A 144,179-nucleotide genomic window follows, 5' to 3' on the forward strand; every position below is an offset into this window, starting at 1 on the left:
GTTGAAGCTGCTTTTTGTCATATTTGCTGAAAAAAATCTGATTCCTCTGGCTCCTAATGACATTTGCAAGAATCAACTGCAGCTGAACGAAAACAACCAATTAGAACCAAGAAAGATGGTTGATTTTTGTCAAATACCAACGCTTTGGGACCTGGAAATTAGACTCAACAATCAACTATCTTCCTCAGACATTTCAGTAAAAATTACCTCCTGCAGCTTTAACTGTTGTAGAAGATGTGACATGAAACACAAACTCCACTATCAAAGTCAGACACTTTGTACCCTTTGTGCACTATTAATATGCCAGACTACGTCTGCCTGCTCTTCTGACAGACATTATTCACTCAATGACAGGAGGTTACTTGTTGGAAAATGTAATTATGTTTTATTTTCAGCAACTGAACCAAAGCTGTTGTTTTTCTGGTAAGTCTCTGTCAAAAGCACCCCTCTCTCATATAAGACTCTTACATTAAACATGCTATGAACTCTATTTCATTATTATTCTATTATTATTCTCTATCATTTAGAATTAAACAATTATTAGCCTGCCTGTCCTAGTCTCATAGTGGCATTAGCACATGTAAGTTTTAAATCTTCTGGGCAGCTGAGGTTAAACAAGTTAAAATATTGAATGATTTGGGGTATTTCCAGCCCAGTGTTTTATACCCTGTAATTTTTCATTGAATGCGATAGCCGTTTACATCTTGTAAAGATGAGAGTCAGTGAGGAGTGCCAACAGATACTGTGGTCCAGAAGCAGGGAGCAGTAAATTCAGTAAGTGCACATCTTCTTTCGTGACCACAATTGAAGTGACAGGTATCTCAAGCAATCATTCAGCCTTCAGGTTAAGCTGTGGGGGTTTAACTGATGATGGTGATGATGCTGAGGAGCGGCAGGTGTCTCCTTATTCAGCAGCCTAGTCCATGACATGAATGTGCACAATGTCCTTTGTGAATTTTATCTGAGATACTTTAAAGTATCTCCATGCTCTCTGGTAAATTGGACCCTGTTCGACACCTGTTGTGTAAGCAGGAGGTTGTGAAAAGATGGCTGGAAATTTGATTTAAAGTTGATAAAGCAGTTTCACACTTTCACAGAGAGCAGCATCAAGGGCTGCACAAGTTAATATCCTGTCCCACTCTGCAAGCTCTACCATGTACTACGAACTGACAGTATGAGCTTAATAAAGGATGACGGAGAGGAGCGTTGCAAACAAAAAATATTTATGTCCACAGATCGCAATACAATGCACGGCAAATTTATTTACATGCCATAATAAATTTGCATCAATGTTATGCGTGTAGCTTTTGCTGTAGGTCTGTCATGGTGTTTTTATTCAGATGCTACTCCTCCTGTGGTGATGGCGCCTTTTGAAAGAAATGCAGAGCCTGACGGACGGACACCTCTGAATTTCAATTAATTGAATCTGCCTTGCAGAGTGTTTTGGAAAGTGAAAGGTCTGTTGGATTGAAACCAAGTAGAAGATGTACGTTAGAGGAATTTTAATATAGTTCTGTACCTGGTAAAATAATAAAAAAGTTCAATTGAAGATAATGAATAAAGAGTGTGACTCATGTGGAGAGGAAACTAGAGAAACTAGCACAGTGTTTGTCTGGATGAGGCCCAGAAGGATGTTAAAATATTTAAGTGGTTTGCTGTGTTCAGAATCCATTGTCTAGCACCAAAACAATATTGATCTATGATGTAATCAGCCTAATCCGGTTTGTGTGAAGATAAAAGACCCGTATGTGTGATCACTGGGACCCCACTGATTCCAGGGTCACTAAGTAGTGTATCAGCAACTGTATCTTTTACCTAGCAGCTTGACTTTTACTAATAAAACAAAGTACGTTGTTTATATTTATTATTTTACTGCTTTAATTTTACTTTAGTCTTATTTACAAACCCCTGGACTGTTCATAAAAGCATATAAATGTCAAAAATTCAGTAAGCAATGGCGAGTGCCCTAATCATGAAATTGATTTTCTTTAAACATTGATTTTCTCTGCTGGAGTTAGAGAGATGAAGGGAGGCGTGCTGTTCTCAGACAGTGCTGGAGTAATTTAGAGGTGAGTTTATTTACTGGATCAGATGAACCCTTTAACCGAGTCTGTCTCATTAGGTCTCAGTCACCAACCTGGCCTTGTGAAAATGTATCTTTTCATGTAATTAGTTTGCAATGAGATGCAGCACAGTAAAAATGTTAAACACAACTACATTAGAACTCTGATATCAGCCCTTTGACTCCACCTGTATTCCACTGAAACGTGACATTGATATGTGCACTGACTTCATGAAAAGTTTAACTTTTCAACAAAAGCCAGCCAGTCAAAGCCTAACCTTGCTTATCTTATCCCTATTGTCTTCTGTCTTGTGGCTTCAGATGTAAAACAGTTGAACTCTCTCGCTCCTGTTTTTGTATATCGGGCTGCTCCTGATGGCTAGTTTGACTATGGTTTCTTGTCTTATTTGTTCGCTAATACATCAAACTTTCTTATCTTTGTTCAGTCAACCTTCTCTTAAGAAGTTCACTCAGTTACATCTTTGCAACCTTGGCACATCAAGATGAGTTTATTACTGAAATTCCACTGAGCCCGGCTTTAAGACCTGTTTGGCTCCATCATCCATGCATCGTTAACATTCAAATCCCACCGAGAGCGTTTCAGAAGTGGAGCGTGTTGCCTGTCCGTTCTTGTTTACTTGTGTATTTTGTTATTTTCCCTTGGTATTAGTGCTTCTACCGTGGGTAAACACACCACATAGTTAAATGATTTCATTTTTGTCTGTTTTAATTGCATTTATTGTTGTTTTTTTATGCTTTTTGATGTAGCATGAAATCCGATCTTATTTTGAAAATGCACCCGATTCTCTATGCTGTTCCTGTGCCTGCCTTCCTGCCAGTTTCAATCAGCTTGAGTTGGCTGCGTGGGTCGCAGCTTCCATCAGAAATAGACCATGAGAATCAAAATCATGAGCATTGTCTTGAATGGGAACGATCAGCTTCGGCAGGTGCCATGTGTTCCAGCTGCGCCATCGCCAGTGCACAGTGGATTTTGGCCTTAAGTCTCCTGGTTGGCCAGTGCTAGATTTGTGACAATCCATCGCCATAAATATCCCGGTTTACCAGCAATTCATACCGGGCTCAAAATTTAACCCACCACCGGTTCTAGTTGCAGTCTTTCACTTGATGTTGCCCAAAAAGATACTGGTGTCTAAAAACCGTATAGACAGGAATGAGGCAGAGGAGAAAACAGCCGGGGCAGTGTGTGGTGGGGCATCAAGGCCACTGTGGCCACAGCACATATACTTTTTTAAGGGGCATAAGGCCAAACTGAGGGGGCACAGCAGTCATAGCCATTTCATGGCCCATGAAATTCCTGCCCTGGCCTTGGAGATCAGTAAAACAAACAGTCCAAGGGATTAAAACTTTTTTTTTTAAATTATGCTGTATTCTTAATACATTCATCTATTGATATTCCATCCTGCAGCCTCTCCCAGCATACATCAGGCAGGGAAACTTCCTGGACATGTTGCTAGTGTACGATAACTCTACTTGAGTGTGAATAGATTTTTTGAATTAGCAAGCTACAGCCTGTTAACAACATAGATTCTCAGGATCAGAACTGTGACTGACGGCAGTGAAGCTATAGGCAAACACAGGCAAGGTTCATTTTCAGTTCAGAGAGTATAAATGTCTCTCTGTAAATGTATTCACTGAGCCTTTAGCTCACACCAGCTGTCTGTGGCCAGGGCTCAACATGCCTGCAGTTCAAATTGTGAATGTTTCATTTATTTATTTATTTGTTTGTTTCCCCGGACAGCCTGCAATGACCCATTACTCCCAGCAGTGATGTAATTATACCAGACAATCCCATAAGCATATTGTGTCATGTCTGCTCAAAACAGAAGAACTCTTGACTTTAAAATTATGGAATATCATCCGGTACGACAGAAGATATAATGCTTCTCATGCTGCACTCATAGAGGCAGACACATACTGCTAGAGGTAATTCAATCTGCTGGTTTGACACTGAAGAGGCTGCAAAGGCTGCAAAGTCCTGTGTTCCAGTTTAAGACTTACACAACAATGTTTGCACTTATTCTCCTTTTGAACCATCGTGCTGTCTGTTAGAGACTGAATACCATCACTGCAGGCTGTACATGACTGATGATTGGGCTGTTGAGAGAAAGAGGAAAAGACATTAGACCATTTAAGGATTTATCTCTTTTCAAAATGTCTCGAAGGGAAGTGATACAGCCACAACCAAAGATTACGATGAGAAGGATTATGGTAATAGCTGGATGTTGACTCAGATGGGTGCATCATTTGTTCAACGAATAATAAGCAACTATATTCATATTTTTCCAGACATTCACAGACACTTAATTGGAGAAGAAAGAGCAAAGATACACAAAGAAGACTGTGTCCTGGACACACTGCATGCCCGTGAGAGCAGTACGTGACAGCTGCCTCGCTGGCTGTTGCTATGGCGGGCACACCTGTGGTGTCCACACAGAGAGCGTTTCTGCTGCTGCCAGCCATATCTTTCTGTATCAAGTTTGCCTTTGATAAGTACAATACATTGAAAGCCTTGTGTATGGATTGTGTCTGCTTGCAGCTCGCAACAAGATAGGTGAGACCTCAACTCTCTAGTGAAGTGTTGCCGCAGCTGTACCTGCACAGCTCACACGGGCAGGATGGATGCTCTAATCTGTTAACATGCATACTGAAATAAAAAGCTGGACGTTCCACAGCACGTTCCACGTTAGCATGCTAACATGCTCTGGATAAGGCGAGACCCACCGCCACCGTAGTGTCTCTTAGATGACCTTTAAATAAGATCATAATGAATCTGTCACAATGTAAAAACATCATTTATATTAAAAAATATTTTGTTACACTATTATATGAATGTGAAAACTTCACCTTGGATGGCAGCCATAAATATGTCAAATATGTCTTTTCATACTGTTTTTTTTCATCATATTTTGCTGCATTGATTTCTGCTCAAAGTTCAACTGGTTTTCAGTCTAAAACAATCACTGTGAAACAAGTTAGAGACAATATGACCAATTTTAGGGGAACTAAAATAGACCAACACTGACTGATTGAGATGGTCTCAAAATGCCAATACTTGTGTCTCAAAGCTGCTCCTAAGTCGGCGGTTCATCTTCAGGTATTGTACGTGTCAGGCCAAACAAGCGAGGCCAGATCCAGATTTATTGTTTCAGTTTTAAAAAATCCTTTAAGTTTCTACTTTATGAAGTCTCTCTCAAGTCATTTGTCTTCTTGTTCTCTGCTTGCCTGCTGGTCTTAGATAATGTTGACTCCTTGCAGTTTAGAAAATGTTACTCACCAGCTGAGCAGACCCACAGATAACACATGTGAGATTTCATATCAATATTACGGAGAATATCTGATTGTACTACAGTCAACAACGTGTACAATTTAGCAACAGGTTTTTTTTAATGCAGGCAACTTTCTGACTTTGAATACCAGGCCAGTTAGACAGCATTTTATTATGTCGTAAATGCTTATGAGGACATATAATTTAGGTACGTTTTTGTCTTTGGCAGGTGAACGGGAGAATCAAAATCTGCTCACACAGATGAGACAGTCACCAGACAATAACAATTTTAACTGTTTCTGACAAATGAAAGCTGTTGAACAAAGACTTTCAGAGAAATGACTCTTATTCAGCAGAGCCGAGGTTTACAAATTGACCAATTTCATTTTGATTCCCAAGGCAGCTCTCTGGCTGTCCTTGCAGAGTGTGTCCAGTACAAAACCTTCAGCTAGCATTGAACACACATTGAACTGTACCTGAATAATAGATAGGTTACTAAAAGTGAAGGACAACATTTTGCAGAAGAAGTGTTCCCTCTGTATTGCAGTATATGTGTGGAAACATTTTGATATTCTCAAGTTCAGAATTCAGAAAAAACGACTAGCAGAGCTGAGGCTGATGGGGATGTTTTGATCCAATGGATTGGACATATAAACATTTTTATCTGATGAAAGTTAAGGGGATCCCTAGTTATTACAATTCATTCTGAGGCAATTCATGGCAATAGTTCAGATCTTTCAGGCTGGATTCAGGTGGTGGACTGACCAGCAGACTGACACTGCAATGCCTTGTGCCGCTAGTGTGTCAAAAATAAAAAAAGTTGTGCTGATCTAATATGCAACATCCCTAGAGTCAATCTTTAGAAAGCCTCCTGAATTCCTTCCTGTGAAGGTACTGGGAGATGAACCAGAACACATCAGAGGGATTATGTGTCCCATTTGGCTTGGAAGCTCCTTGGGATCCCCCAGGAACAGGAGGACATGGCTCTGAGTGTATGAATCGATATCCACATCATATAGTGTACAGTATATATGTAACACCACCTTGTCAGATTTGAAAATATCATCATTTGTGAAGTACAATATGTTCATTTCTTTCATTGCTGTTTTTATCTTCAAACACACAAATCCTCATATGCAAGGATTTATGAGCTTCATAATACTATTTTTCTTCTGCTACACATATTTTTTTCCCCCGTGACCTGGTGAAACCCCAGGTCCTTCAATTACATCTGAAAGCTATAACCATTTTACACTCCAGAAACACAATGATTACATTGGGGCGAAAGGTGAAGTCACAGTGTGAAATAGTATTCTACCAAGCTAATTTCCCCTCTGGGAGGTGTGAGTGAGGAGCAGCTCTCTGTCAAAGATGGACTCATCTGGAGGAACTGATGTGTTTTGGTGGTGGAGGATACAGTGACACTGACTTTAGTACAATCACTTCCCTCCTACTATGGAGGCATCATTTTAAAATCCTTCAAGTGACAGATACTTTCATCTGATCAGGACAGGCATTTACAATCATCTTGTAATGATTGCAGATCAGTCTCATGCTGTCTTTCTATTGGGTCACTTAGTACTGATCTTACCGCATCTTAGTGATTAAAAAAAAACGTCTTCCTGCCAGCATCAGCGACCTGCTAATCAAAATGGTTTCATGATTGCCAAGTACAAAATTGTGCACTCTGACAGGCGAAATGAGGCTGTTTGTCTTTAAAAAGATGCTACAGTCAGTCAACCATTCAGGCTCAGATTGCTTATAAAGTCACTGCTGATTGTGTTTGTGTGTTTTACACTTTTCCCGTCACACTTGAGTCTCCTCTGAAAAAAAAGGGAAGGGTTTTGACCCGTGGTGGATAAAGTATTGAGATCCAGACTAAGGTCCAGTGTGTAACATTTAGAATCTATTGGCAGTAATGGAACATAATATTCATAGGTATGTTTTCATTAGTGAATAATCATCTGAAAATAAGAATCTTTGTGTTTTTGTTACCTTAGAATGAGTCCAAACCAAAGACTGGCTGTAGATAGGGCCTTTGGCATTCTTCACTTCTAGATACCACTAAATCCTACCCACTGGGCCTTTGAAAAATAGCAGTTCCACTCTGTAAAAGACTTCATTACAAGTAAAAGTCTTGCATTCAAAACTGTACTTAAGAAGCAACATTTATTTAATGTATATAAAAGTATATTTCTCTATCCACTATTAAACTAAAATGGTGTCTGTTAGAGTTATATTTATATCATCATGAAAAAAAAAACAACAACAACATTGACCTCCCTACATATTCTGTGACATATTGCTGAAACTACAGATGCTGTCGTTCTCTTCTGGAGGACAGTCTCAGATGAATAGGTTTTTGCTCTTCTCATGACTGGCTCCAGTGATCTGATTGGTTGGAGTTAACCTGTGATAGATGGTGACAGACATATGATTCATCCAGTCATAAGTATGTTTTGAAAGTGTCAGCCCTTTCCCAAACAGTTAGAAAGTTGGAAAGTCCAAAGACAATTTCCCAGATGTTTCTGTGGACCATCTGGCATGTCAGGTAACAATAGCTACCACATGTAAAAAGGAAAACGATACAATAGATCAGAAGTATTGAGTGACATTCAATTAGAATAAGTACAAATATCTCATAATTAAACTTAAGTACAGTAGCCATACTTGAGGAAATGTGGTTACTTTCCTCTGCTGATTCTGGCTTTGTGTTTGTGGTCAGGCAGCAGAGAGAAGTGCATGCAGAGGCAGACGTAGGTAAGAACGTATGGCTCAAATATAAACGATGACAGCAGTGTGGCTGTACCACAGCTGGCAGGCTGCTCTTTCAGACATCACCACAGAGAAAACCAAGTTGGCCAGTCAATATGAATGCTGTCATCACTGTACCTCCATTTTGATGCACCATGTTTTCCCCTTTTTGTTCTTCCAGCAGCTTGCAGCAATGTTTAGTACAAGTCTGTTGCAAAGAGCACAGAAGCCAAGCCAAAGTGCAAACTACCCTTTAAGACACAAGAGCCGCTGAGCAAAGAGAGCTTATCCTAAGCCTCCAGACCACGGTGAACGCTGGAAAAACTGAGGTTTGGCACTCAGACATAAACGCATGCCTCCATTACTGACATCCAAAAAGCCTCCTATCGTAAATAACTCCAACCAATCGGTTTGTGCATGCGCTACAGATCTGACTGCCTTGAGCCATGTGTATGGAAATATAATTTATTAACCAAACAAAAACTGAGATATAAAATCCATATACAGAACACAGAAAAGGCTTTTTATGTAATGCATTTCTCCTCCAGAAATGTTAGAATATTTGTTACATTGTGCATCACTAGTCTGTTATTTTGGCCATAAGCATGAGCCAGGGGGCCAGCCTGGCCACTGGAGCAATCGTAAGGGTGCAGGAAGTGGCCCTTCAGTTTGATTGCAGCAACTCAGATAAAACTATATTGATACAAAGATTTGCCAAAAAACTGTGTGGAGCATTTCCCTGATCTTTAGACTGACTACATAAAAAAAGGCTGAGGGCAGCAAGCCCCACATGATTCTCCTTCTTCCTCCTTTTGCTCGTCTCCAGTAAGCTTTTTAGATTCTCAGCAAGAACAAAGCGGTCCAAATTGGACAGAGAGCCAGATGAATGGTGATGTGATTGACAGCAATAGTTATTGATACAGTATCTACAATCAGTCACAACACAGAGAAGCATCAAGATAGACACATCTTGGAAGGAGAATCCTAAAAAGCACTCATGATATGCAGCAGCTGGATGTTAGCTTTCTCATTCTCATCTCAAGTTGTGTTGTCACTGCTATCACTGCCCTCATTTGTATCTCTGCTATGTACTTCCCATTCAGGTATTGTTTCTACTCAAAACCAGTTGTTCTCAATTCAATTTTCGCTATCAGGTACTTGATCTGAATCAGCAAGGGAATACTCATTATTTCCCTTTGTTCGCAGATCATAAAGGGATGTCTCTAATGTAAAATATATTTGTGTTCACCAAAAAACGCAGGTGTAGAAACTCACTTCCAATTTCTCTCTATTCACTGTGACCAGGCTCAGTTGGCAAACATCCTGCCTACATATGTGTTTGAATCACAAGCTGACAATAGCATTCACACACACACAATACACTAATACTCTCACCTTCACCTTGGGTTTTTTTTAATGGAGGTTAAAAAAAGGGATTTTGTATGGTACCTTGAAAAACAACAGCCACAGTGGTGGGAGGATTACTGGAAAACCATTGTGAGGACATAATGAAGACAGTCAATTGTCTTGCTGCATTGTTTAAAATATAAAAATGAGGGCAAAACCCTCAACACATTTATTAATGGTTATATCATGATTACAGAACCACCTTCACACATTAATATAAGTTCACTAATAATAACCTTTTACATAAATCACTACACTTTCTAACTTTCTACATTGTAAAACTGCTCCTATATTTAATCTTTATAGGTTTATATGTGGTACATAAAATAGTTAAGACCATGGTACAAAACTTGGGATTTCCTTAACATTTCTTTTGATATACAGAAAAAGTTTAATTTGGATTTAATTAATTAAATAATAATTACAATTAACATAGCTATCATCTTGATGATAATAATACTACATTTGTTTGACAAAGAGTGCAATCCAAATAATTTGAAACACTAGAGGAGCAATAGAAAATTGTTTCTACAGTAGCCCAGAATGGACAAACCAAACACTGGCTCTAGATACCACCAGTTTCTCCTACACACTAAGCAGTATTCAGTTGGTCTGCAACTTCACTGCTAGATGCCACTAAATCCTACACTCTGGTCCTTTAAACTAAAATATGTATGCATTTATTACATATTTTAACCAACTTACCCAACGCTGCATGTTAGATCCTAGTTTGATTCATGCACACAGCTGATGTTTAAATCATGTGAATGAAACAGAGATGGTGAAAGTGCAAGAGAAATGTTTAAATTAGAGCGAGACCTTGTAGGAACAGCTTATCCTACTTGTAAATCATTGAATTTAGTGCTTTAATTAATTTAAATCATTCATTGCTACCTCAGCATGGACACATCTTGACAGGTACAGTTCGACATTAATTAAGCTGCCAAAGACTCTTGACCTTAATAAGATAGCAATTCTTGAGGGGGTCCTTTAGTTTTCCATGGTCTGCTAGCCTAATAAACAACCCTCCTAGATGTAAAGGTCAAATCTGTTTGAAATGCAGCTGGGTGAAAGAAAAACTATACCTTTTTTTTCATCTTGACTTATGAAATTGTCATTTTCGAAAAAAAAAAAAAAAAAAAAGGCTGCTTTTTTATCCATCTGAAAGGAAAGAGATACATCAATTCAATATCTTGATGTCTAACAGCACAGGCTCTTTACAGTAACTCACAAATCATGTGATACATAAGACCATGTTTCCCAAACATAGATAGATACGTTGGCAGTAATAGCTTTGGCACAGCATGGTGGCTCAGGTCCAGCGCAAAAAGAAAGAGACGAAACAGGCAAACAGGCACCATAACGCACACAAAAAGGAAAATACATGTACAGTGGATATATCATATGTATAGATCCTTTTCCCGGCATAAAGTAGTCCAGGCAGAAAGTACAATGATTGATGTACCAGTGCAAATAAGTCCATATAACATAAAGTTAATGTATCATTTTATCCAAGTTATATTTTATCTAAGGAGGATTATTAAAGGACTCTTTGTTCTTGGGATTGTTAAACAGAGGAAGAGAAAGACAAATCAAGATCTACTCAAACTAATACAACTCTGTGGCAACTAATATAAGAAAATCTAAGAAAGTGTACTCTAGAAGTGTCTGCAGCCATGTTAGTGCTCATTTCAATCCCTTCAAGTTGTGGAGACATTTCACTCAACACCACAATTGTGAACCTTGTGGCGGCGCAACCTCAGTTAGGCTGTTAAACATGGAGGTCTGTACCAAAGTTTCATGAAAATCCATCTGAAAGTTGTTGAGAAGTTTTAGTCTAGACCAAAGTGGTGCACTGACCAACATTATCATTCCTTATGACATCATATGTGGCCATCTGAATAGATTGATTAAATATACTTACAGTTAACTTTATTACTCATATTCCATGGTCATCTTTATTTCATGAAGGATTTACCACATTTGACCCAATGGTGAAATAACAACTGAGCTATTTGTCCTAATTTTCAGGCAACAATATTTGATTCTGTGTAGTTTAATAATGTGACTTTACATCATGTGGTTGTTTATTACATTAACATGTGTACTAAACATGCAACATTGTGTACCTTATGGACTTTATACATTATTCACCATTATATTTATCACTTGTTGCACTACACTACACTACACTACAGCATGCCCTAACAATCTCATTATAATAGCATGTTGCTGCACACAGATACATGGGAACAGAAGGTTTTATGGACAAACAGAAAAGCTGGATCATAGCATTCACGCTCAAAGTAGACTTGGACCATGAAGTGAGGCCACACCACAAAAATAAACCAGTGATATCACAAAGAAAATGAAATGAAGCATGTTCTTTGTGTTGATTCATGTTTTTGTTATGTAACGCTTGCTTGTGCAAAGCATATTTTCCATCAATATTAATGGGTGGGCTCATGCAGAGAGAAACGCCTCAGAGGGTGAACTCGGCCTGTCACAGAGGCTGAAGATGATGCTGTGCCGTGAGGTCCAGTCGGCTGTGAGTGGTGGTCGACCAACTGTGACACTGACAGCATGAGCGTGGGACTGTGGCTAGAGAAGATGGAGGAGGTGGACGTCTGACACTGCAGCCGGTAATCCAGGATGGATGATGAGTGTATTTGCGTGCAGGGGGCTGAGGTGTTGTAGAGGTGCTGCAAATGCTGCAATGGCCTACAGATCATTTTGTATCCCTTTATTTGACCCACTAAAGCCAACTTGTTGTCTCCTGTCACCACCTTCCTCCACTTTACTTTGAGTCACATAACCTGATGTTCAAGTAGAACAAAGTGGAGGACATGAAATCTGTCTTCTCTCTGTTTTGTTGATGATTTGCATGGCATCTTTTTTTTTGTGATTACACATTCCTCATCTTTATGCATTAGCAATTACAAGAGGATGCACCAGTGCAATTTGGTTAATGGACATTTTATCATGCAAAGCAAGCAGCTGTTTAGTGGATTATTCTCTATATATTTCTTATCTTTGCTTCACAAACAAATCACGCATCATCATTGCTGTCTATCAATCATATCTCCAAACTTGAAAACAAACATTTTTTATTAGTTTTTCGTATAGTTTGTTTCCCAAGATTACTTTGTTTATCCAAAGACTTTTCACAGGACCGTACACGATAGATGTTTTTGCCTTCAAGCCTGGAGGTGTTGCAGGTTTACAATATGTCACCATTGGAAGTTATTATGAAAACGCTCATGATGGTGCCGACGCTCATCAGCCTTGTGGGAACTTTCTTATTTCATGTGGCAGACGGCAGAACTGAAGCTATCACTGAGGTCATCTTCTCTGTATTTTTTGTGGGAATTTGGGTGTTTCAGCAATCCGGGAGGAGTTTACGTTCTATAGTTAAAGGTAAAGGTGGATTTTCTGTCCACTGGTAGTGCTACTGCACCTTTAAAATTTGCACATGCCAATTACAGTTCTGTGTTCTTAGACTCAGTGTGGTAAATATGGTTACTATTAACCTAGTCAGATTTTGAATTAAGGTCATTTTTTCTATTTTCTTTGTGGCAGTGTGGAGAAATTGAAAATAATGCTGATATTGTCAGACAGTCATTTTTTGCTAGAGTTCCTGTAGTTGAGTTAATAAACAGTAATTTATTTCCTTAGAAGAGCTGCTCGATTTAAATGAAATTTGCAGAGAATACAACAAAACTAATTCAATTGTGAGAGGAAGGGGGGTGTTGGTATTTCTAAAGCTTGACTATGATGCTGGCAGAGGTTGAGAGATCAAATCCAGTATAGGAATTACTGAAGCCTACTTCTAGTATCACTCCGTCAAATCACACCCAATGAATTCGCCCTCCTCGGATGTTTGTTTCTGTGACCGTTCAGACTCTTCAAACTATCTGGGTGCGTTTCCATCCACTTTTTTTATGTGCCAAATGTGACAAAGTGCAGTGGATGTTAGGTTTGACTGTCACCTTCAGCACTCTATTCTTCTGCAATGATATAATGGCACCTGACTGGAGAATTAGTGCCACATAATGCTACTTCCATCTGTTATTTGTTTATGCAACATTTCCAATTTGCACAAAAAAGTGGGTGGGAAATTAAAATCAAAAGTAAAAAAAAAAAAGAAGAAAGTCTATCATGTTTTCTAGATTTTTTCCCAACACCATTTAAGATTCAACTAGCTCTTCTTCTGCAGTGGTTTAATGTCACCTGACTGGATATTTAGCGCCACCTAGGCTACTGCTTGTCCTCCTAATAACCACATCGTACAAAGCGGGTGCAAACCTGCACAGATTCGCACTTTATTTTGCATATTTTCCGAAATTCTTACTCGGCTGAACCAAAGGTTACTATCATCACTAAAGAGAAGGTTGCACAACGATTAATTAGTGGTTCTCTCTTCTGACCCACCCCACAAACATTAAACCTACATCAGTCTATCTCCAGCATCCTGGCAGCATTGTTAACGCTCTTGCTCCTGGGACACGCGGTCTGGAGTTGTAAAATGGGTGGGGGGGTGCAGTCAAACAGATGCAGCTCTTCTGCTAGAGGAGCGCACAGAGAACAGCGCAGTCCGGTGGGGCGGCAGCAGCGGTTCAGCTCACTTCACACATCTGAACACCCACACACACACACACACACACACACATTCACAGCCTCACTTTCTTCACACACACACACACACACACACACACACACACACACACACACACACACACACACCTTAACATATTTACTCAGGAGTTCTTGCAGTATCGAGGAGTCTTGATTGAAGAAAAACTAAATGGACAGAATGGACGCTTCACGGCTGTTCTCTCTACTGCTGCTCTACGGATATCTGCCAAAAGTAAGTAGGCTTAACTTTACCAATATTCAGTCTGTTATTTTATTAAAGGGGAAACTGTCTTTTATGGTTTGCAGTGAAAGGTCCGTTTACTGAAGACAGTTCTAACCCGCATTAAATTAGTTTTTATAGACATTAAATCTCCTTCTGTGCGCGCAGGACGAGCGCGATAAACCTTTCTTACAGACACATTTAGATGAGTTTGGAAATCATGATTCAGCTTCTTTTACGCGCTATTGGCTGTGTTTTATGGGTCGATATTTATGACCGACAATACATTTAGCTTGTTCCAAAAGTATCTATCTATCTATCTATCTATCTATCTATCTATCTATCTATCTATCTATCTATCTGGTGTAAATAGTGTTTTGCCCTTCGTGATATATCATCTGCTTTGTGATACACATTTTGAAAAAAATCTCAACCATATTAACTATCCTAGTGAATTTAAATAATCTGGCAATTTCTTTTTTAACTCTCCATTTCACCTTTATTTTGATTATAGAAGTTCTCAATTCATTCACATCTGACTGTAAGAATTCAGAAGCATATTTCATCCTTCGTCTGCAGCTGAGTCACAACTTGGTGAAGGTGAAGTTTCCTCAATAGCTGGCAACAAGAACAGTGTGAGCTTCACTGCCAGCACACAGAATAATGGCAAATGACACAAGAAGTCAAAGGATTTCAAATAAGAGACCAAGGACACAGTAAAACATGCATTGGATCCCATTATTGTCAGAGCCATAATCAGAGTTAAAATGAAGTAATTTTTTTTACCAGATCTGTCTGAGATCAGCCACTTTTACCTGAAGTCAACGATCCCTTTATGTTTTTTTACTTGCTATGTGAATGATGATTATATTGGATGTTTCATGCAGGGACCACTGTCGGTAATGCTGTGATATAGGAAATTGGTGTCCGGTGAATACAACTAAGCATGTATACCACCCACTAAAATATTACTACGGGGTATGCCACTATTATGAACAAGTTGTACACAGTCTGGCCATATCCAAATCACAGAAGCTGCAATTTTTTGATAAAGGTAAAGTGTGACACACACGGTGTACTATAATGCTACAGAGACATCCTGGCTTACAAATCTTGTTCTCCAGATGTTTTTGGTACAGACCCCAAAACAAAACTGTCAAAATAATCAAAATATGATGTTTTTACCACATCGTGCAGCCATAATGTACATAAGTTTCAATATATATTTGTACTGTATTTGGTGGGAAAGCCTGTTGAGGCATTGCCACATAATAATAAGTCACCTTTCAGTATCATAGTGCTGCAACTGTTAAGTTTGCACATGAGGGTACTAGATGCGTAAGCTTTCATGCATTCAATTACACAGAACTCTAAAGATGTATCTTGGAAATTAAATGGACAATCTTTGAGTTTTGGCTGAAATAATCCACTTTGTGGCATGATAAGAAACTCTGGTCTGCTCTGAGTTGCCTTGGGAGTTTGGGCTTTTCATTAGGCTTGTTAAGTCCGAGTGTCAGCTACAGTTACATTTTATTTTTCAGAGATGTTTTAGCTCTATTAGGAACGTCAGAAGTGATCTGCTGCTGTTCTCTCACTGCACACAACTCCTGACATGGATTCACTTGTGCGTCTTATCTCTGACAGGCATCAGTGTAATTTCAGTGATCAAGAATGTCAGTGCTTTTTGGTACAATTTCAGAAATGTGCGAAAGAAAATTGAAAAAGAAATCTCGTTGGAGCTTAAGTTCTCTGATTATGATAATGGTTATGTCTTTGGCTGGATTTTAGTCATTTGACTCTCAGTGTGGCTTCCTTTAATGCCTGTCAGTGAAGCTATTTCGAAGCAAAATGGACTGTGAACATCCAAGTGAGTGTGTCAAAATGTCTTCCTCCTCACTTCTGACAACTCTCAGATGTCGGGCCCACCCGAGGCTTTAAAAGATCAACAGATACGTCATTTGTTGACATATTTTAGTGGCTCTTATGGGCACCAGTGTGGGAAACATTTAACGGTTTTCTGGCGTGCTCCTCGTGTCCTTTCCACAGTCCTAGGTGGCTGCTTTACAATAACATACCCTGACATGTTTCATCAATATATCTAGTGAGGCAATGTGGTGTCGAGTGGAGTGCACAAGGGGTTAAATAGTGGCTTTCAGTGGCTGGATTTCACCATTATTAGTTTAACACAATGCAGATGGGAGCAGAAGAGATAGGAGAGGAGTATGGAGTCTGTGTGATAATGACTTCTCCTTCCTCCCTCTTTCCAAACACGAAACCACCTGAAAAACAAATAATAAAGATACATTGACAGGAGTAGTTTAAATTTCTGCATTAATTTTTTTGCAGAGGCTTAGATGAGAAGAATCAATACCACTCTCATGTCTGTCTGAAGTTAGAGCTGCATGATTAGCTTACTGATTAGCTTACAGTATCTTAGTGAAGACTGGAGGCAGGGGCAGCCAGCCTGGGGAACGTAATATCTTGTTTGTTTGATCTGTGCCAGCCGGCATGTTTCAAACGAGGCACCGTGAAAACTTAAGAAACTGTCAGTCCTTTTTAAAACATTGGTTTTATCTTCATTTATTTTCTGCATACACCGAGAACTATGAGCGTTTTCAAAGTTAGTATTCATGCAGTTCAACATCCAGTGTCAAAGTGTGCTAACCTAGCTAATGTTATTTATTTAGCAAACAGCTATTTCCATTATTTTGTAATTTGAGGTAACCTATTGTTTTATTATGAAAATATCGGCCTAATTTAGATGATTATTAAAGAGGTACTTATATGACTATACTGTGATGAAACACATCAATGCTAATAAAATAAAATTTACTTTATAACCAAATTTATGAAAATCTGCGTTTTGTGGGTTAAAAGTGGCCTTCTACTGTTTTAAATCACCCTTTATGTTTGAAGACCAATGCTGAGTTAGAGTCGACCGTTTGGGGAGTTTGTGAAACCGCTGCGTTTGTTTTCTGATGTAAACTGATCGAGATGTATAATTCACTGGAGTTTATTCTAGTTTTTGCAAACCTCTCTACTTAGTAGTTGTTCGGACGAACGTAGGAAACAGTCCCCCCATAGAAACACACTTCCTCTCTGAGCCGCTGGTTTACCACAAAGAAGCTTTTACAAAGACATTTAAAGTGAGTTACACTATAAACAGCATTTTATCGATGATACCATAGTCAGATGTGTCAACCACAATCTCTTCCTGTTTTCAGTCAGCTAGCCTGTGTCTGGCTTGCTGTAGATATTTAATAACAGCTCTCTGTATAAGAACTAGTTTGTGTTTTTGCAAACTGTTTAAATTATTAATGTGTAAATATCCACTTAGTATCTTACTCTTACATTATAAAGAGGCTGTGGGTAAACTCACAAAGAACTGTGCCACAAGCTACTGGAACTCAAAGTGCCTGTAGAGAAACAGTTCCAGCAGATAACTCCTTCTGTTTGTGCACAGGTTAACAAATAAGATGTCCTGTGTCAGTTAGTGAGTTTTATAGGTGCTGGTATGCATATGTTTTATTTTTATATGCATATTTATTTTTAACTTGAGCCAGGCAGACCATTTCTGTCTGCCTCTGGTCTTAACACAACTTAATCAACTTCTGGATTTAGCTTCATGCAGCAGTTAACACTTATTGACCTTCTCATCTAACTCGTGCCAAAAACCAAACAAAAAAAACCAAACAAATAAGTTAATTTCCCCAAATGTCAAACTTCTTAATGACATTTTGAAGAGGCTATTATCTGGCACAGTTTACAATTCTGCTCAGTATTACACACCTGCTGCACTAACTGATGTCAGACTCAACAGTTTTTCAGCACGATCCAAAAAAGTACCCCTGTCTTCATTTTAGTTTGGCTGGAAATGTGTTTAATCTTTACATCGTGTCCAAATCACACACTTTGCTTGCTGAATAATCTACCCTAAGTGAAACAACATGAGGTGACTGCTGAAGACGTATATAGATGTTGCTCTCCAGTGAAGTGTAGGATGGGGATAAATACATTTACTCTGCGTCGTGTGGCCACACACAGACACAAGCTTCTCCTTTCATTTCTCTGTTGGCTCTCCTTCTTTTTTATTTGATCGTTATCTTGTACTCAAACAAACCAAGATTGGCGTCTGTTTCAAATGACAACAATCTTGAAGCAACAGCCCGGCAGTCCTCGTGATGAGCTCTGTCCTAACAAACTATCAAAGCTGGCAGGTATTTATGTGATGTTTTGCTCATGCAGACGCTGTTTGCATCCCTAAGGTCCATTTATCATCTGCATAGTTTGGGATTGGCATTTTGATTCATTGGCCACTACAGCAATCTCCATCGCTGGGCAAAGTGTAGATGTTATAAGGAAGTTTTCTTACTTAATATTTATCACAGCTCAAGTATAAATTAATGCCAGGATCCTTCCCCACGTCTCTTGTATCTTCATAGGTCAGGAAATGTACCCCAAATTCACCCACTCCTATAAATAACATACTCCGATTGTTATTTTGTTATCATGTCCCTCTTTGTGTATTCAGGCTCTATTCACAATATACAGGGTTATACATGAACTAATAAACTACCTCCATGCAATGAAGAGAGCTTAAGCCCAGCAGCCAAACAGTACGAGTCCATGCACTCATTCCAGTATCATGTGTGTTCCCCCCCCCAATCAGGGACTTTGTTCCCGTTTTCTACTGTTTATGCAGTATTAATGGTTAACATCATGTTTGTTTCCAGTCTGGTTTGCATTTTCCAAAAGCCAGAAGAAACAAGAACAACACACCACTTTCATATGATATTAAACTGAAAATATGTTTGTATGTATGTAGAGGTGACCAACAGTGTCCTAATTTTAAGGTTTCTTCCAATTAATTGTTCCACCGGAAGCACTTCTTAAAGCAGCCTGAATGTCCTTTTTCACAGCAGACATTTTGCACAGGTGTTGATAATAATGCTAATACAGCTGTCCCCAACTAAAGATTTTCCCAGTCAACTTGTAGTCATTAATCAAACCCAGTAGTCGACTAGTTGTTGCGTGTTTGTGATATTAATTTCATTATTTAAATACATATTTTTAACAGTCACATGTTAAATGCTAATGGCAGACTCTGAATGTTGAAACAACCAGAAAGGAGACCGATCATTAAGTTTATTTATTTTAACACAGTGTATAATCACACAAGTCTCCACCTGAATCCGCGGCTTTGTCGTTCCTGAAGTCAGAGTCCTGGTCGGAGCCGCTGTAATTCCCCTTGCCTTCGTCGGTTTGTTGCCCGCTCCCCAGGCTCTGGTTCTGGTGCTCATTCTCCTTTGCTAGTAGTGTAAACAAACCTCCCCCTGGTCCTTGAGTACCCAGTCTGGGTTTTGTCAGCTAATAGGACCATTAAGTAGCTAATGGCAGCTATAGTACTTTCGTCCCAGTGACAAGACGCAGCTTTTGGCGATTTTTTTCTTCCTATCCAACTAATAAAAAGGGGTTCGACTAAGACTCTTGACAGCAACAGTTTAGTCAACTATTAGGAGGCAGCCTTAAATATTAGCTTTATGATATTCAAGTGTCCCAGTAAACTGAGGGAGCTAAACAGAAGTAAGCCATCATTTATGTTATTTACACCTGTGCTTTTCCTAGGTTGACCTGTGAAAATGTCTTCAGTAAAAGGCTCTTAAAGAGCTGACTTTTAAAGTTACGATTATCCTGTTTGCAAACAATAGCTTATTTTCAGATGTAGTAAACCACGGAAAAGTATTAAAATATATTTGGTGTTCTGTTTCTGTCCAATATTCACTCTCCTAAATGCTTCACTATGGTCACCAGCTAGATGCTAACTGGCATTTGGTTGGTAGTGGGAGCAAGTAGTGCACAGTGGGCCGAAAACAATGAACCATGAACAATAAATGAATGTAATCAGTTAGAATAATATAAGATAGGATCAAATGTTACAAAAAACTAAAATAACATAATTTTGCATATGTCTGACATATTATTATATATGATCCAAAATATTCTTAATAGTGTAATATTGTGTAACAGAAGTGATTTTCAAAATAACTTCATTTATCAGTTAAATAATGTAAAAATTGTTATTTTTTTACTACTTACTATATTGCAGTGCTGTTATGATGATAGACCAGGTTATACAAGGTGAAGAATATTATATTCTCTGTTTTAAGTTCACTGTGATGATAAAGTATTAGCTTCCTCTCTGAGGGGCTTTAAGACTGAAATCTTCTTTTAAGTGCTCCATTGCTACATTGCCTCACAATCAATTTCATGCTAATCAAAAATAAGGTTAAATAAGGGTCTGACCAACATGTGATTTCCTCCTTTATCCAAGTTGCTCTGCACAGATAATGTTAGCAGTTTAATCTCCTGCCTCCCAGCCAGTGCTGCTGCTATTACTTCAGGATATGTTGGATTTTCTGCTGTAATCGGTTGCAGGCAAAAACTCCTGTGAGCAGAGTTCTGTGGGTTGTGATAGTGTCAGGACGACCTCATCCACGGGGGGAGGGAGCGAGGGGCTGTGTGGAGTAAACATGGAGTTATTACTTGTACTGTATGAACTGCTGTCTTTTCATATTTTCCATTAATCTAGCTGCTGCCCTTGATGCAGTGTTTTTGTGATGCTTGCAAGTCAACAATAGTGACTTTACCCTTTGTGTAGGATTTAAACATGGAGCGTATAAAATACTGATATGGTTTTATACAAAAAAAAAGGTCCAGTATGCAACTTAGACAAGTGTGATGTACAAACCTGAAGCCACCAGTGCACATACACTGAGAACAGAAGAAAACTTTAGAAATTAACAAAATTTCATCGATTCTGGAAATTGGGAGGTAGAAGTAGTGAATAACTTGATAAGGATTTTATGGTGGAAATTATACTTTCTTGTGCAGAAAAACATGTGAGACACACATTATTGTTCCAAGGACCCTATTTGTGTACATGTCCTAATACTTTTCTGTAACTACTGGACACAAGAGATGTCTCCTTCACTGAGAAGTTCATTCTCAGTCTTTGTGTACTCAAGGTTCCAAGTTTTCAATGTTACAGAAACCGTGCTCGTACGTGCACAAGCTCAGAGAAGAGTCGACAGATGAATGTGAAAACAGACTTCCAGTGTCAAACTGTGCATATACGTCATTCAACCCAGTGAAGGTTAAATATTATAAGTGAAGTAATAATTAGAAAAACAAATTTTTCTAAGTGGAAGGGGACTCGACCTAATGTTCTAACCTAAACCAAATGTTTTTTGTGTTTAATATAACCAAACATCAACCACAGTGGTGGCAGATTCAGAACTGTCATTGGGTTACTTTGTGTAATGGTCATGACTAACAGTGTAATTCTGCTAATTCTCGTTGTCTTGGAGGTTATTTTGTCAGTGGCCTCAACAGTTGTGACTTGTAAGGAGATCATAGACTGATCAGAATTATTAAGCAGCATAAATAATTGTGACTTTAACTAGACTAGATTAAACTAAATCCCTCCACAGAAACACAAACATACAGCCTCTCTGAGTCGCTAGCTTACCACACAAACTTTTACAAAGCCCGTCAAAGTGGATTTACACTATAACAGCATTTTATCAATTATCAGATAGTCAGATGTATCAACCACAATCTCTTCCTGTTTTCAGTCAGCTAGCCTGTGTTTGGCTTGCTGTAGATATTTAATAACAGCTCTCTTCGTTAGAGCTAGTTTTTGCAAACTTTTTAAGTTATTAATGTGTAAATATCCACTTAGTATCCCACATTATGACGAATCAGAAAAAAATCCAACCATAAAGACTTTGTGTTTAAAAGGTTTTCTTCATCTTTGCTGTGCTTTTATCAGGTTTGACCTGAAGCAACTAACAGATTTCTCAGTTTTCTTCCAGGATTGTCTAATTTTTTATAAACAAAAACGTTTCAAAGAAATCCTATAATCACATTAGTTATCTACATTATCTGATCCTTGCAGGAATCCTATTCTGTGTTGATGTGTCTGTGGTCTCTTAAATATTCCTGCACAAAAAGATATCACATAGCACAGCAGGCCTGGTAGATGTTGTGTACTTACTCGTTGTCTAAAGTTTATTCTATTCTCATAACATTTAGTCATTGCACTACTATGCATACTCTCAACAAGGCTGTGATAACATTAAGTACATAAGCGTTGCTTTGAGAGGTGTCCTTCATCATTAATGACACAGTTTGGTGTGTTTGTCTCGTCTGAGGTGAGCAGTGCACTACAGACTGGTCCTTCAGGTGAACCGGGAGCTCACTAAACAGAGCATTTGTGGATGATTAATGAGGATCATTTCATGTTTGACAGCACCTGGGTGGTCAAGGCTCATGAAACAGACATCTATAAGGTCCAATTAGAGACTGAGTACAATTGTAAATACATTAAGTGCTTCGTGCTGCCTCGCTCCTCTCATCCTGACCTTTACTGCATTGAGTCTTGTAAGCACTGTAGCTTCAGTGGCAGGGGTGCAGGGTGAAGCGCTTCCCTGGGAGTTCATGAATACACTCTGCCTCATGCCGACTTCTTCTTCTCTCCCCTCTCTCTCTTCATCTCCACTGACCTTCTCAAGCTCCTCGCTGCTCGTCTTACACATTTTCATTGACCCACCGGCTCTCTGCCAGCGGCTGTCAGCTCGCATTTTTCTGCCTTTGTTGACACAGATGAACAATCGCAGTAGATTACTCAGTGGCTCCCGTCTCCACTTCCTAATCCATTTGCATGATAGCATCTATTTGCCCTGCAAGAGGGAGCTCTATTTGGTTTCAGACATAGAGAACATTACTGTGTATTTATTGTATTATTAGCCGAGGGTACATACTTTGGCATAAAAGGCCGTAGTTGCGGGAATGTGATGAAGGCAAATGCTAACTAAAATATTTACTAGCACATATTCACTGGAATGTAACCTTTCTACCGGCCTCAGCCTCACTGAATATAAATGATTTCAGAGTCTAATTGCAGTGTGACGGAAGCATATCCGATTCTTGACACACAAATGTGCTTTCTGCCTCTTCCTCAGGTGTTATCGGTGCAGATGTGTGACGTGATGAACGAGATCGAGCTGGAGAAAGACCGCTGTGAGAATAACACCTTGGGGAACGTCACTTCAGGTCATTCACAAATACATATTTTCCTCTCTCTGGCTGTTCAGGGTGTGCAAGAGGCTATTTAGAGGAAATGGGAAACAGCATCAGTGAATAAATAGAGAGGTAAAAGGTAACACAGTGAGGGAGTCTATAGATGAAGCACCATTATAGCAAGCAGAAATACAGGCCAGAGTTCCTCCAGAGACATAGTTGAATTATCCTGCCTTTATCTCAGATTACTCTTTCAATTACCTCACAGTCTAAGACAAAGAAGCCATATTGTAGTCAGAGTTGTAGGATGGTAACAGTCTTGAAGGAGTGATTAATTCACGCATCTGAAAATCAGCCAAAGTGAGGTGTGTCAGGGCTTTTTATTTTCTCCATCATTTAAGTCTGACGATCTCAAGTCTGACCCCAAACCAATTTCCAAACAAGGAGAGAGTGTATAACTCCAGTTTTAACCCCCCAGAACAACACTGTTTTTTATTTGCATCTGATAAGATTTATGCCATTTATAGAGTTCTCTCTATATAGTATATAGCCGATGAATTAAGGTCTTACACAACTTTGGGGTTGTGTTTTTACTTTTTTTGCCTAATTAGACATTTTCTCAAGACTGTGTAGTTGTGACTTTGCTTGATTGACACCTCCCATTTTACACCATTTTTATTACTATACAGATTGTGGGTGACGTCTGTCCAAAATCGATACCTCTTTAGCTCATAATGAATTAACAGACACTCAGTAGTTTGTTCTTTAACTCAGACAAAATACTCACATTTTTAAATTCAGCATGGATGATTCAACGTAAGGATATCAGACCATAGATCCTCTTAAAAATAATAGAAAAAGGAAGCTCCTCAAAACTTTAGAACTTGCCTGATCAGTCATCACATTTTTAAGTTTTCTTCAGTATTGAAGTTATTGAGTGATTGTTGCCTGCATATCCATGGCTACATGGCGAACACCAACTGCTAACAGCTAATTCGGCATACTTTCAATGGTGCCAATTTGGCAAAATGTCACTCTGAGAGAGTAGAGAGAGCAGAGTCAGAACCCCTGACATTTTGCCTGCTCTCTAGTGAGCAGTAAATGGACACTTATGGATCATCATCATTTTACATCATCTCTGACAGGTGTTGTTGGTCCTGACCTCCCTGTAGCCCTAAGCAAAATCCTGCTAACAGTCCCTTCTACCTGTAAACCATTTGCCACACAGTCACACCTTCCTCCCCAGTGCTCCCACTACAAGTCTCTCTCTCCTAAGACTAAGTTGACCTCTTAACATGAACAGAAATAAGAAATTGTAGAAAATATATAATGTAGAAAATAAATAGGTTTTAGCTCTGCTGCCTGGTAATTAGCCCAGTCCTCACAATATTATTAATTATTATTAATTAGCTTTGGCTATATGATGTAAACATAAGCCTATGGCCACAGCTTTATTTCTCAAAATAGCTACACCAGGCCTCTTCAAACTGGTTCCCCAAGATATAAATATTCTTGCATAAAAAATACTATTTATACTAAAGCTTGGCTGAATACTTGATGGTTATAATTTACTGAGAGATGTGCATCAGTATTGCCAACAAGCACATTAAGTTAATGTTACTGTTTAGTCATATTAACCAACATCAACCTTTAGGGAGGATTAACTCTCATGGTGTCTCATTTTTGTGACCAGGAGGATAGTTCGCCTTCATCCTCTCACTGAAGTTCTCAACACTGACACCTGCTTTGACACAAGGGGGATATGATGCACTTGAATAATTTGCGGGTCCCTGCATGGGCAGCTTTCGTAGCGAGCTAATGGGCCGACTGGCTCTGGGTATAGTGTCGCACAGAATTAATATTCACTATATATAAAATGCAGCATATTGCATTGTGGGATTGTAAGCAGAAATTAGTGTCAGTGTTAGTTTTTATTTCATAGTGGGAACTTTTGAGGGTACTTTAGTTCATAAAGTTCACACTCTGAATTCTGACACTGAATTTGGACACTCAGTTAACATGTTGGACAGTAAATATATAGTGCACTATAGGGAGTTATTTTGGACATCTCAGCAAAAGCTCCACCCATCTTTTCACAGCCTGAACAGAGGTCTAATCAGCCAGAATAACTAAAAACAGTGTGCAGAGCCATTAATGTGAACAAGCGTAAAACGTTTTCATCATGTACATGACCTTATAAGGTTAAAGCATAAAAATAACCATGAATGAAGTTATGATAGGTTTTTACCCAACACTGCCACTCACAGTCATGAAAATACTTGAGTGAATATATACACACACACACACACACACACACACACACATATATATATATATATATATATATATATATATATAATGTACAGAGTCCGACCTCCACTCAGAATGAACATGAGATAGAATATGAATATGGGGGTTACTGGGCAGAAAATTACATCCATGCCCTTCTACATGTGCACCAAATAAGACTAAAATGAATATTTAAGCTTTACTCTGGCCCACTGAAGTATGGTTTGTCCTCTAAAGTCCTGTGACTTTAAGAACACAGTGAATACCTATATTAACTGTGCGCTATCTCCATTTAGTCTAATTTTAATAAAAAATCACTACACATACTGTACATACTGAATAGTGCATTAAGTTAATATACGTGAACTACGTGCATGGAAACAGCTTTGTTCCTTATCTCTGCAATGACCCTCATTTCTCTACTTCCCTATCTGCTTCCTCAACAGGAAGGTACTGGAAGCTGCTCTCAGAGGTCACATCTCTAATAAATGAATTAGCAGTGTGTGCATTTGTGAGAGAAACCATATGTTCACAGCCTATGGTTATGCAACATATTAAATACAGAGATTGTCAGACAGTGAAACAGAACAGGAATAAAAATAAATATCTCTTGACAGTTTGTGTATTCTGGTGTCCAGCACTGCACACACACACTGTTACAAAATGAGTTAATGGTGTCCTGAAGAGGCTGTCTAGATAGAAATTGTGAAGTTTATAACTGTACTTCCATTGGGTTTTGAACTTCAGAGGTCTATGTCTCAGAAATGCTTCATTGCTTGACTTTTTGTTATTTCATACCTTTCTGAGGCTTCACTCATGTGTCACAAGTCTATTTACTGTGCTGCTGACCTACCGTACACTTTCACAGTAAAAGGTTGTGACTTTCATTTCAAACATAAAGAGGAAACTGAAAAACGTGTGTGTGATTGAAACAAAACTTGAAACAACTGTTCCAAGCTGCAGAAAAAGAATAATAACACATACAAACTTTGCTGAGCTATTAAAAGGACCCTTTCAAAAAAGAATTGAATGGATGAAAATACAACAGTCACAACAAAAGAAGTACAGTATATTTTGGAGATACAAGGACAAAGACTGTAGGGGAGAAAAAAAATCTCAAAATATGATTTTTATGCTTGGCTGAGGTGGAAAAGTTGTGCAACAAAGTGCAATTGAAACAGTGATTCAGATTAAATCATAACTTACATGAAGCATGTGACTTCCACTGAAGAGAGGAAACCATCAGATCTGTGTGGAGTGATTAGGATACTATAATGCTGCTCACATTAATACATAAAACAAACATAAATTACATATTTCTGTCGTGTTTTCTACATTGTTTAACACCATTTCCTCTGCAATGGTTTAATGGTATCTGACCGGAGGATATCTCAACAAACCAACTAATCGCATAATGGTTGTGGTTGGTAGTGATTTTCTCAAAATTCAGTTAAAATTGGTGCTACATTTGGATGGAAACCTAGTTATTGATAGGAACAAGGCCCAGAGAAATTACCAATTTGAATCTGTATTTATTGTTATAAATCAATATGAAATCAGGTAAGATTTATCATTGTGTTCCTATCTTAATAGTTAAATTATTGCAGCATTTAAAGAATAAACTTGTATTATAATTATTTATGTTAAAAAGGATAAACTAAGAATGTATAATATAAACCAACATATTCACATTCAGTATCTATAATAACCTTCCTCTCCCTGAATTAAAGTTATATTGGTTATATTGTATTAGAATTGACTAAGCAGTCACTCCACTGCATTCATTGTGTCATGGGTGTCATGTTAAACACATGATTTAATTTAGTCATTATGGTGTGTGTATGTGTGTGTGTCTGTCACAATATGAGTGATGCCGTGTTAATAGTATTGTCTCCTCCTGGCAGATTGCCATGGCATGTGGGATATCATCGCCTGTTGGCCCCCAGCCAGAGTCGGAGAGGTGGTTACAATAGCCTGCCCCACTTACTTCAGTTACTTCAGTGATCAGCACAGAGGTAAACACATCTTCCTTCACTTCATGTAAATACAACATGCATACAATATATAGTTTCCATTTCATGTTCAGCCTCAAAACTATCATTTATTTATCAAAACTGAATAAATGTACCAGTGAAATGTCATGTTGAGAACATCATTTAAATATCTCCAGTCATGTTGTATTAGTGGAATAATTAATTTTAAACCTACAGGTGCCAGAACACGACCTTGTGCTACCATTTTGACAGTAGCTCAAGGCTGACATACATGACAGATTTATAGATTTTCATTTATTCACATTCTTTCTCCAGCTGTGAGTATCTTGATATTTAAAAGTGTATTTGCATACAGTCAAGCCTTTGGGTAGATACTGAAGATGAAATGTGTTTCTTGCATGCAAATGGACATTGGAATTCATCAAACTGGTGGATTTCACCTCCTGAGGACAGCAGATATTTATTAGAAACCCTGCAGAAAGCCCAAGGCCAACAACTTGCAGGAAAAGTGGATACTGATTCATGAGCCTAATAAAGAGCATCATTACATCGTTGTTATTTACAAGACCTATCTCTGAAATGTCAGAACTTTTTACATTTGTGTAATATTATAGAAGGAATTAACAGCTGGAAACCTCTATCCAGAATAGTTTTGACCCTGTGAACCAGCTGTTTCAGATAGATGTTAGGGATACGCCCGGATAAAAGTTAATCCAGGTTACTGTAAAGGGTATGCAGCGTTTACATGAGCCAAATGAAAGACCAGATCTAAAATGTGCACGTAAACTCAGTCACAGATTGCAGTCAGGGTCTAAGAAAACAATCCAGCTCATCTACTTAACCTTTATTTTGGAATGAGCACAGACAAAGAGGGAGGAAGAAGAGAGATGATTCAGAAGAGAGACATCACCAAATTTTAGTCAAGGTTCTTGACAACCATCCTCTTCAACTCTGTTACTTCATAGACAGCGTTTTTTTTTTTTTCTCTCTTCCTGATCCATTTTAGATCGCTTCTTTCTAAAGGTGCAACTCAAAACCTCCTACTCAAGACCTCATATGTGTCTTTTTTTGCAATCTTGTCTTTGCTTGCTAATTTTGAGCCCTTTGATTTTTTGGATTTTTCCAGTTGCTTACCTTCTTTCAAAACATTGTGTCCTTGTTTGATGCTCCTGCTACATCAAACCATTTCACTTCCTGATTTTTGAAGCTCTCAGTCTCAATACCTGCACTAGCATTGAGACATCAGACCTTTTAGAGATGTTCTGATACCATTTTTCCTTCTTCATACCGATTCAAACATATTGGCCGATACTTAGTACTGAAGTTTAAGGTTGTTGTTTTTTTGCCTTACTGTAGACTTGAATTCGAAAATTGGGTTATTAAATTAAACACACATCACAGGTGGGTAGACTCAGCATGAACACCAATTTTGGATATTTTCTGTAATGCTGCCTGACCCAAACCTTTTCCACTCTCAGAGAGTCATTCTCAGATGACTGCTGATGGATATCCACTCTTTCTTTTCAACACCTCTGGGCGATTTCCCTCCATCTTTTTACCTGCTCCTCTTGTGCCTCTCCGTCTGTGCCCCAGCGAGTCAATGCTCATTCTTGCCCCCTGACTGAGAGATGTAATATCTAAGTATTGGAGATGGGGCTTTTACTTTAGATAACCACTGCCTTTGAAATCACTGGGAAATGTGTAGTGCATAGACCACATTCAGAACCCCAATGAGGTGAATATAATGCTAACTTAGGTATCTTGCCGTTGAAATGGATTTCAGCAGGTTCTCACAGATAGAAGGACACATTTGTTTCAGACTTTTCAGTTAATGTAGAAATTCCCTGCCATCCTTTTCCACTTATACTGTACACATCGATGTTAACATCTGCTGGTTCTCACAGTAATTCTTTCAAGACTGACTCTTTTTCCACCTTCCGAGACAATAAAATGGATCATTAATCCTCAATTTCTCCCTTCTACCTTTGTCGCCCCTTCCTTGTTTTTCCCTGAATCCTGTCAGCATTCCCATGTTTCGCCTTTCACTTTGATCTTATAGTGGAAATGATGAATACATACTATAAACAAACATATACATACCATGAATTTGCTGTTAACAGATCCCCTGGCTCTATCCAAAGGTAACAAATCATCTGTCTAGGAGCACCTCTAAAGCTTACTTGTTTTTTTAATTAACACATATTATCTTTTGTTACCTTTGAACAGAGTCAGACTAGCTGTTTCCCCCTGTTTCCAGTCTTTATGCTAAGCTAAGGCAACAGGCTTCATATTTAACACATAAGTGTGGTATTGATTTTTTCAATCAGCAAGACAAGAAAATGTTGAAACATTCCTCTGCATTTCTTTAAAAGGATTATTAGGCGTAAATCTAGACAACTGATTGATGACAGCCGAACAAACTGTCTCTTTTCATGCTCTGATCATTCATCACAAAGTTTTAAAAGTTTTTACTTCAACGGCTCTAATTTCTTCTAATTCTTCCTGTACCCGAAAACCTCCCTCAACCTGAAATGCTGCTGTTGCGTACTTTTGCATATTTTGTGGGTGTGAAAAAAGCCAATCCATCACCTCTTAAACAGCCAGTAAAATCTGTAATATGGTCTACCTGCACTGAACCATTGGTGCATGCTAACGTGTGATATATATATTTTTTCCTTCTGGGAGTGTTGCTGCACTCATACAGGCATTAGCACCCCAGAGAGTCAAACTGCAAATTAGAGACACAGAGAAATCTGACACTTCAGAGATGGAGGACACACTTCAAACCCCACATGTATTCATGGCACCATGAAAGATGTTCAGTTTGAAGGTGATGGGAAAAAACTGAAAAATTTAGTAATGCTTTGACTTGTGAGGTGAAAATAACCCACCACAGACGGGTAAAAGTAGACTAAATGTTGAATATTCATTAGAATAATGTCAACAAATGTCTTTTTGGAATACTAATTCACAGCACTTGACAATTCTTAATTTCTCTCTTAATTTAAATGTATTACTGGTAGCTTAATTTCACCTTGAGTTCAAGTTTTAGTAAATTGAACTGTGATAGTAATTTGCATTTGACATATATCATTATCAATAGGGGAATTAGAAGGGCACTCAGAGGCACAATTGCCACTCTAATATTTGATCCCAGTATATCTCTAATAAGAAATTTAGGCTTCAATAAGACATACTTTTATGCAATTGGAAGCCATGAAAGCAAATGCTGTTCTTCCTGTTATTAAAGTAATGTGTTTCTGATTCCTCTTGTCTCGAGATACATAAATTCATAGTTCTGACCTTTATTTCCCACTGAGGCAGAACTGAACGATAAATGACATCTGCTTAGTTTGTTGTATATCATCAACTGAAATGGGCCGTGGAACAACTCATAACAGATCGTTTATTTAGCGTGTTTGGTATGATTTTGTGTTCTGACATTAGCATTTATAGTGCAGTTTTTGATGAATGACGACACTTGTCAGAAGAATCAAAGCAAATATACGTGGTCACAGCACCGTCCATGGACAGAACCCATCATTTTCTTGCCAAATTATTTAAAACATTCAAAAATTCCAAGTGGATTGTGCAAATGTGATTAAAGCATATAAAGCTGTTGTATTAATCTTTAATGGGAAATACACTCAATCAGATCAGTTAACCATGGGAGGAGTTGACTAAGGCACAAACCAACACAGAGATGAATAATATGTGTTACATATATTGGTAAAATACATATTTCATTGTATTTTATTATTTGCAAAGACAGCTAACAATGTTGTATAGTATTAAGTTTGTTTTATTAATAAGATCTCTTTTGTTTAATGCAGACCTGGTTCTCTTTAATGGGTCTGAAGGGTCGGTCCGGGGGATTTATAAAGCTGTCAAATGTGAATCCATCCTAAACAAATGAGCAGGTGTTCGGATGCAGCCAAATAGTTTAATAGTTCCACATGAACTCTTTGAAAACAGACGTCCTTTTGTCTGACTAGGTGGTGTAGGCGTCTTCAAACAAGCTAACGTCATTTCGGAATGAAAATCTCCTTGACTTTCATACACTCGGAAAGTACAAAATATTCATGACCTTTTCCTGATATTGAGTTGCAGCTCTTTCGGCACAACCCACATCTTCACGATGATTAACTTTTCTATCTACAGCTCCTCCTTTGTGATTGCTTCACCTTTAATAAGGAAAATCAATGAGTTACCTTGATTCACCTCGTCTCTGTGTTTTATAAAAGGAAGTTTTCACATTCAGGTGCAGTAAAACATAGCAACGGCTCAGACAGTTAAAACCATCTTTCTGCCCAGTGTTGTCTCAAGTACAAGGTCATGTTAAAGCACTTCTAGAGCCTCTCTTTTTTTAACATGTGACAACAGCATGGTTATATTAAGCATCCATATAACCAGGCCTCTGTCCTGTGGGACCAGGGAAAGACCTGCTGTCTTACCCTCAAATCATCACAGCTGCTGCTGTTCAAGAGGTCAGAGGTCCAGAGATAGCCAGTAGTCCACCCACTGCCAAAACACACACACACACTAGAGGTGGACGATGTATATCGTTTGCGATAATATCGTCATTGTTGTTTTGACAATGTGCAAATTTCCATTATCGAGTATTTAAATTACTTCACCAAAAATATTGAAACGCATGCGGAAACTCCTCACATCCACTTAATACACGGTGCAACAATGCTCTCTACAGCACGTCTCGCTAGCATCCTCCTTGCAACAGTTTCGCAGCGCGTTGTGATGGTAGAGAGAAAATGCAAGCACCTCCAGTCCCTGAAGCTACTGGTACTTCAGTTGATTTAGTGCCGAGACGTGGGTCTACCTCTCTGGCATGGAAATGGTTTATTTTCGAAAATACTTTTTTAGCGCAGTGGTCCGAACACTTCAAAGTTGAAATCTGTTCCACTTTTAACACTGCTGGGCGCTCGGAAAATTAGTTTTGGTGGACACAAGCCCTAACTCAGACTTTACTTGCTATGACTTTTTCTATGACTTTTTTAGTGATAAAAGTTAACTGAAATGGTATTACATTTACTTATTCTATTTCTATTCTCTATTTATACTGTACAAATATCCTCCAACATATTTGAGGGTAATTCAATACACTTGAATGGAATTTGAGAAATAATATGTTTTCATATGTTTTTCAGCCTAAAAAGAATAAACTATTCATTACTTCTGTGCCATTTTACAACTAAAGTGGATGTTTTTACTTTCCAGTCCCACTTAGTGTTCGACTGCTCAGCTGAGCAGACATCACAGCAATTAATCTTTCATTGTGAGAACCGGCTATGGCTGTTCGTCTGAGTGATTACGCACTTTGCATCCACAATCATAGTATTGGTCTGATACAGACTCACAATGTTTATATTAAAGGAAGCCAAAAAGCAAGAAGTATATATTCTACATGCTCCAAAATGTGTTTACTAATTCCACTTTTTCTGTATTAAAGTACAAGTGATAACAGGACTGTGTAATTAACTCTGTGGGTCACAGCTTCAGATTATGCAGATTGAACTCTGATCAGCACTGATTGTGAAAAGTGTATCCCTGTGACTCTGGCGACAACTGTGCCGACTGTCAATGTTAATTTTGTTTAACCTTGACCTCAAACTTGTTCTAACCTCAACCAAGTATTTTCAGTTTCCTGAAGTTAACCAAACATGCCTGGAGGGCTGATGTGTGAGTTTTGCTCCTGATTGATTGTGGCAGGCGTAGTAGGAGCAAGAGTTGGTCGAAATCGACTGTGGAAGTTGTGGAATCCCCCTCAGCCACTTCCCTGCACCAAACTAAAAATGAGTTTCTCTGAGCTCTCTAAGGAAATGTACTGTATTTGTGAGGCCTTATCATAAACATAGTTCAGTTCTGAAAAATGTTGGGAGTAAACAGATCAGGGTGTGAACTACAGGGGAGCCAGTGTGTAGGATTTAGTGGCATCTAGCTGTGTAGTTGCAGATTGCAACTCCCTCGAAACATGGTGGTTCAGCATGGTGGCCTCCATAGAAGAGGACCTAATCCCTCTGTAGATAGAAAAGGCTCATTCTAAGGTAATGAATACATGTGTCTTATTTTCATTTATATACATTTATATTAAAAACACACCTATGAATACATTATTAGATTCCATTTCTGACAATATATCTTCCTAAATGTTACACACTGGACCTTTAATAAGAGGTAAGGAGCTCCCCTGAAAACATGATTTATGAAATTGGTCCCAGAAATATTGATAATATGCTATTTTTGCTACTAATTTTTAAAAATCTTTCTGCATCTTAATCCTCATGGATCATGCGTGAAATTAGGCTATTATTGATGTGTGATTCATGCATGAAGCTGATCTAATTCACTAAGATACTGGCATGCATGCTTTTCTTGCCATCACCACTGAAGCATAGTGGTGCAATATCATAAAGTTCACTCAATTTAATTCAGATCAGAAAAAAAGAAACTTTCTTTGTCCCACTCAGTCTGCATGCTGAATCACCATTATTTGTTGCTCTGTTTTGTAGTCAGCATAATGTGAGTCAATCAGTCGAGCACACCCTCCTTGTAGAAGAAAAGAAAAGTAAGCTTCCACGAATAGTTCGCACACTGATAAAAATAACAATAAAGTCATAAGGAGATTGGTGTCTGCTGGTGTCAGGTAAATGGGTGAATTTTTGGAAACCTGCTGCAAAAATGAACTGTTTCATAAAATCTGAATGATATACAGCATGCAGATGCTGCAGGAATTTACCTTCAAACTCAAAGTCAATATAATGAGACAGAAACAGCTTGAGATAAACTCCTCTGGAGAGATACACAGACACAGAGAGAGACTATAAATCTCTCTAAATCCTCAAATTCAAGAACCCTTATGTATCCCTACCTTAGCTCCCTCGTTTTTCTTTTGTACTTTCTTACCTTCACACACACACACACACACACACACACACACACACACACACACACACACCTGACTCTGATGGCATCTATCTATCTATAATGTAGAACTCAAGAAATATTTTTAGACTATCCTCCCAAGAAGAACGATCATCAGCATCAGTCGTTCCAGCAAGCGCCCCGAAAAAACATGCACAGTGTGAGAAACTAACTTTTTTTTTAACCATGGGGGGAATGACTGTGACTCACAGTGTGCTGACTACAAAAAAGAGAAATTAACAAATCAATAATTAGTTTTAGCCACCTTAACTTCCACACTTAAATGGTGATGGCAAGAATAGCGTGCATGATGGCATCTTTTCAAAAAGTGATTAATGAATCACCCTCATGCATGAATCACACATCAATAATAGCCTAGTTTTGGAGAGACGTCAGATAAAAAAACACGCTGGATGATGAATCCTACTGACTCTGGTGATTGGATTTTTATGACTTTTGTTATAGACATTCATGTCACCCTGAATTGCAATCACCTTTGTGATCCATTTAATTTATCAAATAGTTTGGTTTATGACCAAAAACCTGCAAAACTAACGACATTCCCATCATTCTCAGTTGTACTTTGTGTTTCTTGCTAATTAGCAACTGTCAGACACCTAAGGAAAGCTGTATATTAGAGATTATATTGGAGGATATCTGTGTATTTCAGCCCTTATTGAGTTTCCAGGTCAAGACAAATCCTTGATAAACAAAAATCAATTTCTAACTGAGCTCCGGGAAGCTGATGCCATTCAGGTGAAAACTGTAATTATCTATTCAAAGAAACCAAATTTGAAAACATACTGTTATCACTCATGATTTGCTGTGAATGATTATGTCTAATCATTAGACATAATCCCCCCCGAATCAGGAGGGATTTTTGGTGCAAAACGTCTCTGAGCTCTCATCATACTGACAGGAGAATCAAACTGGAGCATATCGGCGATGATTGAAGGAAAAAATTCTTTCCACTGCTTATTTTCAAGTAAATATAGTGATTTACAGAATGACCTGGGTTTTACTAAAGTAGGTTTTGTTGTAAATGACAGCTATGAGAGAAGAAATATTGTCTCAGGTGACCATGACCCAGCTTGATGGGGTCATCTTTTTCTCTGCGAGTGGCTTGGCGTTTTGGCCGATGATGGTGTTCCACTTACGCTTTGTTCTGTCACACACAAGAAAATGTCATGACAGCTGCTTGCATCAGGACCTGCATAACCGAGGACATCATCCTGATGAAAATGCTCCTCCTGCATGAGAATTCACAGATTAAGCTGTTAGTGGTGGTAATGGGACTCTCAGAGGTTGACTGTGTGAGAGCATCTCTTCCTCTCTGGCATTTATGGATTCCTGTGTAAAAGAAAATCTTGATGGCTTATATCATCAGTATATGTGCAGTAGAACAAACAGCATCTGTTCACATGAAGACGATGCTAACAAGAAGAGGAGTCATTTTGCACCAGTTTTCTGACACAATTTTCTAACTCGCTGTTCATCGAAAGGCACCTTTCCCATTACTAAGACAGAAGATGAATATATTTCCTGACATTTCAAATATAACCAAAGCAGATGAACTATATCGCTCTTTCGCTGTTGGTTCCACAGTAAAAGATTGCATTATCACATCTTAAAGTGCAGATGCTTATCGCCCCAAATTTAATCCGTGGCCCCTTCAACCAAAATTAATGTCTGTAGATTTAGATTTTAGATTGCAGTTGCAGACAAGACCATTTTAAAGTTATAATATTGTGCAATGGTGAAAACAAACACATTATATTAGAACAACAATATTTATACGGAAATGGCTCTTTCACAACATTTAGATAATGTTTTAAATGTGTATAGTAGAACAAAATAAAAGCAAAAAGAAGGGAGAAAGATCTAAAAATACCAGTAAAATAAAGATAAAGTCCATGAATATATTTGTTTAAATGTTTATATATCATAATTTTTGATAAATGTACTAACCATGTTGGATTTATTTTAATATTTTTATTTGACAAAATGATATATAGTAGTTTATATAATAGTTTTAATGTGATCCAGACCTGACAGATATGTTGACCTGGCCAATATATCATCAGATTTTATATTATCACAGATAACAGACTTTTGGTAGAATAAAACACCATAAAATAGAAATAAATTAGGATAAGAGTAAAGAATAAGAATTACATAAAGGAAAGCCTAAAAAGGTGCGGCTTTATTAAAGCTGTCCACAGTGTGCACATATCCTGAGTCCAAAGAAAGAAAGAGTCACTTTAAGTGGCACAACCTCAAAAGCACAGTCTCCTTTAGTTTTAAGCTGGGATCAATGAAAAACAAACAAGCCCTGATCAGAGAACCATAGAGACCTGCTGGTATTATAGAGTGGCAGTAGATCTATAATGAAGGCAGGTGCCCGACCATGCAGAGCTCTGTAAGTTACCACAATAGCCTTGAATGGGATTCTGAATTTGATGGGCAGCCAGTGAAGAGAAATCCAAATTGGTGTCACTTGAGACCTTTTTGGAGCTCTGGTCAAAAGCTTAGTAGCATTTTGGACCACCTGTAAACGATACAGAGATGCATTGCTGTGGCAGGGGAAGAGAGAGTTTCAATAGTCAAGATGGGATGAGATAAAAGTGTGAACTATTATTTCCATCTCAACTTGAGGCACAATGGGCCTGAGGTTTGCAGTGTTTCTCAAATGAAAAAAACAGGAACGAATCAAACACTTGACATGTTGGTCCAGTCAGAGTCTGTTTCATAGTATACAAGACTGGGTGGAGCAGAAATAAGAACATCTGTTTTGTCAGCATTGGACTGTAGGAAATTATCAGATATCCAGTGTTTAGGCAGTTATTTAAAACTAATTATTAAAGGATATGAAAAGCTGACTATCATCCGCATTAAGTGACGTATTGTCTGTCCAAGACGAACCACATGCACAGTAAACAGAATCGGACCAAGTACCGAACCTTGGAACACACCACATCTGATGATTACTTTGGCCACTGTGTCAAAAGTTGCACTGAAATCCAACAGTACTCTCTCCTGCACTCTCAAAATATTATTTTAGACTCTGCTTACAGGAACCAGACTGATACTTCTGTGTTGCCAATTTGTCCACTTTTTTCTAGTGTAAAGTGTCTTTTAGAGTCCGTACGTGTGTAAAACTGTAACAATATTCTTTTTGTGAAATAGCCTTGAGTCCAGGTGAAGTCGCTCTGCTTTCAGGTGCTCTTCTGTCCTTTCCCTTGCTTCGTCATACTGCATTATTCTGCAATGCAGCAATAAATCTGTTGAGAAGACTGAAAGCATACCACCCTGACTACAAATGTGTCCATGGGCCTGAAAGATGACTTCACATCTATACTTTAATGAATGTTTTTGTTCAGGATCTTCAGGAGGATTCAGCCCATACTTTCCTACAGTACTACTTCCAAAAACTGGTGACAGGAGAGGGGCTTAATGAGACTGATGTTCTGTGTGTGTGTGTGTGTGTGTGTGTGTGTGTGTGTGTGTGTGTGTGTGTGTGTGTGTGTGTGTGTGTGTGTGTGTGTGTGTGTGTGTGTGTGTGTGTGTGTGTGTGTGTGTGTGTGTATAGAGGAATGGATTGAGGATAAAATAAGACAGAAAATAAGGTTTAATTGATCCCATCATCTAAGCATGACACTCGAATACAGCCACGGATAGAAAACCTTTTCCTGACTGAGTAGCATTTCTAGATACCAACCTCCTGCTGCACATGCTTTCTTCTACACCTCAGTGCCCGCATATGATAACATTTCATCGTAATTGGTTGCGTTTACATGCACAGAGCAACTGTTGGTCACATTGTGGTTAAGGTCTGGGATTTAAGGGGGTTAAGCTGTTTACATGAACCTCTGTTTCATACACATGTGAATAAACCATGACTAAATCCCACAAATAAACCAAATATTTTGTTTCTGGTGCTCCTGTTTCTGGTGTGTTTGGCAGATAAAAAAGCAGGTTATTTCTAATACAGGGGATAATAAACTGGATGTTCTTACTGTAATGCCTTTGCAGTCATATCGACTATAATGTTCTTGACTATGGCGACTTACCTAAGCGGTCCACAAAAGAAGCAAAAGAAACCCAGCAAGTCAGCAACAATGAACAATAAGAGCAAAGAATGTGCCTAGTTCCATAGAGGATAGATAATCAATATTAATACAAATGAATAATGGAAAGCATATTACATCACCACCTGAGAGGTCTCAACTCAATATAGACCTATTTTATTCCCTACATCATTACAGAGTCAGGAGTTAAAAAGTATAGAAAGGAAATATTAAAACAAAAGTTGAATGCGAAGGACAAAAAGGTAAAACACCTACCTGCAACCAACCCCTGACTCCAGCATGACAGAAAACAAACCCACAAACTACACAAACAGTCCAGCTACACAATATACTTTGAATTTTGAAATTAAATACAGTCAGACATGAAAGGGGGACGGTGTTCCCATCAAGTTTTCTGCAAAAACAAAATGTGTTTATATAAAACTAATTTGCAACAGGAAACCCATCAGCATAATGAGGAATTGTTATTGATAAATGTAATCTGGTAAGAAGCAAAATGTTCAGACTAGCGTAACGGTAAAATGTTCTCTGACAATTTATTTCAAGTATCTGCTCATATGATTACCCCAGCATAATCAAACTTTTTTAGGCACTCACTGTGCTTGGTTACGGTTGGGGAAAGACCATGGTCATATTTCATATAGAAAAAGGCTGCAGCCCGAGACCATGCACACAAAACATTAATATCTTAATGAAAAGAGATGATTTATGCCGGATTTAGCTATTAGCTAATTTCCATCTGCAGTCCCTTGTAGGTGCAAACAGAACAGTCACCAGACACTAAAAACATTCATGTATGCAGCATCATTACATAGTCTCTATCACAGATAAACAGAATTATACAGACACACATCAACATATAAACACCAGCACATACATCCAATTTAACATGACTTGTTGCTCAATATTTTGCACAATGGGGAAAAACAATGAAAGTTTGTATAAGGTTTAAGCTCAGTCGGGAGCATATTCTGGTGTTTGATGGCCATAAATGAAAAAGTAGATTGTGGAAACGCAGGCCGCCGCAGTAGGATGTTTAATGTCGAGTGGAGCTTAAAAAAAGCTCTTCAATGGTGGAGAAGTCTAATCTAATACCTATTGAACTTCTGAAAACAGAATGAGATTTTTAAAACTTCAGAGATTGTATTTGGACAATATGTTGCAGTGATGGTGGTTTAATGATTTCCTCTTTTAAGGCTTTTTTTTAAAAAAAAGAATCTCAGCCCAATTTTACTGGCCTGGGGGCGCCAGGGTTTACAATTATGTATGTAATAATGTATTATCATTTACCCAAAACCATAATTTCTTAATCAGGATCCAAACATCCAACTGCCTCCCTGCGACTCTTGTGTGATACATAAATAAAAATACTAATTTACTAGAGTTAGGAAATGTAAAACATAATGGTGTGTGCATGTTAATATTTCCTCATATGACACGTTACCTTAATTGGAGCGTGTAAATCTTTGTTTGTGGTTGGATGAGTGACAAGATGCGGATCAGAATGTCAATATCTGTAACAGCCAACTGCCTTTCTGCAGGCACAGATAATGCATGAGTCAATAATGGCTCACATCAGTGGGCGACAGCCATACAGCAGTTTGTGGAGGTTTTCTACTTGTTTACAGTGACCCAATAAGCCAGTATGTGAGGTCACTGACAATGTCACTGAATGTCTCAAAGCAGCACAACATGAAGTTTTGGAGGAATGTTAAACTAGCGCATTGAGCAGATAAAAGGGAAATACTACCCGAGATTGGCTTTGACCTCTTTATTATCTTTTCGATCTCCAGGTAACCTTTCCAAAAACTGCACACCGGACGGGTGGACTGAGATGCATCCTTATGACATCGCTGTGAACTGTGGATACAATCTCAACAGCACAAGCGATGATGTGAGTAAATGGCCGCAGTCTATAAGAGGCAGCAGAACAGACACCCAATGGTCCAATTGTGAATGAACTCAGCAGCACAGTGCGAAACCATCTTGAAAGCCAGTGGGCAGGAAGAAATTAATTAGAAAATCTTTTCTTTTCTCCATGGGTGGTGTTGTCGGATCTATCAGGAAAATAGCTGTATTGATTGTTAGTTTCATGACTCTAGTGTTTGACTGTTCTATGCCTTCATTCAACCCTTTTTCTTATGATTGTTCACAAAGAACACAACTGAATATCCAGCATAATACTCTATATACGCTGTTTGTATGCTCATGTTAGTGATTTTAAAAGTGTTTTAATCTAAATTATTAGTTACATGTTTTATAGACACCTTCAGAAATGAAGTAAAATGGAAAAAACTTAAGAAAATCTATTGCTATGTTTTATTTAAAGGAGTCATTGTAAGAAATTTGCTTATTCGCTTTATTGCCGAGAGTAAGATGAGAAGAATACCACTCTGATGGGTGCGTTAACCTTGTAGCTTGAGCTAGGTGCCAATTAGATTAACCTAGCTTAGCACAAAGTGTGGAAGCAGTTGGAAACAGCTAGCCTAACTCTGTCCAAGCTGAGTGTCTTGAGTCCCGACAAATATCTGTAAAACACAATTTTTTTTAAGTTTCCTCTGTTCTAAATATTAATATTTGCTGCTCTTTCACCAGTTTGACACTAACTTTGTCAGTCTGGGCTGTGAGACTGAGGAGAACTGCAGTCATTATAATTATCAGTTGGTTGGTACTGCGAGTGACTCATTTCACATTGCACACTCTTGATCTGGTGTTATTATAAAAAATATTGATTATAGCCAGCCACTTAAACCCAAAGACAAGAAAGTGGTATTGAACTCCTGGTAAGAAAGTGAATAAGCACATTTAAAAAATATCAATTTCTTCTCCCTATGTAAAGAATTCATGAACAAATAATAAAAAATACCCCGCGTTAAATGTGAATATACCAATTCGTCAACGTCACTTCATTGTTTGCTGCAGCAGGCAAATGTCTTTGAAGCACAGCACAGTTGATTTTCATCGGCAAGGCTGGGCTCCCTCCTCTATTATCAGGCATTATGAGTCATTAGAGGTTATTCATGTAGCCTTCAGAGTAAGGAGGGGGATAAATACATCAAATGTAGGTCTTATCCAGTTTAATGCAGAGAGAGCTAATCTTGTCTGTGTTGATGAAGGTGGAGCAGGGTAAAAAGTGGATGTGCTCTACCTGCTGGTAAAAGCTTTCTGGGTGGGCACACTCTGCTCTGTGAGTCACAGAGGCAGCCTCATTAGTATGCTACATAAGAAGTCAGGGGGGACCCGGCTGGTGAAGTACTCTAAAAGGAATTTGATGTCCGTCTTTCTGCATACTTGATAGCTCCGTATGCCACAGGATGCAAAGCTCTTAATCTCATTTTCATCAAGCACAAAACATACAGTGCCATGGCAGCGACATTGTGAAGCTACTCTGAAAGGTTTCATGTGCTGAAGCCAGTGAAATCCAGCTATTCCAGGATATTAGACAGCAACAGCCGTTAGCTTGAAGTGCGTCAGAGGATCCAGTTGTATTGATTCTTATTTTAGAGGAATAATTGTGGTTGAAGCAATCACTTAAAGGTCATTGGAGTCAGAGCATGGGAATTATCTTACTGTTGGAAGGTTTTTCATTATATTCATCACAATTCAAAGAGATTAAGAAAGATGTGGTGTCCTTCGCTCTGATGTTGCTCTTGACTCTTTTTGCTTGGAATACAGTATTACACTGTAAGAAAACAAGTCAAGTTGAGTTTATTTTTGTTTTGTTTGATACCTTTTTCATTACCCATGATGGGGTTAGTGGGAAAAGTACAAGCAAGTATTTTCAGAAAAATGCACTTAGAATATTAAAGTAAAAGTACTTGTTCTGCAAAGAAATTGACCCTCTGGGTAAAGTATCATTACTGAATACAGTATTTTAGATTAATGAATTGTTAATACTGATCAATATGTAAGTAACATTTCACTGTTGTTGTATGTGGAGGCGGAGATAACTTTACATACCATTACGTAGTTTAATATGTAACAACAAATTTAATTTTTATAACGTTATGTGTTTTTTAATATAAAATTCTAATATGCAAAATAAAGAGTACTTATATATACACATATATATATATATATATATATATATATATATATATATGTCAGATATTTGTTGTGCAGGACAAGCATTGAGTAACATAGCATTGAAACAGTCATGTACAGTATCAATATCTTTAAATTGCAGCTACAAGGAGTTTTCATTATGTGTTGATTCTGGCGCCCCCTGTGGACAAACGTGGTAGTGTTTCCACTGCCTTATTTCATCTGATTATGAGGGGAATCAATCCGACCCGGTGGCAGGCATTAAGGCGCGAAGAATAACAATATAGAACAAACCAATCTTCTTGCTGATGGTCTTGTTTGTTTATGTAGGTCATACATAGACATCTGTATTAAATTGAGGCTGTTCAATAATCAGTTAAAAGCTCCCGGTAGGTTAAGTACAGTACTTCTATAAATGTACTGACCCTGAAGTTCTGCAGGCACAGAAGCAATTTTATTTCAAATATACAAAATAATAATAATAATAATAATTTTAACCTTCTGAGTCTGTTTCCTTCACTCTGACTTGTATTGATGGTTTTTTTTCTCCTTCAGGGCAAGTTTTTCTGGCAAGTGAAGATTGGCTACACCATCGGCCACAGTGTTTCCCTCATATCTCTCTCCACAGCTATTGTGATCCTCTGCATCTTCAGGTATGCAGACGTGCAGTAAGACACACTCTACACATGATTTGAAATAGGCATCATCACCATCACCTTTCTCAACTTATGTAGAGAAAGTTTGAAAAGGAAACAAGAATGTCTGTTTTTACTCCGCTGCGAACAGTGCAGCAGCTCAACAATTTGCATTGTTGACTTTGCATAATTTCTGATAGATAAACCTGTTTCCTGGCCTCATGTGGTCAGTTGTTTACAAAAAGGATAAAAGGTTGGAATAAAGAAGGAAAAGAACAAAAACAGTCACTGCTGCAGGACCCCTGTGTAGAGCATTAGTTTGAGCATTTACCATAAAGCACACTGACATTGACATTATTCCTGCTGGGCAATATGAACATGACAGTTTATACATCAAACACTCTGAACTGGGATTTGATCAGTGCAGCTTCACACCAGGCAGAAATACAAGGCTTGTGTTAAACGGCGAAAGACAGGATGAGAGATATAAGTATTTCAGAAATAAATAGGATGTCAATCAAACTTGATGGTACTTTCTATCATTTCAGTGTCTTGATCTTTTGATGGCTCATATCTGCAGGGGTTTGAAGATCATACAGGCTGAAGTATAGTGATATGTATATATAAAGTCAGGAATTGATTGTAAGCTCTTCAAAGACAATTGCAGTTTTGATGTCAAGAGTGACTGAGTGATTGCAAATTATTTACCCTAAAAGCCAATGAATGGACAATATATATCTGCATTATTCACATAATACTGAGAAAGGAATTCACAATACAAACGTTTAGTCTCTGCTGGAATTACTTCTACAGAAAGGGACATGATATATATATTTATATTGTTCATAATTGTTTTATATGTATATTCTGTGTTACCTGTTTCAGCCCAGTTTAAAACAGCAGTTTTAAATTGTTTTAAATTTTAATAAGTTAATGTTCTATAAATAAAAGGCCTATTTTAGAGATAAATGATCATCAGTTATTATGATTTTTGGGGATAAAAAAAAATTAAGGCTTACTGTGCTGTACTGTAATGTTTTTTACAGGAATATATTGCTAACAAATTCTTATTAGTTATTACAGTTATGTACTGTACATTTGTTTTAAGTAAATTAAACTAAACTGTCATTAAAAAACAGTAATAATACGGTTATTAGTTATAATATAGAAAGTTTACTGTAAACAAAAACACACCAAAGACTTGTAAATACTGCAAATACTGTAAAATACCTTTTTACAGTTTTACAGCGCAGATTCTTCTTCGTTATTGGATGCAGTTTCTCTACCTCAATTGTACAAGCTTGAACTTTCAGGATCCAAGAATGTTACAAGGAGATAAGAAAAGAAATATGTCTAAAAGAAGATGGACGTTCTCAGTTTGTGTATACATGAATTCTTTTGTAGCGCATTTTGTCTCCGAACACACTGTAAATATGCTTTTTGCTCTGCCGTAAAAATCCCCAGCTGTGAAATCATTCCTCTCGTTACAGGAGCCCTCTGTGCTCACTTCATCTCCTTGAATTCACAGCCAAAGTAATGTGATGCAAATTTCCTTTCATCCATCCAACCATCCATTCTCTCCTGTATACCCTCTAATTTCTGTTCAAGACCATCGTGAGGGAGGAAAACCCTTTTTTCCCTTATTGCTTTCTTTGTTGTATTTTTCATGTGCCTCCTAGACTAGTCTGTCCCTGCCACTGTTGTTCACTGTAACATTGTGTTAGTCACAGATCAGAGATACTTTTTATGTTTTCCACAAAGACCTGCACTAGGTGTCAAAGTGTGTCCAAGAAACCGGAGAGTTTTCTTCGCCCTTATGCAGCCAGTGCCACAAGGCAGGCCAAGGTCAGGTTGATAAAAATGTGTGAAATCAAGGCAACCAACAGGTTTGAGCCTGAAGGAGAGTAATGACAGGGCAGTGGGAGGCGAGGGTAGCTGAGGGATAAAGTACAGTGAGGGGTATTAATGAGGGTTAGTGGGATGAAGAGTCACACCTGTTTCTAAAGGACACCTCAGATTACAGGCAGGAGCAAACATAAGAGAGTGGGCTTAAAATGTTCACTAGAAATATAATTTTTCATCAAAATTGTTTCTCCAAAACAAGACAACGTCCATTTTTGGCATTTGCTGACAGCAGATCAGGTTGAAATATTGCAGGGAGTAATGGAACGAGAAGGAGCAGTGAGCTGTTAGATGAAGAGCTGCAGGAGGCTGGCTGAACAACTTCACAACTGCTTTCACATTTGCTGTTCACAGACCGATGCTGTGTGCAGCATAAAATCAGCTCATGGTTGCTTACAGAGTGATAAAATGAGGCCAATTATCGCAGACTTCTTTATTAACATGACAATAGTGTGGCTGACATAAACAAATACACCAGTGGCTTGTGTGTTGTAGTTGCACAGCGGTTGCCATATCCTTTACGATTTAAATCTTCAACGTCTACTGTTGAATATCTTCAGGGACATTATATTGTGAATGCTATATATATATACATACAGTATATTATTGTGTCCCATGAGGGATGAGTCATATAAATGTCCACACACAAAAGATAATTAATTATTTTATGGTTTCAGCAGTTCCCTGAACCAGCAGCAGCACAGTGATGGAGATTTGATCTCACACCCAAAATAAAAATACAACCCCCCCGATGATTAAACATGTGGTATTTCATTACTTTCCTATGCTGAGCTTTCTCCTCTCCCAGTATGTGTCTGACCAGTTAGACTGTGATTTTGTTCAGGCACAAAAATGCTCTAAATATAAAAAAAAATTGTCTAGAAATGTCCCTGTTTACACTTCGGTAGTGACTGAGGAAAACAAGCATTTAATGAAATAACAGTCACAGTTTGCATCGAGGACCAAATTTGGATAACAGCATATAACAGTTGTCATTTTAAACAGCTGCTAACAAGCTCTCCTGGCTGTGAGATATAGTTAGATAAAACTTTAATGATTCCCAAGGAGGTAGTAAGCGATTAGGTATGAGCTGCATCACTGCTGAAAAGAAATTCCCCCGACAAGGGAACGAGCATTGCCGCCATAAACAAATGATCAGAGCTAATGGGAATCTTGACACAAGTGCAGACGTTTGTGCCCCTCTCACTCCCTAATCATTTAATCTTCTCAAGTATGATAATGTAATCAGGAAGTCAAGAAGTATTCAAAAACTGACGCTTGAGGATTTCAAAATGTTTCTGATTAGTCAATTTGAAATTCACGCCTCTTGTCTTTATTGGCGAGATGTGTGAATGACCATAACTAGCAATCATTGTGCTTTAAAGCAGATCCATCCACACAGAGATAAAAGGAACTAATGAGCTTAATTATGAGTTAAGTCAGTCTGTGATTTGCTGTCATTTTAAGCTATTAACTCCAAGGACATTGGATAATTAGCATGAAGGCCCTCTTTATTAAATTGTGTGGGTGTGTGTGTGTCTCTTTGTCTTGACCTGTATATCTCTTTCTTTGCATCCTAGGAAGCTCCACTGCACAAGGAACTACATCCACATGCATCTGTTTGTGTCATTTATCCTGAAGGCCATCGCTGTGTTCATCAAGGATGTTGTCCTCTACGAGGTCGGGGAAGTGGACAACTGCTCCTCAGGCTCTGTGAGTTAATTATCCAAGACGCTGCTGTTTTGCTGTGGGTGTTTTGAGATGGACGACTCAGGAATTCTTAGTGTCCTTGAAACCCTGACGAAGTCAAACTCTCTAAGATGCTCAGCAGGTGGATATGACACTCAGGGTGTGCATGTGTGATGCAGAGCCGGTAGGTTAATTATCCACATTGAACCATCTAATGAGAAGATTTCCTCAACTCAGATGGGATGAAAAGATGGATTTCTGTAGTGCGGATGGAGACAAGAAGGGAATGTAAGTGGTTCGGTCAGACGAACACTTTCATTATTACAAATAAGGTCACTACATGTTTTATTTGATGAAGGTTTATATGAGCTTCAAGCATGAGTGAATTACTGTATGATGACGATGCAGTTTTATTTATTGCATTTGTAAATATTCTGTTGTATTATTTGTGGGAATTGTTTATTAGAGTCTGACCAATACTGGACTTTTGAGGCCAATCAGAAAGACTGGAAACAGCCCCGGGGCCTCAGACGTTCCTGGCTCTAGGTTTTGTTTGGGTTTGTGTAGCACAATAGTTGCAGACATAATAAGGGCCTGAAGGTGGATCCCAATATGTTATCTGACCTTGAGACCCTACCCCTTGCCCCTGTCAAAATCTAGTCTTAAGACCCTGTTTTGTGCTTGTGTGCTGCACATTTCTAAAATAATGTGTTTAATCAAATATATTCTAGATATTCCAGCAAAAAAGAATTGTACAGAAAGAGGGAGAAATGAGGGGTTAATGAGGTTCCCAGCAGGAGCCCTTTAGCTGGTTAATCCAACCATGCTAATCACATATTTATATATTAAATCATGTTTAAAATAATCAGATAAAAGTATATTTGCTCTTTAGCAGTTTTAGCTAAAACATGTAAAATAGAAGACTTAGTGTTTAAGCATCTTTACACAGGCTCTATTTTAGAATTGATTTAAAAAGCTCTGAATGGTTTAGCTTCTTAGTCGACTGTCTCCCTCTTCCTTAGTTCATCAAATACCACAGCGCAAAATATACCAACAGTTAAGACAAAGACTTAAGGAGAGACTTTTCTCATTATGGACTAAAACTGTGGAACAGCGTGGCCTTAAATACCTCATGTGACCTCATTAGACATGATATCTAAGTATCTCTAAATACGGAGAAAGATCACAGTGGGAATTTCTTTTCTGAAATTCCTTTGCGTTCCCTCGTAATACATTTCACATTCTGATTGATTTGATGATTTAAAAAACACAAATAAGACTGCACTGCAGATTACAGATTATTTCCGTTGTGGTCCTCACAAGATAGAACAACAATAACAACGGGACAGCAAGCAAAGACAATACAGTCAACATGTTAAATAGCAGGCAGTGTGGTAGCTACTGTATATCAACACGCTATTTCTATTTCTGGTCATAAAAGTTAGTGAAAAATGTCCATTTAATATGCTACGTGGTACTTTGTACTTTCTTTAAGGCCACTTTAAGTGGTAACAAAAAGTTGTGTAGTAGTGAGAGATAATTAATCAACTACTTTGGTACAATAGTTTTAATGATAAGTGAGCAGCATCTTAATATAAATGGTTCTTTTTTCCAATGTTGACCAGTTAAGCTTTTTAAAATGTGCCAGATGAAGATGTGTACATGGATGAACTTTTAGTATAACCCTTATTGCATTATGCAAGTTTTGCATTTCCTCTGATCCATAGATATAGGCTGGGCTGTGTTGTGATATGATATTAAGGTTAAAGGTTCAAGTATATTAATATAAATATAAATAATACAACGAAGAAAAAAACATTAAGTGTATTAGACCACCACTGGTTAGTACCACAGCGTGAGTGGGCACACCTTCCCATGTGGCGATAGCTAGATAGATTTAACATAGCTCTCTCTGACTGCTGCTGAAGCGGATTGAGATGGACTGCAGCTGTAATTAAGACTCCATGGGATTGTGGCTTGCCTGTAATTGTGGCTGAAGACATGCTTTGGTTGTTCCGATTATGGTTGACTTTATAATGGCTGTAACACTAACTACATGCAGGGGATACTTGTGTGCAGTGAATTGACATGGTTGTGTCCTGAAAACATCTGTCATATATCTGAAGCACTGTGGGTTCAAATCACGTGTGATTCTACCACAGTTGCAGCTGCCCACATCCACACAGACACAGCTACATGACCACCACAGCTGGGTGGAGCAGCAGCTGCAGCTGAGCTCACAGTGTTCACTATCGCAGCTCAGCCTTTTGAAAAGAGTAATGAGCAATAAATGCATAATGTAAAGTGTCACATCAGCTCTCTATTCTATAGCATCTGAAGAGCGTTTCACTGTGACCTCTCTGGGGCGCCGTACTTATCTTCTAATTTCGCTTTTAAGTAGTTTTTTTGTTCCTGTGCCTATTTTACTGAATCATACTGAAATATGTGTGTAAGTCTCTGTTTATTGTATTTCATTTCATTGAATGTTTATTTTATAGGGACAGATACAGTTTCCGTAGAAAGTTACGTTACAATGCAGCGCATCACAGCATTTATAGCTACAGCTAATTTCCAATACCCGTCCCTAGAAGGGCCTTTAAAATAACAAACATAAAACATATTGGCAGACAGCGAAGTTAAACAAACTGTGGTACAATTTGTTGACCTTGCAGGAACAGCACACTTGCCAGCATCTAATTTTAACATATTGGCAATTTTGGTGTGTTTTATATATATATATCAGTTGGCAGTGTATTCCATATGTAAGCTCCCTTTATAGAAAGGTATGTCTGGCCAAAAGAGGCATTCTGGTACAATACTTTTTTTTATTGTTTGTGCAGCCTTTTAAAACTTTTAACTAACATCTCTAAAAGAAGCTGTAACATAATTATTATTTTAACATATATATACAACATAACACAACCAACGTTCCTTATAAGGATGCTTTAAAGAACTGCGACCAATATACTGAATGGGACATTTTGGACTGTTCAGGCTCTGTTGTTTATTTATTATGCACATTATTTTTATATCTGGAATCTTGCATATATTAAGTCCTTGTTTAATTAGTGTGGTGTTAACTGCACATGTGCAATTGGTAAAAAGACCAAAAACGCTTACTCTAATTGATTATTTAGGATAGTTCAAGCAATTGTTCCACATTATGAGAAATACACTAAATATCTTGCAGAGAATTAGATGAGAATATCAATACCACTCTCATGTATATCAGTGAAATATTAAGCTACATCCAGGAGACAGTTAGCTTAGTTACATTTTGTTGGTTCAATCAGAACAAAAACTGTAGGGGGAAAAACAACAAGTTGTGGTTTTATGTGTTGGGCTATTTCTATGCTGAGTGCAGTGACTTCAGGAAGTTACTTTACCAAAATGTCAAACTACTCCCTTGAGAATGGAACCAAAAAGGCTTCAGACCTCGTAACATTTAAGAATGGTACAATAAACAGCTTGGATATTTCCAAGTATTCTGGGAGAAGCTTTAGAAAGTGTGTTAAGCGTACTACTCAGACAACCTCCGCCATTCCTCGAAGTGATTAACAACAAAAACAAGACAATTACAGAATATTTAAATACAATTCGAAACCTGCTGACAAAAACTGTTCACCTGAAAAACTGCTAGTTTAAGACAAACTGCATTAGACAGTAGCTGAAGATGTTAAACCCATGGAACAAAACTGCTTGGAGTTACATTGAACCTCAATGTTTAGACATCTTCCCATCAGTTCTCCACCACCAGCACATACCACTGAATTCAGCCCAGAGGCCCCTGAGGCCACAGTTAAGGCCTGCGAACAGGAGGTTTATGTTACGTGATGTGGCCACACGAAAAGAGGCGCCTCAGTGTATTTATTAGTGAGCTCTCTGCCGGCTTTTTTGCGTTAATGGAGCCATTGGGTTGACAGGAGCCAGCTGCTGTCATGTGTCGGTTGAAAAAGACATTATAGAGAGAGGTTTGGTGCTACAGCGCTCATCGTGACCCCCACATTACTTCCTGTCGGCTCAGTTACTGGCGCTTTCTGTGTGTGGGTGTTCTGCACGCTCGGTTCATTAGCCTACTTCTACAGTTGGATGTTTGCTGTAGTGACCCATTAGATTAATTCATGATATAATCGCAGTAGGGAAGCTTATAACTAATGCATTATTTAAGCTACCTGTGTGTTTGTCACAGTGTAGCATCATTCATCCATATGCCACTGATGGCCGGCTTTTTTAAAAATGGAGTTCCAGCAAACAATTTGTACTGATTTGTCACACATAAGAACTAGCAGGAAGGTTCAGACAACCCATCTTGGTCCATTTTCTTCCCCTCTACATGCCAAGTGGGAATCAGTTTATATGTGGTACCAAATCCCTGTCAGCTTCTCCTCCAGCTGCTTTAATAAACTGTCCGAAACTTTACTCCTACATACAAGAAGTGAGTCCCAGAAAACAAACACAGGAAGGTAGTCCCAGGTGTGTTTGAGCAAACTCACCAGAAAAGTACAAATACCTCAAAAATTACTTGAATAAAGGTAGTCGCTAATTATTTTTTATTTTCAATGGAAAAACTATACAATACAAAAACCTTCAAGACAAGAACAGACACACACAAAAAAAGGCAAAACTGAATCCCTAACAAAAAGAAAAAGTACTTATTTTGTCATATTAACCCTCATACTTATTACTCTTAAACATTCCTCTTTCAAGTATATTGCTATTGGGGACGAGTCCCTCATGAACTCATTAAAGAGTACCTCTTAACCTCTTAATTTTCTAATATATATGTAATATGTATGTGGTTTTGTAATCAGTTTGATGGCCACTTTGTAATAAATGGCCTAGAGCATCATCCCAAGAAACTGGTGAAACATCAGTGGACTAAACTATGAATGAGAAGCAGTTTGACGTCTTCTTCAGTCTTCACTGATGATTAATGATGCTCATGTTTCCATGAAGAGTTCAACTCCTCTGCAGATGCTCTGGCTTTCCACTGGTACTCATTTTTCATTTGACACCTCCCTACTCATTCATCATTCTCAGCGTTTCATGTTGAGATAAGAGGTGTGGTGTTTTCACTGTTGTATCATGACTTGTTTGTCCTTGTTTTTGTCTGTGCATTGAGCTCAAAGAAAACAATATTATAGTTGTTCACTTCTTCAGATCCAAGGGTTTAGTTTCTTTATAACATAGGTGTTGTCATTACTTCTCCGCACTACTATCCATGCCTCTCTTCATAATATGCTCCAGTACGTTCTCATTTCACGTTGTCCTTTTCACCCTCCTCCCAAATCATCCCATGTCTCACATCTACTACAGTACATCTGCTAAAGTGCTTAACGCACTCACTCTCACAGGGTCATTCTGTAAGTGGGTACCGTATTGATTTTTCTCATCTGCGCGATGCCCTCCCGGTAGCATCTCTGGGACGCTCATCCCAAAACAAGCTTGTATGTGGCTCATGGAGTCATCCTTGGACCTACACAGTGAAAGTGTTTCCTGTGAATCGGGGAGGCTGTGAAAGAACGACACGCTGTGAAGCTCAGCCCACCTACACCATTAGGAAAATGAACCTTTTATACTTGTATAACATGTTGAATAGCAGCTTCGCCGCACAGCGTTCGGCAAGAGCAAACTGAATTTTAAATGAATTCACCCATCCTGATGGAAGTGTTATGTTGTTGTGCTGTCAGCCAAGAATAGAGCTGATTGTGTTATTCTGCATGGCTGTTTGAGTGTTCCTCTCTTGTCCTCCTGCTCGGTGAAATATCAGCTGGAACATTTCTGCACTTGGCTTTGCTTGCTCAGGTTGGAGAGAGATGGAACTTATATTTTACCATCTGCCTGTATTCCTTATATTACTTGGGTTCCCACTATCAGTGCAAAATATATATTGCACAGAACCACTGGTGGAATGTAACAAGCACTTAAATTTGTACATGTTATGCAACTTTATACATTTGTCTGACAGCTTTAGTTACTTAGTTACTTTTCATATTTTAAATTCTTCGTCCTCTTCCACTTAAAAAACACATTGGATTAGCTGGAAAATGCTTGAAACAGGGTGGTTTTTCATTAGTAAATTATTTATTAACCAATAATTGTTATATAGTTAAACATACTATTAGTACCAGTTACATTTTTAAGTGAATAACTTTGATCACCAATGAACCAGTTCAAGAAAACCAATCGTGCTTTAAATATATTTTGCATAATTTCTATATTACTTGCTGACATTACATTCATCATTCTGATTTATTTAAACTGCACCTACGAGAAATTTCCATTATTAGACATAATTGAGACACTGAAGCTGCTAATATGAGACCTAAGCTAACCTAATATAACCTTTTTTATTTCCTCAATATTATCATCATCCTTTTTTAATTCACTGAGGGCTGCGAGGGGGACTTTGTTTGAATGCTCAGAGGCACGTCAGATTATTTAAGACCTGCTTGTTCCTTGTTCTTTAACAGAAACTTGAAATATGTGTTAGTACACTTGGCTGAATCACAAAGAAAAAAATTATTGTTGCGTTACAAAGTTTGAGAAGGAAAATCAATGAGAGCATTCTTCCATTTTCTAAATTCCGTTCTGCCACTGCAGGGAATGAAATTGCACTGTAATATCGTCATTGTGATCTTGTAATTTTGTTCCTGGTCAATATGCTGTACATCTACTTAGAAGATCATTGTGAGATTTATGCTTTTGTGTTCTGTGTCCATTACCAGGTTGGCTGCAAAGTAGTGATTGTGTTCTTCCAGTATTGTATAATGGCCAGTTTCTTCTGGCTGCTGGTGGAAGGCCTTTATCTTCACGCATTGTTGGCCGTCTCTTTCTTCTCCGAGAGGAAGTACTTCTGGGCTTACATCCTGATCGGCTGGGGTGAGAGTGTCTTCTTTTTATGCCTCCTCTGCTGTCCTAGGGTGATCTCAACTAAAGACAACCTGCAGGTTGTGTGACCCGTAATTACTTTGGTGTGCACCTTTTTTTTTTATGTTCCTAGGAGGTCCGATGGTTTTCATCACAGCTTGGAGCATTGCTAAAGCCTACTATAATGATGTTGGGTAAGAAAAACACCAGATTACTGCAGCTATCTAGGTCTGATTTTTCTTTGATTTGCAATATCTTGTACATGAACATTGTTTCATGCTTCACCAGATGCTGGGATATAATCGAGAACACTGATGTGTTCTGGTGGATCATTAAAACCCCTATTTTGGCTTCAATCCTGGTAAGTTTACAAGCCTTAGGCTCTTTTTGATCACTCAAATCCCATTACATCAACATTAAAATGTCATGCTTGAATTACCTTGAGCTGTCGACACTCTCAAGTCAGGCTTTTCCAAAGAAAAACTAATTGCCACTGAGAGAGAAAACATCTTTGTCAGTAATAATCAGTCCACCTCCGACTTAGGCTATCTGTCAATGTAATTCATCTGAAGGCTTTTGAACTCCACGTTTAGTATTCCTACTGTATGTCAACACATTTCAGAGGTTGATACGACCTCAAAGTTCTCACTTCACTTTGGAAAGTTTGCAGGATAATCACCATCAATTAGTTTTTCTTGACTGACAGGTCATCATCTACTTCATTATTCAGCTTCTCCATGCCTGTTTTATCTTCCATTTCCACTTTGAAATATAACTTCTTTCTATTTGTGTATAATGTATTGATTAGTGAGTTAAGGTAATAAACTTGATAACAAAGTTTCCCTCTGTTTTTAGTGTTCATGCTTGTTTATTGAATCCATTCAAGACATCTGTTATGTTTTGTTATGAGGATTATGTGACAACAAGCCTCCAAGACGTAGGCCTAACTTTGGGGCAGAACCAGGTTACCTGCCCATTTCCAGTCTTTACGCTAAGCTAAGCTAACAGCTGCTGGCTGTAATGGAAAATGAGATTGGTATCAATCTTCTCATAACTCGCCGCAAAAGAGCCAAAGAATAAGAGAAAAAGCTGATGTGTGAAACTTTTACCTCAGCCCACACATAGATTGAACCACTTATCTTGGAAGAAGAACAGACAGTGATCTGCATTGGCAGAGCATTGGAGGGGTGTGAAAAGCAGGGTGAGGACGAGTTCAACCAGCATGACTTGAGAAACTAGTGGAGTATGTTAGGTGGTAAGAATAAAAAGAACAAAAAGAAGAAAGGAACTGAATCTCTGCCCCATATTTTGACACAGTTTATTCTGTGAATTCTTAATAGTTTCCTGAAACGACTACTGAATTTGGCACTAATTATAGACCGTAGCTTAGCTTTTGTTTTAAGAAGAATTTCTTTGACAGAACTACTTCAAGTAAATGTTCCCTCATGATTAATTTATTATTGAATGCTTTACTTTCCATATACAGTATTCCATATACATTTGGCTGCTCCATTTTTCCTACAGTTAATACCACATTATCCTACTCAGTCTTTTACTGGAACCTTCCTTTGAATTTAAATTTCTCTTTTAGGAAATAGTATCTGTATCCTCTGATGGAGGTCAGATAGATCAAACGTGATAAATTGCATGCATCTAAGTGTGCGGAAATCTTTCAGTTTGGACACCAACAAGATTTACCCGGGTGGAGTGGTTGGTATCCAGCATAGAAAATCGTATTTAAAAAAAACTATACTAAACATGGGGATGCAGACAACAGAGTTTTACAGATAACATCCCCCTCCTCTGTTGATGTCTGCTGAAGTCCCGCATTGTCGGCCTTTGCTTGGCGGTGGGTCTTGGCACAGCAGGTTTAGTTGTGTTCTTTCACGTTAGGATCAGGATCAGCAGCCTGGCTGTCACATCCCTCTGTCTCTTTCCCTCCGCAGCAGCTGAATGGTGTTTGCGTGTGCATCAGGATATCTGTGATGTGTTGCCGGTTCAGAGGTCCAACACAAATTAACGATTTAGAAAATTTGCCCACAGGGCAGCACCACAGTCCAATCAGAGCATCAAGCTTCTGTTACGAGAAGAATTTCGTTCGTCTACGTTCATTAGATAAAATACTGAAAACATGTTAAAGGGACTTTAAAATTAGATTTTTCTTGTTTGAAAGTTGGAAATTTCTAATTTATATGTCATTAACCATCACGAAATCCCATTTACATTGTAAAACACCCTTAAACTGTCCTCATATTCTCCACAGATGAACTTTATTCTTTTCATCTGCATCATACGAATACTTCGCCAGAAAATCAATTGCCCGGATATTGGAAGAAATGAGTCCAACCAGTACTCGTGAGTATAATTTCTTTTTTAAAGTTAACTTCATGTACAAATGTAAACACAGATTATCTCAAATAAACACATACTTGTCCTGTGGGTAAAACTAGTGCTGTGGAAATTATTGTTTTTTCCTGTGGCTCCTTTTCACTTCCTCTGAGCAATTTTAACTTCCTTGCTCAGAGCAATGCAGGGACAACCAACCGTTTTTTTCGACTTCAGAAAAGAAAGTCGTGGCACAGTCAGTCTTCCCCTGGCAGCTGCTTTACACAGAGATGTAGAGCTCTGTGTGTGATGTTTTTTTTTTTCCTGTGATGGAGAGCATCTCATAAGCCCACCATAATGCATGAGCTATTTTCCCACTGACACTTTTAATGGTGTTTTTTTCCCCATCTCTGGTCCTCTGAGCTGAAATGTAAAATGAAAACTACTCCGCAGTTGCATTTCATTATTGGCATATATAGAGACAGATTGAAAATTGGTTTCAATGGAGGGAGACATTTGAATCTATTTTTGCTTTGTCGTTTCAGGAGACTTGCAAAATCTACGCTGCTTTTGATTCCACTGTTTGGGATCAATTTCATCGTGTTTGCATTCATCCCAGAGCAAGTGAAGACTGAACTACGGCTAGTTTTTGACTTGATTCTGGGGTCATTTCAGGTATGATGATGTCAACTCTAAAGGAAGGCCTGATTATAAAAAACACTATACTCAAGATTTTGCATTTGATCCCTTGTTGATTGTTTCCTAGAAGGGCAACCACAACAGGTTTTAATTGAATTTTTAAATTGAAGTTCATTCAAGGTCCGAAGTAATGATTTGGCATCCTGTCAGCCATGACTTGCGAGCGTCTTCTATTGAAGAAACCCTCGCAGAAAACTGTGGCAGGTCTCCAGGCACTTTGCTGGAGAGTGGCAGTGTTACCGTTTTTAAACCCCAGAGTTATTTCAGTTCATCACATAATGAGGAATGATAGAGAATGCAGCCAGACAGCACAGCTGCATTACAGACCGCTTGGAAACCAAAGAAACCTTTCCAGCACATTCCTCCCATCATTCTTCTCGTCCTTCTTCCTCATTATTACTATAAACCAGCCTGTATGCACTATGCATTGTTGTTGTCAATGTAATCTATTGATATGTTTCATATATGAGCAAATAGGAAATTTCACTGCGATACACAATGTTATTGCTCTCTTATCTGTGTTTTTCTTTCCATTTAGGGCTTTGTGGTCGCAGTCCTTTACTGCTTCCTCAATGGAGAGGTAGGTAACCCCCCTCACAGTAATGTAAACACCAGACACACTGTTTAAACCTTTAGATTTTCACACAGAGGTAGCCCACGGTGCCAGGGTCATTTTTAGAAAATGAAGTCTATCTGTAGTGTTTCTGTGGCTCCCTCGGTGCACCACTTACATTCACACACACACACACACACACACACACACAGTCCTGAGAGTGAGAATGAGTCACCAGAGCTGGTCACTCCAAGCCATCTCTGCTCCCTTGGACCTCCTCGTGGCATATTTTCTGTGCTCTGCCTTCAGGGTGGGAGGGTTGTAAAAAAGCACAGCCTTTTTGGCAGGGAGCTACTCAGTGATGTCTGCAGAGGCTCTCTGTGGGAACATTAGTTATGTTCCCAGTGCTGAGCCAGATTGAATCACAGTGATGGCTGGATGGCAAGGCTTGACACTATGCTACCTGAATTTTAATCTGGTGCAATTTTCAGGTGTCCTCTGTTAAGTGTGAAGCCTTGGTGGTGGAGTGTTACAGCCTCAAGAGTGGTATATAGTCGTAGAGTTGTTCATTGTTTGCCACATTAGCAACATATCCGGTCAAAACAAAGCACATGAAATATTGTGCTTTAATATAAAGACAGAAAATACAGTATTTTTTACAATATCTAATACAACACTGTGTAGAGAGATGTTGATTCAACTGATCATTTTGGAGGATGTAGTTTTCGTTGCTGTTGAACTGCATTATACCAAGAGATGTTTCTGTTATTTACCCTGTCCTCGCTGATATATTAGAATCACCTGAAAGCTGTTATCTTTTGATTTTCTGTCGATGCTTTTAATGCTTCTTCTCCATTCTTAATCACTGCAGCATTAGTTTCTGTTTTTCTTCCCTATAATGTAATTATGAATCGTGTTTTAGCACTAGAAAGAGGTACATACTCACAGGTGCTCTATGCAACAAGTCTAAAAGCTTTTTATGAACTCAGTATGAGCGGTACCATTGTTGTCTTACATAAATATCTTAATCAGGAGGTAATTTTGTTTTTTCATAACATACAGTATATGTGATGATTAAAGGACCAGTGTGTAGGATTTAGTGGCATCTAGTGGTGAGGAAGCAGACTGCAACTAACTGAACACCGCTCGTATGTGTGTTTGACAACCTAGGAAAGAACAGGCTGTTAAGTCTGTAGGAGAAACTAAGAATATTATGTCATTTCCGTCAATAGATCCTCCTTAGGGTTACACACTGGATCTTTAAGTCTTGACATAAAGTCTTTGGTGCTTAGAGATTTTTGTAATCGAGGGGCGTCTGCCCTGAGCAGCAGCAAGATAAATCCCTCATTGAGTCCAGACACTGGTGGTGGTGGTGGCTGATGACTCTGCTGAGGCTGATGAAACGATGATGATGATGATGAATCTGCAGACTAGGTGGTGATGGAGAGGGGGCGCATAGCAGCATCATGAACGTACTGAAGGCAGAAAGAGATGTGGGTACAGTGGAAGAAAAAAAGGGGAGTAAGAGTTGGGCATTTAAGATGTATTTTAAGTAAGTATTTTTGTAAATACTGGGTGCCTACATGGTAAACTATAAATTATTTATAATGTGTATAATGTATAATGTTCACATTCACAATATGCTACGATGACTAGAGTACAGTGCTAACCCTGCAGTTTTGGCAACATATAGTAACTGAAAGAATTTCACTGTTAAGACGATTTTCCCCCAAACTTCATATTTGTTTTGAAGTATTGAACTCTGTAGTTACACATTATTTACAAAAATACAAAGACTATGTTCCCCATAATCTTGTTTTCTTTCATTGTACCAAGGTCAAGTTCCTCGTGTGTGAAAACTTACTTGGCATTTTTTAATTTGTTTTGTGAAGTGATTGAAATATCCTACGTTCAGAATAGTCTTTGAATCTGTTCAATTACTCTTCTATTTCTCTTTCTCTGTCAGCCATTTAAAGTTGTTTTGTAATATATATTTAATTCTGTTCACATCTTGTGGTTGTTGCATGTTCTCATGCTGCTCACACGATGATATGTATCATAACTAATGGCTTGAAGTTGTTGCTAAGGTAAGGCATGGGAGTCTAAACCTCACATTGATAGTATAGCTATTATATAAGTGAACCAGGTCTCTGTTATACTCTATGTGTTGTTATTGTAGACACATCCTAATTTAATACTATATTGGGTGGGCTAAACATTTAGGGGAAATTGCTGGCTGTATTAAAGAGTTTTTGTTTTAATCTACTGTAGGTCCAAGGAGAGATCAAGAGGAAGTGGCGGAGGTGGCACCTGCAGAGATACATGGGCTCGGACACCAAATACCAACATCCATCTATTGGCAGCAGCAACAACTTCAGCACCCAGATCACCATGTTGACACGATGCAGCCCAAAAACAAGCCGTGGTTCATCCTCCTGTCACGACGACCTGTCCAGCATATGACCCACATGGACAGTGATACAGACGTACATGCTGTACAAAATACTCCCATGTCAAACAGTGTATGTAAGCTCTATGGATGAAAGACACACTCTCCCTCATTAACACATGCGCTCTTGGAGGATGTGTTGCTTGAGTGTGACATGGACAAAGGGAAGTGATGAAACAACATAGTGCTACCGTAATCAGCTACTAAGCGGCTTTTAATCACCACGCTTCTTTAAAAAAAAAGAAAAAAAGTAGGTTGAAGTCACAAAGATACAAGCGCATCGCTTCACAAGCACAGCTTTTGCACATTTGAATGAGAGACATTCACTTTCTGTCTTTGTATTTCATGATTCAGTGCACAGGTGAATTTGTGAGTCATACCATTATGGATCATTTGGTCAATCGTTATTAAGTTCCCTGTGTGCTCAGAGGCCGGGCAATGCGAAATGTCACATATTAATGGGGTTAGGTGAGGGATCCAAATGTGAACTGCACCAGCAGACCCACAATCTGATGTAATTATGCGTTGATTAAAAATCACTTAGCGGATTCCTGCAGCTCCAAATGAACAAGGCTGGTGCAAAGACACAGATGATTGAAGAAAATGAGCTGGTATTTTTTAGTTTTTTTAACAAAAAATCCCATTATTTATATTGTTACAGTGTGTGCAGCATCATTACAGGCAAGAAAATTACCAGAAATACATTATGGGAGGTGTGTTTGAGTGCTGAATGTGAGCAGTGATGGAAAATGTGTTTTAAAGCATATTTTAGGCAACAGAAAAGAACGTAAAAGAACAAAACAGTGTGCAACATCTTGTTTTCCTCGCTGTGTAGGAGGACAGAAAAAGAAAAACTGGCTGATAACCAGGAGCAATCTTTATTTCCATAAATGCCAAACGGATTCAGACCGGGTGACCAGTGTGATGCTGATTCACAATGACGGGTTTGGAGTACAAATGCCCTTCTCTGCACTATCACTCTCATGAGAGACTGATTGCTCTTTGCCTTCCCTTTTATCAGTACATCCTTTCCTCTTGTTTTTTTTAATTCTGAGCCTGCGATATGGTTGATGTTTTATTTTACTATTTGAGGCACTCTGTATTAAAAAAAAAAACTGTTTTTGCTCCGATCACTGACGAGTGCCTGGTTTCAGTGTTTTGAGGTGACACTTTCAATCAAATCTTCGCTGGCTGTTGGGCTGCACAGCGACTCTGGAGAGGAAATGCCTTCAGTCCTTGAATGTTTACATTTACTTAGAAGGAGTCATTTAACATTTTACAGCCAAGTGTACAGTGTAAAGAACAGTTATTGTTATGGATTGTTGTGCCATACTGATTGTATCGTGGCTACAATATCAGTAATGTATCACTGTAATTGTTGTTTGTTCGCGTTATTGCAACATGTGGGATTTTAAGCCTCACCAGGAACATAAAATACTGTTGTACAAGCTTGTTTATGTAGCAGTCTGTGGCTCAGTGTTAAACATAACAGCTAAATAAGAGGCACTTACATTTGACTTTAAAACAGATGTGTACAGAGAAGCTTACGTTGCGATGCTTTGGTGGACTGATTGGAACTTGAACTCCTAAATCCTCCATCTTGAAAAAAACTGTTTCCTGAATTTTGCATCGACTTGTCAAGTCTAAACTTCTCCACTGGAGGAGTTTCAACCTGACAAGTCAGTAGAGACTGTTTGAGCCGGTATGTAAAGCAAAGCAAGATGACAAGGATGACTGGCCCTGTCATAACGATGCTATCATTGTGATTTTCAGCTTACAAGGTTAGACTTAAAAGTCACTTTAATGTTCATGCAGGAGGGAGCATCCAGAAGGTCCAGCCTTACCTGGAGAAAATACCATAATCTCAACCCACCGCTGATTTAAAGGGTCAGATCAAACATAGAGCCCCATGTCAAATGATAGAACAATACTGCTGATGTTGATCTAGAAATGATCAAATATGGGAGGTTTTGTTGGTGACATAAGCTTAAAGTAATGGTTGCCTTCTACATTTTGGGAATCACGCTTATTTGCTATTGTTAGAAGAGATTGAAGACTGAGAAGATTAACACCACTCTCATATCTGTCCGTTCCAGCAGCTGGTTAGCTTAGCTTAGCATAAAGACTGGAAGCAGGGGGAAACAGCTAGCCCAGCTATCAGCACATGAAAAGCTCACTAATGACACGTTATATATCTCTTTCTTGTGAAGTCTTGTCATCACCATGGGCTAGTTGGGCTGGTTACTCAAAAAAAAAAAGTATTACTCATTCCTCATTACTCTTTTAAAAAGTAATATCATTACTTTACTTATTACTCCCTGCCAACAGTAATTGCGTGTTACTAATTTCCCCCACGATTACAAAAATGAATCCAAGGATGTGTTTGATTCTTGGATTTCAAATCAGTAGATGGTGACAACAAAAGTAATATTCTAACTAATAATTTTTGGGAGGAGTAACTAATATTATTACTGAAATGTATTAATAATTAGTCACTGAGAGTGGTATCAGTCTTCTCATCTAATTCACGGCAAGAAAGCAAATATTTCCCAAAATGTCAAACAAGTCCCTTAAAGACTCATTATCACACATTGTTTGGTGCCTGTCTTTTGTTGTCAGAATGGTTTAATGTAATTGTCTGACTTTGCCAATGTACCTCTCAAAATAGTGAATGTAAATAGATTTGTACATACTGAAGAAACAATTCAAGTATACAGAGTTTTCAAATCACATGTGTTGTTAGATATTAGTGTTTTGGTAACCGGGCATGGTTGTTTTGTATCAGTGAGATATATTAAAACTCAATATTGACTCAACAATGACTCACTTATAGTAAGTATTCAGTATTGAAGTATGTGTAATATAGATTTGTTTATTTGCAAACTGGATATTGTGCTGTGTATATTTAAGTTTGGAGAGTTTTTTTGTTTTATTGTTAACAACATATGTGTAACACCATTGCAATGCATACCATTGTGAAGCTACAAATGTACTGCAAGTATTTATTAGCTTACATTCACATTTGTGTTCACAAAAGGCCGTTCATTAGTTTTACAATAATAGGTTTTTGTATATTATTATTGTTATTATCATTATTATTATTATTATTATTATTATTATTATTATATTGTGTTGTACCTTGTATATAAAAAGTGAGGAAATTTAACTTGCCATAACATTTTGACATTGTTCCACTCGAACTGTATGAAATAAATTATTAAGAAATATACAACATGGGTGAAGTTTGAGTTTTCTATGGAGATTACATTAAACTTATTTGCTTCAGTGTTTTTTTTTTTTTACTGTCTGTCAAGATGAAATAATTTCATCATTAGTACGACTTTCTGCACCATGAACCATGTCCTCGCTGGCTGCTACATGTAACATTTTGCCTAACTGATTAAATTAGCTTATAAAGTGTTCCCTGCAACTTGACATGGGCATGGCCCAGAGTTGATTCATTTTTATTTCACTCCCAGAGATGCGCACGTAAGCTTCAGACTCAGGGTATTCATGTAAATACCTTAATCCCTGTCAGTGCACAAATAACGTTCAACAAGTTGCATGCAGGTACTTTTTTATTTAAATAATCACATTTCACAGTCAACACCTCCTCAACCAGTGTACTGTTCATGTTCTGACTTGATCGGATGTCTGTGTTCAATGTGCAAGCAGACAGCTTAATAATCTGATACGAATGTGTTATATCTTCAGAAAGCAGCAGGTTCTTAAGGAAACAATGTGTTTGTAATAGACAGCTCAAAGGGTTCAAAACATTGCCTCAGGCTCACAGAAAGAAATTATCCCAGTAAATGACTGTACCTTTTTATTTCATCGTGTGCTGTTACAGGTCACAGTGCCCTTACAAGAAAGAATATGGTGTCTGAAAAGAAAATACTTTTTAAAAAGACTTTCAACTTAATAAAGCCAGAATAACCACTTTTAATCATCTGCATACATTCAGTCAGGAATAAATTACACAAAAGCACATTTATTCTAAGGTGTCTTGTACTTTGAGTGTTTCTGTACTTTAACTTTACTACACCTCAGAGGGGCATATGGGCTACATTATTTTACTACTACAGTCAGTTATATGAGGGAACACATAAATAAAATGATGATTCACATAAATGCAACAAACTAGTTTGACTTTTGCAGCTTTAAGAACATTTAAACGCCAGTGACAGATTATTGCAACACTTATTAAAAGGCACGATTTGAAATGTTTAATTAAAACACAGGATCGGACTCGTCCATCACTCCCAAATTAATTGTTTTTAACTGGTTTCCTGGACAAACACTAGACTAAAGTTATTAACATTTTCTACCACAATGGTTTGGTTTTTAGCAGTACACACGGCAGAAAAACAGACCTAATGTTCAGTTATAAGATCAGAAACAGACAGAATGTTAAGTTTTAATCTGTAGCTCAAACTCTTCAGTTATAAATGTAAAAATGTCTTATCAGAGATGATGTAAACAAATGCTGCTTTGGAAACTTGAAATAGAGTATTTATTTTCACTTTGTGACATTAATAAATTATTTTTAATAGTATAATTTAAGAGTACCTTTACTTTAGTGTTGTAAAGCACAATGTGTGTTACTTAAATATTTCCACTTCAATATTTTTTATGCTAGTCTACTTTTTACTCCACTATAATAAAATCCCATTTACGTAGGAGGATTTTGAACAGTGAGTACTCTTACTTTTCACCCTTTAAGCATATTTTGCTGCTCACACTTGCCTACTTGTAACAGAGTAAGCCTATTTAATACTGTAGTATTCTAAAAATCTCAGTACTTGGTCCACGGGGTAGAAGGATCAGAATCAATCTTCCAGTTAGAAATCAAAGCAATTCTCGCTCTAGGTCCTCCCAGTGCCAGTGGCACTTCACTTACAATATTTGACAGGTATGACTGACCCGCTGAGTTTGCTTTGGTGTAATGAAACTCCAGTTATTTGAGTTAATCCCTGTGTTGTCCCTCAGGTTTATTGGTTCACTCGCTGCCTATGAGCGGGGCGGACCTCTTACTGCGCTCAGCACCATGAAGAAGAGTGAATTCAGCCAAGGCAAGACACTGTGTGCTGTAAAAAGATTAACAAACACACCCTGCCATGCCTGCTGTCTCAGATCTGCTGCTCTTGGGTCTAATGTTTCATTAGCTCTATCCACAAAGTGGAAATGAGCATGCATATAATACGATTAGCTATTCAGAGGAATTGTAATGATTGTAAATAGAGGGATTTTCAGGGTTGAAGGTTGATGCATGAAATATTAAAAACGTATACATAGATTAATAACAATAACCCCGAGGCCCATGTGTTGAAATATGCTGATCAAATACATAAACATATGTGTGGTTGTTGTATATTCTGCCATCAAATAATACATTGCAATACAGCATGTCAGTTAGCTTAAAAATATATGATTTTATAGTGTCTTTAGGTTCTCACTGTCAGAATACATAAACCAGGGAGTGGGATACAGACAAGAGAGAAGATGGATGAAGTTATTTTCAGCTTCCCAGTGACTCTTAAAATGTGAGACAGGTGTATTGCCTTTAAGGATCTTTCAATATTCATGACACCTGTTAAATATTCATGTGACAAATAAAGCAAAGTTTGGAAAGGCGAGCGACTGAGCAAATAAGTGAGCTTTGTGCAAACGGCTAAGAGACTGCTTGGATTACTTCTGCCGTCCTCAAACCAGCTCTGAGACCCTGACTCCTGATTTAAAGAGAAGTCGTCTGCCAAATCTGATCTGATCTGATGTGTGGCCACGAGTCATGCTGATGAACATCAGAGGTTTAAGTCAGAGGAATAAGTTATTGTATATTGACATTATGACCTCTTTGGTCGGGATTTGCTGGTTGTAATTCACAACAGTGACTGGCAAAAGCTTGACTTTCTCCTAAACACAAAGACTTACAGATACAGTGTTTCACACAGCTTTGAACTTTGAATTTGCATATAACAGAGATTGTTAAATCAAAGTGTATTACCTTGAACTTCATGAACATTTCACACATTAGCATGCCAACCACTACTGCCAACCAATGCCAGCTGGTATGAAAGAACAAAATGGTCCTGGGATATATATAGTTCTAAAAATGTACATACATGGTCTAAACTTCACATTTCAGCATGCTGTGTGGTCTTATATTCACCTCTTTATATTTAATTTGGTAAACTTTATCATTCATGTGACCTCAGAGCAGAGCAATATCTTACAGTGGAGATATATACTATATTTGCTCTCATGCTAACAAATTAATGAATTTATTTGTGGCATTTTGTAACATCTCGAGCCTTATGTAATCACATTAGGTTTTTTTATTATAATGTAAATGTTAAAGCTGCAGTGTTTATTATATATGAACAGCGGGTCAAATGACTATATGTACTGGAAAGGGGTCACTTGTGACTACCACAAATAATTATCACCATGCAGTTCCCCTTCAGCTCCACAGAGTGTTTTAGTGTCTTTCAGCTCATTGTTTTGTTTTACGTCCCACAGCTTTTACTGCTTCGGTTCAGTCTCACTGCTCTCATCAGCCTTGTACCTAGTGAAAAAGCTCTGACAAATCCACTGTGAACTACCTGCTCAGCGCCAAGTGGCAAACAGAAAAAGTTAGCGGCTAGTTGGTGAACACAGTGGAGCATTTAGCCGCTGAAGAGAGATATTTTCCTTAGGAGTTTTAACGTGTTCCACTTCCCCCAAATGAACAAAAAAGAAAAAAAGCTTTAAAGAAATGTTATTTTTCTTTTGAGTTCCTTAGTTCCTTTCCATAATGGTGCATTGTTGTTCTGCCACTCTTTCATCTGGATTTGTAAAGTACACTCAGTCATGATTAATGCACGCCACAGTTTATTAGAGAGCCAGCCTTCTAACATATGCACTTACATTCAGTATGCAAGGTGATCTGTCATTGCCAACACACTCTATAGAAGAAACTTACAAAGCTACACTCTTTGATTCATGTTTAACCAGGGTGTAAACAAGCTTTAGGAAATGTTCCGCACATTTACACAATGACAGGATGCTTGATCTCACTTTTGACATAAATACATAATTCAGTTAGGGAAAATATGACTCATGTAGTATTTAAAACATGCCGCCTCGTCTCTGTGAAGTGATTGTATTGTATATAGGTCTGTGCTGGTTTGGAAGGGAGAGTTCTCATTTGAGGTTGGGAACTGGCAGTGGGCACTGTACAGAGGCAACTAGATCAGGTTTTCAGGCTATAACATCCCTGTTGTTGCACTTAGATGCCAAAAACTTTATTGTTTCCCACACTCCAACATAATTACATAATAATGCCAAGGCAGTTTTTATATGAAGTTGGAGATGCACGTCTTACATTATATACTGTATTTTATGTATTATTAAGACATATAACATGAATAAACAATTAACTGTACATCTATGCATTAGGAGAACAATGGCACAGAGGAAATAATTAATAATTGTTTTTATTTAATATTTCTTATATCATCCTATCGTCACAGTCAAGTGATAGCTAATCTCTAATACATGTAACAGAAACAGTACAAAACATACAGTGCTGGGTATGGCAGAGGTTTTGCTTTATACAGTATACCAAATGTATATGTATGTATGTATAAATAAACCTTAAACCAAAAAAATTCAGTTCAATTCGATTCAATCGAACTTCCAATTTAAAAAAATATATAATATGTATGAAAACTGGATTGATTCCCTAATTGATGATGGTGAACAGATTTGTGAAAATAACCTTGACTTTGCTTTCATCTTTCATATTCCAGCTTTACATATAACCCTCAAAGGAGCTGTTAGTGTTGGACTGATAGCAGAGTCAATTTCAGGCTATCTCTCTGCGTGTTTTCCGAATTAGGGGGAGGGAGGACTTAGATGAAAGGAAATAATAAATCGATTGATTTATGGAAGTATTTTGTTAAAGGATACACTGAGGTTAGACTGTGAAACAGAACATGGATGAAAAGATTTTCTTTTAGGATGACAAATAAGAGAAGACAGACAGTACGTCATACTAACAGGTAAAAATATCAACAAATAACCTTCAAAATATTGTTTTTTACTATAATTTTCATGAATAAAATGTTTTAAATAACATTCATGTTCCAATACACTAATCTTTAGGACATAAAGAGAAAAAACACAACAATTCAGAATCATCATAATTAAAACCAACAATCAGTTCACTTTGGTTTTCAATAATATGAAAGAAGAATATTAATCCCCAAAAAATAAATTTGACATGAAAAAAAGCTTGAATAGCCACTGGAGGCTGTGGTGACATTGTTTAACTAATAGAGGACATCTAATTAAACATATCAGGATTCAAATCATTTAATATTATTGACAAAAACCTCCCATGTGCTGATCCGCTCTTGAAAGCTCCAGGGCTACTAAACGGACCTTGTGTTGAGATTGTGAAGGCCAATAATGACATTCGCAATCCCCGTGTAGGCGGAATAAACTCGAGAGATGGTTCAACAGACCAAGAGACTCTTGTAAAGTGAAGTTTCTCATTTGATTTGTCTTTGGTTTGTGGTTTCACGTGCTGGTTCAGTCAAGCCAGTGAGCAGGGAACATCAAAGACTTGAGTTCATGAATTGTTGAACATCCTAATAAGCATAAGGGACATCGGCCTACTGTATAGCCTTAAGCACTGCAGCACCAGACTGGGAATCAACATAGTCGGAACATGGTATGAATGTAAAGTTTTATTATTTATGCCACAGTTAGGAAAGCACACAGTGGGAATCTAAAAAGTGCAAGAGTGCAGAAGTGTACATTATGTAATTAATGATAATTAAATGACTTAAAGCAAATGAAAGCTGCTATAATCAGTGCTTTCTATATTAAGGGTGGTTTCCATAAGAGGGGTCCTACAAACCCGCAGAGAATTGTATCACCCAACTCAGTTCCTTCTGGCTAGTAGCGTCTTTTAATTAATCTTTCATCTCACTCACATTGAGTCTCATCGCTCCTACTTTAAAAGTAGAGAGAATATTGGACTTAAATTTACCAGCAGATGGACAAAGTCAGTAACTAGCTGGTGAGCATAGAGGAGCAAGAAGCCACAGTAATCGCTATAAGACTGATGTTTCTGTGTAGACCAAAACAGATCTAAAAGGAGAGTGTATATTGGACTTCATCCGATAAATAAATGTTGCTCTCTATCTGCTGGATGTGTGTACAACTCCATATAAAGGTATGATACCCTGATAATGTGAGTTTACAGTTTGTTTCCAATGCCTCAGACTGGGTGAACATTTACTGAAGGGTTAAACGCTATCTGTCTGACCACCCAGATAAATCAGTGACTACTTTCTCTGGAATATAAATCTGTGCCCACTGCTAGGCTTATGGAGCAGAGAGGGAACTGTCTAGGTAAAATAATTGTCATATTGTTGATACTGGAGAACTCCACAGAGACCTGCTACACTTATGGCACTGGGAAAGATGGATGAATGATGAGTTTGAAATTAATGGAAAATGCTAAAGTGCCGGCCTCCAGCTTGTGGCATGGGCACTGAACCTGAGACAAAGATTAAATAGATGAGTGGGTGCCAGAGTGACTCACCTTCATTAAATCTACGGCGGCTCCGAGTAATTTCATACCGTCTTGGGAAGTACTCCGAAAGGATTCCTAACATTTCATTCAAATATCACAGAAGAGGTTTGACCTTCTGAATAACGTTTTGGTCAGTTTTTCCCGCCGCCACACCGTAGCGGTTCCCAACCTTTGTCAGACTGTAGATTCATTAACTCTTTATGTTCCAAATGTGTTTAAACTGAATGTTGTTAATTATATAAAAGTGGATATTAAAATAATGTTTTCATACAATAACTGTCGATAATTTATCATTAATTTCGACCATTATCCATTACTCCAACCCTTCACTATGTTTTGTGCTATTTCAACTCCATCAGTTTAGCCAGGCTATCTATTTGAACAAATACTTTGCTAACTATTAATTGTACTTTTAGCTAATAGTTTAAGCAGACTAGGCCTGTTTCAACATTATTAGCTATCCTCGAGCTAACTATTTCAATATCTTTGGCTACTTTGAGCTAACTTTAAACCATTTATCTATTACTTTTAGCTACATTTATGCATTAGGCTAACTATCTCAACCATGCTCAATCTATTTCAACTATTTATCCAATGGATTTTCCTAATTATTTGAACTCTTTATTCATTATTTTTTGCCTGCTAACTGGTTTTCATACACTTGCAAGTAACTCAACATGTAGATTTTTTTAAATCAAATACTTTATCGTGTTTTAAATAGTTATGCCTCTCCACAATCTTTCCAGCTACTGTTGGTAACTGCAGAAATAACCCTGGTTGTTGGCTGTGACCTCTTATGTAAAATGTTATTATATAATAGCCTCTACTGTCAGAGCTTAATTTTCTTACTCTGCAAGACTAAAAACAAGCACAGGTCAGCTATTGTCAAACGTTTGACTGACATGGATGCAGATTTAATGCCTGTCAGCAACTGACAGTCAGTGACAATAAACAGCACAGAGACAGGAAATAGCCCAGTGTGCGTATGCGTGTAATAACCATTGGATGGTTAGGAAACATTACATTATACCACCTCTACAATACAAAACAGAAATAGAAGCGTTTGCAAATGCCGGATTAAATCATCTGTGAACGTTGTTTGCTGTGTATTCTATTACCCAGAGCTGATAAGGCAAACATTTATAGAAAACAACGGCGCTGCTGTTCTGTGAAGCAGATGAGGCACTCGTCTGTGAGCGGGAGAAATGTGAGCCATAAACATATGAGTCGGACCACCCATGCTGTTAAGCCTATTTGTTAAGGGATAGAGGGCAGCTTCTCAACTGCAGGAGCTTCTGCCAATTAGGATAAAAGAGGTTAATCCTTACAAATGAGGATCACTGAAGCTGATGGTTTAATTTAGATGCATTGTAGCAGGACTGATGGCACTGTGGATTTATAATGCCACTATGAGCTCCGAGGGACGTGTTCCATGTTTCTAGGTTGCAACCTCAAATTACCCTCCTCAATATGCATGAAAATGCTGACAAACACTCTGCATGCTTTACAGCTAATGACACAACTATATCAATGCCTGTAAACAAGTGGCAAAAACATAAAAGTGGCCACAGAGACAATGAGTCAGATGTTTATGGGAGGGTTTTATGGCGGTCTCCAGAAATTAAACAGCGGGTTATTCATGATGTTTTTGGAAACCGCAATGAGTAATATGGGTTTAAGTCAAAGGTCATGAAAAGTCAATGCATATCTCAGTATAAAACCTACTCTACTGATGTGAGGAGGATTAAAACTGGATTATTTCGGCACAGGGCTCCAAGCAATGGAGCCAGAATGAGGACTAGAGCTACTGTTAGACACCTGCCAAATTCCTGGATAAAAGAAAGGGAAAAAAGTACTTTATTTCTGTTTGACTGAAACTGAGAGTTCCTCAAGGTTGCATCCTCTACTTCAAAGTGTAATTACAGAATAGAGATTCAATCAAACTCCAGAATATCTGAAAAATACATGAATGGCACTAAACACAAAACCCAAAATACTGTACCGCCACACGTCAGACACCACGTCATACCAAAAGTGAAAAGCCTTCTTTATTGTAAATTTTATCAAAGCTCAAGTCAATCTTGTTACATGAAATACATGTTCCCTTACGCTTTTGAAAACGCCTTGAAAAAATGTTCATATTTTGGTGATAGCATTTGGAGAATTTTTGGACTTAAGGTTTCTCGCGTGTTTGTTCTATGACAACAGTATTATGTTTACACAAACCTATAATTATTATTTCTCTAAAGTTCTAGCCTACTCAGTCTGTCATTGAGCAAAACTCTTCCATGACTGTTCAAATGAGAACAAGGTGATTATAGTTAAGTAAAACTAAACTAAAAACCAGGTGTGCATGTAAACATTTTAGTCAACTGATGTAAAAGTAAAAAAGAAAATTAACTAAAATAAGATAATATACAGGAAATGTCCTCAGTTTTGGTCTTCGTGAGTTTGGTCAAATTTGAGGAGGCACATAACTGTGAGTCAGCGTTTGCACGGTAATACCAGTTCTGATCTTCTTGCTCCTGATTAATACCTCCCATATCATAATAAAGGTTTTAAACAATTAAAAATAAACTGAAACAAGCAAACCCACTCTGGAAACAAAACTTAAAAACTAAATAAAAATAAAAACCAATGGAAAAATAAAAACTATAATAAGTCTTTTCAATTCATGATGTGGATGAGGTGTAAAAATTTAACTTGAAGTCACTGTTCCAGCTGTTTAAACTTTAATGTGATCTATGTAAATCAGGGTCAGCAGTCCTCGAGGAGCAACTGGAATATTTCCACAATTGCTAAAATGTTCCACATAACAAAACGATTAAGTGTCTTCTGCATTTTGTTTCCACCTTTAACAACCTTTCCTGTCAGGCTCGACTCCATCTAACAAATGAATAGTCACAACCATATTAGTTGAGTAGTTTTAACAGTACTGTTATAATATTCTTCTCTCCAGCTGCGGGACACTTTAACCCATAAGATTTATTTGCCCTGTTGCTTAACATAAATGAACTATGAGCTAAGGCTGCAGCAACACTGATATTGAGAAGTATCAACTAACAATATATAACTAACAGCTTTAATACAGACACACACTTAAATGAAGTTTAGTACATTGTGAAAGGGCTCCATCTGGTGTAATATTGGAAGAATGCATCAATACATTTACATCATGTTCCAAATACCAACTAAGAAGCAGTTTTGTTTCATAGTTTTGTATTTCTTCATGTTTATCCTGTTTTGCTTTTAGTGCAGGTTCAAACTCTTCACATCTGGATGTAGCATATAGACACCTTTTTAAGGGAAATAGGGTAACAAAATATTCTTTATGTTGGTATTGTCTGATCATTGCTGAACATGGAGGCTGATTTCTTAGACACACAAATTAAAGATCAACAAATGGAAAAAAGACACTGTTTATTGATGAAATGTCAGTTTTACCACCGCAGGAAAAAATAAAGCCCTGTAATCACCAGAGTATTTGGCAGATACAATGAATGACATTGTTACATTACTTCCCATTATCACAAACTTGTTGCAGCCAGAAAAGACACAAAATCAACCTTATGTGAGTCTAATTACAAATTACTATATTCTGCTGACTGCGTTTTGTATTGAAGATAAAGAAAATGTCCTATTAAACATCAGGTTGCCCTTCTGAACCTGAATTACTTCCAAACCTCGCCCTGTAATCAGATTAGACTTAAAACTTCAGATGTTGACAAAAGAAAAACAAATATGTATATATATATATATATACTACAAAACGGCTGCCACATGTTTAAAATGTACAGTGTATCTCTACTGTATGTTACAAACCTTCATAATCAACATAATTCTTCTTCATTTAAACTTCACGTCAGAAAATATCCTCCACATTATTTGGTTCTACATCTTTAGAACATTGGTGGCGACATTATTTTACAATTCATTTGGTCAACAACTTAGTAGTCTACAGTGGAGTCAGTAAAACCTCCTTTGTATCAAAAATATTATAGCATCGTCAATGTCCTGCACAGAAAATACCATGCAGCATTAAAACATGAAAACACTTACTTGTGGTATTCAAAATGTCAGTAAATTTCCATTGACCCAGTCAAAGAAAACCTCATTTAAAAAGGGTTTACTCCTCTGTCATGTGTTTGAACACAGCATCAAAAGGCTGTTCATCGTCTAACTCTCAGCAGTTTACCAAAATATCTGGAGAGCACAACAACTGAAAATGTATTAATCTGCTGGGTCTGCTTAACTGGGTAATCTGCAGCTACATTTAGTGCTTCCTGTGAAAACATCCATTTCCTAACTCTTTGTAAACTTTGTAAACTACAAGCTAAAAGTGACATTTCCAAACTATTTATTTTAGTGAAGGGCGTTTGGATTGTCAGATGAGATGTACCCATTTCTGTTTTCCTTTAAAAAGTTCCTCTAACTTTCTTGATAAAAAGGGAATATTTTGATGTAAAGGACACAATGCCACAATGCTACTTGCTCTGACAAACACTATAAACTAATAATTCACTTCCCTTGCTTAACGGACATTAGTGCAACTGGATGTCTAAGAAGCTAGATACACAAACTGTTAAAAAAATAACTAAAAGAAGACTTATACTTAGCCTTGTTATTTAGCAGCGCTACTGTGATTGTTCTATATTGAAACATAGATTATGTTACGTAGGATTTCTATGTCTATAACAATCTGAGAACTACAGATTGGAGCGGTGTTATAAACCACAAAGGAAGGAAAGAATAAAAGAAATCAACCAAGTAAACATAAACCAGGATATAAATATCATTTTAGCTGAACCTGATATGCAACACATTCAAAAACAAATTGCCATACCAACACAAAAAAAACAAACCTAAACCTAATAGTGCAGTCAAAATGTTTTTCCAACAAATTGCAAAACTATTTTACCCATAAAATCAGTGCTTTCATTTTTTTCACCCGCAGTTTACATTTTGACAATACACAGTAGAAAAAGAGGAAACAAACAAACTAAAATACCTAAATTTGCTTTGATCATATAAAAATGAGTTTAAAGTGGAGTTGATGTGATACAATTCTCTTTTGATCACAAACTTTTGTTGAAAATAGCAGTAATAATAATATAATAATGATTATATGCCTTACATGAGACTAACTGTCCCTCTGTGTAGAATGTAATTCCCACTTAGTCATTAAATAACGGAGCCCTTACATTTGAACCTTTGCAAAGACTAGCTGAGCACTTACCGGTGTATTTATATATAAGTCAACACAATTAAACACACAGTAAGGCATGAAACAACCCATAGCTTTAAATTCCCACCTCTGCAGTAGCTTTTTACTGTAGACTAATGCACAAACAATGCAAAACAAATAAAAATAGCTGCACTGTCCGCTTTACTTGACTGCCACTGATTTTAAATTAAACCACGCTAAAGAGTTTATGTATCACACTGCTACCAGTTGCAGGATGGACGACCTAATTGTCTGCTAATCAGCCATGTGTGCCTATTTTAAAAGAACAATTAGATCTAATGTCAGTTTCATTTTGCGTCGTAAACTATGAAGATAATCGATGGCCAGTGGCAGCAGAAATAATACTGAGCTGAATGTGAGCAGAAATGTATCTTAATAAAAAATAAAAAAAACAGCAAGCACGGCCGGCTTCAACAGTTTTTGCTGTGATTAAACAATTATTGTTTCTACATGAAAAACTTTGGTCAGAAACTCTGACTGAAAAACTTCATGTCATTTTGTTCAATAACTTTTTGGGACAAGATGGCACTGGCTGAGAAAACAGACATCTCCTTTAAGCTTTCCTGTTTACAGTGTTATTTTTTAAGGTTAACAGATACTTCTAAGGATCCAGAAAGAACTGCATTTCACTGTATATACTTTACAGTCTCGGAAACAATGTACACAAAGTGCAAGTACAAGGAAATATTCACTTGTAATTATAATTTCCCACGAACATCTTCATACCTCATGTGGATCAAGCTATTTTCTTCCCTGTCGATCTCACCTGGAGCAGTGAGAGGTGCAGCGCAATAAACCGTCCTCTGCTCCTCAGACCCCACAGTCATTGGTTCTGTCTTGGAGTTTGCGGGTGAGGATGAGGACGGTGGAGAGGGAGGCGACTGAAATGTGGAAGATCAGCTGCCACGCGTTCCTCAGGCCAAGCAGGTAGAGGTTGCATAGGACGATCACACTCAACAGAGTGAAGGCCTTGTGTTTCTTCAGAGATGAATGGAACAGGTAGAGGTGGCACTGTGGACACAAGAAAACATGATTCACATGGAAGAAGAGTGTGAGAAAGAGTTGATGGGTTTCAGTTTGCAGTTGTGTTTTGAAAACGTGGACCACATTTACCTGGCACACACAGCAGACAAACGCCAGAAGAAATGCCACAACATTCCATATACCTTCGTAATCATCCTGCGTATAGAGAAAGGAATAAAATAAAGCAAGCTCAACGTATCTATAATTAATGTGAGCTTATACATGACTATTTCTGAACAAATCCCCAACAAAACATAGTAACTGGCTTTGTTATGTGACAAAAACACATTTTATATTGCATAAGTTAAAACATAAGTTATGATGCATCAACACGTTGGACTCCTTTTTAGATTAATCTGAAGTATTTGTGACGGTACATACCTGGAATGTGTACTCTATAAGGTGAACACCGCGGATTATGTTCAAAGATGCACACATGATATTTAGGACCAGAGAGAGGATGCCTGGCGCCGTCACTGGTTCAAGTCTTACATTCTGACCTGGTAAACAAAAGAAAAACAGACTGTATAAACAGAGAAAAATAATAAAACACACAGAAAACTTTTCCTCATGTCTGCATTACAGAAACAAAATCATTGCATTGTATAAGCTCTTCTGTCATATGGTCAACAGTCTCACCAGATCCAGGACCTTGCTCCATATGCCCATTTGCAATTCCATTGGTGAGCTCCACCTCCTCCAAGTGAATTACTTGTGGTGGACGGATCCTAAGATCCTCCTGGACCTCTGCCAATGTCACCTCCAGGGCCGGACCGCCGCTCTGGTTGTACTGCTGCTTCAGCTTCTGAATGGTGCTGTCTGTCAGTTGGCAGCGAGAGCGACGTTAGGATAAATCAGCGTAGTTATATTTAGTTTAAAGTTTCACCACAAAGGAACTTTGTTTGACATTCAACAGATCGTATTTTAGTGCAAAGCAAAATCCTTCGCAAAGAATAAAATGAATATCAACAAGACAATATTTCTCTTCCTACTCACCAAATTCCAAAAATGGATATGGCCGGTTTGCCAAGGCAACAACAGTGCTATTGAAGCATGCTGTGAACTCCCAGCGCAGATCTTCCAGGAAGCAGAAGGCCTTAGCAACAGGGAGGCTGCAGTGGCACACGGTCATGTAGGATACACCCTCTGACGAGACGAAGCTGAACAGGTGACAGGAGAAAAGGTGTTTAGTAAACAAACAGCCTGACGCAGCGTGACTTGGATGCCCCTCTGATCAAATGGACAACATTCTGTCTGTCTTTGGCATCACAACATCAAATACACACTGAGTTGCTTGATAGTGTGTGTTGTGTCTTTTTGCAGAGAGCACAACTGAGACGGTCTGGTTCGGTTCCTGAATCCTTACTGTATGTTGAGCTCCTGGCCCTTGACGGTCCCTCTGTCAGGGAAACGGGCCAGCGCCTTGCTGATGGTCCTGAGCTGCTGCTTCCTCTCCTGGAGCTCTCGGTTGTGTTCAAAGTCTGTGGAGGCTGAGAGGGGGAGTCCATCCCTGACCCGGACCACAAAGGCAAACAGGATCAGAGACATGATCCACTGGGTCCATGAAGAACACACTGCCTACATGGGGTCAATAAAAAGATCAGTATTAGTTTAGCTATAACTACATCAGTTTCATAATTTAATATTACCATTTTCTTTAATAATCGATTTATTTTGGTCTATAAAATGTCAGAAAATGCTGATCAAAAGCCCAAACTATTATCTTCAGATGTTTAACCCAAAGATATTTTGTTTATTATCACAAAAGACAAAAAGAAGAAACAAATATTTACAATTTAGATTAATTCACTGTCTGTTAATTAACCAAGTGTCAATGAATCATTATGACTAATCATTTCAACTGTATATTACTGGTATATTAAAATACACTCAGTTTACAATGATATTATCTTTCCAATAAAACATCCCTGAATATCTTAATGAAGAATGTAATTTAAAACTAAAGCTGTGTTAGGTGTCACTGTAAAGGCTTGTGGTTTGGTTAATGTGTAGCCTAAACATTACATACACACACAGCTGATACAACACAGCCTCTGAAATAACCATAAAGTGGAATTACTACTCTTAAACTTAAAATACTTTGGACTTAAACTGAACATAAAGCTTGTGGTTTCTCACACCGCATTAGTTGTAGCAGGTGTTTATTTCTAACTGCGTAGATTTTAAAGATTGGGCAATATGCTGAGTTAAATACCACTTAGAAACCACTGATTTCAGTCTATAAATAAATATAAATATATATATTTACGTCTACCTTACCTCATTATCGTGGGTTTCATGCTGCACCTTGTCTTTTAGCTACTGTAGGTTAGCTGACTACAGCATCATATCAACACAAACTCCTCCGGCTGCTAAACAACAACCAGTTCTCTACTTCCAGCGATTAATACACAAAACCTGACTAACGTGGTACAACTATACGCGAGAAGTTACAGTAGGAGAAAAAAAAAAAACAATTAGCCAACGAGCTAACTTGGAAATCTTCTTCCTGATTCAACTGAACCACAACAAATCTGCTACGGAAACGCGGGAGGGACAAAGCTACTCTCGCGGCGCACCATCCGCTTCACTGGGAAAAAAAGTTCGCGCAAGCTAAATGTCGGCCGTCAGTGACTAGCTAATTACCTGGCTAGCTACTGCACAGAGGTTAGTATAATGTCGCTTTAACCTTTTGATAACCTGCAGTCTGACCGTCGTAGCTGATCGATAAACGCGAATAATAAACGCAACGTACACTAGCTCCCTGTTAGCTCCCTGTTAGCTCCCTGTTAGCTCGGACGAGCTAACGTCTGTGCTAGCTGTTGTTAGCTGTGACTGTGAAGCTGCTGTGGGGTTGAACATGGCAGAGACCTGTCGTTGTTCAGTTTCAGACAAAACAGACAAAGCCGTGAGTAAACAGCACGCTGTGTTGTTGGTGAATGTGGACATTAGTCGGGGTATTAGTTATAATGATGGTAATAGCTAATCGATGATCAGCAGTCCCTTGTTTGGATTGGTTCTTTATTATTATTATTATTTATATTTTGATTATTGGTGTAAATAGTCTGCAGGACGTGTAGCTCACATTACCTCTAATTTATATAACTATTTAACCTTGAAAAAGCTTTGTACAGTCGAGACTCTATCTATATCTGTACATCTACATCTATATCTATATATATCTATATCTCTATATCTATATATATATATATACATCTATATATATATATATATATATATATCTGGATATATCTATATATACATCAAACACAGGCAAGGTTTGTAACATGAGCTGAGCTATGAATACAATCCATTCTTGTCTTTGAGTAGCAGAAGTCATTGGACCCATACAGTTTTATATATAGGTCTGATTTGTTAATGCAGAATAATTCACTTTCTCTTTTGCTCTGTTATAAGTTGTAAAGTAACATCTATACGTTGCTTTAAATTAAATCTCTTGGCACATTTAAATAAGGTTGTCTTCCTTATACTGTTATCACTGTACTTCAGAGCGTACTCTTTAATGTTATATAACAATTGCTTGATAAATGTTTTAATGTAGAGAAAGCTCCATCTCTTGTGGTTTGCAGCCATCAGTGTCTAAATAAGGTCCAGTGGAGTTAAGTGCTTTCTGCTCCTCCCCAAACACAAACACGCCATATGAGATGATAATTGTTGTTACTTGTCAACACAGTGACTCAGCAGTTTTGGAACAATATGCAGCCTATGTTATAAAAAATATGAGAAGATTAACCTTTTTAAGAAATCTTATTGGACGCTCTGTCTTGTTGCAGTTTGTCTTTGCAAACAAAACAATGTCTGGCAAAGCAGATGTGTTAGTCTAACATGGGATTTCTGCACATAAGGCTGCTGACAAACCAAATAAATAACAACAGATTATTTACTTAAGTGCACAGCAACACTGGCATTGAACAAGTAGAGGCAGGGTTTAAAATACATGGTGCAATGAGTTTTTAAAATCGTTTTAATCAAGGTTAATCACTGAGGTGTGGTGCTATCGCTGATGTTTGCTCACGTTGTTGTTATGAGTTCTTGTCCATGTAATCAAAATGCATTCAAACCAACAGGCCACTGACACACCTTGACGATACATTAATGTCCATTCCCACTCGCACTATGTGAGGCTCCAGTAGTAGCAGCAGCAGTTTGTGTCATTTCAGTAAGCTGTCACACACTGATATCCAAGTGGACGGTGGGAACAGAGTTAAAAATGTACAGCGAGGAGCTTGTGCTGCGCTGTGCTCGGATTTGCATAGCCAGTACATTTCCCCATAGACTTCTCTCTCGCTCCCCTCCCATCGTTCTCTCTCCTCCCCCTTCTGTTTCTATCCTCCCTCGCTGTCTTTTAGTCTCTCTACATTGTTTTCCAACACACTCTTCTAAATATGCTGTACTTTGTCAGTATACACTGACAGACAGGGAACCTGTGTTTACTGTTTTTTTCCCCGCCTTATTATTTTTTCCTACTCAGCTTCTTTGTTGTGTTTTTTTTTACTCTTTCTGCATTTTAGGTCACCCGGACTTTGATCACAATGGGGGTGAAAGACCGCCCTCAGTGTTACTTTGATGTGGAGCTCAACCGGGAGCCAGGTAAGAGAATTTAAAATCTGTTTACAGGTATGAGAATTAGTTAGATATGTAAACAGCCTCGGCTCATTTTTGTAGCCAATTACTTTGAACTGACATCATCAATAAAGATGTTTAAACAGTATGTATCTAGTTTACTTTTGTAGCCTTGGAACTTTTGATTGATATGCATTTGGTTGTACAAAATGAAAGTAGAACACCCAGTGGTACATTGGCTTGGTAGACTAGATTTGTGTCTTTACTCAGTGCTTGTATTGAAGGCTAGCCTTGAGAAGCTACTAGCTTTATGTACTTTTTGAGATGGAACACAGTTGATGTGAATGTAAAGACAGCACAGGCCTGCTTAGTAGCTAATTAAATGTAATGCACTCATATTTGGACAGGGAGGGACAAAACAAACCCCTCAATCATGCTTCTAAGAATAGTTTGCTGCTAGCTATGGAAAGCTTTCTATAATGTCTGAGCTTTACCTCAGGATTGTGTTGGAAACCAATTAAAAGTGTGCAGTGTTGCACATTTGGGCTGCTTGTAACTCTTAATTGTATCCTATTAATCCCCCCCCCAACACCAAGTAGAGTAAAGTAAAGACTAAGTAAAGTTTTAGTATGTACAAAGTGAAGTGAGTTAATATGTTTCTCTTTTGTGTTTTATAGTTGGGCGCATTGTCTTTCAACTTTTTTCGGATGTTTGTCCCAAGACAAGCAAAAACTTTCTCTCTTTGTGCACTGGTGAGTAATGTTCAGTCATGTTTTTCTCTATATTAGGATTTTGCAACGCTCACTGCATCGTATAACCAAATATTTCTGTCTCAAAACATAAAAAAAAAAAAAAAAAACCTGTTTGAGAGGATAACATGAATCCGGTTTGTTTGCTGTCTCAGAGCTGAAAACTGTAAACCATAGTATTGTAGTGCTGATTTCCACAATTTGAAAACAGTGTGTTGTGTTATTGATTTTTCCAATAAAAGCAGAGACATTGGGGATTTACTGGTGGCTCATGTGGTCTGAGTACATACTACTACAATCTTTCTTTGGGTTTAAATCAAGTCTGTTCCTTTCTAACCTTTCCCGTCTCTACCAAAAAATAATCATAATGAGAAAATTAATAAATAAGAATATGAGCTATGGATTAAAAATAAGAGCAACAGTATCACGCCCCACACCCATCTTTGGTCATTTGATATCTTGAGGAAAGGTGCTATGGCGGTAGTGTAAATTGTCAAGTGACAGATGGCGCACAGGGGTCCTGGTCTGTCTCCATAGATATTTCATCGCACTGTGTAGAACACAGTGTACTGTGGCAGTGTTGGTCTGCCTAGAGATAGCCATAAATCTGCAAACAGTCTGCAGATCGATCCTCCCTCTCATTTTTCACCCCCACCTGGACCGACAGGAATGTGATGCTGGCAAGGGCAGACATGGGAGACGGCTGGTTAGTCCTTTCCTTTTCCTGGACATACAGACACAACATAACACAGTAATACACACCATTCTTCTGGGCTGTTTGCTGTGGCTTTATCAACGTATCTTATGTGTCCTTTAAGGAGGGGGGATCACCTCACACCATTAGAAACCAAACCCATGGAACAATGCTGAAGCCAGTGAAGCAAAATACTTGAAGATTAGCAACCTAAGCTGCCCATTTAAACAGCCAACCCTCTGTCCTCTGAAAGCAACCTTAAACACATCTAATGAAATTTCTGCCTTCACGTCTCCTTTCACCCTAGGCGAGGGAAATCCCGGGGGTAATAGCTCTGGGCCAATATTCTGTCCCCTGCGAGTATCGCTTCAGTTGATCAGATTTTTTTAATGAATTCTGCAGTCGTGCACAGGAGTATTAACAACAGGATGCCAGAACAAAGGCATTTATTAAACCCCCCCTTCCCCCAACTGTGGCTTCATTCTCTTGTTTAGAGTAAACCCCATGTGGCAACATTCAATACTCACATTTCTTAACACTTAAAGGCATCTGATGTACAGAAAACCCCTTCGTACAGTAGCCAATCTGTTGTGTTGTGTTTGATGAGAGCTCACTTTACTGTACATCTAATTGCAGGTGAAAAGGGAACTGGCAAAATCACAGGGAAAAAGCTGTGCTACAAAGGCTCCACATTTCATAGAGTTGTAAAGAACTTTATGATCCAAGGAGGCGACTTCACCGAAGGTAATAATGTCTAATGTATAACCTCTTTTACTTTGAAAATGTGTGCTTAATCCACTTGACTGGATTAAGTCAGTCAGCCTGTGTGTTCACACTATTCAAACTAAATTTTTACATAAAACCAAATGAAAGTAACACAGAAAAACGCTGCTGTGGCAAAGATGCTGCATTTGGTTGGTTTAAGGAAAGAATCAAATTCTCAACCAGATGATTTGTTTCACAGAACAATTAGTTGGAAACGGTTTGGAGAAGAAGGCAGGTGCTTTAGAAAACTACTTGGCAGATGATTGAATGTGTCTATCACAAGCAAACTTCAGATCAACGAACCATATAATAAACTCTTACCAAGGCCAGTCGGGAGAAGAGTGAAAACATCTTTTACTCTGAGAAAAAGCCTTCAGTGTTGTTCTTTTGCTCTTCTTGCTAACTTCTTTAGCAGATGCTTTAGTTGTTTGTGAGCAAACTGTCACTTCTCCCACGCAGCAACACACACACCTAGCTTTAAAAGCTAGGTGTGTGTGTAGCCTGTAGCTGCCAGTACTTCCTCATAGGATACTGAATGGTCTGGTACTACAGTGGCTGGACACAAGCGCATACTATGGCTTGAAGCCTGGCAAGATGGATTCTCATGTGAATTCGAGTCCAGCTGCCTCGCAAGGTTGTCAAAAGCTCTCTGAGGTAGAACATTTATTTGAGTAATAGTGATGCTTTGCATGGTATCACAGTTGACAATTAATTACAACAAAACTGCAAAAAAAACAAAATTGATAGACACTATTAATCTCCTCAGAGTGCCAATATACCGTATTGGCTTTGTTGTGGGTGTTTCATATTGACCTTATTGTTTCCTGAATGTGACAGCCACTTCAAAAAGTCCTATAAACATGTATTACCCACTTTTCTTTTGTCACAAAGTGATGAGACAGCACTTTTTCTGTAATGTGTTTAATGCAATTTAATATAACAACTTGGCTGGCTTAATTATTTTGATTATTTTAAATAAATATTGTTATTTTCTGCAGGAAATGGAAGAGGAGGAGAGTCCATATATGGTGGCTACTTTGAAGGTAATGGGAATGTCAAATTATCTCATAAGCAGTCCATAAATGTTGATGATGTTGATATTTGAATACTTACGAGCGTCTGACTTAGCTATGTTTGCATGACCATAATGTTGCATGTTTGTGGTAATAATGGGTTTCTTGTGAATTTTTCTATGTATGACCTTCACTTTTCCACTGTATACTTCTGTCTTCTATTTAGTAACAGTAGTGGGCTTTGTCAAATCAGCATGGAGAGTAGGCATTCTCTTTATTGAAAGCAACAATCTTCCTGCCTAAAATTTTCAACATATTCTTTTATTTATAGAGTGGTCTTTTGCAAAATGAGAAGGTAAGAGATGTACACAGCTCAGTAACACCATGTCCAACATTGTCCCCACCACCTTCCTCTCTCACTTAAACCAGTGCAAATATTTGCAGTGGTGCAGGTGCAAATTTGTACCGAAGGGATGTTGCAGGAGTTTCTATTCAGACAGTCATCCTGTTAGACCCCCCCAGAGCCTCAGGGCTGCTCAAATGACGTTTTATGTTATGTGGTATTTATAGCCACATGACTGCCATGACACATGCCATGATATATGATGGTATTCAGATGCAGGCTGCAGGTTTCTCTGCTGAATAGGAAGACTCATAGAGTACCACACAGTATATGTAGATCAAATAAATTGGGAAGCATTTTTAGTTTATGTGTTTTCCAAATTTGAATAACTTCCATGTATTCAGTGTGACTGTTATTCTATGTGTAGGTAATTAACTATTATGTTTTCTATCTTTTATGTAAAGGATTAATCCAGTGGATTTCTTCATATTTTAGTTTATTTAAATTGCTTATACTCTACATTATTGTGGACCATTTTACAAAGCATTCAATATGTTTGGTTTACGTTCATTTAGTATGCTAAGAAAATCTCCTTCAGGGGACTTGAAACTTGCTTTAGATTCATACTGAGCATGTAATCAGCCCTTTTTTTTGTGTGTGTGTGTTCAGTTTTATTTTTTACAACCATTGCATTTTATTGCTTCTGGCTTTTAATTTTTTGACAGCATAAACATTGGCTATTTCTAAGATCTGTTCAGTGCTCTCTGAATCCACCATTTTAACAATCCCTGCTCAAAAATGTTACAATGGATGGATAATCTATCGCAAGCAAGTTAAAATGAATTGGAAACCAATATGTTATTCTTTGGAAAATGGTCAGGATGATGTAAAATATATATGATGTGTAGTCTAAAGCATATTAAACCAGTTTGGTACTTTTAAGAAAAGGACTAGACAAACAAAACCTTTACAAAACAGGGCTTTTATGGAAGGACTGGTAGGCGAGGCAATGATTAGGTTTCACGGATTGAAATAGTTCTCTTTTTTTTTTTTGTCCTGTTCTTCCCTGAATATTTCCGTTATTATGTATCAGAGGACACTCAGTGAGACTTCGATCCCTCTTTCTCTGCTCCCGACAGATGAGAACTTCATTCTCAAACATGACAGACCCTTCCTGTTGTCGATGGCCAACCGTGGGAAGGACACCAACGGTTCACAGTTTTTCATGTGAGTAGCGTTAAGTAACTCAAATCACTATGCATCTATAATAACTATACCATTTAACTGACCGGTCACTTGAATTATTGATTTGCTTTTTTCATTTTTTTTTTTGCTTTCTGTCCCTTTTTTCTGTTTTGAAACTGTAGAGTAGAATTTGTCAACAATCCCCTCTCTGTGTGCAGTTAGAATTCAAAGTGCAGAGAAACATGGATTCATTATTTTTTACCTACAAATGTGTTACATTTTTTCTCTTGCCGTTTTTGTGTAAAATTTACAGAAACTCTAGCATCCTGCTCTTCCAAGGTAATGTGTCTCCAAGGCTGTGTTTCTCTCTCTCTCTCTCTCCTGACTGTATTTATCATTCAGTAGTTTGTATTTGCAAGAGTTTACAGTTTTTATTTTATGTTTGAACAATATTCACAAATGTCTTGAGGTTATTTGCCTTTTTGTAGAGTTGTTTTATCACTATAACAGGTTGAGAACACAAGTTAGAAACCTCCTACATGAATAAAACATAAAGGAGGAAATGTATACAGACTTTTTTTCTTTAGTATGATCCATATTGATCGCACACACTCTATTGTTGAGTGTTTTCTTTGCCTGTTTGTTGCTGTTTTTAATTCAACAGCCAGAATTACAAGTGTTTTCTGAATTAATTTGAAATCAAATATTAAACAAATGGTGGTCTTACAAATTCTGGACCTTCTTTTTTTTATTATTTTGAGATTTTTCCCGTGGTACAGTTAGCACTCAGTTTGTTGAAGTTATTTGTTTATTCTCATTCTTTTCCTCCTTTTTTTTCTTTTCTCATGACCCCACCACTGCCAATGGTCGACCTTCCCCGGCTCCTTTGCTGGATTTTCCACAAACAGCACAACCAAGATGGCACCTCATCTCGACGGGTAAAATCTAATTTCTCTTTGGCACTTACAGAAGGTATTTACAGTGCCACTGATTGGATCTTCCAGCGTTTTCATAATTCTTAAAGCTCCTAAATACTTTTTATTTATTTGTATGATTCAAAAGTCATGACTATATAAGAAGCAATCAAGGTTAAACGAAAACTTTTCAGGTGTTTAACAGCCCAAAACTCAGCTAATCTGCTTCATTTTGACAGTATGGGTGTGATTTGATCAGATTTGATTGACAGCGAGCAAACAATCCACCGACTTTCATCAGATTTGGATTGAAATGTTGCTGTTGTTGTGTAGCTGTAACAGGCATCAATCTTTTCTGCCTCTGTGCAGAGTCCACGTTGTCTTCGGTCTCGTCATCTCCGGCTTTGAAGTGATAAAGAAGATCGAGGGGCTGAAGACTGATTCAGCCAGCAGACCCTACGCTGATGTGAGAGTGATGGACTGTGGACAACTTATCACCAAGTCTGCTAATGATGGTAAGTTCAGAAACTGATCAGCTCTCCCCTTTTTTTTTTAAATGAATTGATTTCTTGTTTTTTGTCTACAAGCCAGATGAATACACTAATAAAAACATACTTATGAATATTATATTCCATTTCTGCCAATATATCGTCTTAAATGTTACACACTGGACCTTTTTTAAATACATGTTATCTGTTGTCTTTAAGTGAGCTTAACACTGTTTGTATTCTCTCTTATTCCCTGTGGGGAATAACGTATGCTTCCTGTGATTGTAACTGGGTCATATTTTGTGCTCATTCTGTAAGAGGTTGGCATTTTGATGCCAGCGTTTTCCCCCACTGGCATTCGTACGGGTCGTGTAACCTGATCTTCTGTTTAATGAGGATCAGCGATGTGATCTCTGTGGATTTCATTTGGCATCTGCCCACCTGTCTCTGCCAGGCCTGCTTTCATTGCCTCCAACATACTGAGAAGAATCCAACAAAGCCTTTGTTGTTGTAGCTTTACACCCCCTAAAAATGACTTGTGGCATTTGAACTCTCCTTCATACTCTTACTGTGATCTAAAATTATTACGTATGCTCTTGTGTATCCTACCAGTACTTGAAGGCAAGAGGAAACGAAACCATTCTGCTGAGTCGTCCCTCAACTCCCATGATTCATCCTCTCAGTTCTCTTCAGTGGAATCTGAAAGTGAATCAGATGAAAAACATTGCAAGCACAAGAGACATGTGAAGAGTAAACGGTCAAAAAAGAGAAAGAGGGAATCAAAGAAAATTCTGCCCTCCAAGCAAAGGTTTTTTTAATCTTTATTTACAATCACACTCAAATTTACACCATTCTGATCCAGTCTGATTAGTATATGCAAGTTCAGGACTGACCCGATTCACTGTCAGCTTTAAGAGCAAAGAGGCTCTTTGGTTCTTTGCATAACAAAATATTGTTTTGCATGGTGTCATTGAAGCTCTCGCAGTCCTGTGGAAAGAGAGATGTTGGAGGAGGAGAATGAAGTGGAGGGAGAGAAGGAGCAGTGTGGGAAAAGAGAGAAGCCTGTCGTCCGACCAGAGGAAATCCCACCGGTGCCAGAGAATCGCTTTCTGTTACGACGGGACATGCCCTCTCAGGAAGATAAAACAGAAATGTGAGTTTTAAGTTTGGATTCATTTATATGTTTTTTTTGTTTATTTGTTTGTAAGCTAAAATATATACAGTACATCTAAGTAAATCCAGTAGATGTTTACTTTGAAATTTGACCTTTTCAGAGTTGAGAAAGAAGACACGTCTCTTACAGCTGAACAGAAACCATCAGTCTCCAAGTCTGGACGGAAGATCAAAGGCAGAGGAACGATGGTATGCTCACCTCGACTAAGATCAGAGATTAGTCAGATTTGGTAATAAGGTATTAATTGTTCTTGTAAATTTCCCCTGATCCACTTTGACCAATTCCAAGGCACAATATTTTGAAGTGGACAATATTTCTATTCTATCAACCAGGACTTGGTTGCTAGTTGTGGTGGTTCCCAACTTGGGCATCAGGACCTCCACAAGGTGTCACAAGATAACCCCTGAGGGGTTGCAAGACCATTCACAATGCTTTCCTCTCCTATAATTATTATTTTTTCAAATCTTTGCATTTTTCTTGTGGATAATTTTGCTTCTTCATCACTCAATTTTTCAAACATTAGCTGAACTGGTAGACGCACACTACTTCTACTACTATGCCAAGGTGTCACAAATACACAAAGCTTCCTTTAAGAGGTCATAGGCCAAAAAGGGTAGGAACCATAGCTGTAACAAAAACACAAAACAACTTATTTTTTGTTTTCTCCATTCTCACCTCAGCCTACATGCTTTTTTTTTTAAGGGACTTAAGGCAAATAATCTTTAAGCACAGCCTCAGCAAACTCTGTAAAGAGTTTTGACAGTTTCTTATTAATGTAATTTGAAGTATCAATTGATTTGAACTTTTTTTACAGAGATATCACACCCCCACAAGGTCTAAATCACGCTCTGCCTCTGTGGAGGAGCGTGGAAGCAGTGAAACTCCGCCGCACTGGAAAGAAGAGATGAAAAGAACCAAAGTTTATCAACCGCCGAGCATCGAGCGATGGAGCAAAGGAGACAAGTAAAATATTTTACTTTGTTACTTAGAGTATCAGATTTGTTCCTTGTTTTTTCTTGCTTCATGCATCTTTTGACTTAACAGATTGAATGACCATTCCTCAAGCAGATGGGACGACGGAAGTGACTCTGCGTGGTCCCGGTCTGCAGAACACTCCTCAGACCGCAGCTCTGAAAGCCAGAGGCGCCAGCAGAAGAAAGAGAAGAAGAAAGCCAAACGCAAGAAGAAGGCCAAGAAACGTAAACACAGCAAGAAGAAGAGCTCCAAGAACAAGCCTCAAGAACCTCAACTGTCGGAGGGTGAAAGGTCGGTGTCTTCAGAAAAAAAGTCCAAAAGATCCCGATCTCTGTCCCGCTCCTCTTCAAATCAGCATCATTCGCCAACTCGGAGGAGACGGCGGTCCTCTCTGTCTCTCAGAGAGTCGCGGTCCTACTCTAGATCCTACACTTCCAGTCAGTCCAGATCTAGAGGGAGGTCCAGGTCTTATTCAAGATCCAGGAGCCTTTCTACTTCTAGAAGTCGGTCTTTGTCTAGATCCAGATCTCAGTCCTATTCCCGATCGCGGTCTAGATCCAGGTCAAGATCAAGATCCCGGTACAGATCTAGGTCTCCTTCCAGAAAGAGGAGTTCATCCAGATCCCCAAGAAAAAGAAAATCCAGCAAGCCCAAACCGGACGCCATGATCCATGTGCCTGAGAAGCTTCCTGACAGCAAAGCCCCACCTGTCCCCAGACTTCCTGCAGTCACAGCTCCTGAAAGTGTCCCTGTGATCCCGCTGAGCGACAGTCCTCCACCCTCACGCTGGAAACCTGGTCAAAAGCCGTGGAAGCCCTCCTACATCCATATTCAGGAAATTAAAGCTAAAGTAGCTCCTAGTAACATTTCATCCACTGGACAAGGAGCTGATAGTGTGACAGAAAAAGCTCAGACTTCAGTTACGCACAAATGTTTGCCAGGAGACTCTGAAAGCGACAAGCCACACAAACCTACAGGGCGCTCACACAGCAGGTCCTCCAGAACCAAGTCCTACAGCCGTTCATACAGTGGCTCAAGGAGCAGAAGTTACAGTAGGTCCAGGTCCAGATCCCCTCATCAGTACAACAGCAGGTCAACCTCCTACAGCAGATCAGACTCTGAAAACTCCCCGAAAACATCTTGCAGCAAGAAAAATTCACTAGACAAGGAATGGAAAGAGTATTACAGCTCTCTGAGGAGGATAGAACATTTAAATAAGTACATTTCACACACCAGTAGTCAGGATACTCAGTCAGGTTCAGAGAAGAGGGCAGGCTGTGAGCATAGCCCTGAAATCAGCATCTCTGGGAGAAGTGGCTCTTGGGAGAAAATAAAAGAGAAAGACAGCACACAGGATCGAGAGACAAAGCATTTCAGCTCAGTGCCAGGGGAGAGCTTTAATAGCAGGTCTGAATGGGATAGTGACAGCGATAAAGTGAGCAAAAGCAACAGCACTGCCCTGTCAAAAAAGCAGGAACAAGCAGTTCAGTCCAGCGAAGTTCTTGACAAGAAGTTGTCTGGATGGAATTCAGAAAGCGACTCTGAAAATATAACAGCCAGGACTTTGGCCATATCTGAAAAAGAGGAAGGGGAGGCAAGTTCAGAATCAGAATACGAGACTTTCAGAAAGACGTCAGAGGCAGTTGATGCTCTGGCACGCAAGATTGCTGATGCTGCCGTCGCCGCTTCTCATGTCAAGTCAGAGGAAAGTCCTGAGAAGGCAGCAGAGCCAGAGAAGCACAAGAGCAAGAAGAAGGCCAAACGTAAGCACAAACACAAGAGAAGAAGTGAGAACAAAAGCAGTTCCCGTCACAGTAAAGATAAGGGAAAGAGATCTAAAAGGAAACATCAGAAGCTCAAAGAAACTTTTCATTGGCAGCCACCTTTAGAGTTTGGAGAGGAGGAAGAAGAAGATGAATCAAAACGAGAGAAACATAGTCCCGGTAGAGCTGTTAAAGAAACACCTGGTGTGGACAGTATGAATGAAAAGGACCAACGTTTAACCTCTTTAAACAAGAATCCTGCCAGAGACGAAGACAGAGGGCAAAAGCGAGCAAAACACTCTGAACCTCATCTTCAGACATCCGGCAGGAACGGAGCTAATATTCCCAGTGTCAAGGAGGAGCAGGAGTCATTAGATGATATGGACATTTGTACCCCAGAACATGATGCTGAAATTGTCGAACCTCCAATTACAAAAGATTCTCATAATAACGCCCCTGAATTAACCCTAAAATCTACCTCAGAGTCTTCAGATATGGAAAGTAAAGATAGAGCTTTACCTCATAGCAAAGAACAGCCTTCTGTTACTTCCACAACAACCACTGGTGGACCGCAAGATGAAGCAACCACCGGCAAACCTACAGGCACTGTTATTAACTTCAAATGGAGGCCCTTGAAAGGAATGTCAGCCTTGCAGAATGTGAACGTGCCACCTGTTACCACAAAAAACATCCAACTTCAAGAGAACCAGACCTCCAACGCACACGGAGTACGAATGGAGATTAAAAGCAAAAGCCGGGTCCGACCGGGATCTCTCTTCGATGAGGTCCGTAAGACCGCGCGGCTCAACCAGAGGCCGAGGAACCAGGAGAGCTCCAGCGAGGAAAGGTCCCCCTCTGTGGGAAAGACGAGGGGAACGTCCCACACGCGGTCCCCAAAGAAGTCCAGGTCCGAGTCCAGGAAGTCTCGCTCTGTGTCAAGTCACCGATCCCGCTCCAGAGGCTGGTCCCGCTCCTACAGCAGGTCCAGGAGTCGATCCCGCAGCTCCAGCTATTCCTCGAGGTAAGACAAAAAGCACTTTTGATCAGATGAAGAGCATGAGGGCACCATCAGTAAATCTTTGTAAATGCTGGAGGGGCTCCTTCTGACGTAGATCAAGAATGTTGTGAAGTGATAAACGTGATGGATGTGAAGGATTTGTTCTAGCTCGGGTGAAATGTGATTTATAGCGCAACGTAATTCTTTTAGGAGCCGCAGCAGGAGTCGGAGGAGACGTGGAAGAGGACGGTCGCGCTCTCGCAGCAGCACAGATCGAAGTTACAGGAGTCACAGGTAGAGCCCTCGAAACAAGGATTTAATCATCTACTGTGGAGATAATGGATCCCAGTGGGGAAGTGTTTTTAGCTCAAAGCAGTGGAAACCTTGGAGCTTGTGAGGGTTCAGTATTGTGCTCTTCATTTTACAGTTTAGCCACATGGACTTAAGAACACACAAAAACCCTCTCAGTCATGTTCAACTTTTTTTAACTGTTTACACCTTCCCAAGACTTTCCATTGTGTATTTTATCAGACTGATTAGTCTTGAAGTATCTGTCAAACCTTACCCTCTTTCTTTCTTTTTTTTCTCCTATCAGTCGAACGTACAGTAGAAGTCATTCCAGAAGTCGCTCGTATAATCGTCGTCGGAGATCCAGGTCTGTCAAATTGACACTGAGAAACAGAAATGTTTAATTTCTCAAGGGTTGTCTCTAAAATCAGATGTAAACACAATTATGCAAACACTATATTGAGATTAAAACACCACAATCTATGTTGATCACAGTAAATTAGGAATGAGGTGTGGATTTCTGCAGCATTAACTGAGAGACTGAAAGGATATTTAGACACCTGCCAGTTTGGAGCAATATAGTTAGCATATCAATATTTCCCAACCTTTTTCCTTAGGGGACTCTATCATCACTGACAACTAAGAGACATATTTTATGGATATTTCATCTTGAATTTTGATTATTTCCTGTGAATATTGGATATTATTATTATTATTATTATCACTTTTTACTTTGTATACAATTCTCTGTCTGTATTGCATATTTAATTTTTTTTCTTTTTTAATAAAGATTTTTTTTTCTTTTCTGGTTTTTCAGACAAACTAAGCTCTTAACAGACGTCACCTTGAGCTTCTGAAAATGGTGCAGTTAATGGCAGTGTTCACCATTTTCTGACATTTTATAGACCAAAAGATGAATCTGTCTATCTAGAAAATAGTCTGCAGAATAATCAATAATTATAATAATCGTTATTAGCAGTAGTCATTAATTATTTGATCTGCAATTGCAGGATGCAGGAATAACCAATCAATCATTTTCACTATGCACACAGACAGATTATTCAGACAAAAGGAACATTTAGATAACTTTTTCTTTGTTTAATAAGCAATTACTAAGAAAATCTGTGTGAATCAAACACTACTCTGTTGTCATCCGGCTGTATGAAAATGCAGGTCAGACTCTTACGACAGCTATTCCAGCCGGAGTCGGAGCGTGAGCAGGAGACGGGGGCGCAGACGAAGTGACAGCTACAGGAGCTCAGACCGACGATCCCGGTAAGACACTCTGCTCCCTGGTGAACCCTGACAGACATCAACACGGTGGCAGGTCTCACGTCAACCTCTTAACCTTCTCTCTTTTTCCTCTCTGTGGCTGAACGTTTCACACAAAGACGTACTAATCATTCAGCCTGTGTCTAATTAATTCCTGAAAAGTCAAATATTTGACTGTATTCTCTGTCTCTCCCGGAGGTCGTACCGCTCCTCCAGTCGCAGTTCTTCCAGGCGCAGAAGTCACAGTCGCAGCAGTCGCTACAGTTGAGCTCTCGAGTCTGCTGGGAGGGAACAAAACCACAAAGTCTGGACACTGTGCAACACACAATAGCAATCACTGTTATCATCTCAGATTAGAAACTAAAGCTCAAAGAGGAAACATTGTGTTAATAGTTTAATACCGTACTGTATGTCCCTCCTACATAAGCTGACATGGTGTTTGAGGATTTAATGTTATTATATGTAAATAAATAAACCATGTTGCAAGCTCACACACAGGCAGATCTTCTTTTAGAGACTGTCTCAGCTGAAAACAACTGGGCTAAATCTTGCCAACATGGCCACTCTAGCAGTTAATAAAATAAAATGTCTGTGATAATTAATGAGAAATAAGTTGTATATATTTTATATTATTATATATTTGTGTATTCCTTTTCTACATCTGTTTTTTTATACACTGAAATGTACAGTTAGACATACTGAAAGTGTCTTCCAGTTCTGATGCGTGTGAAGAGTTGAGTGTATTTTGAGGTCATGTTTTCAGGACACAAGATTATTATATTATAAAAATAACTTTTTGTTGCAGTTTCAAAGTGTAATTTTTCTTTGTTCCATTAGTTTTATTACTGTATCATGAATGTTAAAACTGTACTCAAAGTATAGTATTTCTGATTTGATTCAATCAGTTATGAATGTTTACACTTAATAAATACCATAGCATCTTATCATCTCTGTTCTTCAGTCTTTCCTCTCGGTGTACAGTAGATAATGTGCAGGGATGTCCAATGTCAAATGAATTTGTACCTCTACTGTGGCGCCATCTAGCTTTGTGTGTGTGTGTGTGTGTGTGTGTGTGTGTGTGTGTGTGTGTGTGTGTGTGTGTGTGTGTGTGTGTGTGTGTGTGTGTGTGTGTGTGTGTGTGTGTGTGTGTGTGTGTGTGTGTGTGTGTGTGTGTGTGTGTGTGTGTGTGTGTGTGTGTGTGTGTGTGTGTACCTGTGAGATCAATGCAGTGAGCTGCACAGTACCGGCAGATTTAAGTGTATGTATTATGTTTACGTCAATCAATGCAGTTGTCTTTTTATAGAATGTACTGTAGGAGATGTCATGTAATTAGAGGAATCTGATTAACGCAAGACTATTATTTCACTTCATTGGAGTAACGTAAGAGATGGCTCCATTAAATTATTAATCACTCAGAACTAATTGAAAATGTGGTTCCTCACTTGCTAATATTTGCGTACATTTAAAAGTTGTGCTGCTGTGTGACGACTGTCTCTCTCTTGTGGAAGCTTTTGTGAGCTGCACACTAGAAACCAAGAATTGTCTGTGAGATATAGATCTTATTGAAATGCTACAGTGCCTGTCCAGTTTTTATCTGCCAGTGCAGGCAGTGAATACGTCTGCTGTTCAGGCCTGTTTTGTATGGATGGCTTAGTACAAAGCAAATCTGGAAGTACAATAATCCTTCTTAACCACCGTGCTAAAGTGGAAAAGTAGCAACAAGTACGTTTTATAGCAAAATACGCCATGTGCTGCACACCAGGATAAAATTATTTCATTTGATTCTGATGTTTTTTGATTTTTGACAAAGCATTTTTAAATCTTTTTTAAAGTATTTTAGGCATAATAATACAATTTAATATGTAAAATAACAGGAAAGCATAAAGTAATGATTCCTAACTTTCAGATAAATCTGATGGATCAAAAGATGAGAAAAGAAAGTAAATTTAGGTTTCTGATCAAATGTATATTTTGAATAATACCGGCTACTTTCATCTCTACAGGCCTAAAAAATCCCTTAAATGAAACAAGCTGAAAAGAAAACATCACTTTTTTAGTTTCCTAGTTTAATTTAAAGAATAAAGGAGTCAAGGCCTCACAGGGTTGCAGAAAACGAATGACAACTCATGTCCACACTGACATATGATTTGAGCCAAAAAGGTTGAAAACCACCGCCCTAAAGTATTTACTTCCTCCTTCTTTAAGTCGACCTTACAGGCAAACACTTGATTCACCAGATGATGTCATCATGTTACTTTGTGTGCCTCAGTAGTGGAATAATGTTTCCCTAAAAAAATATGTCCTGTAGTACCCTCTTTGTTAACATGCAGGTGTTTCACGTGGCTCGGGATGGGTTTTTATTTTTTTCAGGCTCCTCTCAGAACGTGGAGTTCAATGCCTCAGGTTTCATGAGGAAAAATCATTTGCCTGCTGTCGCGTTTTGGAGAAATAGATGGTTCACTTTTCACTGAATTTCTCCTCTTCAATTTCTCCTTGTCTGAAATGTTTAACAGCGCACGATATGAAATATTGAACACTTTTTTTTCTTGCTGCTAGGCCAATCCAAACTCCATGGTTACACTGTTTACACTTCCACATGCTGTAGCTTAAATTAAAACCTCTTGGTGCTAAATGTGTGTGTCAGTCTGGGTTTTTGACTGAGTGACTGCAACCACACTGACGCTGTGAGCTCGGCTGAGTCCCGGAACATGAAGTGATGAATGGGACCTGCTCCAGCTTGTGATCAATTTTTTCCCCCACCTTGTTATGAGCATATTGACTTTTGCTCCATACAGTCTGCTCTGGAGTGAGCAATGGCAGTGAGGTCTGGGGACCCTTCAGGGGGGTTCAAGACAAGACTGAATTAACCAACATGCATTACCAACTGCCCCGGAGGACCGAGACACTCAAGAGAGACGGAGGATCCACGTTTTTGTGTGGCAATTAGGGCCGAAACGATCAGCCGATTGAAGAATAATAGGCAACTGTTTTAATAATTTATTAACTGTGTTATTTTTCAAGCAAAGCGTTTCATCTTCTCCAATGTCAGACTGCTTTTCTCTGTTTTATATTATAGTGAACTTAATATCTTTGAGTTCTGGCTGTGAGACAAAATAAGACATGAAAAGAGTTCAAAACGAAGGTTTTTTTTCTTGTTCCTGCGGTGGGATGTTTGAACTTCACTGTGCAGAATGATGTATGTGCAGAGTCTGACATGAGAAGGATGTTTTCATTCTTCTGCTGAAAGTGGAAACTTCCTCTCTGCTCACTGAAAATTAGATTTTTAAATCTAATTTTCAGTGAGCACGATCTGTGACGTCACAAATACTTTGGAAGTCAACCCTGGTCAAAGTATGCAACTTATACAAGTGTGGTACAGAAACCTGAAGCCACCAGTGCACAGACACTGAGAATGAACTTTACAGTGAAATATGGGAGACATCTTGTGTCCAATAGGAAAACTTTAGAAATTAATATATTCATAGCTTCTGGTATTTTTAATGAGGTAGAAGGAGAAGATGACTTTATAAGGATTTGAATGTGGAAATGATACATACCAGACACACATTATTGTTCCAAACAATCTGTTTGTTTGTGTGTCTTAATAGATGTCTGGAGGGGGTATTTAACCTTGGAGAGTGTGATAGCTATTTCTCACTGTTTTCTGATGTTTTATAGGTCAAACCTTGGCAGCTGAATCAATAATGAAAATAATTGTTACCCTAGTGGCAATGAATCTGTTTTGTAATACTGTATGCACCACTAAAACCAATATGAACTGAAATTATAGTGGCCTTAAGGTGACACCTGAATTATTACCTGAAGTGGAGTGGCCTGGTGTTGATATCTAGTTTTAACACCTTTATTATTTCGGTTTATGATATGCTTTTATGGTGCATATTCCTAAAAATTGACATTCAGAATGGATTAACCAGGGGTCAATAGAGGCCCACATCTCATTCTAGTCCCAGAGCCCCATAGCAGGTTACTGTGGCCACGGTAGGAGGAGGAGTGGGTTACCCATTAAGATTTAAACTCTCATTGGACATTTTGCTCTCTTTTAGACTCAACTGTGCACTTGCAACCAAATCCATTCGTCCCGTTTGGAGATGTAAGACATTACCAAGTTGTGAAGTTTCGATACGCGGGAGTTACACTGGCCATATATTGTATAAATGAAGTTACAATGACTTCTGCAACATGGGGAAATGAATGAACTCCCTGCCCCTCCGCATCTGTCTGCCCGCATGACGTCACGCGGCCGCAGGAGCGCACAGTGAGAGGAAGCGCACCGAGGTTTGCGCCATATGGCTCAATGTCCCTTCCCCTGTCCTCCTGTGCACGCCAAAATAAAATGAGGGGGAAAAAAAAAATAAAAATCGAAGTCCAGTACAAAGAAATGCGCCTGTCTCGCAACTCCACGTAAAACAGTACCGTGTCCCTTTAAAAACGTCTGACAAAAAGCCCATATGATCCCCGAGCTCCAATCACCAATTCCTTCTGCAAAAGCAGCCTCTGCATTTTTTTGTCTGTCTGAATGCTACAGCAGCACGGGGGGAAAAAGATTGAGGATAAGGCAAAAACTGAAGAAATGTGACAATTCAACGGTCATTTTCATGGCGAAGGGAAAACTGGTGCGAAAGGAGTTATTCTGGGACTCCTTTGAGCCTCGAAACGCTGGATCAAAATGGTAGGCTACAGAGGAGCGCTGCATTTTTGTTTATTTTTTTATTTTTTTTTTTTTGTCCCTGTTTGATCTCTTGCAAATTTGAGCTACTTAGCAGGCCGATCAAACTTACCACACTTCTGCCCCGTTATGTGTTCGGGCCACTGGCTGTCATACGCGTGTTTTGTGCTTTGTATCCTTTGCGGTGAAGTTTGTAACTTGCCGACATTGCACAAGTTGGAAATTGAAGCTGCTGAAAGAATGCAATGGCTACAATAGCTACATTGATGCAGAGAAGGAGTTAAATTCTTTCATATCAGGGGCGCTTCTGCAAAAAAAAGGGCTCAGGTCGCGACTGGTGCGAATGTAGACAGGATGAGTGAAACTAAAACTGTCTCCTTTTGCACCAGCAGCCGGTGCAGGACAAGTTTGTTAAGGCTTTGACATTCATCATGCATAGGTTACATATTCTCCTCAGTGCAGTTTAATAGAGGAGTAGGTGTCAGGCTGGTCTTGATAACTTCACTTTGTTGCAGGTGACACTCTGAAAAATGGTGAGATAAGCAGCATGTCAGGTGTCCTAGTACAATTAAATGCAAATTTAAAATCCAGTGTTTGATAGTGAAAGCAGGAAATGCTCAGCAGTGCAACTGTTTTATTTGATAATGTGTTTTTGTCTGCTGCATGAGGTTAGTTTTATGCTTATATACTTCATACTGAGCAACATCTCTCATGCTCAACTTTTGCATTTTCAGCCCATGATGTTTGTATTCTGCAGAATATGAGCAGATATGAAGATGATCCTGTACAGATAGGCTGATAGAGTTATGGGAATGTGGGCACATAGTGAGGCAGACAGTCCTCTCTGTCTCCAGGGTCATTTTAGGATGCCTCATTAGGAAAGCATGTGGAGCTTGATGCAGTGGTGGAGTAATCCCAGCGCGCGTTCACATCTGGAGGCTTGGGTTAATATCTGGGTCAGGTCAGCAGGGTTAGCCCTGGTGCTCGCTGGGTGGCTTCTGGTGGGAGCAAAGAGGGAGGGAGAGGGTTTTTTTTTTGGTGTTGCTATGTTTTTTCTTCACTTTTTTTTCCTCTTCTATTTGCTTTTATTTTTGTGCTTGCATGAGAGGGAGCTGCCATAAACAAAGTGTGGTTTTCAGAATGCTTTGCGCCGGTGATCACAGATACTGTATCTTTTTGCCTGTTTTGGTAAACATGCCCCAGATAATTTCTGCAATTACTTTGTTGACATCAAAAGCGGATTAGTCCCCGCTAATTTTGTTTTCATCAATAGCCTCACCTAAACTCCCTTATTCATGGATGGATTACTGAGCAGGCCTACCGGGCACAGGCCCAGTGGCCCAAGGGGTCACAGGGCCCTTGGACCACAGCCTCGGTATGAAGTGACATTTTACACAGTTGACATTTCTTGTTGGAAAGTCAATAAAACAACTACAAATAAACTCAAAAAACAGACACAAACAGCTGCAAAATTAGACTACAAAGAGACACAAGACCAATAAAAAAAAAAAGATGCAGAATAAGTAAAAATATCAAGCAAAACAAGTACAAAGAGACACACAAAGCGAGTATGAATTCACACACAATGACAACAGAGAGAAAAAAAACGACGCAATTGCATCGGTGTCTTCATTTGTAGTCGTTCTGTGTCTCTTTCAGTTGGTGGGTCTTGCTTCTGTGTAGGAGGGGTTGGGGGCCTTTTACATGTCTGTGCCCAGAGGCTCATTGACTCGTGCCCTTATTCTAATTAAAAGATTGTTTTTGTTTGTCTCCTAATTCAGCAGATTTGTGAAAATATGAATCTGCCTCAGCTCTAAGCTTGCTTTAGATGTTTATACTGTACACTTCGGGCCGTCTGATACTGTTTAATTTCAGTGCTCACATTGTCAGGTCCTGAGTAGCTCCTTCTCTTTCCTCACAGGGTGCTGTGAGTTTTACGTAACTGCCTATTCAGGACATTCCTGCCCACCCTTGACTTTGACGCTTCTCTGTCTCTGGGTGCTGAGCGAGGAAACTGTCTTTAGTCCTTGTGACAAGTGCAGCCATTCCCGAACCCCGGCAACAAACTCCAGCAGACATCTTTGGCCCCCCGGTAGGAGGCCCGCTCTCCTTGGAAACTCAGACCGTACTGTAGGTGCTGCTAATTTATGCCCCTGAGATTAAGAACAGTGGACACGGCTGCAGAGAGCAAGGTCAAAACTCTCTGGGCTTATGTAAGGTTCCTTTTGTTTTTGATGGTTAAAGTGGCACAAGTTTGTTTGAGGTGAGTATGGTTGTCTTTACTCTGAGAATAAATCCACTTTTTTGTTTTTTTTGTCTCTCAGCAGTGCCAGCCAGCATGGGTGTCTTTTCATCAGGAGAAAACAGTTTCTCTCTAATTTAACCCCTATGGCACTTTTCCTTAAAACGACTTTGGCCTCTTTGATAATGGAGTTCAAACAGCTTTTTATTTTTGTACAGTTTGATATGAGGATTTCTATTAGCCTTTCATTGTCAGGCATTTAAAGATAGTCAGAGAGGTTTTTTTTTTAAAAAAAGAGCTCCATCCAAAGTGATCTTATAGCTTTTAGCTGAATTCAGGCCAGAAAGAGAGACTTAGTAGGAGCTTTAAAGCAGATCGGAGTGAGTTTTTACTATTCAGAGATTTACCAAGCAGTAAGTAGGCATCCTTGATCTGATAGTCATTGCAACTGTTTGTTTCATGTTTAGTCATACAGATTAATGTTTTGGTTTTTATACAGGAATGACATAAATCTTTTAGCTGCTTATCTGTGTTTGAGTTGTATGACTGTTACAAGGAAATATGCACAGATCAGCTTGAAAAATATACTCCTTATCCATCACAGCGTCGACACATAATTTCACCTCAACTTGATAACATATTTATTCAATTTTTTTTAACCTTTTTTAAAGGGATAGTTCGTTACAGAGCGAGAGATAAGATGGTTGGTACCACTCTTACAACTGTACATTAAATACCAGCAGCTGGTTAGCTTAGCTTAGCATAAAGACTGGAAACAGGTAAACAGCTAGTCTGGCTCAGTTCAAAGGTAACACATGTCTATCTACGTCAGCACTTCATATCTGGTTGATTTAAAATGTACTAAACAACAATTTGCTGGTTTACGTGGGTTACATTTTGGATCATTTCCCTGAAATACAAACCCATCATAAAATGGCGAGTTGAGGTGCCGGCAGGTGGATTTTGTTACCGTTTGACAGAACCAAGCTAGATCATTAGCACTGTTTCCAGGCTTTGTGCTAAGCTAAGCTAACTGGCAGCTGTGCTGTAGCTTTACATTTAAACTACAGTTATGAGAGCTGCTATCAACCTGCTGTTCTAACTCTTCACTGCGAATAAACTATACTACTACATTTCCCAAAATGTCGCACTACTCCTTTAAGCTCATATTCACCATTTCTCTGCCGTCCATTGATTGGTTGCGGCTATAGAGAGCCGATACTCCTCCTCTACCTCTTTTTCCTCGCTGTCCTCTCTGACCTTCTCATCAAACATATCAACTGCCTCCACACACACACACACACACACACACACACACACACACACACACACACACACACACACACAGAGTATTGCCACACCAGATAGATTCCTCTGATAAGGAGCTCTTTAGAGTCTTGTGTTAGCCTCTCCTCTGTGTCATGCTATGAAAGAGATAATGAAGATATCACAGTTTCATCCCGTGTAATAGCCCTCGGGTACGCCTGCACCTGCTCGCTGCTACACATCAGAATGATCTTCTGTCTCTAATAGATCACTTCAAAGGTGCATCTTTCACCCCTTGTGTCATATATTTGGAAAAGATTTAGTCCCTTCGCTGACTTGATGATGTTGTTTGCGTTTTACAAATAGCAATATCTCTGTTTGTACAACCCTCCACACTTTATTGTGCCACAGGTATTTGGCGTCACATCTCTCTGTTTACTGATGAATGCGCGCACAGCGGGCGAGAGTGTGGGCCTGGCGTTGTGCACATGCGTGTACGGCGCTGGCCTGGGAACAGTGTGTTATGACTCCAGCAGAGCGGTGGTGTGTGAAGCGTTGTAACGTGTGTGTGAGGAGGAGATGCCAGCACCACGGGCCTCTCTCTTGGCCAGGCTTCCTGACTCAGCGCTTCCTCTCCCAGCTCATTGGCCCAGACACAAACTTCCTGGCAGAGCTTCAGTGCGGACGCTCTAACCTCATCGCTGCCATCCCCCTGCACCCGCCTCCAGGCAGCTCTTTTGATTATCCAACCGCTCGTCAGAGTCATCTCAACTCAAGACGACCGTCGTTTGATGTCTCCTTTCAACATCACTTCTGATTGGGAGACACACACTCATACACTGTCCCCGGTTTTTACCAAACTGATAAATCACACTGTTGTCCAGTTTGCTGGACAACAGTGGACAAGGCGGTAAATGGACTTTGCAAATCAAGCAGCTGAGGCAATCCTGCTCACGCTGTCAAATTTTAATGTACTGTACGTCACCAAGATGCTGCTCATGCTGTTCTCATCCTTATTTTTGTTTGTGCATCCCAATTTCATGCTCGGGTAAACGCGTATCAGTTGTAGATTGGCTTGTCACCTGTGGTTGCATTAACATATAGATGGAAATGTATTTAAATCTAATGGTGAAAGCCGGTGGAGCACCACCAGGGCAGGGCTGGGGCAAGTCCGAACTGCTAGATTAGGACAGGGAAAAGCCTACAGTGTGAAGGGGAGATTGGATGTCTAGGATTAGAGCAGCACTAATGCTGATAATATTGTCTTTATTAATTGCAGCCAGCAGTAAATGCTGTGGTTAAGAAAGTTAAATGTTTTAATAGGCTGAGGGGAATAAAATAATTAGCTAAAGTAGTGGAAAGAGAAAACTGTATAACCAGCAGCACATTTTAAAGTAATTTAGGATTTGCCTGTTGGTATATCTGAAATGGTCCTGCTGTACATTTCACCTGAAATCATTCAGTTTTCATGTGTTGAGGCAGTTTAGCTTGTTGAGCTGAGTCATATAGACTTCTTTTGACTTTTTTCTCCTTTTACACTGGCAAATACTCATCAATAGCTTCCAGTTATTTTAATTCTTGATTAATGAGGAGGTTATTTTCTTGATTAAGGTGATACCGTTGTGATTTAGCATCACGCTTAGATAATGTTTGGGGACTTATGAAAGACATACTTCAAAAACAATGGCCGGAATTCATGGGAGAGATGAAGATAGAATCTCTGGAATTAGGTTAATAATGGACGATTCCCGGGCGCCCGGTTAGCTCCTTCCTGCAGTGGCCCAGGGTTCAAATCTGACCTGCGGTCCTTTGCTGCGTGTCATCCCCTCTCTCTGCCCCCCTTTCCTGTTTGTCTTCTGCTGTCACTATCATAAAAGGCAATAAAAAGCTCAAAAGAATACTTAAAAAAATAAAAAGATAATGGATGATTCTGCACTGAACAATTTACACCAAATACCAGCTGGTGAACACAGTGGAGCATTTAGCATCTGAAAAGCCAGATGTTTCCCTCTGGAGTCGGTGCAGACCAAAACAGAGCTAGAAGTAGAGTAAATATTGGATTTAGACATGAAGTCCAATATGAAATCGATAAGTAAAATAATTACTTGATTAAACAGGACATTCTCACTTTCCCTTTGTTGCAAATATAGTTTACTTATTGCATAATAAGGTCTGTGTAGTCTGTACCAGAATAAAGTGTTTTACACCAATCGGCATCACATGCACCACTAATTTACTGGATAATATAATCCCACAGCCTAATACCACAAGGTGTAACTATCAGCCTTAATACCATTATCATCAGATAAACCGTGCCATCCCAGGAAGTATTAAAGTCCACTTTAATGTGGCGGTGCATGTGACTGTGCTGTGTGACCTCAGCAGTGAGCATTCTGCCACCCGCCGCTGTGGCTCCCCCCTTTTAGTCATTGAACATTGATTTTTATTAGCATTTTTTATCATAGTGCTGTAATGATCACCGCGGGGCTTGTTAAAAGTGAGACCTTGTCACTTGTGCTATTACCAATCTGGCTCATCTACGCAAGAGCATGTTTGATAACAGGATAATGTGAGTCCAGGCACATTTAGATCCTCTTTTTTTTTCATCTCTTCGCAATGCATCAGCAGTTTCATTACATATGCCAAATTTTGTTATCTTCTGTTTACTGACGTGGGCACAAATGCATGATTACGATGCAGGTATGCATGCATAGGTGTCCAGGGTTGCAGACGTGTGGGAGGATGTGCTCGTGCATCTGCTACTGTATATGCTTCTTCTACCTCAAGGTCAGTGCTGGGTCTCTGTGCTGATTGGATTTAGAGAGGAGAGGAGGGAGTGCAGACTGCAGACAGGGGAGAAATCTTCCACTAGACGCATTGACGGATTATGAGATAAGGGGCCCGTGGGCACAGAAATATAAAAGACCCCCCATCTTCTCTTGTTGTTTTTCATCTCAGTGTAGTTTTGGAGCTCTTTTGTGGTCATTTTGCATCTTTTTGTGGTCGATTTGCATGTTTTGGTGGTTATTTTGTGTCTCTTTGTGGTCGTTTTGTGTCTCTGTGGTTATTTTGTGTCTCTTTATCATGTTTTTGCATCCCTTTTATATCGTTTTGAATCTCTTTTGTCATTTTATTTGCATCTTGAACACATAATGTTGATAATTACTCTAGTAAACAGAAGCTTTGGACCAGGGGCCCCATGAGGCCTTGGGCCCCTTGGTTTGTATGCAGTGGACTCAGTAATCCATCCATGACTAGACACAAACACTTAAAGCAGGGAGACAACTTGGCACAGTTTTGTCCGTCCACGCCAGTCTTCCCCAGCTCGTATCCTCGACCAGATAACAACCCGAGGATTTAGCCATGCCCCGATTCTCACCCAGAGAAACAGAAGAATTCATTTCTCCGACCGAGCTTCTCCGGGACTAAACCTATCTGGCGTCTGGCGTCAGCAGCAGGGAAGGTCTGCTGAGCACACAGAGGACACAGTGTCAGTCATTACCCTGATGACTTTTTAATGGCTGTCTGATTGGACTCCGCCAGAAATGACATGCCCTTGTCCCGTTCCGTTCGGTTGTGTTTACGCGTGACCTGATCCATTTCCTGCCACATAAAAGCACTGTGACGTTGCCATGAGGCCACACTTGCTGTTGTAACTGGGTGATCTCTTTGTGGAGAGGTTGTATTCGGGCCTGTCATGCTTTGCTCTCGTCTGCACTGACGATGACTCAGGGATCTGTGTGTGGAGGGGAGGGTGCTGCTCTCCTACCATCTCCATGCCAGTGAATGAGATGAGGCCTGACGCGGTGCCCACTCTCCTTCCTCCGGGTGTCAGTCACGTCAAGCCCTGGGCCGGGGCCCCTCAGCAGGAGGTCCCACTGTGAGGATGGCTGCTGAGTGTGCTCTTTACTGTAGGTTGAAGTACTCTGTGGGTGGAAGTGGCAGAGTCCCGAGCCCCCCACCTCCCTGCTGGGTGACAAGAGGGCCGAGGCATGAGCTCATGGGTTGCTGTCTTCATGACTGTGGATGGTTGGGTGATCTCTCTTTTTTTCTCCCCTCGATGCTCATTTTCAAGTAGAGTGACTTCACCGTGCATGTGGACAGTTTGACATTTGGCTGGTAGCAACTTATTTGTAATTTAATCTAATGAGCATTTTGTGACTTGAATGAGATTTGTAAAAGTCAGACTGAGTTGAGAGAACGGCTTTTCAATATAGTGTGAAAGTGTGTGAGAGCTAGAGCTGTATTGTAATTCAGTTATTATAATCGATGTTGTGATAAAACATACTGTTGTCTGAACTGGAGCTGCTCAAATTACATTTAGTTTTTTTGTTTTTAAAACCCCAAAGATATTCAGTTTACTAGAATGTAAGATGAGGAAATCTATATGAGCTAATCCTCACAGAGGTCCAGTGTGTAACATTTAGAAAGATCTATTGGCGGAAATGGAATATAATATTTATAGGTATGTTTTCATTAGTGTATAATCACCTGAAAATAAGAGTGGTTCTGTTTTCATTACCTTTAGAATGAGACGTTTTTACCTATAGAGGGAGCGGGTCTTCTTCCACGGAGGCCTGCCAGTAGAACTGCCATTTTTCTACAGTAGCCAACATTGATCAGTAGTGTCAAAAATCATCTCCTATTTAATTACCAGACAAAATGTGGTCTGAAATACATTAATCAATAATGATGAGTTTGAATGTTCATCCTTCACATTGGAAATATCAGTTTATCCTGAGGTCCACTTACAGTCACATCTCATGGCCAGTAATTAATTAGAATTGTCTCAGTAGTCTTGATGGTGGTGTAGTTGTTATTGTGATTTTGGTCATGTGATAACAGGTGGTGGTAAATTGGGAGGAATCGCCATCTCCATGACAACTGAGCAAACTCCATCCACTAATGAAGGCCACGAGATGTGTCTGACTTTGTGATATTATTTTTTTGGTCAAATAATAATAGAGATTAGGGCTGGGCAATATGGAGGACATCATAGTGACAGTATTATATAATACATTCATGTTTTTCAATATCAGCTTATACACAAATGTATGCAAAATCATATATGATTGCTTTATTATTGCTTACCAAACTCCACATATGTGTAAAAGATTCAGGAGAATCATATGAATCAATGATGTAATCTCAATATTGTTTCACAGAAAATACATTAATATTAAGTTTAATTTATTTGTTCCATATATAATTGTTTTGCATGTCTTCCCAGATATTGTTATATTTAGATATTTCTATAAATATGAGCCAATGCACTCAAACTTGGTGGTGAATAATCTAAAATTAATCTATAGTAATTATAGTATTAAACTACAAACTAATGTCCGTTTTAAGAAGATAAAGAAGGTGAGGTAAGAGGACACTGAGTTCAGTCTGAGCAGTCTGTAGGCAGACGGAGAGAAAGCTTTAACCCCCGCAGTGTTTGCCCCCTGGGATTCCCTCCTGCCTGAATACAACCTGCCCTCCCTCACACTATTGATGTGTCCATGACTCTGTGCTGTGCTCTGACATTGGCCCCCGCTAATGGCTCAGTCTGTTCACCGTTCGGCAAGCAAACAAGATGGTCGAGGTAGATGCTGTTCAGTTCCACGCTCGTAAATCTGCTGTCATACATTGTGCGGGCAAAACAGTAACAGAATGACATTTTAAGGGGGAGAAAAATGGCTTTATTTTAACTGAGGTATTATTGAAAAGGATGAAGGTTTGAGACATTGTTCAGTCAAGATTTACACTTACTGCCCTGACAGGTGGCCATTTTTACAGACAACTACATTATAGTGAACAAACAAGGGAACTTTTAAAATGGCAGCTCTGTGGAGGTCACAGTACATCCCCAGTATGTAGCTGCACAGAGATGGAGATGCAGACTTTACAGAGTAGTAAATCTACATGGGCCATCCAGTGCAAAGGTGTGGGAGAGAAAGGTCATTCTCACTAGTGAAAGTCAAATTAGAAAAAGGGATTTCATTATTAGACTCCGGTCTGGCTCAGGTCCAGGTCCAGGAGTCGGGCCTCTGCCAAGTACAGGATTCACCGGTTACTCTGGTTTGATTGACCGGTGAGTCTGACTGTCACTGAAGATGAATAAAGCATCAGCCATCAGTTCATTTCTTTTTTTTCTTATGAATGAGTGGAAGTGGTAATCCTGTGAATCATCCATCACAGCTTCATCAAAACTGTATTAGTAGTAAAGTAGTTTCCAACTTTGAAATTTAGAATTCTGATTAAAGCATTGCCGTCAGGGGGTTCAGGAAAATGTACTTTAAATGTCTGATTATCTTCCCAAGATACATCAGTGCCCCAAAGTTAGACAGATTTTATGACACATACGTGAGTGAAACCCCATTAGATCAGTTAACAGGAGCTAGATTTAGTTTTGTGTCAGTTGTGACCTTTCAGAGTTGGTAAATTTGACATTTAATTAGGGCGTGTCATCCCTCTAAATTTGATTTGGTTGGATCAGTGATTAGTTGTTGCTGAAGAACATGTCACATGATAAAAAGCCGAAGAACAGCTTCTAAATTGACCTTATGGTCAGTTCTTTACAAGGTCAAAAATCTGCTTTTTAAGTCCTTAAAGTGCTCAGAAAAATTAAAATTTGAACATCTTCAATTCCAATACAACTCCATCTGCTGATGAGAATCATGTTGAGTGATTAAAAGCTCTGAAACATCTACTAAATGGACCTTGTGGCTTCTCAGCAAGTGATTCTGACCTTCTAACATTAACAGCTTTTGCCTTATAATAACAGCACATAATAACAGTGTGAACACAGTAAAGAGTGAAGAGGATTTTATAGCATAAATACTGTTTTTGTTCTGTAATCTTTAAGCAGAACTGTCCTTTAAAGGCCACAGTCCACTATAATAACATTGTTCTTGGCTTAAAACGCATAACCTCCAGAGCTACCTTGTGAAAGAGGCCCTCTGAGGCTTCCACAATGCAACAGGATCCCCTCACATGTTGTCTTTAGCAGACGAGTCTGGAAAGGGTGTACAGAGCTTTGATTGAAGCCCGTTTAAATGACACCTCTTGTTGGGTGCGTCAGTAATCCCCCCTGCTGCGTGTTTGTCACGGGTCAGGCCAGATATGAATAATGTATTGGGAGACATCTGACTGAGATGCTGGTTAAAGGTGGCGCTCCCTCTAATGACAGCAAACAAGCTCTCTCCCTGACATTTGCAAGGGGGGGAGAAAAGAGGTGAGGTGGGGAGAGAGAGAGAGAGAGAGGGATAATGACAGAGAAAGATGGAGGGAGTTGGATGTGGTCTTTAAATGCAAAGTTGTCACTCAATTCGTTTGGCGACAGTATGTAATGAGATATGACGAGCTGGCTTCGTCTTTATTGCATATTATGACAGACGCAGCAGCTGCATGGTAAACACAACTATTTGCCATTGGATTAAATTGTTTTAAAGGGTCTGTCTTAATGAAAATAATGTATTCACTGATTGAAACCCCCTCTGTCATTCAGCAGTGTACAGATAAACCATAAAGAGCATCCGTGTTTTGAAGGTTTTTGCTGTACGTAGATGCTAATAATAATGCTGAGCAAGCGCAAGATTTATAATTTGTAGAGAAAAGCAAAAAATATATATTTCGGTGCAGTTTGTGTTACGATGGGTCACAATTTTAGCAACCAGAGAATGAAGTATTGATTTTTGATTGGCTTCTCGAATTTGATCAGTTAGTAGAATAACTCGATAATATGGAAGTAAAGAAGCACTTTGAGACTGTTAAGGCACAGTTTACTTGTTTGAAGTTCTATGTGTAAGTTAGTATTCACTTTATTAGCTTGCAGCATAGCTATTTTCGTAGGCAGCTAGATAGATTCTTCCAGATATAGCAGTAGCTAACTGTGGCAGGTTTACCTATTCAGAATTTGTATCTTTAAAACAACCTACTCTTGAATTTTACACAGAAACAAACAAAAGCAGGTTTCTCATTTCTAGCTGGCGACATAGAAAAAATGTCCCGTCACACACTCAGTAAAACTCTGAACACCACACAGCCTAAAGACAGTAGTTAAATCACTTGAGAACTCATTTGGAGTCCTGTTTCACAGGTGCATTTGGCTAAGATCATTATTTTGCATTTCAAATCCCTAGGATACAATTTTCAGACCCTTTAAAGAATTCCCATGCAATCCATAAATGGTAGAAAAATAAGCATCAAGGGATTAAAGTGAATTTTAAAGGAACATTGCATGTAAATACACCCTACATTGAACCTTTTTAGAACTTTTAAAATCATTGTTGCTTCCTTTATTTTGATCCTATTGATGTTGAATCTGTCATCCTGTAGAATTGAATCTATGACTGTGTTGTCCTATTTGAATCCCGGGAGAAGAAGCCGATCGTTATCGCTAAAGGAGCATAACTTCCAGTCTGCAACTTATACTTGATCTGATTAAGGCTGCAGTGTTTTGCCCTTGGGCGATGTCTGTAGCCTTGAATGGAGGGAGATAACCCGATCTCCACTCTTCTCTGGCTTGGAGTCCAATTTAGCAGCTCAAAACTATGAATAAATCTAACACTCCATAATTGAATTCTTCAAACGGGACATATTTTCAAGGTTAGGCCTAAATGCAAATCCATTTTCCAGCCTTAACAATGAAAAGTCATTTTCATTGATCTTAAAGAGAAAATATATTGGGCAGCAGAGAAAGGCAAAGTATTATTTTTAATGTAAAGAACAATTAACAGCCTTTGTAGTGTGATTCAGACTAATTTACTACAGAAGTTTTACATAAATGTTATAAAGGTTATTGCCCCAAAATTAACTATTAATGTAATCTCTTGCCCTTTTTCTTGTTTATTTATTGTATGTGTCCCATCAATTGTTGTGCGCACACAACTGTAAATACAAAAAAATAAGAGATGTAGACATGCAAACAGCCAAAACAAGTTTCATATCAATACTTGTCCTATTCTGCTTTCAAGAGACGCCTAGAATGATAAATTCCATTAATTGTTTGGAGGGTTAGTTAGTATTTATTCGGCATGGTTCCCCTAATTATTTCTCCCGACGTGTTTTGTCTTGTGCATAATTCTCCATTCCTCAGGGACAGTGTAGTGAGTGGGTGTGCTGAGAGAGCCGGCTAATGGGAGGAAGATGGCACTGAATACCAATGCTCCGACCAGTCGGTCTTTGCAGAGACCAGACAGTGTTTGTTTGTTGTGTGTGTGTGTGTGTTTTTTTTGTGCATGGTTGCACATCACATATGCGTGTGAGTGTGTGTGTGTGTTTTGTGTGTGTGTGTGTGTGTGTGTGTGTGTGTGTGTGTGTGTGTGTGTGTGTGTGTTTGCTCTGTTTGCTGCTCTGTCCCCACTCACATCCCGTCTGGATCGAAACCCTGCCCTTCCTGTGCTAAAATAAACCCACCTTGGGAAGTTGAGGACCTTGCACAGAGCGCTGAGTGTTACACCTTTTGATTTTTCTCTGACTTGTATCGTGCAGCATGCATGCAGTTTGTGACTTTGTGCAGTACACAACACAACTACATTACAGAATATTGACAATGTTATGTGATTTGAAATCAGCTATTCTTTCATTACTTTTTATTTTGAGCATGCACATTTAGGCGAAAACAAACAAACCAAAATTAAATAAACAGCTTATTTCTGGAGCTCCATCTGCAGATGAAGTAGTGGTCGAAAGCTTGAAACAGGCTTGTAAGTAGAACTTGTTAAGCCTGTTTTCTGTCAAACCATTATTTATTTTAATGCTTATTTTTAAAGGGACAAATAGCATCTACCGGTGCCAAATACCACAGCATTTATAGCCTAAGATAGTTTGCAACGCCCCTCCCTGGATGGGCTTTTATGTACTGACCCATGGCTACACTTCTGATCCCTCGTCAAGCAGTTTCACCTTGAGTTTTAAATGATCCCATTCATGATCCATTTTGAGTTCTGTGGGTGAGGACACACACATATTTGATCCCCTTGAAAGAGAAGATGTCTGTTCAAAAGAAGGTTTATGAAATGGCACCTCTTAATTCCCCGTTGATGAACCCTGAGATACTGAGAAAGAGGGTTTCACCATGTCACTATGCCCCTTCAGAGCCTGATTATATACTGTAGGTATTTCTACTACTGTAGGTACAGAGTCTACAATCCTGCAATGATGGTGGTGGATATGTGGTAGTCAGAACTTTATTTTAGGTTGTTAAAAATGCAGTGCAGTGTGGCCAGGAAGGGTAGACAGGTCTTAGGCAGAGGGTGCTGATGAGAGAGAGGCACTGAACTGAATGCATATTTAAGCGCACTGTCATCCCTCGTGTCACTTACTGTACCTGGCCTTGTGCATGTTGCTCGTGCTGTCAGGAGGTGGCGGTGGGAGGGTGGAAGATGTCCATTCTTGTCAGATATACTTTAACATCTGTGGTTTGGTTATGTCAACACTGCACTAAGCAGCACTGTGTCATACCCGAGTCACTGAGTCACCGATAGCAAATACACACATATTAGGCATAGTTGCTCAAACAGAATCAAAGCAACCCACAGCCATAATACATAAAAACTTTAGGCTCATTTTAACACCATATGGAAGTAATAACAGCCTAATACATATATATAATACATACCAACTTATTATGTTATAACGAGACAAGTTTGTTAACTCTGGTTGTGTGAAATAACATCAAAGTTTTGTGATATAAAATGATAAAGTGATATATTGTTATAACAGGAAAAGTTTCTTGAACTGAATAATTTGATGTCTAGTAATAAATATTTTTTGTCATGGTGGCAGCAGTACGCTGCAGTAGAGATTTAATTGGCTTACTATCCAATTTTTTATATGTTAACCCTTTTTTCTGCCTTTTCCCCTTCCAGCTCATAGTGGAGAAGACCACAGACTTCCCCTCTGCTGAGTTCTCTCTGGTAGAGGATGTGGCTCTGCACTTCACCTGTTTGATGGACAGGTTGAACGAGCAGCGCCTCTTCCAGCCTGACCTGTGTGACGTCGACATCGTTCTGGTGCGTCAGCACAGCACCTTCCCGGCCCACAAGGGCGTGCTGGCAGCCTACAGCCCTTTCTTCCACTCTCTTTTTGCCCAAAGCAAACAGCTGCGGCGGGTGGACCTGTCACTGGACGCCCTTACCTCGCAGGGCCTGCAGCAAATCCTCAACTTCATTTACACCTCCAAACTGCTGGTGAGCAGCCGCACCGTCCGCGACGTGCTCAACGCCGCTACCCTGCTGCAGATGAGCGACATCGCAGCCTCCTGCCGCGACCTCATCAGCAGCCACTCGCTGAGAACCACGTGCGCAGATATGGCCAATCAGGAAGGGCTTGGTAGCGGTGACCCAACTGCCGTAGCGATGCCCCCCAGCCAGCTGTACCCGGAGATCAAACAGGAGTCAGAGCTGGGCAGGGTGTACAAGAGAGAAGGCAGCAGCCCATTCTCTGTTAGAGTGGAGGAGGCCGGCAAGACGACCTCCCAGCAGAAGCAGTATTACCAGGAAGAGGATGGGTCAGGGGGTGGAGCTAGCACGGGTGTGGCTGCTTTATGCAAAGTTGAAAGCAATGGGGAGTCGAAGACTGCAGATGGCCACAACTCCTTCAACAGAGACCAGATCATTGTTGAAGTCAACCTAAATAACCAGACCCTAAACGTGTCAAAGGGATCAGAGGGCAAATCAGCAACCGCCACAGAGACAGCCACCATCTTCGGTCACTGCCATGACAACGAGAGAGACTCAGAGGACGACGAGGAGAACGAGGCCGAGAATGACGACACAGTTGGAGAAGATGATGATGATGACCTGAGGAGGGGGGACATGCTGGGGCAGAGCAGCGAGGAGGAAGATGAGGAGGAAGATGAGGAAGAGGAGGAGAACACCCTAAACATTCCAGGTTTGGAGCAGCCGGCAATGATGGATCGACCCCGCCGGGGAACCAGAGCCTTTGCCATGGCGGGTACAACTGCCTCCATGCGGCAGACACTCACAGAGGCCACGCTGGCCAACCAGCGACAGGGCGGGAAGAGGACGCTGGACGCAGAGGGCCTGGGCCAGAAAGTGAGGCTAGAGGAGAAGCAACATTTCTCATGTAAGAAATGCCCTCGCGTCTTCAACAACCGCTGGTACCTGGAAAAACACATGAACGTCACTCACAACCGCATGCAGATCTGCAATAACTGTGGGAAACGCTTCCTGCTGGAGAGCGAGCTGCTGCTGCACCAACAGACCGACTGTGAGAAGAGCATCCAGGTATAATTCAGCCATGATTATGATGAAAGACACCCCCCCCTCTTACTAAAACACTAGTTTAGTTCTCCCAGCAGCATTTAGAACGGCAAATTTCACAGCAAAACCAATTGATTTCAAGGGAATAGTTGCTTATCAGTAAATATAAGTAAATCCATGCAATTTTTATTTTATGTTTTAACGTCGGTGGACGAAGTGCCAAAGACAAGATGGAGAAAGATGGAGAACACTATTGTAGTTTATTAGCTGTGATATACCACTTTTATTTAACCCTCCTCTTTATAGTATAAACTGCTCCACAAAAGATGAATGGTTTACAGCCACTTAACTTTCTAGCTTCATAACACCAGCTAGAACAGTTCTCCAGGTATACCTGTGAGCAGTCACTATGTAACCAAGCCTATGCCATTTGTTATTGTTGTAGTTTCCCTTTTTAAAGTATTATTTAGTCACTAATTAGGAAATGCACAGTTGCAATCATGTAGATATATTAACACTGATCAGAGTCAGTAACTCAGTCAACTGGCAGTCTGTAATAATAAATTCTGATATGTCTCAGTAGCTCCAATATTACCCACTCTGCAGTGAGCAGCTGGACTCCTGCTGTGGTTTTGAAGATCATTTGCTGCTTTAATCTACTGACTCTAATTGCTTTTTTGGTACAGTGAACACTCAAGTATCTGTATAAACTCACACACCTGGATTGTGTTTGTAAAGACTGTTCCAGATAATGATCTTCTTAATATCTCATACCCAAAATAGCTCCAGTAATAACTATATTTTGCCTTCCTCTTCTTGTTTAAGTGTGTAACATGTGGCAAGGCCTTCAAAAAGCTGTGGTCGTTACACGAGCACAACAAGATCGTCCATGGCTACGCCGAGAAGAAGTTCTCCTGCGAGATCTGTGAGAAGAAGTTTTACACCATGGCTCATGTCAGGAAGCACATGGTCGGTGAGTGGCAGTGAAACCAGCGATCCTGGTTGGTCGCTTTGTTCAAGTTTGTTATTCTAGGCTTCCTTTTCTACATCCCACTGATTGTTGTGCAGGATTTGTTTTGGGTGTTGCTTTCCTCTTCCACTTTTTGGGAGATAAGCATCTTATTTTTCCCTAGACAGGCTTACCTCATTCCCAGTGTGAATCTGTGTTTCAGCTTTAGAATAAAGGGCTTGTATAAAGTACCGTACATCCTTCTTACTTAAAGATTGACTTGAGAGTTTGATGGAAACTTGAGAGGAAATAGCTTATTTACTAAATGAAACACATCCATTGTCCTAAGCATTGTAATTAGCCAATGAAAAAGCATCTCAGTGTTGATCCTTAAGTGCTATTTTAGAGTAGCAGTTTGCTTGTTTGTCCTCCTTCTGCTATTCAATCAAGAGCGGCTCAATATAGAATACCATTAACTTATCGTGTGTGTGTGTGTGTGTGTGTGTGTGTGTGTGTGTGTGTGTGTGTGTGTGTGTGTGTGTGTGTGTGTGTGTGTGTGTGTGTGTGTGTGTGTGTGTGTGTGTGTGTGTGTGTGTGTGTGTGTGTGTGTGTGTGTGTGTGTGTCTGTTCAGCCCACACGAAGGACATGCCGTTCACCTGTGAGACGTGCGGGAAGTCATTCAAGCGCAGCATGTCCCTGAAGGTTCACTCTCTGCAGCACTCGGGAGAGAAACCCTTCAAGTGTGAGGTTTGAGCTCCATTTATACGCTGCTGCTCTCCACTTTACTCACATGAAGAGTTTTATTCCAACTGAGATATCCACCATTTAAAACCTCTAATATTTTTTTAAATTATTGGTTTCTAGAAGTTATAATTTATATTATAAAATACTCTGTTATTGTCAAGGAATCCAGATGAGCTGGATCCAAACAGTAAATTATTAGAATTACCAAATCATAAACATTAATGACCCAACGACACGCATTTTCTTTCTTGCCGATAGTTTGACGAGAAGATTGATCTTGTGTAAAACAAGTAATAAATATGGAATAAGTGTAGCCAGGCGAGGGTTAGCTTAGCTTAGCATAAAAACTGGAAACAGGGGGAAACTGCTAGCCTGGCCCAAGTTAAGTTACCTGCTGCTCGCTGTAGCTTTACCATACATGAGGATGATATCAATCTTCTCATCCAATGCTAGGCAAGAAAGCGTATTTCCCAAAAGTATTCCGTTAAGGCTAAGACTTTCAAATAATCTTTTGTTTTCAGACAATTTTATATTTTAAGATAATATCATATACATTTTCAGTTTGGCTGCTTGTAAAATTGGACCTACTCTCATATTTGAAGTTACATAACTCAACATGTGTAATACCCATAATAGGTTTTATAATGCACAATAAATACTTTTGATTTTATTACTGAAATCTGTCTCAATGTGTTTTACATGCACGCAGTTTCTCACAGCTGAGATTTGAATTAAATTTGTGATTGACGTGAGTTTTTATTTTTGTGGGGGTAGTTTAATGTAGCACTGCGTTTCCCACAAAAGGAACTGAATAAAACCCATCGAGTACTCCTCTTGTGACTATCTTTTATGAAACTATTTATGATCGTGAAAACTTTGTATAAAATGTTCACTGTGTGCCATTTCAGAACTGCAGCGAGCGCTTCCAGTACAAATACCAGCTGCGTTCCCACATGAGTATCCACATCGGACACAAGCAGTTCATGTGCCAGTGGTGCGGAAAGGACTTTAACATGAAGCAGTACTTTGATGAACACATGAAGACACACACTGGTGAGTCACTTCTTGCGCTACTTCTGATGATTTTCAAGGGTGTTTTGATACCGAATCACAGAAGAACGACATGTTCAAAACCAGCTTTAACTGATTTTTTGGCCAATGAAACATGACATTGATTCTTTAGGGGTGGCACTAGCTCAGTGTGTAGGGACTTGGCTTGGGAGTTCAAGTCCCATACACCACAAAATATGGAGTGTGGCAACCTAACCCCAAAACCTGCTCATGGTTTGCTCATGGTGCTTTTAACATTGCCGCCCATCACTTCAACATCTCTCTCCCCTTTGCATGTCCACAAGTGCATGAAGTGTGCATTTCAGCCTGTGTATGTGTGTGTGTATATAAAAAGAGTGAAAAGAACAATTTCCCCTAGGGGATCAATAAAGTATATCTTCTTCGTCTTCTTCTTATCCCATTTTTAAAGATGCAACTAGTTTAAAAACTCTGCAGGGTAACTTTTAAGATGATATTGCAAACTGTTTAGCAAACAGCAAACTATTTATTTACACATCCAGTAGCACCTGATTAATTTAAGTCCAATATTCAATATTCACAATATATCACTCCTGAGTGATATATCTGGCTCTTTAGCTTCTGCTTGTTACTACCTTTGTCTGTCTGTCATTTAGTGTCGTGCAGGTAGCGCACAGTTGGTTTTCTAGGACTTTATGATAGTATGAGAGCAGTGAATCAAAGCAGTGGTGAGCAAAACAAAACAATAAGCTAAAAGACGCTAAAAAGCTCCATTAAACTGAGCGGAACTGCAGAGTCGGGTGATTATTTTCTGTGGGTCTCTTTTACATTACATTGCACATTTTATCTACATTGATGTCCCTCTTTGTGCAGGAGAGAAGCCGTACATCTGTGAGATCTGTGGGAAGAGCTTCACGAGCCGGCCCAACATGAAGCGCCACCGCCGCACCCACACCGGGGAGAAGCCCTACCCCTGTGAGGTGTGCGGCCAGCGCTTCCGCTTCTCCAACATGCTCAAGGCCCACAGGGAGAAATGCTTCCGCGTCAGCAACCCCATGGTCGCCGACAGTAACAACCCCCTCGGCCTCGAACAGCCTCTGGCCTCGCCCGCCGTGGACTCTTCCGGTCAGGTGCAGCTGGGGGCGACACTCCCCGCCACGTCTGTGACCACACCCGCTGCTGCCTCTAGCCCACACCCCCTCCATGGAACCCAGCTGTCTCTCCCCCTGCTGCACTCCATGGGGGGGCTGCCTCCCACCACTCATTTACCCCCACCGCCTCCTCTGTTCTCTGCCGGTAGGATGAACTCCAACAACTAACAAATCTCCGTAGCATCGAAAGCACTTTTGTTACTTTTTGTTTTGTTTTTCTTAGAGCTTTTAAGAGGACTCCTGCAGCAGGAGAGCGATGCACCTCAGTGACATTTACATTGAGGGGAAAAACTGACTGAAGGCTACATGGAGGCCTCATGAAAAAAAACAACACACACACACATACAACTACCACAATAAGAAATAGTTATTTTTTACTCTGTTAAATACAATAGATAACCTCAGAGTCCAGTAGGACGTGTTGTCACCACGCTTCTCCTCATGAATTTCACAACTCTGTTCTGGTTTCATTTGGGATTTTCCACTACCACACACATCTCTCTCCAGAGCCTTGCACAATGCATTGATTGTAGCATCTTTTACAAAGTGGGAGGAAGAGGTTTCCTAAATCTTCGCTCATACTAGGGGTCATCGGTCGAGTGAGAACCACACTATGGTGAGAAAAAAAATGTTTTATTTTTGGTCGTTCTCTGCCAATATGTAGCGAGTGGTTCTGGTTTGACCCAGCAATAACCAAATGCTGATTTGTCTTTGAGCATATACATGTATATGGCATTGCCAATAACCAAATCCTGTAAGCTCACCCGCTATAGTTAGAAAATGTTATTCAGCATTTATAATCGATCCTGCACCTTACATTTAACTCTAGTGATATTTAAAATGTACTCCTAATTGTCTTCATTTTTATAATTGTTGTAGTGTGTAATTCGTGGCACGTTACGTCATTTTGTCTGGACGTAAGAGAAGTTGTGACGCGTGGAGAGTCAACCGTGCAATGCAGTGTGGTGTTTGTGACTGTGTGTGCGTGTGTGTGTGTGTGTGTGTGTGTGTGTGTGTGTGTGTGTGTGTGTGAGCGCGTGTGAGCGCGTGTGAGACGTGAAGCAGAGACGGGAGATGAGGATTTTCAGATCTACGTTAACGTCAATGCTTGAGCTTCCCCTGAGTCAGGAGTCGGAGTAATTTGTTGACTCTCATCTTTTGCTTACATTAAGCAAGCACGCTCCTCTCCTGTAGATCTGGCTTTGAGACAATATCGCACTTTTCTGTGACTTGTTAGTAAAACCCTAATGTACCCAGACCTACGGTATATGTGTAGGTTTTAAAAATCTAATGTTAATGTTAACTTACAGCTCATTTTCCAACTAAAACCCGATCTATGTAATTAGTTACCAAGAGTGTAGGGATAATAATATTCACAAAAACCTGCTTATGTAGCTCATTAAGTGTGCACACTTCATCAAGATGTATATTGTGAAATGATAAACATTATATTCCAATGCCTAAATCTCTCAAAGAGCACTGACAGTGATTACTTTTGGCACAACAGAGCGGATCACTAAAAGGGCTCCTTATGATAACATCACTATTATAAACTAGTCCGTTTCTTATAACGGTGATCTGTAGAAGCTCAAAGTTAGAGACATGCAGTATGTAATACAGAGCGTGTGGCTCTACACGCACTGTTAGCGGTTGTTCGACGTGACCCGACCGGAGGAGAACTGAAAGAATCCGTGTCAGTAAAAAGTTCTTCTCTTGAAGGAATATCTTGACATTTTGGGGAAAATGCACTTATTCGATGTCTTGCCGAGCGTTAGATGAGAAGATTGATGAATTAATACATTTGAAGCTAGCGGCTGGTTAGTTTAGCTTAGAATAAAGACTGGAAATGGAAGGAAACGGCTAGCATGCCTCTGTCTGAAGGTTAGAAAAAGTCATCTACCAGCACCTAAATCTCTTTAATTAATACGTTTAAATCTTGTTTGTTTTATTCGAGTAAAAACCGAAGTTTAAAAACAATAATTTATCGTTTTTACTGGGTGTTATAACGCTTTGGAGGAGCCCAATAATGAACTGTTTCCAATCTTTATGCTAAGCTAAGCTAAACCAGCCGACTGTATATTCATATTAAATGGACAGATATGACAGAAGTGAGAATTTTCTAATCTTCTTCCCAAAATATCCAAATATTCCTTTAAAATCTGACATTTCAATCAGTTAATTATCCAAAAAGAGTCTCTGTGCACTGTCGATGCACTCCTGCTCACTTTATCTATAGATAGCCGACTCGTAGTGTAGCATTAACCTGTAAATATTGTTAAGATGTGTTTCTTCCTCGTGATTAATTCCTCATGTTTACATTTGGAGAGTCAGTTGAATGTGCCCCCCACATGTGTCTTGGCTGGTACTACAGAAAGTTTGAATTTGTGGATAAGCTTTTGTAAGTGTAATAAGCTGTTCATTGTTTTATTTAAAAGACACATTTTAAGCACCTTAGTGTTGTCTTATGTCTTAGTTCGCCCCAGTTACATGTGTTTCTTAAACTGCCACGGTTAAAACAGTTTGGGCCACGTCAGATGCTATTTGAAAATGGTACTTTTATCTTTTTTTTTTTTCTTCATGTGTCTAACACATGTTTTGTACTTTGTTTTGCTGCTTTTGTACAGGGTCCAGTTTGAGACTGCCCTTTAAATGAAAAGTCTAGAGCTGTTAAATTGTTGAATATATTCTGGCTGTGATGAATCCAATTTAGCCTTACTGGACAGTTGAGCTCCAGGGTCAGAAACGAGCTACAATTTAGAGATTTGGGGAGCAGTTTGATGAGGTTACTGCCAACATTTTATACCCATCTAAGGTTTGATCTGGTCATTGGTAGATGGGGGTCGGACTAAAGGCAACCTGTCAGTGTCACACAAACATAAAGACTGTTGCTCTCTTGTGGTATCTCAGTAAACTGCACTCTGTTAGCAATCCTACACTAAATAAAGAGGAAAGCCCCCCTTACATTAAAAATATTAAAGTATTTTTCCCACTTCACTGTTTTGAGAAGCACTAGCCCAAGAGACAATAATGAGATACTGTGGTTATAGCTTGTGTATTCGCCTTATACTTGGAGGGATTTGAAGGTTTCTGTGTTATGGATGATGGTAGCTGAGGAGGGATAGTAGTTAATACTACTGATTTATGCACTTTGAATTTGATTGCCACACTAGCCCATAATGGGGAACATGTATGCAGATACAAGGTGAAGAGTTAGCTAGCAGAGATGTGTACTAATTATTTCCACTATTTAAATCCAAAGGCATACACTTTACATTTAAAATGTATTGTGTGGATATTGATGCTCATAAATGATTAACAAAATCTACAAATTACAGTCAATTTATTTGTGTTTTTTGTTCAAATTTGATCAGAGTTTGTGGGTAGTAAGTGGCAGACTGACGCCTGACCTGTGTTTTATTTCCTTCAATAACTTATTTGCCGTGTTGTGGCATCCTGCACACTGAGGATTATCTCCGCCGTGAGGAGTCAGTGCAGCTAAACTGGTGTTTCTGTGTTTCAGTCTGCCTGTTTTACAAGTATTTGTGACTCTCCCATGAGGGTTTCTGATTGGTTGGTAATGTCCGATTACTGACATACTCAAGAGAAATTAGTTTTAGCGTACCGGTTTCCGCCTATGAGCTTTTAAAATGTGACTGTTATATATTTCAGGCCGTGAGAAAATGTAAAGGAAGGTGTCAGTTGCCAAATTAAGTAATGAGAAAGATATTAATTATTTGAGCACTTTATACTCCAGTTCAGCTGCAGGGTTTGAAGGCTGATACAGTTGCAGTTATTTGCTGACGGCAGGTGTTTTTTTTTTTTTTTCCATGGCATAAAATTATAAGAAATTTCAAAAATGCAGTCTCGGCCAGAAATGTGTTCTTGGCAGGTGTTCAGTCCTCTGAAACAACATTTTGTTTAGACCAAAGGTTTGTTCAGACCCTGCAGAAATAAGTCCTTCTGTATGTACCTGCTTGGAAATATTATACTGGGATCTACTTAAGTTACAGGCTTCCTAACCAGTTCTGTAGTAATTAATTGCTGTTATGATAAATCAAACTGTATCATATTGATCATTGTGGAGGGGAAGGACACAGAGCAGATGATCTGATGCCAAAAATGTATCAAATTACTTGGTGAATTGTAAAAAACTATATAAAATATATCTGTTTTACCCCTCTTATATCACTATATAATATACTGTATATAATTCATGACACAGCATTTGGAGAAAGTATAGAGAGCGATTTGGCTACAAAAGTCTAAATCTGACCTAGAAAGTAAAATTGAAATGTTAATCCTTTTGTCTTGGATTATTTAGTGAACAAATCTTACCTGAAACAATCTGCAAACAAGACTGAACCCACGTCTGTGACAAAGCAACACTTAATCAAGCTGTACATTGAAAATGTACCGAATGAAAGAGAGACATTTATGAGCCCCAAAATAACATAAAAAAATATATAACAAGTCATTTTTTAAAGTGTAATCTTTTTTTAATCTAATGGCGGGAACTTCATGTAAAGGTAAATGGCAGTAAAGTTGAGATTCTAGAAACTGAGAAGAGAAATTTTGCACAATGTTTAAGAGTCCTATATTATAGGCAAGGCTTTATGTCTTTTAATTAGCCAAATTCTCCTTTTACTAAGGCTAGCAGCCAAAGGCTTGTATTAGATTAGGCAAAGCAGGACCTGCCCTTGTCCTTAATCGAGGGTTTGTCAGTGACTGAGTGGGTGCCTAGACACCACAGTGACTGTGCATTCTGCATTGCACCCAAGTAAAATGTTTGTCACATAATGAAGCATTGAACGTTGCAGTTGGTACAAAGCAGAAAGTGCTCATGGGATTGCCAAGTTGGGTCTCTACTGGGACTTCTAGTTTCGGGTTTAGCTGCTTGAGGCAAAGTATATATCCAAAAGGATTGGATTGTGTGGCCTTCAGCTTCAAGAAAAGTGTTGGGAATTTTATTGGCGATATTGGAGAGAAAGAATTGTATGTCTGTAAGAATTTAAAGAAATGTGTTACTTTTTTGAAAAAGAAAAAAGTCTCTCTCTCTCTCTCTCTCTTTTTTTTTATAATGTCATTTATTTTTTTTATCTACCTATATTGTGGGTGGAAACTTATGGAGACCCAAAACTGACAAAAGCTCAGTTAATAAAATTGTTAGTTAAGTTATGAAAATGGAGATTAAATAGTAGAGGTACAACAATTAGTCAGTTAGTTAGAAAATTAATATAACTACTTTGATCAATTAATCTTTTTTTTTTTTAAATAGAATGTAGGTTTCAGCTTCTCAAATCTGAATTATTTCTGGTTCCCTTCTAGTACAGTGCAAAAGAAATAGACTATTTTAACTTTTATCACATTCTTTGGAAAACAATGTGTCCGTTTTGATTGAGTTGATTAAGTTAACTGGATTTCTCTGTTAGACTGTTGGTCGGACAAAATACATTTAGACAGTTTTCTGACATTTTATAGACAAATGATGCAACCAGCTGGTACAAAAAAACTACTTTTAGTGTTTTAGTTTAGTTTGTTTGGAAAAAAAAGAGACAATAAATCTAAAAATAAAAATTCAATTTTCATAAGTTACCATATTATTTAGTGTATGTTTTGACACTAATCTTCATTTTGTCAGTTTTGGGCTCCATAGAAAGTAGAATATAAAATTGGAAAACAAGTGTTTGGTGGTTATTTTGTATGTGAAAGTTTGGTTTGCTGTTATATTACATTTGTTCGATGGTGACTTCTCCCCTTTTTTGGGCAAAAATAAATGTGATAATAAAGATAGGCACCAATGCCATAGTCAATTCAAGGAAGTTTTATTCACATACCCTCTGCATTTCCCATACTTACTCATACTGCAGTTGTGTTAAAGAAATCATAATGTGTACTGTTCTTTGCTGATTCTCTACCTTGTAATGTAAACACTATGTCTTAGTTAACTCTGGTGTACAAAGACCATGTGTAGGCAGTAGTTGTCAAGTTCAGCTATATTAAAATACTTAAAACCGTACAAGGCCAATAGTGTCTAGAGGTGCTAATAACATTAGACTGTATTTTCTGTCTTTTATTGTATTATTGACTAGTGTTTACTGTCTGTAACACAGCAGAGCGTAATGAAATCATTTCAATATTAAACAGTATAGATATATTATTGCAAATGGAGATCTGTGATGTGTTTTTGTTTCTGCGCGGAGGAACTGAAATCGTTTTATAACCGTATCATGTCCGAGTAATGCTCTCTGAAGCACCTAGGTTATGACTTTGCTACCATCTTTTGGGAAATCCACATCTTCAACACATTTTTCATGATTATCGAGACAGTTTCTGGTGTCAAATACTTTTTAATTTTATTCCATACAGTGCAAAAAAAAATAAAATGTCAGCAGGCTACAGACTGTTTACAGTTTCACAATCTCAATCAGATTAAAATCACTGAAACACACATATATAAAAATGTCTTCAATCAAAAAAAGATTGTCCAAGATGAAGTTAGTTCCAATCGGTTAAATAATTAGAGCTGCTACAGCGTAGTGTAAAATAAAACAAACACATTCAGCAGATTTTTTCCAGGTTGGACTCTTAAACAAGCACAGATTTCTGTTAAAGGTCCAGTGTGTAACATTTAGGAGGCTCTAATGGCAGAAATGGAATATAATATTCAAAGGTGTGTTTTCATTTGTGTATAATCAACTGAAAATATGAATGTTGTGTTTTTGTTACCCTAGAATGAGCTGTGTTTATTTGAGTCCGCCACTAAATCCTACACACTGTTCCTTTAACAAGCAGAGACTGGAAGGGGTTTTACATCTTGTTCAGACGCAAGGTATTTAGACGGACCCCCAGAATGGTGGACCCTGAAGCATATTTGATCTCTCTGAGGATCCCAGTCCACTTCTTCTCTGTCTCATCAAACCTGAGGAGATTAACAGACTTTGGTCATGAAAGGTAAAACTTGCTGTAAAAGAATAGCAATCAACAGTGCAGCTGGGCGTAATAATATACAATTTTGTTGGCTAAATTAACATTACAGAGCAAATGGTTAGTATGATTTCTGCCTGAAAATAACATGACACCATTGTGGATGATTAATGAAAAGAAACTGTCTTGTTATTATGACCCACCTCCAGATGTCGTTCATCTCTTTGGGAACGATCTCTTCACTGTCCTCCAAAGGCATCATGGCAAAACCTCCTACAGCGTACAGCGTATCGGCCAAAGACACCAGGTTCAGAGAGCTACGCTCCTGGGGAAACGCTACAAAGTCTGACCACCTGAAAAATGTAAACACACACACTTCAGTAAGGTGTAATACACTTCTAGAGGTGGTTTAATTTTAATCTAAAATTACTGTTTTAAATAAGATTATTGTCACTTTGATGTTTCCCCTGAAGAAACAAATGCTTATGAATTAATTTAATAATCTAAAATTGTGAAGAACAACAAGTAAACTACAGTTTAATTCACTGAAAAAGATTGGAAAATGCAATACCCTGGTCAATAAACAATATTTCCTCAGTGTGATTTCTTCTACTGCATAAAAAACAACCCAAAAAAATCCCATTTGTAATTGTAATTTTATGGTCCCCTGGTGACTTCATGCCCCAAGCAGCCACTTATTTTGCACATGCCTCGGGCCAGAAACTGTACGTGTCACCCACATTCACGTTTGTCAGCCTTATTCGCTGATTTCAAGGAACTCACTTGTTGGTGGCGATGTCGTACACCTCCACAGAGTCTGTCAGCCCAGTGTCGGTGACTCCTCCTGCCACATATATTTTGTCCTTATGAACAGTGGCTCCTAATAAAGTGCGTGCTGTCTTTAGGGGTGCAAGCTCCTTCCATTCAAATCTCTTGACGTCAAATGCGCACATCTTCCTCAGACAGCTCCTTTACACAAGAGACACACATAAACTAATAAGGGTCAAAAGGTCAACGTTGCCACAGATGGGTTTTAAATGATTGACACACTTGATACTCACTTGTCGTCTCCCTTTCCTCCAATCACATAAACAACATCATTGTGGGATATGGTTGCATGTCCATATACTGGATAAGGAATTGGCTCTGATTCACCCCATTTAAAAGATCTGTGAATGAGAAACCACAGGGAATTAATTAGGATTCAGTCCTGAGAGCAGCAGTCCATTTAGTAATTTACATTCATTTTAACTTGTACTCACTGTCTGTCGTAGATTAAAACAGAGTCCAGTGTGCACTCCTCTTCCTTCAGCTCCCTCCCTCCCAACACAAAGATGGCGTTCTCAGCCTCTGCCAGCCCAAACAGGAAGCGGGGGGACGGGAGGGGAGGCATCCCCAGCCAATCGGCACTGACTGGGTCATACTGAGGTCACGGGAGTCAAACATTAGTGAATGGGTCGCATTTATGTCAAATTAAGTATCTATACTGTATGTAACGTGCACATGCAGACAGACACAAACACATCCAGTTCTTCACTTTTGTATTTCACCTTATTTAACTACAAGTATTAATAAAATGTATTTTTACAGACTATCAGGTACATAGGCTACATATAGTCTGTTTCAGCTTGTTCCAGCTCTTCATTGAAGCTATTTTACATTACAGTGAAATAATTAAACCCCAAACACAAAATATTAATCATTTTATACACATTTTTCCAAAATTCACCCCAAATGTAGAAGAATGTAAAATAAAGTTTTGTGCATTTAAACACAATTTGGCTGCTTAGCATCAATTTTGAGTAAAATACTGGTGGGTAGGTTTTAAAAGTTGTGACATAACACAAATAATGAGTGTCTTTCAGTAGAAACGATGAAGGTAAAACAAATATTTATTACTTGTTTAATCTTTGGCAGAAGTGCTGCAGGATTTCAAAGACTCAAGTATATAAGCAACAGACTTGAAATCAGTTTTTTTTTTTATCTATAGCTTTGCCTACCTGTAGGAAATAAGAGCACAGTGGGTCTTCTTTGTTCTGTTCATCAAAGAATAATCCTCCAGCCACAAAGATCTGGTTCTCCTTGGTGACCAGGCTGACGTGGTTCTTAGGAACCTGTGTGGAAAGTGATGCTACAAAGCAGTCGTTCCCTGCCGGATCGTAAGCCACAGCACCTGTGTCGTTCACCATCAGTATCAAGTTCCTGCTAAACATGCCAAACCGCAGGATGTCATTCAGGATTCCTGGAAGAAGACCTTCGTCTTCCTCTTCCTCCTCATTCTCCCCATCTTTCTCTGCTCCACCGTCCTCCTTCTTGCTTTTGCTTTTTTTAACCTCCGGCATTTTCCCAGCCTGAGCATCCCTCACCAGCTGGATTTTCTGCTGCAACTCAGGATTTGAAGAGATCAGTTTGTGTTTCTCCACTTTCTCCTTCAGGTAGTCCTCGCTGACCAGACGCAAACGAACACAATCCAGCAAACCTGGCAGCTCTTTCTCTCTGCTCTCAGTGTCCCGGGACACCCAGTTCATCAAAGCCTCAAACACTGCCTCCTCTGTCTCTACGTTCAACTTGTCGTTTGATAAAATGGCTGCCAGCTCACTGGGGAGCAGCTGGAGGAAGTCCTCATCTCTGGAGATGAGCTGGAAGCGCTCGCAGGCGTAGTTTCGAGCTGAGACAGCCAACCTGGGACAGTCCAGCATCAGGCCGAGCCTGAAGATAGCCAGGCAGTTGCTGAGGCTCAGGCGCTTTTGTAGGAAAGACACACAAACAGTGAAAATTGAAGGGATCTGGTATATATTAGCCACTGCGAAGATGTCCTGGACGTTCTGCTCTGTCACATTGATTTTGGAGGTGTACAGGTACTTGAGGATCAGCCCCATAACACCCGGCTCGACATCCTCCAAGACAATCTCTCTCTTTTTGCTCTCGTCCAGGTCGGACAGAAAGATGGAGCGGAAGTACGAGCTGCAGGCACACAAGACCAACCGGTGACAGGGGAACTCCTTGTCTTTGATCTTCAGCACACAGTCCACCAGCTTGTCATTCTCCAGCAGTTCGTACAGGCCGTCCTGGAGCAACGTCTGCTGGTACATCCTGGATTCGTCCATGGGGTTTATTGGTAGAGCCATCGTTCCTGGCCGGGGGGGAGTTTGAAGAGCCTTTCAGGGGCTTCAAGTCAAACAAGTGGATCTTCTTTATAGCAGAGCAGTTCTAGTTTCTAGCCTGGAAAGAGGATTCAGAGGCACAGTCAGTCTGGTATTAGCCCACACCAGCTGAACCCCAGGACGGCCTACTTCCTCAGCTGTCCTGACCCTTCAACTAAGCTCCAACTGGCAGGTTATTTATAGGCCGGGTGCTCGGTGTGGAGCGATGGGCTTCATTCTGGAACATGAAATGCAATATCCACACTTCAAACCCCACCCCTACCCACTCCCCAGAAACATTCACCCACTCTCAGACAGCTGAACCATTGCCTCATGGGAAATATGTCCATCCTGAGTCATGGGGGGTTCAGAAGTAGATGGGTTAAGAGGCTGCCCCGTCGGGTGTAACTGAGTCATTATAGCAACTGTGTCACTTTGTCTATTCCTACATTTACGTAATATTGTTATGGCATCAATGTATAGTATATTATACATATTATATTGTAGTTATATACATATTTTAACTTTATTATGACTAATTATATTATGGTTGACTCTTAGTCTAAACTGCCACATAAAAGCAGTAACAAGATCAGCTTGTTATAATCTCAGCCAAAACTCAGGGACTTAATGTAAAATGCTGAAACTCATTCACACCATTATTTCTAGCAGGGTTGACTCTAAAACACCATCAAAAAGCTTTAGCTCATTTAAAATGCAGTTCATAAAAAGCACAACTCCCACATTTTGTAATAGCCACCATAATATGTAATAATTTATTACAAAATGTGGCAGATTGTTATAAATGTAAAATGTTATTGCATAATGAAGTGAAAATGTATTACATTTTGTCTAGTTACTACATAATGTGGTGTTATTACATATTTAAAAAATGCTATTATTACATTAATGAACCCTTAAAAGCTAAAAGGTTTCAGTAGACCAGTGTGGAGCTCTTCAAACCAAATGAATTTAGATGAAAACGTTGTTATATATTTTATATACTAATGTCCTTCATACAGTATTCAAACTATTTTTATCTCCAGGTAGTGATTCACCACAGGTGTGACCAGAGCTGTTCCACAGGACAGTATTAAAAGATTTTCCAGTGTGGAGGCATCAAGTATGAATTGCGCTGCTAGCTGCTGAAGTAACGCGACAGAAATACCTCACAACTCTGATGACAGGACGCAACACTGACTCACAGACTGTAAAAAGAGCCCTTCTCTCATTCATATTCAGACAATTCATTCAGAAAGGAAACATAAACCATAAAGACACAAAACACGACGCTTTGAACAAATCTTTGCTGTTTATTTTCTGTATTAATGACAAAGTTTGACAAAAAGGAAATATAGTTTGACATCTCCTACAGTGTTCAGTGGCTACTGGACAGTCTACAGGTGTACTGGACATTATACTGTATTTTTGAGTAAATGTCTTTTATGAAACTCTACTTTTTCCTTTTTAGGTATAAAGACAGTTAAATGGTGGTTAACTTATTTACAGTTAATGCTGTTTTCTACATCAGCACAATTTGTGTAATAAAATCTGGCCTGGTGATAATCCTGTTGGCTGTCCTTCACTATTAACTTCAAATATCTACTCGGCTTTTTCCTTGCTGGGATCTGCGACTGGCTGAGCAGCAGCGGCGGCGGGTGCAGCTGCAGCGCCGGTCGGGCTGGTGGCGGCGTTTGGAGGGGGAGCAGGAGCAGGAGGAGGAAGAGGATCTGGATCGTCAATAAGGGCCTGCCTCCTCTCTCTCTCCTTAATCACTTGAATCAGGCAGTAGGTCACGAACATGACGATGATGGTGGTTATAGGGAAGCCTGGGCGGGTAAAAAAAACGTAATTGTTAATAAAGTAGACCGTCAAAACATGAAACCCTCCTCAAAACCCCAAAAAATCACCTTTGAAAAGCAGCCGTTTGGCGACCAACTTGGAGAAGTCCAAACTGTTCAAGGCCAGGATGTTGTACAACACGATGCACCAGAAGTTGAAAGTATTAAAGATGGCTCTGATCCGGCGGGACATTGCTTCTGACATTGCCATCTGTGAATAAAACATTATTAATATACACTGAAAAAGCAGTGAAATGTGAAGGCAACCTCCACTCACAAACCTCAAAAGAAGCGAAAGGCTCCATGGAGAAGAACTTGGCGGTCCACAGCTCAAAGTTGAGGCCAAAACAGTTGAAGAAAGCCCAGATCAGCACCACCTCGCAGGGTCCCAGCCAGATGATGGTGACGCCGAAGGTGCACAGCGTCGCCACCAGCTCCTCCACCACATTCTCGTGTTTCCCACCCAGGTAATCATACACATACCTGTGGATAATGAGGCAGCATCAGAACCACTACGTTTGTCAAGATTAATAAGACTTTAATTGACTTTATTGATCTTTCTGAGACACTCACTTGCACAGCCACTCGTTTATCCCTCTGTCAAAATGGCTATGAGAGGAGGAAAAAACAGGTTTAGTATTACAGATTTGTGCGCTGAGTGTAATGAGCCAAATGGGATCAAGCTGTGTAAACTCAACTCACGTTTCAGCAAACACGTAGAGCATAGTGATGCATTTTGGGGGCTTGGGAGGGTCCAGATGATCCAGTCTGGACACTGTGTTGATGACTCCAAACATGACAGCTGCTTTCACCCAGTCATACACCAGGTTAAAGTAAGCTAACCCCACTGGAAACAATGCAGCAACATTAGTTATGCAGTCAATATATTGTCATTTTAATTAATTTAACATACAGTATAACAACAACTGGAATAAATCTAGGTATTTCAGGGAGGTGGGTGCAGACCTAGAGCCCAGTCCGAGAGGTGCTTCAGCAGCTTCATGTCAGAGGGGATGCTGAGGATGTACATGAAATGGAAGAGGACGTCCACTACGAGGATGACTCCCAGGTGAATCAGGCCCTGCACACTGATATTCCACATCTCCCGCTCCTTCCTGGTCAGGTCTGACTTGTTGGCCTGCAGAGGGCAGCAGACACACGTCACAAAACCAGAGACGTCCACATTTCAATGCTACAGCTCACAGAGAGCGCTCTGATTTTGTTGTTGATGCAGAAATGAATGTTTGTAATCAGCACCGGTGTTTTCAGGCTACCGAGTCTTTACATGAACACAGCAGTAAGCATTTTTCCATGAATATATTCTCATATTCTTCCTCACAGTAATGCATTTAGTCAGGTACAGGTATATATATTTGAAGTACTTGTACTTAACTCTTTTATGCCTTATATTCATTATTTTGTAATATTTAAGAAAACATCTGGATTACAATGCTAGTAGCCTTTTTTTAGTTGATTTGAGTATTTGTTAATGCTTTTGTTTTGAAGGTTAATCTACATATATGGGCAGTCTGGTATAGGACAGGCAGGCACTGAGGAGGGTTTATGGTTTTTATCATCAGAGAGACTGCAGACGTCGTTGTTCTTTGTTTGCTAAAAATGTAAAATAAACCACACAACGCACATATGTTTGCCTGTACAACGGATATATTTTTACCTGTGTTCTTTAGATGCCTCAGTGGCTGTTTGACTTTGATTTTCTGAGTTTGTTTTAGTTTGGGACAAATTGCCAATACAAATAAGATGTTTTAATTAAACTAGCCAACAGTATATAGAGGCATCAGTCGATTAGTCAATTGACAGAAAATTATTTGTATTATTATTGTAGTATTGTTTAGATGAGTATTTAAGTAATTTTTCATAGAACAATATTTAATGAAATGTGAGGATTAGCTGCTTGTGCTTTAAATTATTTCAATAATTTTGATATATTTATATATAATATATATTATAAGGTAACAAACCAAAAAGGTTAGCAACCACTGCTCTGTGAATATATAATATAATACAATATGAACACCCTCTAGGCACTAAATTAACAAGGTTCAACAATGACTGAGTTGCTGGATTAAGACCAGGAATAAAAACCTAATTCAACTTACTTGAACATAAAACTTATCAAAGGTCATGATGGGCCCAAAATAGAAGAAGGGGAGGTAGAAGTTGTACTTGAGCAGCTCCAGGATGTTGTAGTTTCCATCTTTCCTCTCGCAGTTCTCCAGAGCAAAGCTCATACAGCGCATTATAGTGAAGCCACAACCTCCATAGAAGAGAATATGACGCAGCTCAAAGTCCCCCTCCACAAAACCCGCCTACACAGGGTAGAAACCGGGAAAGTAAAGCATGAAAGAAGAAAAAAAAGGAAACAATTCAAATTCAAATTCAAATTCACAATTGTTGTCAGTTTACCTGCCAGGAGACGAAGGGTTCACACTTGAATGAAGCGAGGGTGCAAAGACCAGTGACAAAGCAAAGCCAGCGGATTTTCACTAAGGAGATGCTGTAGAGCAGGATGCAGTGGGACAGGATGAGGGTGACGTAGGTCCAACCCATACTGGTCCACACAGCCAGCAGCCCGTACACCAGGTACACCAGAGACCTGTACTGTGGGAGGGAAATTAAGTGTCACCACATGAACGATAACGCAGTAAGGCAGTGGTAGAATGTAACTGAGTACATCTACTCAAGTACTAATGTAAGGTGCTTGAACTTGACTTTTATTTCCATTTTAAGCCACTTTATAGGGAAATACCCTGACAGCTGTAGTGATTAGTTACTTTATGATCAGATGAACTACCCAACAGTATTTATAGTTTCTAAATTAACTCTACCTTAACAACTTGATGCTGCGATAATCAAAATCTGAAAGTCAGACAGTGATGAATCAGGAATAAAATTCAAATAACAATAATTTAATATATAATATGAAATAAATGTAAATGTATTTTCCACAGTTCAGTTAATTTGCAATATGTTTTATCTGTTTCGTAGTTGGTATTTATCTTTTTATTCTACCTCACTTCTATATGATTTTAATTGTTTGATTTTATTTTGCCTCATTGCCATTAAATCCTGGTACCAACCATGTGAAGCACTTTGTAAGATTGTATTGGAAAGTGCTGCATAAATAGAGTTTATTATTATTATTATAAATGTAGCACTTTAAACAGGGTACTCATGCAAAAAAGGCTGCTAATACTTACTATAGATATTGTATGAGCATTGTTGGGAGGAACAAGAATTACACTGCCAACAACATCTTCACTTTCATCTTAAATGCATGACTTTTACTTTTTTTTATTGTGTAATAAGACATTCATAACTACTTTTACTCAAACCTACTATAAGAAGTTCTGAACTAGTTATAAAACAGTCTCAGTGTAATACTGATGCCTTTATATGACCCACATAAAGACACCACACCATCAGCAAGGAGATATTTCTATATAGTTATTCTTAATGCCTGCAACATGGTCAGATTCTCCTTGAAATCAATCAAATGAGGCGGAGAAAACATTACCTTTGTCCACAGGGGGGCGCCAGAATCAACAGAAACTCAAAGTTCCTTGTAGGTGTATTTCTTCAACCACGGCAGTAAGGCCACATTTTAAAAGCTAAATTAAAATTACAATTAAAATGTTGATATTTTAAGTCAATCAAGTAATGTAGCTTGTGTCTGGCTTTAGTAAGTAAGTTGTAAATATAAATTCCTCCACAATGTTGCAGATAATAACATCTGATTGCAGTCAATTGATGACTGAGAAACACTTTTTTACTCCGTCAAACTGCTGCATTTTCACACAGTGCACACAAAGTGACGATCTACACTTAATCAGCACGAGAAACTCAGCTGACACACAACATTTGGTTCAGTGTTGTTAACCAAACCAAACTGACACAAGTGATCTTTCTAAATATAGAGCTACATTTCTATTTCTCTACTTCATTCTTCATCCCTCCATCTGACTCTCTTTTTTCCTTCCACCTGGTCCCATTCGTCATCTGCTGTTTAGCTAATGATATAAAAAGCGACTGTTGTAAAAATAAATTGTGACAAAGAGGATTCGTAATAACAACACAGTGAGATGAACCCGATTGCTTCTTCCACTTCATTTCACAGTGGCTCAATGTTTTTGCTCAGATCATTAAACCTGAGTGCTTAATTACATCCTTGACTATGTTCGTCTTCCTGCAACAGCTCTATCAGTAAATCAATGAGTCAGTCGGTAGAAGCACCTGTGGAGCCAGCATGGAGCAGATCTTAGCGAACAGCACATGACCGGAGAGAGCAAACAGGATGTGCTCTCTGAAGGTCGAAAACCACATCATCCACTCGAAATCGGCCGTATCCTGTGGATCAATGAGCGGAAAATAAAACAAATTAGGAACAGTTTCACATTAATGACAAACGTCTTGAAAAACTATGTACGTCCTCTCACCATTTTCCTCCCAAAGTAGTACCATCCTGGCTTCACGCTGGTTTTGAACGTCTTTCTGTTTGCACTCGCTGGAAAAAGATGAGAAATAAATAATTACATTTGATGAAAAACTGAATCACAACCAGAAACAAAACTTAGCATACATCTCCATCTCATGATATAATATTTTATTTTCCTTTATTAAATTTTTTTTGTCCTTGAATGCAGATGTGAAACTCTTGTTCCAAGTGACAGTGAAGAGCCAACACAGGACCCTTTTTCTTCCTGTGCTCTGTGATATTAATAGTGACACCTGATCTCCTCTGCATGGTCTGCATAGCTCCAACACTTCACCCTCACACCGCGACACTGGCCCAAAATGTATACTGCACATTGTGTTGTCTGTATGTGTCTGAAGTTATAACTTGTGCCTTAATGTGATGATTTCTTTAAAAATATAAGATTTGAGAAGTTCATGCATGTTTTTGTGTTTGCAAATCTGCACATTTGTGTGTCACTGTGTCCCAGTTGTCACATTATCACCCAGTACAACAGTGTGTCTCACTGATGTGTTCTAAATGGTTTTTGGACAACAATGGAGCTCTGTGGCTCTCTGAGTAATAAGGATCGAGAAACACTTGTTAGGAGGATCAGTTCATGTTTGGTTTTGTCATGGCATTTATTGAAAATAAAAAATATAGAAAATATCACCAGATGTATCATTTAAAGGTCCAGTGTGTAACATTTAGGCAGGGATTGAATATAACACTCATAGGTGTGTTTTCATTAGTTTATAATCACCTGAATATAGAAATCATGTTTTCGTTACCTTAGAATTAGCTGTTTTTATCTACAGTTGCCTTCAGTGGAGGCCACCATGTTGAACCGCCATGTTTCTACGGTAGCTCAGACAAACCAAACGCTGACTCTAGATAGGGCCTTTTACATTCTTTGCAAGTTTCTCCTACACATTTCACAGCCCATTCTCATTCTCGGGTTGTCAATACAGATGACAGTTAGTTGCAATCTTAAACTTAATCGCTAGATGACACAGAATCATACACACTGGTCCTTTAATTGAATTTATTGAGCACTTTTATGCAAGCAGTTTTCAAGACAGGGGATGAATCTCTGCCAAACCTGTTTACATGTGCTATTAGCAGGAAACTGACTGTATGTGTGTTTGTTTGTGTGTGTGTGTGTGTGTGTGTGTGTGTGTGTGTGTGTGTGTGTGTGTGTTGTGTGTGCTTCCTCATACTCACAACTGGACACCTCAAAGATCCAGCTGGAAGCCCAGAACATGGCCAGGCACAGCACCGTGTTGTAGAAATAGATCTCATATTTGGGAAGAGCAGCTTTGATCCCCATCGTGACTCTGACAAGAGGAGCACTGGAGGCTCCTGAACACAACAACAACAAACCACTTTATCAGTACGACTAAAACAGGTTTAACTTCTGAAATGACAACTTGTGGCCTTACAGCATGCCGAGGCTTCCTTTTGCACACCCAAAAAGCAAACACATCCTGATGGTTTGCACAGTGATCATCAGTGACCTCCTCACTCTCTTATTATTAACACACTGTACAGACCCTGAACCAGCAGCTGTAAGCGTAAAACTAAAAAGGAAAGTGCAACAATGCAACTTGAATGTTTGTATGAGAGACATCTATTCCAACTGTAACTAAAAATACACGTCTCAGCTTGTCAATCATTCTTGATTTAGGTCACTGTCACGTGTGAGGTACTGTACTTGCCCTGACATTTTATTAGAGGTGGAAAGTAACAAAAGATACTTCATGTGGTTTTTATATATTCAAGTATAAATATATTCTGTGACACTTTCAGTCCAGTTTACTTCTGAGGGAGCTTTAGCATTTTCTCTACTTTCTCTGATGGCCATAATGAGGTCAGTAAATTATGACCGTAAACTGCATGTGAAGTGATTAGAACTTGTCCTAATGGTGGAAGACCTATTCAGATCCTTTACTTGAGAAAAAGTTGCAAAACCACAATGTAAATATTTTAAATAACTCTTTAAAAGTAAAAGAACTCCACTCAAAATTTGACTTAAGTAAAACTATAGGAGTATTAGCAACAAAATAAAAGTATTCATTATGAAGAATGGCCCCTGTATGTCAATCTTATATTGTTGGATAATTGTATTGATGCAATAGCATGTAAGCAGTACTTTAATATTGTAGTTGGTCAAAGTTGAGCTAATTTCATCTGCTTCATACACTGGTGGGTTGTTTAATTCATCACTTCTTGTTGTATTTTGTTTGCAAAAGTAATAAGTAAAGACATTAAGGTACAAAGTATAATATTTTCCTGTGAAATGTAGTAGAAGTGAAAAGATTTAAGTACTGAAGGAAAGTACAGCACAGTATTTGAGTAAATGTAACTTTCTACCACTGTCTTGTATTAGACCAACATTATTACACAACTTTAACTTGAACAGTATTTTTTACAAACATTTCAGAGCTTAGAGCTCACTGCCAACACTTCTATTATTAATATAAATGATATCTTAATACAGTAAAGGTGTGTTATGATTGGGGCATTATATCAAAATACTAATATCTACTTGAATAAAAGTTGCAATACGTAAAGGTAAGATACTCCTGTATTCAAATGTTTACTTAAGTAGAAATAAAACACCATTTCCATGAGACAGGGTTGATTTAGCAGTAAAATCTTGTTAAAGCATCAAAGTAAAAGTACTTCTGCCTCCTTTCAGAGTTATTTGATGATGTTTGACGTTTGATTCTATGTAAAACAAAAGAAAACAAACTTACTAATATCTATCAAATACATGTAAAAAAGAAGAATATCTCCACTGTGATAGGTTTATGTAGTGGAGTAGAAGAATAAAGTAGCATCAAATGGAGTAAATGCACTCAGGTAAAGGATTTCTTCTACTTTATCTATCTCATGCTATATAACACAGCTGCCTGCTTTATCTTGGTGTTTCTTCTGTAACACAAGAAGCTGAATCATGTGATCCTCTTGTCTCTAATGATTGTGTTAAAGTGGGGATTTTATTTTTATCTTTCCTGACTTGTGATTATCAAGTAAAAAAGGATCAGTGGAGGGCAAATGGGCAAGTTTCCACTGATGAGACGTGAACACACCAACAAAAGTACAGCTGCATGCTATTTTTAACCAAACAACTTCTCTCCAGTTATTCATCAGTCAAAATGTCGCTGTATTGATTTGTAATCCGGAAATCAAATCAAAATTGTCTTTCAGGTTTCCACAGCAACCGAACTTTTATTTATTTATTTTAGCTGTATTACCCTCCCTGTTGTCTCTGCACAATGTGAGTGAGATGCCTGCTGTGTAAATGCCACACGGTCATGCACTTCAGTTGTCCTCCAGCAGCACCTGTTCTGATACTGACCTTGAACGCAGCAGTTGCCGACCCGAAGAAAGTTGCTTTAAAAACGCAACAAAAAAATACAAATTTAAAAAAGTTGAAAGCGCAGATTAAAACTTCATATTACAAAAGAAAAACAGGTGAGAAAATGTAAACTTTACATGTGTTCCGCATCTGCACAGCGCAGGGTGGGCTGCGGGTCCCTCTGACTCCCTGACAGGGAGCTGCCGCCGGGTAAAGGTGACATGATGTATTTATACTTTGACCACTGACACAGAGGGGGCGGAACAGGAGGACTGCTAACAGACTATAAGCCTCACAACGTGAGGAGTCACAGTTATCTTTTGCATGTTTCAACTTACTCTACCATCCACTTCCGACGCAGCAGAGGGTAAACCTGATCTAAAGCCACTTCCTGTAGCTATGACGGTTTATTATGTGCAGAGAAGAGTCTGTCTTCAGTGGGATAAATATCATTTAACATCAAATTTATTAAAAAAGAGCATGCATTGACCGTGAAAAAGTAAAATTAATTTGCTTATGTCTGCATTGTCCTACATAATAAATGTCCTGTGATAATAACTAAATTGTCAAATTAAAACACCTCCTGTCTCTTTTCTCTTGTTGCTATTTTCCATATTCCCGGTTGCCAGGTCTGTTTTGAGAGGGTCTAAGCCTGTTGCAATTTTGAGCCACAGCCAAACATCCATGCCTCTCGCATTCTACAATGAACTGTGAGACAACATGCAGTGCCGTCTAGTGACAGCAACACAAAATACAATGCAGTCAGATACAGTAGCACAAGGAAACAACTGTAGTGTGAGTGGTTTATTTTGAAAGGTTAACTGAGGTATACAGTATTAAAACACAGAATGAAACACAAGTCCATACCTGGTTGTATCTATGTTTTCTGCTTTCACAGTATCAGCACTACACATCTGTTGGGACTTGTTAAGAGACTTGCTCAGGTGAAAGTTATAGGCCATAGAGGACTGTGTCCAGCTTGTTTGTGATTGGTTGAGCTTTCCTTCACCTTCAAATCCTCCATCATACCATCATAAACAAAACCCACTTACAGACACTATTTTTTTCTGTGTATAAAAATACAAAATTTATAAGGATTTGTTGTAAAAAAAAAAAAAAATGGTGAAATCTTTATTTGGTCCCTGTGCATAGAGTAGAGGAGTCCCAGGTTGTTTACTCCTTCTTGCTGGTCTCTTGTCCTTCAAAGATGGGGTACTTGCTCTCCACCTCAGCCCACATCAAAGTGCCGTTAGCCAGATCTCGAACCATCCCTGGCAACTCGGTGACCTGCAATATTATTTTAGATATTAGAACATACAAATCAGCCAGTGCATGATACTGTACTTAAGCCTTTGTTCATTAAAGCAGTTGTTGGATTCTTCTACCTCGGCCCTGATCTGCCTCATTGAGTCGCGGTCTCTCAGAGTGGCCGTGTGAGGCGCCTTGTTGGCCGTGTCGAAGTCGATGGTGATGCCGAACGCCACTCCGATCTCGTCTGACCGGGCGTAACGCCTCCCGATGGATCCTGAAGAGTCGTCCACTTTGTGAGAGACACCATATTTAGTCATCGCCTCGGCTTAAAGGAGAAAGAAGAAAACTAAAATTAGTGATCAGTTTGAAAATAGCAAAAAATACATTTCATATAAATATAGAAACATTGAAAGAAATAGTTTGACTTTTTAGGATAATGCCCATATTTACTTTTCTTGTTATGAGAATACTGTAATTAAATATAATGAAGCTACATACTGCACCCAGTATGCTTAGCTTAGCATAAAAACTGAAGAAGTTACCGTTCCCAACGAAGAAATAGTACATAACTCCTGGTAACAGTGTTTCATTTTTACACAGATTATATACCGTGTTCATTAGTTAACTTCAGAGGTGCTGGTTGGCAGAGTTTGTTACGTTTGGACAGAGTCAGGCAGACTGTTTCTCCCTGTTTCCAGTCTTTATGCTAAGCTAACAGAATTTGTCTGGTTTCCTTTGTCTTATATTTGTAAGTTTATCGGTATTTTCCATGCTAGTGTCCCAGCTTTATGCTAAGCTATGCTAAATCCAAGATGGCCCCAGCTTCACAGACAGAAATGAGAGTATTTAACCAAAATGTCAAACTATTTTTTTAAATTAAATAATACTGTACTGATATCTGAAAGTTAGCATCCCCACTCACACAGCTGGTGGACAAATGGCATAAACTCCTGGTTTTGGCTCAAAGGAAGGATGGAACATTTGTATGGAGATACAGTGGCAGGGAAGCTGAAATACTGGACAAGAAATAAATCTTTAATTAAAAAAAATTACCAGTGGAACAACAAAAACAGGTATGTGATTCTCACTCAAAATCTCATTCCTTGTTATGAAGCATTCTCACCGTCCTCTGTTCATCGCCCTGTCGGACGTGGAAAGAGTGCTCGAAGATGGAGTACATGATTCGGCCGATGCCAAAAGACGGCTCGATTACATTGGGAACAATCTCCTCCACTGTGGGAAAAGAGAGACGGTTGTTTTCTCACATGAACAACTCTGTTGTACTCTACAGCTCTGAGGCAGGTTTGGTGTCGCCTCTTACCGTGCAACGTTTTCTGGAACCTCTTCACACTGACCATGTCTTTGGTCAGTTTAAATGTCTTGCCAGCTGTCTCGAGGCTGAACTCCCTGCAGACATAAACACAACAATACAACAAAATTAACGCATTTGTAAACCTTTTCTTTGGCATATGAGCGTCATCACTGCGGTCTGAAATTACCCATTTTCACTGAGAAGCTTCTCCTGATCACTGATGTAGCATTCATCGCAGACAGCCAGGTACTCCAGAACCAACTTGGCATCTTTCTTGAAGGCTGTTCCTATGGCTCCCTTGTTGGGCTCAAACTGGACCACATTTACTACTTTGTGTGAAGACGTTAAGGAGTAAAAGCAGTTTGCAAACAAAGGAAACAATCGGGTTCAGTTAAAAAGGGCAGATAGAAAACCCCAAGTCCCCCTCCAGTCAAAAATAAGTGTTTCTTCTTGTTCCTGCAGTTGGATGTTTGAGCTTCACTGTGCACAATGATGTGTGTGCAGAGTCTGACACTACAGGGATGTTTTTTACATTTGTCTGCTGAAAGTGGAAAGGTTCTCTGTGCTCATTATCAGTCTGGATTTAAGGGGCCTACAAGCATAATTTGTGTAATCCTGGTCCAGTATGCAACATATACAAGTGTGATGTAGAAACCTGCAGAAAGCCACCAGTGCACAGACACTGAGAATGGACTTTACAGAGAAGTAGGGGACATCTTCTGTCCAGCATTAAAACTTTGGAGACGAACAAACTTTGCACATTCATATATTCTAGTATTTCTGATAGAGGTGTTTTTTGCATATAAAAACATATTAAGCACACATTATTGTTCCAAGCAGATCAGTCCACTCATTTATATTACATTTAAATACATAAAATACCATGTTCTGAACATTAATGTGAGTCTGATGGGTTACTAACAAAATAATTCTAATTCTTCTCACAGATCTTTATGAATAGGGAAATCATTTTAAAACTCTCCTACTCGGATGACAAGTCCATTCTCAGTTGTCACCTGGTCTTCACATCACACTTGTATATTTGATCCACTTGGTTTCCACCGTTGTTGAAATGTCACAAAATCAGATTTAAGTGTTCACAGAAATTCTTCAGCAGCTGAATGTTAAAAACATCCTTCTAGTGTCAAACGCTGCACATTCATCATTCTGCACAGTGAACTCAAACATCCAAAATACCGGGATAATAAGCAGAACACATTTTTGAGTGAAGGAGGACTTCAAAGATCCAGAAATTAACATTGCTGACTTTGGCGACACCTACTGGTAATATCAGAAAATACACTGTAGAGGACAACACTGCAAACTCCCTGTGTACAATAATAAACCACACTCTGAATGAACTGTAGCATGTTTACATTCTTAGATATAATTTTTGCGGTGTATGCACACAACATACAAACATGGTCATAGATTATTGTAAGTTTTTCTGGGCTGGGAGAATAGAAGGATATGGGTTCTTTCAGGGGTTTTTCAGCCACTAGAGGGACTCTGGTCGCTCTGGAGTGACACGAGAGGTCATAGCAGGCGCGGTCAGCACAGCCCACGATCTCAATCCAACCCTGAGGGAGAAAAACAAGCTTGTCTCGACGAACATAGCTCCAAAGATCTCTATCTATATATGTCAATAAAAGAGAAAAGCATTTACATAGGAGGTTTTGGACTCCGCATCCCAGCAGTCACAGGCGTAGTGAGCCATCTCGTTTTCCATGTGCTGACGGAAGCGCACTTTCCCTTTGGACAACCCCACTTTAGTTAGATAGAGGTAGATTCTTCCAATGAAGTAGCCCAACACTGAGTTGTTGATCACTCCCTGCAATAAAGTTGTTATGATGATAGTCAGACAAATACAGAATAAACCAACAGATCTGAACATGAAAGATAATTTTTGCGACATTTATTCAGTTGTGGAAACAGATACTTAGATCTTTTACTTAAAGCAGCAACAAGCAACTTTCATTTTAAGTTGATTCTGGCTGTAGACTCGTTTCCTAACTTCACTTTAAAGTAATATATAATGTAATTACAACAAATTATCCTGTAAATCTATTTACTATTTATGTTAAATATGTATATCTCTCTATAAAAGCAAGAAATCTCTGTCTGTCTGTCTGTCTGTCTGTCTGAGTCTCAAATATCTCTGCAGATCAGGATCAGACTGACCTGAGAGTTTCAACATGGCTGCTGTGTGGTTTAAGGGTGTGCAACGTCGGCTTTGTTTGGACTACAAAGATACCGTTAATAAATGATTTCATAAATTATTTACGAATTCCGCTAGCATTGTCAACCATAGCCACCATAGCCACATGCGCACCAGAGCCAATCACTGCAGAGCCAATCACTGCAGAGCCAATCACTGCAGAGCCCACCCCTACAACACACCTTAAGAAACATGTTGATATACCTGCAGCGGGTTTTGCCGGCTGTTCGGTCCCGTTCTGTGCATCTAAACTGACTGTTGTGGATTACTGAGACTGAACGAGTTACCGGACCGAGTCTGTTCCGGTCTGAGGAGATCCAGATACACGAGGACAACAAACTGGAATCGGAATCTGTGGATGTTCGTCTGTAGCTAGCTGCTACACCTTCAACCTCATTTGGCCATCCATGAAAAAGCTACTTAACCTCCCACTTTTCTATAGCAATACATACTTCCTACGGGCACTGCACTAGTTTTAAATAATGTTAGTTTCAACAATATTCATTTATTAAAGTTTAATGTGTTTATAGTTTTCTTGTTAGTAAATTAAATAATCTATATATCATTTTGCAGAAAAAATATATTTCTATAGCACACAGTAACTTTATAGAATACAGTATATATGTTTATAATAACATCTTCTATTTCCTGCTATTTGATGTTGCATTAAAGGTTTATAATGTTAAATTACAGTTATAACATTGTAACTATGGCCACATTAGACCAGGCATGTTTTCAGCCGTTACAATAAACACATGCTTGCATTATATAATAAGTAAATAATAATAAAATAATAAGTCAATTAAATCATTCCTACCTGCTCCACAGCATCGCCCAGCCTAATGATTTGTGCTGACTGGCCACTGGTCTGGGCTTTGGAGGAGAACAACAGGATCTCTAGGTCGGCCACGTTGGAGAATTTAGGGTGGACTTTCTCATTCGGATCCACAAAGTGCTCGATCTCAGCCATGGTGAACTCCCTGTAAGCAGGATATGTTTATGTCTCACTGTATAGTCACTGTAATGTGCGGTAGAGGAATTAAGGAGTTTCTGACTACCTCACACGAATGAGTCCAGAGCGAGGAGAGATCTCGTTCCTGAAGGAGTTTCCGATCTGAGCGGCACCAAAGGGAAGTTTTCCCTGGTTAAACTCCAGCAAGCGTTTGAAGTTGAGGAACATTCCCTGAGCCGTTTCAGGCCTCAGATAGCTGTAAGGCACAGTTAGTTAACACATTTTAATACAGACAATCAAAGAGGAAAAGACAAGATGAGATGAAGTGTTTGTATTGATCAGTACCCAGGCGTATTCCCGCCAGGCCCAATAGACGTCTGAAACATCAGGTTAAAGGAGACGGGAGGTGTGAGGTCATTTCCTGTTGAGGGAGACCTGACGTTGTATTTCACAAAGAGATCAGTCAGCTCCTGCTGGGTGTAGTTGTCCATCTGGAGCAAACCATTAAGAGGATTATTTGTCAGTATATTCGACAACTTCCATATATCTTTTGTGTGTGTGTGTGTTTGTGCGTGTGTTTGTGTAGCACCCACCTGAGTGATTACGTCCTCCATCTCAGTCACCTTCTCTGCAGAGCATTTCTCATCAGACATCAGTTTTTTTAAGTGAGCTGTGAGGGAACAAACACTTCATTAAGCAGCTGTTACAGTGACTCAGTCAAAGAAACACATTCTGCTTGACATCCTGACCTTTTTAATCAATCTTAATTATTAATCATGATGTTAGGTTACTATGAGGTCTTGTTTGAAAATCACATGGTCTCAAAAGCTACTTATAGAGACGTCCTGTGGCATCATACAGTTGATAAGTTTCAGGCACAAAATGGAAAATATTTACCAGGTTTCGGCATTAGAGGCAGTAAAGTGTGTAATAAATATAAGGTTCCTATTGTCTTAATGTCTCTCAGGAGGTTAATTTTCATTTGGTATTTTTGTCTTATCAGCCTTTTATCTGTCCTTATCCCACATGCAGGGTGGAGTTTCTTAAAGCACAAACTTAGCTGTAAGTTTGACTTCTCATGCCAGAAAATAAATAAAAAAATAAATGTACAAAGAATTAGTGGTAATCACTCAAAATACTTCTATAGAACAATCCGAGGCTGTAAAATGTCCCTTTTTCACTTTGACTACAATACACTTGACTTGACACTGTTTTACTCTGAATTACAGACAGAAAATGAGATACTGTGTCAGCTGATTTTCAACTGGTTTTTAAGTATTTAGTTTTGTTACTATAAATAAAACATTTATCAAATGTTTTTCACAGATGGACTCCAGATTAAAGAACACCTGAAAAACCAGTTGCTTATGAACTCCTGCCCTGGCCTGAGGATACCTAACCCAGTAAGGCAAGTAAAAACCTGTAGATGATCTTAAACGT

The 144,179-nt window shown here is 39.1% G+C and overlaps 7 protein-coding genes across 14 annotated transcripts in view; 3 read left to right on the top strand and 4 right to left on the bottom strand.

Annotated features, from left to right (window-relative positions):
- The first annotated feature begins 14,102 nt into the window (after positions 1–14,102).
- Positions 14,103–63,153, top strand: vipr1b (vasoactive intestinal peptide receptor 1b). The gene is made up of 13 exons (XM_051411397.1): positions 14,103–14,376; positions 23,388–23,478; positions 27,639–27,749; positions 40,549–40,649; positions 43,355–43,452; positions 46,917–47,049; positions 53,754–53,907; positions 54,029–54,089; positions 54,184–54,256; positions 56,159–56,250; positions 56,766–56,895; positions 57,458–57,499; positions 59,744–63,153. The coding sequence occupies exons 1-13, from the start codon at positions 14,314–14,316 to the stop codon at positions 59,933–59,935; spliced, it is 1,341 nt and encodes a 446-aa protein (XP_051267357.1). The 5' UTR covers positions 14,103–14,313; the 3' UTR covers positions 59,936–63,153.
- Positions 63,154–72,910: 9,757 nt separating this feature from the next.
- sec22c (SEC22 homolog C, vesicle trafficking protein) lies at positions 72,911–78,362 on the bottom strand. Its single transcript, XM_051411398.1, has 7 exons — positions 78,056–78,362; positions 77,142–77,353; positions 76,772–76,935; positions 76,415–76,594; positions 76,157–76,275; positions 75,866–75,931; positions 72,911–75,763 (listed from the first exon to the last, which is right to left on the bottom strand). The coding sequence occupies exons 2-7, from the start codon at positions 77,321–77,323 to the stop codon at positions 75,563–75,565; spliced, it is 912 nt and encodes a 303-aa protein (XP_051267358.1). The 5' UTR covers positions 77,324–77,353; positions 78,056–78,362; the 3' UTR covers positions 72,911–75,562.
- Positions 78,333–93,923, top strand: nktr (natural killer cell triggering receptor). 6 transcript variants are annotated; one of them, XM_051411385.1, is made up of 17 exons: positions 78,333–78,442; positions 80,308–80,386; positions 81,037–81,111; positions 82,439–82,546; positions 83,566–83,610; positions 85,063–85,150; positions 86,017–86,046; positions 86,392–86,537; positions 87,123–87,318; positions 87,487–87,663; positions 87,785–87,872; positions 88,499–88,647; positions 88,729–91,443; positions 91,630–91,713; positions 92,015–92,074; positions 92,881–92,982; positions 93,178–93,923. In XM_051411385.1, the coding sequence occupies exons 2-17, from the start codon at positions 80,329–80,331 to the stop codon at positions 93,245–93,247; spliced, it is 4,191 nt and encodes a 1,396-aa protein (XP_051267345.1). In that variant the 5' UTR covers positions 78,333–78,442; positions 80,308–80,328; the 3' UTR covers positions 93,248–93,923. The 6 variants fall into 6 exon arrangements, with proteins under 6 accessions (XP_051267345.1, XP_051267346.1, XP_051267347.1 ...); XM_051411386.1 differs by having other exon boundaries at positions 78,372–78,442; positions 88,750–91,443; XM_051411387.1 differs by having other exon boundaries at positions 78,372–78,442; positions 88,753–91,443.
- A 3,539-nt stretch (positions 93,924–97,462) lies between these two features.
- On the top strand, positions 97,463–123,424 carry zbtb47b (zinc finger and BTB domain containing 47b). The gene is made up of 6 exons (XM_051411395.1): positions 97,463–97,669; positions 112,031–113,410; positions 114,212–114,359; positions 114,968–115,083; positions 115,989–116,133; positions 116,983–123,424. The coding sequence occupies exons 1-6, from the start codon at positions 97,667–97,669 to the stop codon at positions 117,426–117,428; spliced, it is 2,238 nt and encodes a 745-aa protein (XP_051267355.1). The 5' UTR covers positions 97,463–97,666; the 3' UTR covers positions 117,429–123,424.
- Positions 123,425–123,587: 163 nt separating this feature from the next.
- On the bottom strand, positions 123,588–127,485 carry klhl40b (kelch-like family member 40b). The gene is made up of 6 exons (XM_051411396.1): positions 126,185–127,485; positions 125,447–125,607; positions 125,246–125,353; positions 124,968–125,153; positions 124,388–124,537; positions 123,588–124,179 (listed from the first exon to the last, which is right to left on the bottom strand). Exons 1-6 carry the CDS (start codon positions 127,310–127,312, stop codon positions 124,068–124,070), a joined length of 1,845 nt encoding a protein of 614 aa, XP_051267356.1. The 5' UTR covers positions 127,313–127,485; the 3' UTR covers positions 123,588–124,067.
- Positions 127,486–128,620: 1,135 nt separating this feature from the next.
- Positions 128,621–137,222, bottom strand: hhatlb (hedgehog acyltransferase like, b). The gene is made up of 13 exons (XM_051411218.1): positions 137,144–137,222; positions 137,007–137,041; positions 134,867–135,004; positions 133,626–133,693; positions 133,423–133,536; positions 131,596–131,790; positions 131,289–131,498; positions 130,135–130,306; positions 129,871–130,015; positions 129,742–129,777; positions 129,450–129,651; positions 129,238–129,379; positions 128,621–129,156 (listed from the first exon to the last, which is right to left on the bottom strand). Exons 3-13 carry the CDS (start codon positions 134,970–134,972, stop codon positions 128,930–128,932), a joined length of 1,617 nt encoding a protein of 538 aa, XP_051267178.1. The 5' UTR covers positions 134,973–135,004; positions 137,007–137,041; positions 137,144–137,222; the 3' UTR covers positions 128,621–128,929.
- A 573-nt stretch (positions 137,223–137,795) lies between these two features.
- LOC127369315 (glycine--tRNA ligase) overlaps positions 137,796–144,179 on the bottom strand; it is an 8,140-nt gene continuing 1,756 nt past the window's right edge. For all 3 annotated transcript variants that reach the window (XM_051410560.1, XM_051410562.1, XM_051410561.1), the window contains exons 6-17: positions 143,333–143,409; positions 143,085–143,230; positions 142,846–142,995; positions 142,605–142,767; positions 141,236–141,400; positions 141,041–141,149; positions 139,757–139,901; positions 139,579–139,664; positions 139,381–139,490; positions 139,180–139,273; positions 138,392–138,582; positions 137,796–138,293 (exon numbers count right to left, since the gene is read on the bottom strand). In XM_051410560.1, coding sequence (XP_051266520.1) covers positions 138,180–138,293; positions 138,392–138,582; positions 139,180–139,273; positions 139,381–139,490; positions 139,579–139,664; positions 139,757–139,901; positions 141,041–141,149; positions 141,236–141,400; positions 142,605–142,767; positions 142,846–142,995; positions 143,085–143,230; positions 143,333–143,409 — 1,550 coding nt within the window. In that variant the 3' untranslated portion in view covers positions 137,796–138,179. The remainder of the gene's footprint in view (positions 138,294–138,391; positions 138,583–139,179; positions 139,274–139,380; positions 139,491–139,578; positions 139,665–139,756; positions 139,902–141,040; positions 141,150–141,235; positions 141,401–142,604; positions 142,768–142,845; positions 142,996–143,084; positions 143,231–143,332; positions 143,410–144,179) is intronic.

The sequence above is a fragment of the Dicentrarchus labrax genome, unplaced genomic scaffold, assembly GCF_905237075.1.
Source record: "Dicentrarchus labrax unplaced genomic scaffold, dlabrax2021, whole genome shotgun sequence".
Taxonomy (NCBI): domain Eukaryota; kingdom Metazoa; phylum Chordata; class Actinopteri; family Moronidae; genus Dicentrarchus; species Dicentrarchus labrax.

Excerpts from the sequence above, each read along its gene's own strand:
- vipr1b (XM_051411397.1), top strand. The coding sequence starts at position 14,314 with ATGGACAGAATGGACGCTTCACGGCTGTTCTCTCTACTGCTGCTCTAC. Across the intron at positions 40,650-43,354 it reads TCAACAGCACAAGCGATGAT|GGCAAGTTTTTCTGGCAAGT; the intron begins GTGAGTAAATGG and ends TTTCTCCTTCAG. Across the intron at positions 53,908-54,028 it reads TTACATCCTGATCGGCTGGG|GAGGTCCGATGGTTTTCATC; the intron begins GTGAGAGTGTCT and ends TTATGTTCCTAG.
- klhl40b (XM_051411396.1), bottom strand. The coding sequence starts at position 127,312 with ATGGCTCTACCAATAAACCCCATGGACGAATCCAGGATGTACCAGCAG. Across the intron at positions 125,608-126,184 it reads TGTGCTCTTATTTCCTACAG|TATGACCCAGTCAGTGCCGA; the intron begins GTAGGCAAAGCT and ends CCGTGACCTCAG. Across the intron at positions 125,154-125,245 it reads GGAGGAAAGGGAGACGACAA|GAGCTGTCTGAGGAAGATGT; the intron begins GTGAGTATCAAG and ends TCTTGTGTAAAG.
- sec22c (XM_051411398.1), bottom strand. The coding sequence starts at position 77,323 with ATGTCTCTGATCCTGTTTGCCTTTGTGGTCCGGGTCAGGGATGGACTC. Across the intron at positions 76,595-76,771 it reads ATATCCATTTTTGGAATTTG|ACAGCACCATTCAGAAGCTG; the intron begins GTGAGTAGGAAG and ends GCCAACTGACAG. Across the intron at positions 75,764-75,865 it reads TTGTCTGCTGTGTGTGCCAG|TGCCACCTCTACCTGTTCCA; the intron begins GTAAATGTGGTC and ends TTGTGTCCACAG.
- nktr (XM_051411385.1), top strand. The coding sequence starts at position 80,329 with ATGGGGGTGAAAGACCGCCCTCAGTGTTACTTTGATGTGGAGCTCAAC. Across the intron at positions 88,648-88,728 it reads CGATGGAGCAAAGGAGACAA|ATTGAATGACCATTCCTCAA; the intron begins GTAAAATATTTT and ends TTGACTTAACAG. Across the intron at positions 91,714-92,014 it reads CGAAGTTACAGGAGTCACAG|TCGAACGTACAGTAGAAGTC; the intron begins GTAGAGCCCTCG and ends TTCTCCTATCAG.
- hhatlb (XM_051411218.1), bottom strand. The coding sequence starts at position 134,972 with ATGGGGATCAAAGCTGCTCTTCCCAAATATGAGATCTATTTCTACAAC. Across the intron at positions 133,537-133,625 it reads ACTACTTTGGGAGGAAAATG|GATACGGCCGATTTCGAGTG; the intron begins GTGAGAGGACGT and ends ATTGATCCACAG. Across the intron at positions 130,307-131,288 it reads TTGATAAGTTTTATGTTCAA|GCCAACAAGTCAGACCTGAC; the intron begins GTAAGTTGAATT and ends TGCCCTCTGCAG.
- zbtb47b (XM_051411395.1), top strand. Across the intron at positions 114,360-114,967 it reads TGTCAGGAAGCACATGGTCG|CCCACACGAAGGACATGCCG; the intron begins GTGAGTGGCAGT and ends GTGTCTGTTCAG. Across the intron at positions 116,134-116,982 it reads ACACATGAAGACACACACTG|GAGAGAAGCCGTACATCTGT; the intron begins GTGAGTCACTTC and ends CTCTTTGTGCAG.